The 106498-nt window shown below is 31.1% G+C and overlaps 7 protein-coding genes across 8 annotated transcripts; 6 read left to right on the top strand and 1 right to left on the bottom strand.

Moving 5' to 3' along the window:
* The first annotated feature begins 2016 nt into the window (after positions 1–2016).
* Swip-1 (EF-hand domain-containing protein D2 homolog Swip-1) lies at positions 2017–17856 on the top strand. Its single transcript, XM_068761594.1, has 3 exons — positions 2017–2319; positions 15043–15207; positions 16571–17856. The coding sequence occupies exons 1-3, from the start codon at positions 2150–2152 to the stop codon at positions 16821–16823; spliced, it is 588 nt and encodes a 195-aa protein (XP_068617695.1). The 5' UTR covers positions 2017–2149; the 3' UTR covers positions 16824–17856.
* Positions 17857–20924: 3068 nt separating this feature from the next.
* On the top strand, positions 20925–23677 carry LOC137918624 (ankyrin repeat family A protein 2-like). Its single transcript, XM_068761455.1, has 5 exons — positions 20925–21248; positions 21348–21540; positions 21845–21974; positions 23022–23169; positions 23444–23677. The coding sequence occupies exons 1-5, from the start codon at positions 21017–21019 to the stop codon at positions 23491–23493; spliced, it is 753 nt and encodes a 250-aa protein (XP_068617556.1). The 5' UTR covers positions 20925–21016; the 3' UTR covers positions 23494–23677.
* Hacl (2-hydroxyacyl-CoA lyase) lies at positions 23595–37332 on the bottom strand. Of its 2 annotated transcripts, XM_068761454.1 has the most exons (12): positions 37252–37332; positions 37015–37099; positions 36747–36888; positions 36202–36359; positions 32772–32918; positions 30329–30551; positions 29392–29552; positions 27741–27929; positions 26946–27131; positions 26029–26131; positions 24970–25102; positions 23595–24016 (listed from the first exon to the last, which is right to left on the bottom strand). In XM_068761454.1, the coding sequence occupies exons 2-12, from the start codon at positions 37060–37062 to the stop codon at positions 23797–23799; spliced, it is 1710 nt and encodes a 569-aa protein (XP_068617555.1). In that variant the 5' UTR covers positions 37063–37099; positions 37252–37332; the 3' UTR covers positions 23595–23796. The 2 variants fall into 2 exon arrangements, with proteins under 2 accessions (XP_068617555.1, XP_068617554.1); XM_068761453.1 differs by lacking the exon at positions 37252–37332 and having other exon boundaries at positions 37015–37189.
* Positions 37333–40698: 3366 nt separating this feature from the next.
* LOC137918726 (sialin-like) lies at positions 40699–59456 on the top strand. The gene is made up of 7 exons (XM_068761610.1): positions 40699–40864; positions 51264–51390; positions 52216–52309; positions 54643–54885; positions 57101–57406; positions 57679–58200; positions 58274–59456. Exons 1-7 carry the CDS (start codon positions 40837–40839, stop codon positions 58505–58507), a joined length of 1554 nt encoding a protein of 517 aa, XP_068617711.1. The 5' UTR covers positions 40699–40836; the 3' UTR covers positions 58508–59456.
* A 1720-nt stretch (positions 59457–61176) lies between these two features.
* Positions 61177–64973, top strand: LOC137918916 (probable small intestine urate exporter). The gene is made up of 7 exons (XM_068761850.1): positions 61177–61248; positions 62499–62654; positions 62723–62858; positions 63320–63447; positions 63707–63828; positions 64662–64742; positions 64886–64973. Exons 2-7 carry the CDS (start codon positions 62526–62528, stop codon positions 64938–64940), a joined length of 651 nt encoding a protein of 216 aa, XP_068617951.1. The 5' UTR covers positions 61177–61248; positions 62499–62525; the 3' UTR covers positions 64941–64973.
* A 1260-nt stretch (positions 64974–66233) lies between these two features.
* On the top strand, positions 66234–73036 carry Ate1 (arginyltransferase 1). Its single transcript, XM_068761582.1, has 8 exons — positions 66234–66411; positions 66725–66851; positions 66975–67243; positions 68976–69041; positions 69113–69300; positions 70957–71118; positions 71190–71371; positions 71446–73036. The coding sequence occupies exons 1-8, from the start codon at positions 66321–66323 to the stop codon at positions 71849–71851; spliced, it is 1491 nt and encodes a 496-aa protein (XP_068617683.1). The 5' UTR covers positions 66234–66320; the 3' UTR covers positions 71852–73036.
* Positions 73037–77256: 4220 nt separating this feature from the next.
* On the top strand, positions 77257–103258 carry LOC137918665 (uncharacterized transporter slc-17.2-like). Its single transcript, XM_068761527.1, has 9 exons — positions 77257–77425; positions 90860–90986; positions 96519–96609; positions 98322–98564; positions 100005–100176; positions 100519–100664; positions 101087–101307; positions 101382–101682; positions 102518–103258. Exons 1-9 carry the CDS (start codon positions 77401–77403, stop codon positions 102713–102715), a joined length of 1524 nt encoding a protein of 507 aa, XP_068617628.1. The 5' UTR covers positions 77257–77400; the 3' UTR covers positions 102716–103258.
* Positions 103259–106498: the final 3240 nt, after the last annotated feature.

Consider the following 106498-nt stretch of genomic DNA (forward strand, 5'->3'; position numbering starts at 1 on the left):
TCTCGTCACTCCTCCGCTTGAGGTACCTGGAGCCATCTGCTATGCACGCTATATGGCCTGTTTACTGCTATTCCAACGCGGCTAATTCGATTTTGTTTTTTTTTACAGAACTCAGTAATAAATAGTATTCTATCTCCATGACACCAACTGATAATTTATAGGTATTTAATTGTCGCAGATTTACCTCCACGGAATTATTAGTATAACTGATTTTCTAATCTCTTGACAACCCTTATATTCGTCACGGTAGCGATGCACTCTCTCAATCCCTGTACTAAATTAAACTATTTTATTCAGAATCAAACTCTATAGTAAGCTTTGAGTTAGTTTTAAGTAAAATTTTTGAAATAATATTTAGAAATACAAGGGTAGTCGGTTGGTTTGCTAGTAAAGCGTGCAACGTCCCAAAAAAGTCATTGCGGCGAATTTTGGAAAAGGCTCACGGCTTAAGGAGTGTTTATTCTTGGGCGTCTATCAACTGACATAAATGAATAGATGAACAGTATAATCTATAAACAGTGATGGGTTATAGGTGTATAAGGTTTAAAGAGGCATATGTTTGCTCATTGGCTGTTAATCCAATATATGGTACACCTTATCTAAAAATCAATCGTTTCAGAAATAACACATAGCGTTATCGATAATATATCAAGAAAAGAGGTTTTTAAATTTTGGATTGTTGCATATTAAAATTTATTATATTTACTACCTGCACCTGAACATTTTGTACTGAAGGCATTGGCCGGTCGTTCCAGAAGCTAAATAAAGTATTTTAAAGTGATTACTTAACACAGAATGATTGCTAAGTGTAAAATTTTTAGAGGTTTTTGCTAACAACAGATGAGCTATACATTCCCCCTTTATAGCCTCTATATCTATAGCTTCCCACCTGTATAACACATGGTTACTTAAAGATCTGGAGTGGAGAACAGAGACCGACAGGAGTAGATTAGGTTGTGACAAGGACAGATAACCTTGGTAAGGTCGTCAAAAGACGTTGGGTACAGGCCTCTTTCAACCGGTCTCATTGGAATTGTATGCGGTACGCCTATATCCCGCAGTGGATATTTAATAGCTGAACAGATGATAGATAAGACGGTAACATAAGGCTTACAAAGTGAATCTCTATTTTGATAAAGTTATGATTTATCGCCAAAAGTTTCTAGGTCGGTCTTAATCATACTAAGGACGATACCATTAACATGATTTTCAAGTGTGTGGTAGTATTATTATTTTACTATATACAATGATTGCGGCAAGATTAGACAAATCGTGAAGGCGCCGAGCCATACGCGCCGTACACTCGCGTCGTTTCGTCCTTCCCCCGCGACTCGATAGTGACTAGGGTGACCATGTATTGAAAAATAACTGGAAAGCACATACAAGAAAAATGTAAGATTACGAAGTTAAACAACATTAGTCCTCTGTGTTACTTTTGCGGTGTTGGTAGGTTGAACAAAGACATTAACTGTGTGTCGCCGGAAGTTGCTGTATACAGGCAGCGCAAGACCGGTCATCATGGCAATCTTTGGGAGAAATCTATGCGTTACAGTAGATGTCTATCGGCTTACATGATGGTGATGATGATTACTTTATATATATAAGTCAGGTGTGAACATACGGCACATTTTACTTTATTTCCTTATTATATATATCTATATATATATATATATATATATATATATATATATATATATAATATTATTATGTATTATTTCCTTCTTACATCCTTGATTCAATTTATTTACCGAAACATATCGCCCAATATTTTACAAGGATTTAAGCAAAATTTATATAAATACAAAATTTTAAATATTTTTTTGGAATATGAATTGTATGTTTTTACATTATGTGAGAATTTCCATTTCTTTATGTTTGCGAAAACAAATATAAAAGTATACATTAATGTATTAAAGGTAATTAAAAATTATGGAAGTTGTACATTGTAACTGTAAACAATTGTCACCCTATTAGCGAGAGAACGCACGCGGAGCGAGTGCGAGGCACTGACTGCCGACTGCGGACCGGCTACGGCTCCACAGCTAGTGTCAGTAAGGTCATACGATAGTGAACAGCTTCACGGCGTATTTGGTTGTCTTACGTCCGAAAAAAAAAATTGCTACACTTTTTTTGGCGGGTAATTTTCGCAATGTCAGCTACAGACGAACTCAGCGGCATTCTCTCAAGACGTCAGGAGATAAATGAAAAACTCGAAGAAGGTCTTGAGGTTAAACCTAAATATAAATTCGTAAATGTTTTTACGGAGTTTCACGAGTTTTCCAGGAAAGAAATAAAGCAATACGAGGATACTTTCAATAAGTAAGTACATTTTTATTATTTATCCGTTCTAATATCCTTAGTGCCTTATTTCTAATTATTTTTTTTCGAAGTTTTAACATTTACCCGCATCGTTCAATGTGTACGTTCAATTTCAACAAAAACGTTTTATTATATTTTATTTAGCATCTGTATCTCTGAATTTTCATATAAAAAAATTACCGTATTTAAAATCGTCTTTGTTAATTGTAATTCACGTTTGTCGGTATATCTTACATTATCACTTTATTCAACCCAAAGGTTATTGTATGATTTATTTTTAATATGAGTTTATTATACCGTTTAGTACAAACAAATTTTTTAGTTTTCCAAGAAAGAAAACGTGTAATTCTTATAATATAATAAATATAGTGAAAGCTCCGTTTACTTAATATTACCTAACACGAAATTAGTGTAACTTTAAGTAAAACAGCATTGTGTGGCGTCGTGGGAGACAAATATGAATAGGAATAGTGCTTTGCTCGCCCGGGAAAAATTTTATCTCGTTAAAACTTTCATTTAGCAAAATAATGAAATAACTAGTTTCACACGAAAGTATTGTCCATTTTTTGCAATTATATAATTAGTCCAATATTTATACATCTGCCTTGTTTTAAAAAAAGAAGTTTAATAAATCTGATTACTTAGAAAATAATTTAAGTTGTTTACATTTATATGCCCTACGAATATTCTTAACTAAACATTTCTGAACTTATACTTAAATAGGATTTATATCCCTAGTTATAAAGTATTGTAGCAATGATCCTCAAATAATATAGAACTACCCGAAGAACACAATCTTATAATAATAGGTTAAATTTTAAGTTTATAGTGATTAATAAATAACAGGTTGAATAACTGGCTAATGAAACTAAACAAAAAAAAAATAAGTTGTTTGTTGATTGCAAACTTAAATAATATAATAAACCTAACAATAACAATAACATCGACTCAATATCTAAGTATGTGCATCTGCTACAGAGTCATGAGAATTATTTGCTGTTTGGGAATAGCTTTTATACATTTTACTGTACATTACTCATGCAAACGCCATTATTAACGGGAAACTAGTCTTATATGTTACAGGTAATTTGTTAATTTTTAATTTATATTTAGACAAGCCCATATCGTTTTTACGTATTAATAGACAATGACTCAACGAACGGTTACCCCTGGGACTAATTTGATAATGTTATTAATTAATTAATTCCATTTCATTTCATATTACAATAAAGGACAGAAATTTGTCACCTTTAATGTAAATTTGCAATTCGTTATACCTATTTTAAATTTGTACATTAGTTAAAATTTCATATTTTTGTGCACATATTTTTTAATTATATTTTTTGGTAAACTTGGTTACAAAAACACCGTATAATATTTAAAATTTTTAGATCGTTTTAATTTTATATGTCACGTTTTAATTTTTTTTATTAAAGTAGTAAAACAATTAATTGTAATTAATTAATTGTTTAACGTGTGTTTAACTACTTATGAAATCCATTTGTGTTGTTTTTTTTTCGGTTATATTGTATATTTGATTACGTCTAGTAAGTTTCAAGAGGAAGCCAATGATATGCTGGAAAATTGATTGTAGTTCGTTTGGGAGGAAGTGCAATGTGCAGGCGAGATATCACGCGACAAAATCAATGCAACGACGAGTTCGGGATGAGTCATTGAACTATACGTAATAAGTTTAAATTTTTTTTCACAGTATATTTATTGAATTTCCACTTATTTGAAATTCTAATTCCGTGTGAACTGTTAGTCATGTTTGTTAGTAAGAACATAAAATATTTTTATATGACTTTACAAACATGGTCTGCTGAATCATTTGGTTTTCGCAATGAATCACGAACAAATTATTATATAAGTACATTTGTTCGTGGCTACCTATTGATACTTTAGTATTTAAATATGCGTATAGTCACCCATCTAGCCGTGGAGTTTAAGTTTTTATATTTCTTTAAAAGATCGAATCAGGAATAAGATACATAGAAGTAGGCAATATAGCCCAGCGGATTGACATGTTAATGTGGCAATGCTAATGTTATAAGATAAGCGCTGCGCAAGACAACAATGTGGACAGATGACATTGTTAAGGCCGTCGAAGGATGCAAGTCGCTTTCAACTGGTCCTATTGTAAATCAATTGGAAAGCCTATGTCCTTCAGTAGACGTCTCACGACTGAAATGATGATGACACTGAATTTAGTAATAAACTATAAAGGCTGTTTATATATTTTCTTATATTATTCTATGCATTTTAGACCGTGAGAAATGATAACAAGGTAAACTAGGTTAGACAATTTCTGAGAAGAAAAATTAACAATCTATTAAAAAAATTACGTTGCATGCTATAACTCGACTTTTAAGAATTCCATTGTATTATTTACATATTAACGAGAGGAATTATCAATTGATATTTTTAAACTGAAATAATTATTTCAAAATAAATTTAGAGATTTCCGTTGCAACTAATTGCTCATGATTTCAATAAACTACGATAAGAGTTCACTTACGAGTATACGATAATAGTTTCGTCGAATTTTTGTCAGTAATGTAATAAAAGTTTTATTTACCTTATGTCAGCGATAAGATTGCGTGTGAACGATATCACTTACGGTTAAGTACGCACCGAAGAATTTACACCTAAACATATACTACTGTTACAGCTTTGTTATAAGTCCCTTTCGTAATTTATTAATACATTATATATGCATATTGTAAAAATTAAATAATTGGACAATCCTATCAGGAATCGAAATAGCCTAGTGGACTGGTAGATTGAAGTAGAAGGGGGGGGGGGGGGGGCAAACACGCGTAGAACAGATGGGCACACGAGGTTTAAGGTTTTGGAGTGGAAACCACCAACTGGCAAGCCCAGGATAGGACGTCTACCCACAGCTTGGATAAACTAGCTCGCTAGTCATCAGAAGACTGGTTGCAAGTCTCCTTCTACTTGATATTCTACAACATAAATGATGATGTTGATTAAGGTCATTATAACTAAAGATGATTTTCCTATTTTTGATTTTTCATTTATTTAATATTTAATTTTTTATCCAAGTACTGACAGAATCGACCTTATACTGATAAAAAATTGTGAAAGTTAATGAATAAAAGACCTTATTTTAAAAATAATCAAGTTTCTTATTTAACATTAATGTGGTTTTATTACTATATTTTTCTTTTACATTTATTAAATTAACCGTACGTAATAAATGTCTTTTTAAAATACTTAAGTCGTCATTTATCTTTATTATGAACGCGTTTTCTACTCTATAATTTTTCTTTTGTTAAAAATACAGTACAATAAATAGAACGTCTGAAAAGCAAAATAAAATTTCAGTGTTCCACAAAAGATTTGACACGAACTTCGTCTTCGCTGCTCTACATAGGCTAGGAAATACGGGTCGACAACATAAATTCGCTGACATACATCATTTAACACATTGCTTAAATATTATTTATGAATTTAAAGCTGTTAAATTGAAAGCGACGTTACTAACCTACAAAGATCTCATTATCAAATGTACATAATTATTGGTTTATAGGTTTAAAATTTAAAGCGATGAGTACATTGTTAATTTATTGTTAATTGATGTCTGAAATAATAAAAAACGTATTGTTTATAAAGATAGAAAAAGCCTTTTTTAAAATTCTGATCCTTCTTCTTTTATGCTGATAGACGCCTACTGCAAGGATATGGATCCCCTAAAAATCTCCAAGATGACCGGTCCTGCAATGTTCACATCCAGCGACTTCCCACGATCTTATTATTTACTATGTCATCGATCGACCTAGTAGGAGATCTACCCACGCAAGGTCTACCGGCTCGTGTTCGCCACTTGAGGACATTTCAATACAACAATATTAAAATTTATAATTGTTTTTTATCTGTTCCTACAAATTTTGTACTTACTACCAGAAGTTATTGGCCAGTCACAATCCTATAGAAAAAAATTAATAATGTATCATATGGCAGTATCTTTAAAGTTTTTACACTTTGAAATATGTTACATTAAATTATTTTATCTGTCTTTTTTAGGCTATGTATTATCTGTATGAAATTTTGCTTATGAGACTAATAATGTTTGTTAATTGATTTAATGTTTAAACATTAGGGCAACGAATGTTGAAGACTTTGCGTTTAATTTGAACCGGCGAGTGTCCAATACAAGGTTTCCAGTTTAAACAAATTGATTTAATCAATGGACGGATGATCGATAATTGAGAGAATTCAGTCACACGCGACTCGGTCGCAAATTGCATGTGACGTAAATTATTCTAAGTATGGGTTGCCGCCTTCAATTTGCCTTCCGTTCGTTGAGCGGGCGACGCGTTGACCATGCTCTTATTTTAAGCGACCCCCTCGATCACAACGGAACTTCTACATTCATACGTACAGTCAAATGCAAACACGTTGAATCACATTTGTTATTTTGTTATATAAATCAGCGAACACTTATTTGTTTATTCATGACCTTTATTTTCCGAAATTGTATTAGCATTGTTAATTAAGAGGTGCTAATTTATCAGCAAATAAAAATACTTTGATCATCAATTTCATCCAAAGGACATCTATTGCTGGACATAGGTATGTCCCCCCTATATGTCCCTCCATACATTTCTAAATAGACCGATTGAAAGCGGCCATTCAGCGTCTTCCAACGATCTTAATAATTTGTCCACCTCGTGGGTGAAGATCCTACACTGCGTATGCCGATCCGTGGTCTCCGATTGAAGGCTGTATCGGCCTTCTGTTCTGCGCACTATGAGGTCTGTCAACTGCCATATCAACTTGCCAATCCGCATGGCTATGTTGGTGACTTTATTTCTTGTACGGATATTCTTATAAATTAAGCGAATATTAATTTTTGAAAGATTCTAAATTTTTTCTTTTAACTAGAAAGAGCCGAGATAAATATGATTTGATTATTTCATTCCGCCTATAAAGGTGAGGTAATCACTTTTATGAAGTCAGTATCAAAATATAAAATGATATCCTCCTTCTGTTTTCTTATTTTTTTTATAATATAACAATTTAACTTGATACGACTAAGAAAGTAATGACTGTGCGTACTTAGCGGCAGGAATAACCAATCCAACGGTGTTAATGTTACAACGAACTTTAAAGAAGAATATCTGTTTAATAGCTAGTGACTATTGAATATTCTTTTCTATCCATCAATGACGTTAATATTTCATCATCACGACATAAAAATATTTATTTCTTTATCATTATTATTTACATCAAAATATTACTACGTCCATTATCATAAATTAGTTGTGAGCCGTTGAACCAAAAGAGTCTCCAGTTGCGACCAGGGCCTGGAGGACGCGACTTTGATAGGCACCTCACTAGATCGTTCGGTGACATAGTCAAGATCGCAGAACGTCGCTGGATACTGGCAACATAAGACCGGTAATCGGGGCGTTCTTTGGGGAAGACCTATCTATGCCTTGTAGTGGGCGTCTATCAACTGTCATGATGATGATGAGTTGTCCTTTTAAAAAATTCTGAAAATTTTAGATTTAAAAATGTTTCATTATTATTTTAAGTACATGTCTGCATTAGACTCGCAGGTCTCTATTACTTGTAAATACTATGTCTTAGTTGCTTAAAACAATTTAGCGCGTCAATGTTTAATAGAATAGCAATGACATTTAAATACTTATTGAGGTCTATTTTGCAATCGCTATCTAGATGGGTTCCTACGCCTGTGTGTGTATATCTTATTCTAATTTGAAAGGCCTCGTGGGTTGTGCTTATTTAGCGAAATTTACCATCTTGCATAATAACACGTCGAACGTTAAGGCATGCTGCTAATTTGTCATTCAAACTCTTGTATTATAACAGACACTTAGATTTACGAACTCTAGAATTGTTATGTAAGAGAAACCTTTTTTCACCATTGTCTTTTAAATTGTTTTTTTTAGAAATAAATGGTTCAACTTAAGAAATGTTTTCTGTTCATATTACTTTTTTAATTAATTTGTTCCGCCACATGTATTTACAATTTTATTTACAACAAAAATAGCTGCTGGAACTTATTCTTTTCATAAACTATTCTAGATTATAGAAAGAAAAATAAAATAATCGATTGCTAAAAATAACGATTTAAATCTTTATCTATTAATTCTTATGATTAATATATATTCTTTAAAAACATTTTAATAATAGTTGTATTGAACAATACATAATTTACAATAAAATAAAAATCTTCGCATGAATGTTCACGTTATGGTAATTCGAAACGAATAATTAATTATTTAGTTTATATCAGGTGAAAGTAATGTCGAAAGTATCGAAAAATCATGTGGAATTTGAATAATATTATATCATATAGGATTACGAAACTGCTAATGCTTTCATGTATAATTTCTATGGGATTTCCCTTTTATAGATTATCAAATATTTCTTCAGAAAAACTATGTCAAATTGAGCTGTATATTTTCTACCAAATGAAACCAACAAGTAACAAAGCTATTTATAATTTTAATATGGTAGACTCATTATTAAAAAGCCAACTTAAAGTAAGCAATGAAATAGCATTGTAAATATTATATTACATTGTACTTTTAAATTAAATTTACTATTATTTTCATATGATCAGAACAGACTCATGTATTTGTACATAAATTCGTCAATAAGATCACAAATTACCCTTTATTTTACAAAATAAATTTTTATTTATTTCTTTTATGTTGTACGTGCGTATTTCTACATTAACTGGCCATGCAACCATATAAAATATGTGTCTATAGCCGCTCGTGTCTGTTAAACCGGCCTGAATATAATCTCCGTATAAAACTACTTTGCCGGAAGATATAATATGTTTGCCGGAAGTAGCTGATGCAAATTGAATTTGCATTTTATATGAACCAATCATATTTGATGTTGTGTTAAAATTAATATTTATAACTAAATATCGGTATGTTTGTATTATATAATCGAAAACAGTATCGTCAAATTTGTCACGGAATTGATTTTAAAATACATTTCTTTAACAACATAACATCATTATTGAACCTTTTTACTATATGATTATAGCGTAATATAAATTAATTGTGAGTGAAAATCACATGTATAAAGTTTTGTAGACACTTTATACATCACATGTATAAAGTGTCTACAAAACAATAAAAACATTTCCAATTTTTTAATGGTCATAATGACATTTGTATAACATTTGCTTAACATTATTAGTAATGAATATTAGATAAGCCTCAGATATTTAAAACGTGCTGAATAAAAGATGTATTGTATAATGGCAGCTTATTGTTATATTTAAAGCAACTTGACACAAATATGCAAATAAAATTGCCGCCCAAGTGAGTCACCACCTACGAGAGCCTCTTCTTTTGTCTTTGTTAGAAGCACCTTTTCCTATTTTAGAATTTTACGCTTCTTTTTTTCTTTTTGCTTATTATCCATCACGATACAGTATACTAATATGTATACATTGCTACTTTAATTTTAGATTACCTAAACGTTGTTTTCAATGCTTTTTCTCTGCCATTTAGAATAAAGATTTTTTATTATTATAATTAATATATTCATCCTTCTCATTACTCTTTCAGCAACTGATAGATCTTTTCAAAGCGGCCTGTATTTTCCAACGAGCTTAACAAGGTCTTTTTTTAAACGAACGTCCTAGGCTACGCTTGCCAGTCCCTGGTCTCCATTCCACAACCTTAAGGCCCCAGCGGCCATCTGTTCTACGCACTATGTGGCTTACCCACTGTCACGTTAACTTGCCATTTCGCTGTGCTCTATGACTTTCGTTCGTCGATACGAATCTCTACATGCCTGATTGGATCTTGTAGAGAAATTCCGTGCATTGTTGAGCAATTGTGGACTTATCAACGAGGCCCAAAGTGAGATCACGTCTCTTTGCCGTAAGACATCACTGGTAACACACAATGGTTGTAGATCTTCGTCTTTAGGCACAGAGCTATATTGCGTATCATATGTAAACATCCCAAAACTTCTCTTGTGTACGTTATTGGGTGTTTTATATTGTACATAGTATAATTGTGTAGGTTATTACATTACTATTTCTCACCTAGATACCGTTTTGTTATCTTTGTTTGTGCATTATATACCTATAATTTTTTCCATAATTATATTTATAATTTTAGGTCATCTATGTATTTTATACAATAATGGTGATGGTCATATTTATATATATATATATACACTTAACGTCAGGTTTTTCATTTCAAACGAATAAATACGCGGTAGTACCGCAGAAAACGGGACTATACGAATAACGAAAAAGTAATCCATAAAACCTATTTCAATTAATTGCTCAGCGACGGGTCAAAGGAGCAGAGATGCCATAGTTCATTCCACGATGTCAGTAGGGCGAGGCGGTTGCCATTTCATTATCACTGGCCTCAATTTATTGCTATTTTATAGACGTCAAGACATAAAATTGGATTTAGGTTAGACATTTGTAAAACAGAGCAATGTGTGACTTTTATTATCTATCAGCAGTAGAAAGTGAAAGTGAAACATGAGTGTAAACCAAAAATGGAATCTTGTAAGGAATGGATAGTAAAGTTAGTTTTTAATCTGTTGAAACAACTCTCACTGCAAAAGAAATCTGTTTTGCTATTCCGCATTTTTATTAGGATATACTTGATCAAACTTGTAGTTAAGCTAGAATACTAGCGATTCATGACCGTATGAAAATTATTCCACTCTTATTTTATTTTAGAATAATTTGTCCTTCTTTATAACTTCTCACAGTAATTATCTTATTATAACTTGTTTTATAAACACAGTTTTTCTTGGAGCTCTTCCTGTAGTCTTTTAATCCACTCCTCGAGATTGTCTTTGCACGTTCTATGAATACTTTTTTAATTGTAATCCAACGTATCATGTAAGTCAACTATTAGCTTTTCTTTGCAAGTCACCTAAAATCGGGGTAATTTAAGCATTAACGATCTAAAGTTAAAATCATTAACAATTAAGTATTTGAAAACACAACAAACTAAATTTTCAAATTCACAAAAAACAAATTTTTGAAACACTTTATATGTAGTATCATCTGTACCCATAACAGGTGAAAATAAATGATCGTGTAGATATAAACGCCGGTTAAAAAGAAATTGTCATATGAAAAAAAATAAGCTGAATTCTGTTGTTAAGTTGAACAACATTTATAAATGTAGTGTTTATAATATTTTCAAAGAACTGTTAGGAGTATCGGGATGATATGTAGAGCGATACGTGGAGATATATTTCAGCTATTTTCACCTTTTTGATTAATTTTAGTGTTATTAAATTTTGTAAATACATCTGATGACCACCGTTCAAGTGACCGACTTTAAACTTGACATCCACGTTTCGGCCTATAGACGCCCACTGCAAATCATAGGCCTCCTCTAAAGATATCTATAAGGGGGGTATACCATAACGGCCACACTTGGCGCTTGCGTAAGCCGCCTGGGTTGGCGATAGCAGTGTGTCATTATGGTATGCAGAAGGCTGCTGCCCATCATCTGGAACCTTGTTCGTGAGCTATGGCAATTCTGTATAATTGAGGCACAAAGTGTGAATTATATGGGTTGTATCCCGAGAATCGAATCCGCTGCTTACGATCTCAAGTATTAGTCCATCTCCACTGGGCTAACATGTTTTAGTGCATACTACCTTCCTTATAAACCAGTATTGAACAACAGACAACGGAACGCAAATTATCAAGTATAATCAAGTGCGACTAATATCATTTTGTTTATAAAATAAAAAGTACATAATTCTTTTTAAGGCATTATTGCGTAGGAGGTGTTAACTGCATGCATAACATTTTTACGATAGACTTAAGAATCCATTTGTAACGTGAGTTCTAAATCACATTCGGTTAACGTAACTATTTAATTGCAACTGTGTCTAGCGTGTAATTGTTTTTTAAAATTAAAACGCAGACCATAAAGCGGGTTTCTAGGTGATTGACAAAATGTTACAGAATCTTCTATTTTGTTTTAAATTGTTAATTTTCAAGTTAGAAGTCGGACTTTACCTTGACGTGCGCAGCGAAACAATGCGATTTGCTCACCATGCTTGCCATGCTGACTGGTGTTACATGTTTTTGCCAGCGAATGCACTTCAATAGCGGCTAGTTTGTCGTGACGTATCTTTTTGAAAAGGATGTTGACACCGCACTAAGTATAGTTTTACTTTGGATTACAATAGCGCCATTTTGTTGTGTAAAGTTACTCCAAAAAGGATGCGATAATATTGTTTGCAGCATTTCTGTCGATCAAAGATATCAAAGCAGCAGAAAAGTTATGTTAAAAAGCTTATGCCTAAAGCAAAATCGTGTAAATACTAGGATTATTTTATATTAACAAAAATTCTTAGGACCAGAGACCAGAGGAATATTTACTTAATTTATTTTTAGTTAAAGAAGTTTAAGAGGCGGCTTCGATGAATTTACTATAATGTTACCGAAGTGGCTGTACCGCGCATTAGGTATGCGCATGCGCGCGTCGATACAGAGAAGCTGTAAACGCTAACGGTGGTATACAGGTGATTGATTAGAGGCATAAAAACTTGAAAGGTTAAAATGTATAGCTTATTTGACAGCGAAAATTCTGCCGGTCAATTTTATATGTAATAATCCGAATTTTAAAAAGGTAATAATCCTAATTTCTAACTTTTTCGTTACGCTCTTTATTATTTCTGAAACCATTGATTAACAGGGTGTACCATAAACTAATTTACAACAAAACTATACATTCACTCCTTTAAAGCTTTAATGCCTATAATTAAATATTCTGTTTATATGAAGATGCAAAACAGCGGCTCCGATAGCATTGTAATAAACAAATTATTAAATGAAATTATTTTTGGTATTACTGCCTGCATACTAACAGGTTTAGTTTGTCGCCTAACTCGCCTTAGTGCTTTTAGAAAAGTGTTTTCAACATTATGCCAACACTTCAAATTTGCATTCAAATATCCGGTCTCTAAATATGATTAACGATTAAAGGTGCATTTAAATAATAAAATAGCGGTTTTGTATTTCGGATAAAATTTACGAATTATTAACGTGTTATGCATATTTAAAATTATTCTTAAAAGTAAACATAAAATTTCATGTAAATGAGCCAACCGCACGGTCAAGGATGTTTCCTTGTTCGATGAAAATCCGCGTAATTATGTGCATATTTAACAGACTTAGTGATTATGTTAATAATCAGTTTTTGTTTAATAGTGAGATTCTAGACTGAATATGATCGTAATAAAATATCCATTAGCAATGATGCCACTGTGAGAGCTTGGCGAAAGTACGTTGCATTTAAATACATGTAAGATTTGCATTCGCAGTACAGAGACACTTTCTTTATGAAACTAAATAGCTTCTTACGTAACGGTCCAACTCACCTCTAATCGAAGAGTTTATGGGCCCCATGTTGACCTTATACTGTATCATTTAGGTGGGTACATTAAAAGTCCAAGCACATACAGCCGCAGTTACTTGTACCACTTCCCATATAAGGTGCACTGTGTATGTCAAAAATATATTCAAGCAAATTTTTTCATTATTCTCCTATTAGACAATGTCGTATGTTATAATAGGCATCGAGCTATGCACTATTACAATCTTATTTTTAATTTGAATTTTCTTTTACTTAAGTAACAAACAGTCAAATTAATTTATGAAAACATTATAGGAGTTGCAGGAAGTTGTTTGAAGTTATCGCTTACTGTTGTTTAGTTTTAAATCAAGGTTAGTTCTTCCGCTTATATTCACGCATATAACAATGTTAGATCTTCATAAATGTTATCAACATTTAACCATTATCAATTTTTATTAAACTATTATAAGCGAGTGTATTATTATATTAACACTTGATATGTATTCTGAAACGTTGCCTCTCACTTCTTCAACAAGCCGTGGAGAGGGCTATGCTCGGAATTTCTCTACCAAATCGAAGCAATAGTAAAAAGATCTGTAAACAACCAGAAATAACCGACATAGCCCAGCGAATTGGCAAGTTGAAGTGGCATGATACGCAGAACTGAAAATCTTCGAAAAAACTTGGAAATCGAATTGAAAAAACCTTTGTCCATAGGTGAACGGTCTACAGCTGAAATAATAATGATAACGATTGTGTGTTGTTAGCTCTTCTCATATCAGAGACGCTCCGAAACCATGTAGTAGCATTAGGAAGCTCAATCTAATTCTAAATTCTATGAAATTGGAGTCCTCTAGCATTCTTCTCTCGATGTACTTAGGTAATAAATAAGTGTCCCTCGATGAATAACAATGTAAGCAAATTAATGTTATTCATATTTCCGAAAGACAAAAAAAAGTTTTAGGCGAAAAAAGATTTTTATATATCATACCTACATCAGTGGATATCGTAGTCAAAACACTGGACGTTAATTAAAAAAAGAAGTGTTTTATTCTTTTATATTAATAAAAACTAGTATTTAAATATACTGATAAAACACATGGATTTTATTGTTTACAAGCTCATGCCATAACGTAGTTAATATGTAGTGAGTGGTCATAATTAACTTAAATACGTCACGTATTAACGGTCACGTAATTTTAATGTTTCCGGACGCTCATAGTACAAGCGTTTATTATGACTAAGAAAATATCTCGTCAACTATACGTGATATATTTCTTAAATCTTAAAGGTAGTAAGCTTTTTATCTATATAAACTAACTATAATAAAAACACTTAATTTCATTAACAGATTCGATGTAGGCCGCGATGGTTTCCTAGATTTGACGGAAGTGAAGCGAATGATGGAGCGTCTCGGCGCGCCTCAAACTCACTTGGGACTGAAGGCAATGATTACGGAAGTCGACGAAGACGGAGATAACAAAATCAGCTTCAGAGAATTTTTATTAATATACCGGTAAGTAAATATTAAATAATTTATTTTGTGCTCGACATGTAAACATGACTAATGACGATGAATATAAATCATGGTAAGGCGGTTGAAAGACGTTGGATGTAAGCCGCTTTCAATCAGTCGTTGGTCGCAGTTGACGTCCCATAGCTGACATATTCAATAATGATGATGAAACGCTTACTATATTGTGCTAGACGTATCATGTTCTAAAAACGAAATAATATTTTTTATTTAATATTTAATGATAAGTGGCAGGATGAGATTCTACATATCGGAATGATATATTTTCGTTTCGATCAGAGTGACTTGAGAGTTGACTTTTTTATAAAAAATATGACTGGTCAATTACGGTTTTCCATTATACGATATTTAGAATTACAAAAAACTTGTAATAGAATCATTTGTTTACATAAAAACTTAACAAAAAACTTTTACTTGTATATTTATTGTTGTAGCATTATATAAACAAAAGCTAATATAGGTAATAGGTATATTTTTATCGTAAATAGAAATAAGACGATGAACATCCGACCGCAATTTTTTTCTAATTAAAGCAGTAGAAACCGTTTCCTCCTACATCTTTAGAACATAAACATCTAATTGCCCTTCCCTTTAATGTGTATTGCGTGACGCTAGGCAATTTATTGATCTTAACACGTGATTTCTTTAGGTATAAATATGATTTTGTTTATAGTGTATTTTTATACTGTCATTGAATCTATTTAAATACATTAGATCATAAATGAGGAGAAACAGAACAAAACATGATAATTCAACTATGTTTAACTTTTCACAAAAGGTCAAAAACCGGTAACTACTTTGTCTTTGTGAAATTAAAATGTATCTTACTGAATGAATAACTGTAAAATTTCATTAAATATGTGTTTAATTATTTCAAATTGTAAAAAAAATAAAAAGATATTTAAGCGTATATCTACAAAACTGTTTGGAAATATCATGTCAACTTTCAACCTCCGTACCAGAAATGTATGAAATTTGGCATCTTTTACGATTTTCTTTATTAATATTTTAAAACATGGAAATATCATCATTTGCACCAAACTTTTAACTTCCGAGGCTATTTACTAAAAGAATAAGCACGATTTGAAAGACACACGTGTAAAGGGCAGCGTAATTTTAGGGTAGTATATCGAATATTTTCACACCTCAAATATAAAATAGTAACCTGAAATTTTAAGGTCATTCATTGCCATGTTACCTGGTATTTACAACATGGTAGTATAATAAAGATCGAACACTCTATCAAGTATAGGCTAAGACATTATGGAGATCTGTCCTACGGCTGATGATGACGAATGGTGTTTATGCGAATTTTTAAACTAATGTAAAAATCTGTCGATTACAGGAAAGCGAGGTTAGGAGAACTGGAGATGGATTCCGGTTTAGAGGCGTTAGCGCGACTTACAGAAATCAATGTCGACCAAGTGGGAGTAAATGGGGCCAAAAATTTCTTCGAAGCCAAAATAGAAGAGTTAGCGAAGAAAAATAAATTTCATGATGAAATCATACAGGAACAAGAAGAAAAGCGTCGTGAGGCTGAAGAAAAAGCACTACGAAGACAGAGGTTTAAAGAAAAGACTGCTATTTTTCAACACTAATCATATAAGTGGTTTTTGATTTATCTAGTCTGTAAGCTGTTACCATATGGCTTTACATAAATCTATCTAAGAAACATTATGCTGTAAAAGGGTATATGATTAAAATACAAAATTTTGTTAATAATATACACAACATTATGTAACTAGTTTATAATTATTTTAGGAAAACTTTTCTATGTGGCATCATCATTCTATGCATGTATTTATGTTCTGTTCTTAGTTGTTTTTTTATATAGACAATGAACAATGAGGAATTTCAATATAAATTTATTAACGATATATAATAATAAATCAATCACACAACTTAATTCGAATACAGTGTTTATGGCGTACCATTAACACTAGATTTTGTTTATTTTGATTAAAATTTTTTAAAACCTAACAGTATAATTTTAATGCCTGTATTGTAGTTGGTTATTATTTTAGACACTCTAGTTGTTATACTTGATATCTTGCAGTAAAATAACTATATATTCATATATGAGAAAATAATTTTAATATAACTTGTAGCATGTTTAACACAAAGTAAAAGCTGAATATTATATATTAATAATCAATTTTGTCATACAGTTTTTGTATTTATCTAACAGTTTAGGATTAGGTAATACTAAAATTCTAGATCCTTTTTAAAGCCGTTAATAAAAATAAAAACAAAAACAAGGAACACATACAATTAACATATTTACATTATTTGAACCAGTTTAAGCATTGTTATGCATGGCAAAAACTTTTTCTATTTGTTGTTAAAAAATAATTTTAAGGATTATTTGTAGTCAAATACCATTATGAATTAACAAGAATTGTAACAACTGATTTACATTACAATAAGATTTGGTACCTACTGAGTCTGCATGCTTCATTTTCAACCACATCTTCACTTTCCATTAGGAGAGTTGGTGGTCAAATGTGGACAAATAAGCGTTGAAATATGTAGCATGTTAAACATGTTACAGATATTTTATTTTAGTTAAATGTGATGTGAACTTTGTTAAGTAGTTAAAAGATATATAAATAAAGTTTGCATGGAAACATTTTTTATTGTTTATTTGATCTACAGTATATACAGTATATTTACAAAGTTATATCTAATAGATTCAGGCGTTACTTTGCGGAAGTCCATCCTAAGAAAGAAAAGGACTAATATACAGCTACTTCCGCTTTTTATATAGCAGTAGTCTCTTACTTATATATATATTACAAACTTATTTTAAATTAAATCTTCATAATCTTTTATCACACTGTTTTGCTGTTCTATAATATCACTTACGAATTTGGTGTTTTTAAATCAATTTTTTGTAAATTTGCCAATTTCTCTATGAGTGATACATTCTGAAACAATATATTTTGTAATATAATTATTTACATACACACCAATGCAGTGACAAGTTTGACAAAAAAATGTAGGAAACTATGTTATTCAAAACATATACCTTTAAGAAAAGTTTACTTGTCTCTATTATTCAGATCAAACCCACAAAGATGGTTTTCAGATACTGGAAATAATCCTTTTCTAAATATTATGTAAAAATATCACTAGCAATTGTACATTACAAACATCATTGTAAATGGTCAACAATTTAAATTTGTTTAAAATACTTACCATTTACAACCCTAAATTACTATGGCATAGTTGAACTATTCCTAACCATCAAACAAATAAAGGTAGAAAAATATTCTTATAACTAGGCCTATTACCTTAATAATGTTTTCTTCGATTTCCCCACCGGCAGAGGTGAGTTGTTTAATTTTTTGTAGTTCAATGGATCTGAAAGAGTATTAAAAGATGAACTTTGAGATTATTTATTATTAAACTAAAATCACAGTTCATAAAAATCTTGACACATGAATATGAAATATGCATTTTTTTACCAGTAACAGTCACAGAGCTTATTAAAATATTGTTTGCCGATATTTAGGGGTGAAGTTAAGTCAACATTTTAGTTTTTTATTATTGAAAGCAGATAAGATTCACCCAAAGCGAAATTAACGCTGTGCTGCGTGCTTGCAGAAACCAGTCTGCTGAGACAAGACAAGAAGTAGATAAATTTTCATGGACACCTGATCCACTTTGGGAAATTGGGATATAAAGTATAAGACCTTGTATTTCTGTAAATTTTGAGCATAATTTCCAATTGTATGCAAAAAAGCATTGATGATTAAACCTGGATATTATTGTAGCAAATATTCAGCTTTTCAGTAATTACCTTTCCAGTGGATGCATTCTAGAATTAAAAACGACTGTGCTTCCTTACTACAAATTTTTACAATACATTTATTAATGAATACGGCCTCAGTTGATATTTTACTGACCAATGCAAACAGGGATACTTATTATTATTTATTACTTATACGTATTACTGCCACCGTAGCTATAGGCTTGGCGTTTAAAGTTTTGCTACAAATCATTAAAACAAAACGATTTTTTTAAAGGAAAATACTTGATTTCAACGCAAATTCTGCTTCGGGGGCGTTAATACGTAAGTATCATATGTAATATTAGAAATGATCGAGATAATTAATTATAAATACAAGTATTTCAGACACATATTCACAATGACAAATTAGTTGACATTTTTTGCATTGCCGAACGGCGTTTGAACATAAGATTTTTATATTTAAAACGCTAAATTATATTTGGAGCATTTCTTTGATGCAAATGTACTCTTTTTTTTGCTACTTTTTCGGATGATGTCCGTGCTGTTAACTTTATAGTTCTTACAATAACATTTGATCTGAGCTTGCGAACCGGGGTCCGCAAGCAAGTTCTTTTTCAAACCAATGAGAAGTTTTGTTACTAAAATGATCAAATACACTCTAAAAACACAATTCAAATTCTACCTAACTACGAGAGCAATTGTTGAGTTTGTTGTTTTTCATACATATAATAAATCTTTCTTTGCAAGTTTGTCTAACTTTAAGACGTGGTCCTAGTCCTAGAATAAACAATTGAAGAGAATAGTAAGTATAGTTTAAACATATATTAGTCTAAAATTATTAAAACTGTTTTATAACAATACCACTTGTGATAGCAACATTTCGACACAAAATAAATTGTACTATTAGTGTACTTCCATAATCACTAGTTGAAAGTATAATCTAATACATACATTAACCTGAGAAGTTGATTGGAAGTAGTTAACTCATTTTGTAATTCATGTTGCAAACGTTGAAGCGCTCCTTGACCACTTGTAGACATTTTAAAAGATTTATGTACGCCTTTTTAAAAGTAAAGTTAAAAATTTTGTTAACGTAGGTATAAAAAATTACGAAGTACAAATTTTGTTGACTTTAAATTTTGCCAACGGATAATTGAAGGAAATGCCAACATTCAAAATGGTGACTTTTGCCTTAAGTTTTTTTTTAATAATCCAAATAATTTATACATTAATGTAGTAGTAATTAATAAACATTTATTTTGGACTCCCATAAAATTGATATCTTGCCCTTTAATAAAATCTAAAAAAAAACATTTTATATAAAACGTTCTCATGCTTCTTTACTCGTATGTTTATAATCCTCTAAACGAATTGAACAAATAAAATATTTTAATCTAATTAATTGCATTAATCATGATGTAGTTTCATTTCAAAAATATTATGATTTTAGAGATTATTTTTTTCTGACGTTAGAAAGGCTAAAACGTTATTTTTGTTACGAGGCACCGCATAACATATGTAAAATGTGTGGAAAGCAAAGACACTGCTTATTATTTATATTTAAATAACGGGTCACTCAGTGGTAATTAGCTACAAGTTTCAAAGTTCTATTGTTTATATCTTGCTGTATTGGAAAACCACAAGACACATCACCATTAATTAATAAAATAGATGTTGTGTTTTTAAAGTATGTACTACAGTTCAAATTTCATCTAATTTTTTCAACGAAATACTTGTATTAAAGTTATGTTATTAACTTTAAGTCAATGTTATTAACTTAAACAATCATTTCAAATGGTAACACAAGGCTTAAAAGTTTTATCGTTTTTAAAATACAAACAAAACTTTATGTTATCATCACTAAACTTGTGCGCACTATTAAATTATATTATTACATTTGTAAACAGACTGCTCTTTTATTACGTTGTTGTCTATATTATGAAACCGAAAACAAAACAAAACCATCTCACAATATGACCAACATTCAGGGGCATATTAATTATTAAGTGCAATATTTATCTGTGGGTTCTCGTAAAAATGGAAGAAGGTGTTGCTGTCAAACACGAAAGTAAAAATATTGATATTAAACAAGAAAAGCAGGACAATGTCGAGGGTTTGAAGTATGAGTTTGACTCCGGAAGCCAGGACAGCAGTAAAAGTGGGAGCGGTGGATACCAACGATGGGCGCCTAATTTGAACGGCGTACGGAAGAGTGCATTTACGCCATACAAATCAGTCCAATGTACTGCACTAACAAATTTACAAAGAGGTAATTATTATCTAGTCTCTAGTCTTAACATACTGCTTATCGATTATTTGCCAGTCTTTTGTTGAATAGATTTTAAAGTGTTCAAGGTCATGATTGTAGGTAACACGCAGGCGCGGGTCCCTGAATTGCCTCAACCCGATTGCAGCTTTCACGCCAAGGCAGGGCGCGGAGAAATAACCCGTGAAGACGTGAAACTGGAGCAATATGTCGATATTACCGATGAACACGGACTCACTGCGTTACATTGGGCCGCTAGCTATGGCCAATTAAACAGCTGTCAGGACCTTGTCTGGTACTAGTCATATTCAACTTTTCTTTGTTCTTACCATTGTGCGATTTTCTTTACTTGTTACAATTTTAATATATACATACAATTTTTTCTGTTCTATCACTTTTCTCAAAGTATTATTACATTAATTACCTAATTGGGTCATAAAATTTTATTAAAAAAAAAAACAATTAAATGGATTTTCAATATTTTCTCGTAAATTTGTAGATATTTGTAGTAGATTGTCTTACCTGTATTCACAATTTCCACACATGTCAAAAATAAATAAACAGCCTGTTTTATTTTCAAAATATAATTGTTGTTTTAGGAGTGGTGCCAATGTGAACATGCGAGGTCCAGAAGGAGAGACAGCATTACATCTTGCTGCAGCTGGAGGGCACCATGAGGTTGTGAAGTTTCTTTTGAATGAAGGTGCTGATGCTGACATACAAGATGATGTAAGATTAGTTATATCTTATTGTACAATTTTTTTGTTTCTTTTTTCTTTATTTGTCAAAACTTGATATTTATTTTACACTGTTATAAGAACTAAGCATATGTGATCTTTTCGCTCAAATTTTTAAAAGCAATAATTAATCTGAACTCAAGTATGCCTGTTTTGATCAGTTTTTTTGAAAACCTAATCTCATTATCAATTATTGATACTTATTGTATTAGTTCATAGTTTAGGTAGTATTTTTTTAACCCTTTAACTATTAAAATCATGGTTTTCACTATTTATCTAACCTATGTTTGAATAGAATCTGAAGTACATGTTATTGATTGATAGTTGCAGTAAATTCCTTTTGGCAGATTAATGCATCCATTTTAGGTGCGGTTCCATAAGGTTTTTACTTGATCCATCAGTCTTTCTTGTATTTAAAATTAAATAATGCAGTATAGTAAATGTACAGTATATGACCTGAACAGCTATCATAAGAACAATTAGTTGTACCTCCCTGCTAGTGTTTAAATAGTATTGTGACATATTAATCAAACTTGAAGTGATATATCTTGATTTTTTATATAGTATTATAATCAGATATTATTTATAGTTTTGGTTTTGACATTGATATTATAAATTAAGTGGACCGGAAAGTAATGTCACTTTCTTAAGTTAAATTCACACGAATACATTATTTATAAGTTTTTATTTCTAATCAATAATATATTCACCTTTGTTATCAATAAACATTGGTAATCTAGTGTACAAATTTTCAATGCCAGTGATAAAAAACAATATGTTTTTCTGTAAAATATGTCAATAGAAACATATAATAACTAAGCTTTTAGTTAGATTTTTTTTTATGCATTTTTAAATTATGTTTAGTGTGATCATGTTAACATGGAGTTGTGTAATTAAAATATATATGCATATTGGTAAAAAATTTTAGTATGACACAATTATTTTAAAACCAGTTTGTTTTATTACAGTATTGAATGTTTTCTCTTTGATACATATTTAATTAGGCAATCAAATAAGCTATATGTTTGGATATTTTCAGTCTGGTAGCACAGCTCTCATGTATGCGGCAGCAGCAGACTTCCCCTATACCTGCAATGAACTCCTTATTCGAGGGGCTGACCTTACTCTTACCAATGATTATGATCAAGATGCTTACACTTTAACCACTACCAACAATTGCAAACTGGGTAAGATAGTTGAGATAGTCTATTATTGGTAACATTTGTTTTTAATCTAATAATGTGATATGGCCTCATTTTGGTAACTCTAGTTTTTTAATTCTACATTTTATTTTGAACTATGATTGAAAATTAACTTTTGGTAATATGAATACTATCAGTACAATAAAATACTTGTGTATTATTGTTTAAAAGTTTTACCGAGCTATATATAGAGGCATTTGATGTTTGGTCATATTTTAAAAATGTTTCATAGAAAGTTAAATAATTGTTTCTTTTCCAGCACAAACTGTGATAGAGAATTTTTTGATTGGATGCCTCAGCAAAATGTGAAACCACCCATGTTAATTTGCTTAGGACAATCAACACAGCAAGATTTATTTGCTAACAGAGTTATATAATAATACAGGGATTTAGTTTATAAATTGTATTTAATAAATATTTTTAAGTTCACCATATACAAACATGTGATGTGACAAAAGTAATTCAATTACAGACAATGTTAAAAAAAATGTTCTTGTTTATTTCATACATCCCATAACAAATTATATAAATCTTTAAAAATATATATAAAAAATAATAACAATCATTTTATTTATTACATTCACCTTAAGACCTATTTGATACATATTATAATCACAGTTTAGATTCAGTCAGCCAATTAAAAGTTTGCGGTTTCCTGTTGGACTGAGGATTAATAAGAATGTTGATAATAGTAGGCTTGTCAACAATTTTTACTGCTTTTTGGATAGCTGATTCAATTTCTTCAACAGTGCGGCAAAGGTAACCAGTTTCACCAAACATTTCCATCATTTTTTCATAACGAACTTCACTGCTCAATGCAGTGGGAGGAGTACTGAAATATCAAATTACAAACATACAATGTAAAAACGAAAATTTGCAGTGGCAAGATGAGACAAAAGAATGATATACATTTGTCTGATAAAGCAATGTCAAATTGAAATCTGTTGAAAAGTCTAATCACCGAAAAGTAATTTACATCCAATTTTGGGCTGCACAAATTTCAAGTATTAAAAATAATTTAGAATACTTGTATCAACACTTCATATTTTTTGACAAAAAGTGTGATGTTCTTCAAAAATCAAGCCATTACAGTATAAATCTTTGTATTATGTATGAAATGTTGACTTTGATTTGTGGGACTATATGTATAAATGAAATAGGGATCTTTATGAACACTTAACATTTGGTACATTAATAAATTTGGACATAAATACATTTGAAATAAATGTAACTACTTATGCTACAATTTATCTTTTTAACACAAGTGTATGTTTGATCTAGTGGGATTCAAAAAATAATTTTTGCTGTTGTCCAATAATCGCTAAATGTCCAATAAGTGTCAATACTAAGGTTTGTAATACTTTATTCGCATATGCCATAAATTTTTAGAGTTAGGAGAAAAAGTCAAATATTACAATTTTCATTTATTTCCATTTTAAGTAGGACACTGTTATGCAATATTTAATTTTACTAAACAGATGTTCAGCTTGTCAACATAGGAAAGAACATAATTGTTTATTTGAATTGAAATGTGTTCCGATGATACGTATATTTTTGTCCCGTTTTTACAATATATTATATGAGCGTAAGAACAGCACATTCGGAATAGTTTTTTGAAAACTGCTTTTTATAAAATTAGATTTATTCATATTTTTATTTCAATTTAGATTATTTAATAAAATTGTGGTTGTTATTTTAGATACAATTACGCTTCGCGATGGCTCCTATGTTTGTGTAATTGCAAACAGGACTGTTAACTAATTATTATCATTATTGTATGCTTACCTTTGCGCAATGTCACCATAAGATTGAATTTCTTTCAAAGTGTCCTTATCAAATCCGCTATATATACCATTATTGTTGACAATTATAATTATAACAGGTAATTTGTAACGGACCATAGTTTCAATTTCCATTCCTGTAACAATAAAACATAACTCGAATCTTAGTGAATGTGAAATCTAACAAACAATTTTAAAAATTATAGGTCTTATGGCGGAAACTAGTAGAAGAGTTATAGTTTGAAAAGATGAACCACATAATACACAGGTATGGAATATTTTGAGATACAAGTGTTATTGCAAAACTATTGCGGAGATCCATGTTCATCAGTAAATGGCTTACAATTTAAACGTTCGACTTTTGACTCATGCAAGAAAAAATAACAATTTTCAGGAATTATCTTATCATATTTTTAAATAGATATTTAATTTTTGGATAGTGATCATATTTTACTATTGTTTATATTGCAGAAAATCAATTAATAAGAAATAGTGCTTTCTCTAAAGTTACATAAGCAGTAAGATATTAATATGATGTTAGATTTCGACAAGCAAAAAATATGATTAACAAATAGTAATGTACTAACTAAAATATTAATGAAAATTAAATAAAAGAGCAGTTGAGTTTTTATTATGAAGCTCGAGTGCTTAATGGCCTAATCCAAGAGCATGAACGGTTTAAATTTAATCATCGCTTATAATTTTTGTTTAAATACAAGATGCAGTTTGTATATTTATAACGTGAACATCCAACATTAACCAATAAACAAAATAAAATATTTACGAAAATAAATATCGTTTTCAATAGTTTGCATGGCGCTTGGTTTATATTTATACATATTCTTACTCTTTTTACACACTGTATAAAGTAATGGCTGACACTATAGGCATTCCCCAAATATATATTTATCACAACTATAATAATGTCTCAATATGACTATAGCTTATGATTACCCAGTCATTCTAGAAATTAGTAGACGCCTACAAATCATCGCATGCCATACTAGATCATAGATCGGTATTTTTATCTTTTAAAACGAATATAAAATCAACTTTCCCGCACCTGAAAATCCAAATGCAGAATCTCCTTCAACACAGACGACTCTTTTGTTGGGAGCGTGGTCGCGGCACCACATGGCTGCGGCTATTGCGAACCCAGGACCCACCTGCGAGGTAATTTATTACATATTATTACAACGTTAGTAGTTTAATAAATTAATTACACATATACGATCAAATCATAACAACACATACTCGTTTCACTATTATTACAAATAATCGGTAAATAAAATGATATTTAGCTAATGTTACCGAAACCGCTGTACCGCGCCTTAGGTATGCGCGAGGCGTGATGGGGGAAATGCATTTGTATATACGATTTTTTCCTTTTTATTTCTCACCATATAATAGTATATACCCATGGATGTTTCATATAAATCTATTACCGAACTGTGAAAAGACCACTCATACAGAGTCCATGTAAAGCGCACAGCCATGTTAGATCCAGTAAAGTTAAACGCCAAAGATCCAATATTAGTGACTAATAATAATAAACTCTACATTATTAATATGTTCACATATACCCTGCAACTGTTTTCGATGCATGGTTTTGAATTCATTGTAAATAATTCGTTTTTATTTTTGGTTAGCATAGAGTATTTAAACTTATTTCAATTTAGCAATTTTAACATTATATTATCAGGTCAATAAATGGACCTGGGTCCAAATGTTGAGTTGAAAACTTAGTTTGTTTTCTTTTAACACTCTGAAACGTCTGAAAATACAACAAAATAGTTTAAGAAATCCCTTCTATCCAAATCCAAAATCTAACAAATCATTCTTAACTCTTTTATTAATCTTATTTTGCCAGGACACCATGGCAACTGACAGGATTGTGTTTGTGGCTCTTATGAAGAAAAGGTTGAGATAACCCGTCACGTATTTATCTTTGATAAAAATAAATGGTTAAAATTCACTTACACCCATAGTTCCGAACGTTCCCGCGTCGAGGCGGTGTCGCGGCTCGTTGTTGAGCAGCAGTCCGCGACCAATGTCCATGGTGTTAGCTCCCTCGCTGACTATAATAGAGTCCTTTGGAATGTTTGCTTGTACAGTTTTAAAAACTGAATAATAATTCAAAGGTACGGATTTGTCATTTGCCTGCGCCTGAAATGTTACGAAGAAAAATAGTGTATGTTTATATTTTATTATTATCAAAATTTGTTTTAACGCGTCATATTTAATTCAAAAAATGTTATGGGTAATGTTAAATTTAATTTGTACAGTTAGCTGTATCCTCCTGAGAAATATAAAGTACATTAATAAATAATATATTTTTAATAATAAAATTTTTAAAGGTAAATATACCAATAAACTGGTTTATAATTATGGTGTTGATCATTAGTAATAATAATTGCTTGGACTGCGCGCCGCACTAACTCGTTTATCCTCAAAGAGCTCAGAATAAGAACTCGACTATCCATATTTTGTTTGCGTTAAATCCTCAATTACTTCGGCCAAATGCACAGAAAGTCTGAAGAAACTAATAGCTGTCGGCAACGAACTCCACATGTCGGCAGACAACTATTAGTTAAGTATAAGAGTCCGAGGACTGTAAACTACTCGCTGGACTGACGCAGTTTCGTGGTACACACCGTGCATGGCTTCTTAAAACTCACAAAATAGATCAGCCTAGAGAAAAATAGTAGCGGAGACTGACATATTTGGCCACGACTCACAGTGGAACACAGTAGTAAGAAATTTCTTAACAATTACCTCCACAAATTCAGCATTTTTCATTTGTTTCTCTTGTAACGTTTTCCACCAATTGTTGCTGGTGGGCTGAAGACTAAATTTCTTCTCAACCAACTTCTGAGCGAGAGCTTCTGCAAACGGTTTGATATCGGAATGTACAGCGACCTCCGATTTGATGGAATTGTTAAGTTCTTCAGGACAAATGTCTACCTGTTTAATTAATTTATATTATTAATGGCAGTCCCACATAGATCACAGAGCTGATGGCTGTTGGTGACCTAAGGTTCTGGAATGGAGAACACGAACCGGCAAGCGCAGCGTGGGACATTCTCCTAAAAGGTGGACAGATGACGGTAAAGGTCGTCGGAAGGACGTTTATTGCAGGCCGCTCCCAACAGGTCTTATTGGAAATCTATGGAGGAGGCCTGTGTTCAGCAGTGGATGTCCTGGGGCTGAAATGACTATGATATTATTATTGAAGACACGTTGATAGTAGCCATTACATGGTGCTCTATTTAATTCTAGTTTCTAACGAATTAGGAAATAATATCAACTTGAAGCACCTTATGACATCCCGTAAGTAAAAATAAACCTACGAAGGAAGGTTTCACAGAAGAACTTTAGTACTGCTATATCAGTGCATTCGACACTTTGAAAACCCACTGGCCAACAAAGGGGTCACGCTATTGTTATCTTTAGTATTCTTGAATATTAACTACATTATTATCGCATGCAAAAGATAATTAGCCACGTTTTATATTAATGAAACAAGGTTTAATCGGAACAAAACATTACAAAGGATATTAAAACAGTGATAAGGTAACGTAAGTATCAATAGGAGATTATTGCGTATTATTATGAGGCACTCTAGATATAGCTAATATGATGCTGTTTGAGAAATAAACGTTTTAAGAAACCACAACACTTACATAGTCATTAGAAACCTCAACTTAAAGACGACCTTGGTAGACTTAAGTTACTGTCAAACTTTAGATGTCCATGTCAATCTAAAATATACTTTACTCGTGAGACATTTCTTCAATAAAGAAAATAAAGAAGAAATTGAAAATACTGTATGCACGTAAGTGGTTACTCGAAACAACTCGTTGTCGCCGCGTGCGAATAATATTAACAAGATTGCTAGATAGTTTAACGCCAAATTATATTACATGCAAACTCAAATATTACTTCTTAAATAATCTAAAGTACGACGAAACTAATTCTTTGAACTCATATTCTTACGACTCATTTTCTCTTTGCAATAATTTTAATTTCATTTGTAATAATATTGTTTTTTCTTTTTATAGACTTAGTAAAAGTATAAAACCGGGCGTACCTTCTGCTATCTTTTATTTAAAAATATAACTCTTGTTTTATTGTTAATTAAATAAAAAAATGTTGGATTTTATAGCGTTATGAGTGCTTTGATGCACTTATGGAGAATAGGAAAAAAAGGAACATAAAATAAAGAATAAATCTTTAATAAATTACTTTTTAAAAGTACTTTTCCAGTACGAAAACCCAGTTAAAACACCGTGGAATGCTACACAGAATCTCTTATATCATAGTGAGTTCTTTGATCGTATATTAATTTAGGTAAAATGCTATTATGATAAGATAAGCAATGTGGATTTTCTTAATCTTATGATAAGATACATATGAAGTGGCTTACTTGAATGACTTTAACATCGGGAGCATATCTCGGGGGTTGACCAAAGTGCAACATCCAATTGAGGCGAGCGCCCAAAAGAAGAATCACGTCGGCCTTGAGCAGTGCTTGCGTTCTTGCCGAGGACACGCATAGCGGCGACTCGTCGGGTACCACACCCTTTCCTGTTACAATTTAAAGAAGTAACATTTACTATCTAATGTACAGTTACTCCCTTTTAACACTAGAAAATTTCAGCGTTATAGGAATATTTCTGCAGAAAGCTTGAATGAGATCCTATATTATCTGTCATAAATCACGTTTTAATTTTAAAATTAAATCTAACTTGATCTCAAATGTTACTCGACCTTTCGAAAGGTTTTATGTAAAATCTCAACAATACAATTGACACAAAGAATGTTAAACTTCTTTTTTTGTCAACTATCGATTGTTGAAAAAGATCACTTCACAGGATGACCGTTTTTGCAATGATTTTCTAATTAAAAGTTTCAATCTAACAACAATTTGTGCTTAATGTCAATTAATACTTCTTAGATTAAAAAGGGCTGTAAATAACAATTTATTACTAATGTTATCTAGAAAACAACTGATATCACTCTTTGAAGTGGAGTTGTTTTTAGATTCAATAACAAATATAGCAGTCAATATGATATTGATACTGGTCACGTTTCATAGCCTCTTGAAGTGGCAGCGGGTAGGACAGCGTGTGGAACTGATGGCCACTGAGGCCTAAAGGTTCTTTGGTTGAGACAAAACGGGTAAGCGCAGTATAAGTCGTCAAACTATGAGATGGATAAAGACCTTGTTACAGTCATGGAAAGACGTTCGATGCAAGCTGCTTCCAACTGCTCCTATTGGAAATGTATGTACATTTTACGTCTGAAATGATTATGATGTTACTAAATTCACAATTTTTATTGTAATTTATAACGTAACTTACCCATAGGAGTAGGCAGGAAAGGTATTTTAGTGTAGTCCACTAATTTTCTTATAGCTTCTTCCGCTCTAGCATACGCTGCACCCTTTCCTACTATTACTAATGGACGTTCGGCTTTGGATAGCAACTCTGCGGCGCGGTCAACGAGAGATGGATCAGGGTGCGCCGGTTTTGTAGGGCCAGCATTATAATAATCTAAAGGAACCTTTTCACTGTCAGCCTCCGCCTAAAACAAAAAATAATGACGTTCTTTGAAACTTTATTATAAAACTATAAAAATAAAATATTAATTACACATAAAACTTTAAAATAATAGAGTAATGAGTTATAACATAAAATGCTACATGTATTCAGATTTGTTTATACTCAGGTTCTGATGCAACCTGAATACATTTGCATGTTAAAAAGTCTATATTGTTTTTTTGTTTTATTCAGTTATTAACGTTTAGATAGATATAGGCTAGCGTAATTATAGACGGGGCTGTGTACGCTTACAATAGGCAAACATGTGTGTGTACTTTGTTAAATGAAACTAATGTATGTATATATTACGTATTTCTATTTTTCATATTTATTTATCTAATAAACATGAAAATATGAAAAAAAATGACATTGATTTTTATTTTTAAGTGTAAAATTTATATTTAGGAATTTTTATTGGTAATTATGATTTTAGTAGTGAAGATAAATTTGCATATAGCTACTTCTCAGTTTGCACAAAAGGTAAAGTTTCTCTCCTTTTGTTCTAGGTTCTAGGGTAGTAAATTCAGTAACCAAATAACAAGTAAAATAAATTACATTACATCAAAGCAATGTAAGTTATCAGTATAGTGCTCGTCAGTTAGATTTTATACTTTAAGGATGTGTATAACTTAAATACTTGGTTTCAATGCCGTACGCAGCCTTGTATATATACGCTCTGTGATAGTGACTAGAATAAGCGTATATATACGTTTATGATACAAATGGGAGAGCAAAAGATGAAATGTTGGCTTGTTACGGAAACCACTTTTGTCTTGAAGCTTTCCGGGATCCAAATGAATGAGACTGACCTCTTAGTAAGACATAACTAAAATAATATTTCGGTGATGGCCTCAATAATTATTTCTTAATGAATGTATATATTTATATTTTTCTTATGATTTTATATTCATATATTATTATTTATATTTATATATATATATTCAACATTAACATTTGAAACTTTATTATATAATTTTGATGCATTTAAAGAATAATTTTTGTTTGGTCAATAAAGGACAATGTATTTATCTTGTATATCTTACCATAAAATTATTATTTTCTTTTTTTATTTAACTATTTAAATTCATTACCTTTCTTAACATGTTATTAATAATTGCATATTTTCATATAAAAATATCAAATAACATATATCTATTTATTTGAGACAAATAATATTTCTACTAATGCAAGGCCTTCATCAAAGGTCGTGATGATGACCGGTCTTGCGCTACACTTGTACCTACTTCCCGCATCCTAAACTGTCGTCCGTTTACTTAGTAATCGGCAATTCTTCGAGTAACATCGATAACCTTGTGTCTTCTTATTTAATATGCTTATTCAAAATAAATCCGTGATAAAATTGATGTACACGAAAAAATAATTAAACCAATTAAAACTGTGATACTGCTATAGAAATGGATAACTGAAGTGTTTGAGGATGTACGAAAGGAATGGAATGATTGAGAAAGGAAGATGGAATTGTAGCTATGGAAGACGAGAACGAAAATAAAAATTATTAAGAAATACAAAACCATGTTCACAATTAAATAGGGGGTGGAAGAAGAGGTCCCCAATAGCGGGAGCCAAAAAAAAATGCTTATTCATAACATTTTTCGTTATATAATTAAAGATATCCAAGTTATTCATTTTTTAGTAGTTTTGGCGTATTTTTATTTAATATCAACTTTGAACTATGTAAAGTAATAAATAAAATGATTAATACCTTAATTTTAAAAGTGTCATGGTCAGTCAACAATTAATTTTTGGCAATATAATAAATCTTATTTAGTTATAACTCTTTAAAGTCATCATAGATATAAAAGCTATGACGTAGCTCATTTGCTCTCAAGTAATGTATGGTGAACCCTGTGCAAAAATGAATGGTTTCAAAATAACAAATAATACCGGCGGATTCCAATAAAAAAATTATATTATTTCAGAGTGATCACTTAATAAAAGGTGGTTGAATTTAATGACGAGGAAACATTACTGGTGGACGAGGAACAACTGATAAAATTGTTTAGAATATGTAAGTTTTTCCACGTTTCATCATTTATTTAAGCAACATTTTTTTTTCTTTTTCAAAATTTTTGTCCAGGTGTATCCTAATTCTTATCTTATTACAATTAATCAATAAGACAATTTTTTTTAATTAACACCAGCCGGCGAACGTTGTCAGTGGTTTGATTTTAAAAATATTTACCATAAGCAAGGTCCCAGGCATGTCAATGTAGGCGACGCCTGGACGTCCAGTTGAAGCTAGTCGTACGGCTTTCTCTACGTGTTGAGGAATAAGCCGCGGCGACGGCGGTCTAACGGCATACTTGCTGTACAATCGACTAGACTCCACCTAAGAAAAATAATTAATCATGTAATGAGGATATATATATAGGTGTAGATACGTGGTCGGGTACAATATCGAAACATACTAGGCCAATTGACACATCTCCGGTGTGACATTATGACGATAGATAGAGAGAGACAAACTGATCGAACGTTTCGGAATATGTACACAAATTAGAGTTACTTTGTTTTTGCTATTGTTAAACCCTTATTTAATTATATGCTTTAAATATAGTGGGATGACAGACATTCGAGTAAATACGCGTATTTGCCGCTTAACTACCTTTTTCGCAACCGTTTGGCATTACAGCAAGTTGCGAGCCACCACGATGTTTAAGTATCCGAAACGTCTGCTGAATCCGTATTATTTTGTTGGATGTTATTACATATTTGTGTCAATTCTTTCATTCCATACTTTTTATTTGAGTATATCAATTCCTTAATCTTTCGTATTGATTTGTATCACTGATTGTATTAACTATGTACGATATAAAATTTGATAAATTTTTAACAGTAATGAATATTTCCTAAACAAGAATTTCTTGGTGTTCGACATCACGGGACTATATAAGCTAGTCTGCAGAATATAACCAACGTCGTGTTAATTTTGCAAACATCGTTATCTTTAACTCTTGGTGTGCCGCAACATGGCGCCTGTCAGTGTCAGGAACGAATTTTTTAAATGATAAATGAAATATTATTGTTCATGATCCTGTGGTCATATATCCAGAGCAAGCGATTTTAAACCTTATATTTAAAGTGATTCGATATAATGTAGTCTAATTTATTTCAGGCAGATCTCACCCGTACGCACCCGGGGACAGATATGTCCATAGGCAGTCGACAGGTTAAGCTTTAACGTTTATCTAGCATGTTAGAAAAAGTAAATTATTATTTATTACAAAAAGTTGTGATGAGCGATCTTGTGTCCGTCGGGTTGATGTAACCGTGGCACAAATATGGAGTAACATCTTGTCATTTCATATTATATGATATAATCGAGAACTACAGTGTTCTAAATAGGAAAAGAGAAAATTTGTCACATTCTTCATCTAACACCAATAATATGAAAAATCTTTTCCACAATTGAGGTTTTTTTATCAATAAGATATTTTACTGATAATTATTAACATTATTAATTTTTTATCATCGGGACTTTTTAAATTACAGAATTGTAACATTTTGGACAAAACTTGCTGAGCTTAACAGCGATAGTTTTGTTTCTATCTTTGCTAATTACATAGTTAATATATATATATATATATATATATATATATATATATATATATATATATATATATATATATATATATATATATATATATAAGAACTTACTATTATTTTGACTTACAAAATCGTAGGCCCAAAAGCATCATAGATTTTCTTTTCCCTGACGACGGTAATTTATTTCTTACGCTTGTTTCACCTCAACTTGCTTATCTATACAAACTAAAGCGTATTTAAGTATTTTCTACACTAAAAAGGCACGATAATTCATACTCATTATTCTCGGCCATTTTTAAAAATATATTAGTTTAAAAGATTATAGATGAAAAAAAAAATTCCGATTTATCTGCCAAAGAAAACGAATATAGTTGGTCTTGATTAAATAAAATCGGTGTAGTGATTTGAAATATCTAATCTTTTTGTATGAAGATAAAATAACAGATGGATACGGTCATACATGACTTGAAATTTTAATGAAAAATTTATACCTATTGCCATGGATATAATAACAAGGTTATCTTCTATATTTGCTATACATACACAAGTTGAATTAATATCCTTATCAATAACAACTGTTGTGATAATTGAAATGCGAAAAAAGTAGCTGCAGTTTTATAACTAATATTTCTAGTTGTCAATAATTTTTTAAGTTGATATAATGTTCAAATTATCGTAATATATAATTTGAATACTAGTTAACATGGTTTATTTTACCACAATAGGTATCTTTCACCATAACATATTTCTTTAAGCATTGAAAATATTAATTTTTGTTGAAAAGAATAATTTTCTAATAAATTTTGTGATGTGAAAACTAAAATAAACACACTTTTTGACATTTGCAGATTCCGAGAGTTCGAGGAAGCAGTGCGCAGCCAAGATCCAGGATCCCCGAGAAGTTCCGGCTGATACATATTACAGGAACAGGTAGATTGAGAGACAGCAGAGCTCTTAAATCGCATAGGAGGACGTTTCATGGAGTGACAAGGCCTAAGGGTTCTCCCAAGGTTACCTTTGTTTGGGCTACATGGATAGCGTTGAGAGAAGAAGTGGCGGAGAAACTTCAACAATGCTTCTATTTAGAGTGATCGAGGGTTGGCGACCACTTTAATACATGAGTCAACATCAATTTCGACGAGGCCAGATGTAAAATGTATCATAACGGTGCAGTCTGAATGTGCCGGATGAGATTGCATTGTAGGTGGTGGCATCTACAGTCAACGAGTCTGAGTGTTAAGCGACAGAGACAAAGTAATGGATCAATGTCCTTTTTAGGAATTGGATGTTCGCTGGTAGTTCCAGGTCTACATTACGTACGTAACATGGCGCGCCCGTGGTTATGCGTATGAACCTGTTTTGTAAGACTTGGAGACTGTGATTGACTTGTGGAAGCTAAATAAAGAGAACGTTTTGACCCGCCATAATAAATATATAAAATAGAAGATTAAGAGTTAACACGGGCAAATCATGAACTGATGGTGGGCCGGCCGGCAGAAGTATAGGTAATTAATTTTTTTTGGTTTTATTCTGGAATAGAATTCAATATTTTTCGAATGTACAAGAGTATTATTTTTGCTGTCGGCGGGCCACCAGTTATCGATCGGCGAGTCGCATGCGGCCCGCGGTCTGTGCATCCATGAATTAGAGGTTCGTGTCGCAAACTTGTATAAGCATTAATGTCTATGTAAAAGTAGGGAATACTAAAATGGAGAATTTGCTAAAAACTTATACTCTAAAAAAGGTTTTTCGAAAGATGTTCAGAAGCAGACTATGACTAATAATAAAATAGCAATCAAATCCAGTGTCAAAGATTTTTGCCATATTCTTATCAAATTTTCTTAGCATTTTATTATAATTCAGTAGTGCTATATTAGAAGAATTAAAGTTTATAGAATAATGATCAGATGAACCCCAGGGACACCATCATAATATTTTTTTTGTTGCTGTACTAATATAAAAACTATTTGGAATGTTACAGTAGATAGAATTACTCTATCTTGAGTAATAAACCAGACATTATTTTCTTTACCATACTACCATAACTTTAGTCCAATAAAAAATACCTGTAACCACTCCTGGAAGCCACCAATACCCTCATGGTCTTCTGGACAAGAACCAGCTATAACAAGCAATGGCCAACAATTCACTTGGGCATTGGCCATACCTCCAATGCAGTGAAGTAGACCAGGTCCAGATACTGCTAGACATACTCCAGGCTTACCTAAAAACAATAGCGTTTAAAATCTTCATTAAATTCATAAACAAATTGTAGATCTTAAACATAATTGAATGAAGTGTAATGGCAAGTAAATTAGGTCAATGCCTTATATTTATTAAGAAATGGTCCCTCAGAATTGTTGGTGGTGAAAAACTAAGGAAATATTTATGTTAAATATTCTTCTTTTAAACATATGATTTCAGAACTTGTCTTCTTTAATATGTCAGATTAAATAGTTCATTTCTATGATGTAAAGTTGTACATTTATTCAAAGAATACTATAATTTTACTAACATAATGCTGTGTGTGTGTGTGTTTTACTTACATAAACTGTAAGTTTTTTTAAATAAATAAAAATGAAGTATTCTCTTTTTTACATTTTTAACTCACCGGTAAGATAGCCTATTGCTTGTGCAGCATAGCATGCAGCTTGTTCATTACGCATTCCTACATATTTCAATCCAGCTGCTTGAAAGGCTAAAGACGTTTCAATGACTGGTATACCAACAATACCAAACACATATTCAACACCCTGTAAAAGTAGATACTTTTATGAAAATATATAAATGTTTTAAACCAGTTTGATCAAGCAAATTAATAATCTGTTATTAGAATCATATAGCATATTTAAATTTATAATTTTCCTTTTAACCTTTACCTGTTTTTTTAAGCTTTCAGCTAAGATATTATTTCCGTCAATCCCCATTGCTTGATTTAATTTCGTAGATACGTGAAAAGATCTTCTAAAAGACAATTGAGCAAGATATCGAAAAAACATTTTATACTTAAATCAAAAAATTTTGTATACCTATTCTTTTAAATATGGCAGAAGATAACTTATCTAAATACAAATTCGTTTTTACATTGAACGCGTTAATAAATTAAAATAACTTACTTAGATAACCTATTTTAAATTGTTTAATATAATGTTTACGATGCGTTTATTATAAAAACTTATTATATGTTACGTATCTATTAATCGTAGTAATTAGTAATGAATATAAAACTACACTAAACGAGCTTCGTTTGCCAAGTTTTAAATCTAAATATTATGACAGGTGGACTTCGGAACCAGCAGCTGATGACAAGTGGATTTGTAGTGTTGCAGCTTAACAAATATAAATATAAATAGCTTTAATTTTTTTACTTTGAAGTAAATAAGTACTAGCTATTTAAAATAAATTAAATTTAGAACCGGAATATTTATTGAAAGCAAACTTTACTGTTTCTAAAATTATTTTCTGGGTATATGAAGGTGTTAAGTGGTAAATCTTTCTATTATTTTTACTAGTTAGTATCGTGAGTGTAGGTTGTGGCAAAACACGGTAAATTAAAATAGCTTAGTATTTTATTCCTAAGCATAGGCCAAATCATGCTTTTGATATTTGATTATTCTAAAGAATTTAATTTAAGAATACCGAATAAGAAATACTAAAATAATTATAATTGTAAAGCGTAAACAAAATATGGAGAAAAACGACTAGTCAAGTACTTTTGAGTATTAATAAAATAGTACTGTACAGTACTACTTAAAGTATCGCATTATCATTAACTTCGATTACAATATAAATTTTTTACAATAATAAAAAGAAATAACCTCAAAGCGACACAATATGACTCCTGTAACTTCATGCTGAATAACTTATGACAGCTATGGCAAACATTTGAAATTTCGTTTTTTAGTAATATATCGTGTTTATTATTATTTTAATTTTGAAATTTTTAAAATTGGGATATTACGTTACTCATGGTAATTTTTAAATGCCAGAGGCAACGACGGATATTCACACACATAGTGTGTGAGTATCGAGTTAGTTGACAACATCAGGTCCAATAATTTGATCACGGATGATGGGCAGCTTCCGAACACATTAGAAGCAAAAAAAACTACCAACCAACCTGCATGCCAGGCGTAGTGAGAATTGACATACAGGGTATAGGGGTAAGGAAAGATAAAAGAACGAGACTCCCGGTCGCCGAAAGCTCCGCTATTCTTGACGGAAGATATAGCGATAGTAACTCGGTAACACACAATACGTACGATAAGGACACACGAGAAGATTATTAAGCTGGAAGAGAAACTTTAATAAGAAACGGTTACATTGAGGCATTTTAAGACTATCCGAAATTGGTCAAGAGTATAAGAATACAGTAACACTAAAACTTAGGAATCTACTCTACCACCGGTAAGGTGACCAACTGTGCCAAGGTGTTATCAGATTTTCCATCCACAAGTCGCAGCAGTATTTTGTATCTAATACTCGTTCATCTCATCTCACTCTGATGATGAAATAGGGGTTACGTATGAAGATGTAATTTTGGCCAAATAAACTTCAACACTCACTTCGTTGATGTTATGGGGTAATTCAAAGCAAGGTTGAGCAAGTAATTGGCGATTTGGGATAGACATCGAAAGTTCAGAAACCAGCGACTTTTGCGCCCATTGCTACCCCACAGAAAATGAATCTAGTTAGGACCTGATGGTTTCACTAAGAACGAGACGGAAGTCTGTCTCTGTCCGTGATCAAACACGACATGTATTTAGCAATGTCCCTACATTAGTATTTTTTATCTTTTTATGTGCCATGCCCCATTTTAACATTTTTAAAATTCTCACGCCCCCTATGTAACATTTACCGGTATATTTTATTTTAAAGCGAAAGGGTTAAAATCATGTCGAGGCATTTTCGAATTGCCCCCTTAGCAATCAAATTGCCCTCCGTGGGGTATGGGTTCTCGTGGGGTAATACTGCTTTACATGATAAAATCGGTCACGTTAAATATTCATGTTTGACTTTAAAGAGCTTTGGTGATGAAATGTACGCTCTGATCTACTCATGTCCCATTCACAATCCCTAAAACTTTTAGCTCGAACTGTTCTAAGTCTAGTCGTCCAAGTCCTCTGATTACCTGGATAAACCGGAGTCAGTGAACGAGGTTAAAAACAGGTTAGTGAAAGCTGTTTATACGATGGGACATAATGTCCTTCAATGACGCTGAATGATCTAGGCAGCTTAGTTGACAGATAAGAAAGTTCTTGAATGCGACAGACATGTGTTACTTTTAAATATCGCAGAGATGAACGATGAAGCAAAAGAAAAGCTCCAAAGTGTTTGCAAAGGGCAAGTATATTACGCAAAGCCAGTTAACGAAGCTGAAAATGGAAGATTGTTGTATAGCGACAGTCGCGGAGCTTGTTGACAGTACTGCCAAAAATTCTAGACCCATACTATCCCTCCATTACACTGAGAAGATCCTAGACATTAGCCTGTACATGATTAGGAGAGTTCTGGAATGGCTTAAAACAATAAGGGCTGCGAGAAGAAAATAAAATCAGAGCTTCTGAAAGTGGGTGGGTGGGAGTCTTGTTCTTGAGCGAAACGTCAGAAGCCTAGCACTTAGGTTAGGTGGTACTGTTTTGCAGGAAAGGTGATAACATCTAAGTAAAGAATTACAAAGTAATCACGTTTCTCTGAACCATGTTTATAAGCTGATTTGTCACGGTCAGTGCGGTTCGTCAGCAAATCACTTCGAGGTATATAAATGTGCACCCATTTTTTCACAAGAGTCGATTACATTTTGTGTGTGAAAATTTCATTCTTTTCATCAATTTTTGAAGTGCGTCATGCACATAATGATGCTTCTGGTTAAGGAAATATTGATGTTTAAAAGACAATTTTCAATTCGTATTACCGGAAACAAAATGACAACGTTTAAAAAAGTGCAATAAACATCGGCTTTTCTTTATGCTACGTACACACATTGGCGTATGACGAACACGCAAATAATATTAATGCAAATGTCACACATTGAATGAATTATTTATAGTTTTTGAACAAAATTCTGTAACTTTCGTTTATGACATAATATCCAATAAATATAACATTATATATACATGGTAGTTCATTTTGCAAGTCCCATTCTGCAACGTGAATGTAATGACACGGCATATATAACTCATATATATACTTTAATATATTCCCATTTTATCAGAGTTCAATCTGATTCTTGTTTCTATCAAATTGGGCTCTTGCATTCTTCCCATGATGTATACAAGTGGACAATATAAATTATCGTATGTGGATAATAATATGAATAAATGAATATCTTATCAAATAATTACGTTATTTTTTCCATTCGAAAAAAAAATCTAGTGTAGGTAGTGAAATGTTCACGCAGTGGACAATTAACCGTAAGCGAATTAATGAATATTTGCTACCCCGCCTTATTCCGTCGGTCGATGTTCTGACATGTAGCACCAAGGCCTGGTGTTAGCTTAACAATTGTTTACGTTACGACGTCCGCTGGTTGCAGTGGCTGCGGAATCGTCGCGGGGGTTTTACACTCTACATTCAGTTACCAACTGTCTACGCGTGTTCACCATTCGTCCGATTGATTTCAACATGAGCGCGATATGATCTGCATCTAATTAATATTATCAGAAGTTTAAAATACATTTAAAAAAATTAATTGTTAAAATATGGCAGTGATTGATTTAAAGTTTTTTGGTACGTAATTTTTTTTCTTTTATTAAAAATGTTATTTTTTGTTTTTCACTAAATTTTCTACTCTTAGTTTTTGCGTGTAATAATTATTTAAAATTTATAAACATACAGTAACCCGGTACTTCAGGTTTTAAAAAAAACGACATTATGTAACGAATTTATAACCATGATTATTATTATGATATTTTTTCTATGATTAAAAGATAATAATCATCGGAAATTAAAGTTAAATTATAATCTTTGTAGAAAAATACAAAAGTTAAAAAGGATTTGTGCGGTAATTTAAAAGAGTATTATACCTTTTGGTTCAAAGATGGCAATCGTTTATTTTTTTGGTTTCACTTTAAAAATTTATATTAAAAAAGATAGATTTGAACTAAATTTAATCACAGTTTAAAACAGGAAAATTGGTACAGGTAAATAGTTACGTAGGTACAATATTCGCAACTAGATCGCTGACGGTGGTGTATCACATAATGATATTTTAAAAAAAAGTATCGCACGAAACGAAAACACGAAAAAATCCATGGATAATCCTAAATATTTATTCTTTATTTATGCAGATATTAGGAACGAATAATTACGTGTTTATATTAATGGTAATCAAATTATTAAAATATAAATATAGGGAACCCATGTGTATATCCCTGTCAATACACAACTCTATATAAAAGAAATCAATTTATTTAGATTCCATCGTTTGGTTAATTTTTCCAAGTTTAGTTCGTAATCAAACCCACTTACTGTAGCATGCCACTATAGCTTACTTTTGATAAAGAAAGAACACAATAAATATTAAGTTTAGCTTAATTTTCATATGATTAAATATTATATATTTGTGTATTGTATCTGTGGTAGCTATAAAAACTATAGTATGATGCGACGTGTAAATAAATTAAAAACGATAAAAAGGAAGTCAGAAAAGAAACAAATATCGTAGAACTGTCGTTAACTATTCTCAAGGATACGAATTTTTTTTAAGTTTCGATGAGACACATTGTATTTCCATATCATAATTAAATTGTGCGCAATTAAAACTATTCAAAACTTGATATAGTACCGTTACACTATCTGATAAGTTAAATTTGTAAAATGTAAGTTGTAAAAGATACCCAATTTTATATAACCTTTTTGTAAGAGAAGATAAAATAGGAATTACAAAAATCTGTATGGTTTATATAAATTAAATAAACTTTAATGCCCTAATGATACTACTCAATTTCCTTTCTAATATGTAGTAAGGTAGGTTAAGTATATAACAGCTGTGAAACTTGTATTAAATGTTTTATTGATATTGTCATACGTTTATTATAATTAAATTTCATAGTAAATTAGTGTGGCCTACATACTTTTGTAACACTTGCTCATGCAACACGAAAATAAGACTATATAATAGAAACAAGCGACATTAATTCTGAATTACGGTAATGTTTAAATACGGCTACAAATAGGAAATAATTGTGTTGTCTTACGGATTTTAAATTTTTTTAACATCGTTTTAGTTAACATGTTTGCTTATTTTTTTGTAACAATTTTAAGATTTAAACTAGTTTTAAACAGCCAACAATAATTCTAAAGATTAATTTATTAATTATGTTAATAAACGTACATTTAAAAATACAATCTAGTCGAAGTCTAATTTATTACATAGTTCTGTCAATTAAAATAAATTTTGGAAAGGTTACATGGTTCGGTTTGTATAAAGAATTAACGATTGAATTTAGGCTTAATTATTAAACAAATATTTGATTTTATGTAAATAAAATGTCTTGTTAATTTGCATATACATAAATACATACGAAAAACCATTTTATAAACTAGCAAAAGTGAAAAAATTATTTATTCTATCACTATTTTATCTTTTTCTGGTAACAAATATAGTTTGTTTCTCGTAGTAATTGGTGTTTTTTTAATAGCATATTTATTATTATACTAGGACACGCCGCTAAATTTAATGTAGTTATTTGTGCCAGAACATAATTATTTATTAATATAAAAGTGACTGAAACTTAAGCATTCCTTATCCTTTTAAATAAATCGCATATCACAAATATTCGTCTGGAATATGTTATATGAATGTAACAGATTTCTTTAAAGGTTTCTTCAATTTACATGTACTTTTTAAACGCACTGTGATGGCTTAAATTTTATTCCTTTTGATCTATTTTTAACTTACCGTTTTAAACTTGTCTAGCGGGTTTTTATAAGGGTTTTGTTACCTCTGTTTACTTAATGTTTTTTTAACACTTCGACATTCTTCGCGATGTTTGCAAATTATTATTTGTGGCATTAATAACTTGGATGCAAAATGTTTACGTGGTGAGCTACTTTACTTATAATAAGCCTATATAAAACTAATTAATACCAGCGAGTTGTCTACTCAAAATGCAAAGAACCGACTTTAAGTCGTATATAGTTATTCAAATGTCATTCGGAAAAATACTGTATACGTCTACTCTTTTAAAGCTTATGCGAAATTTTTTTCTTGGTTCTGAAATTAACGAAATAATTTTTTCAAGGGCATTGCAGGCTTTTAATACTTTTTCACGTTGGTAATTTTTGAGTGGGAATAATTAATGTCGGCTCAACATAAAATCAAAATTTTATTTCGTAAGTTAATACCAAATTTAAGAACTTCAAACTCTAAATGATTTTGGATCGACATTGGTCATACGAACAAAATTAACGTATAACATTACGTAAAACTAGTGTTTAAAACACTAGTTTACGCTTAAAAGTATTTAAATGTTATTAACATTAATGGTATATTTACAAAATTGACATAATTCGTGTATTATTCTACCCTACCAGTAGTACCTTATGTAGCATTTAAATATATTGCATTATATAAACACATGATCATACAATACTGGTTTCTACGGGAAAAACAAAAAGGTAATTACAATAATATTTATTGAACAATAGCATACAAGTAGATCTCATTGTAATAATTTTAACGATTGATGTTGTAAGTTTAGAAAGGTTTTCAAAATTTCCATTAACCTTTCTTTCCATTTTGATACCAGGACAGAAATTTCGAAAATTGAATGCATTTGCATTTTGCTAATAATGTATTAATCGAGGTATATAATAAAATAAAAAAGGTTTTCATGTTCTGTATTTGACTATTTATGCTTATACTATATACGTTGTATAATTGCTACTAATTCATATAGGCCCAATAATAAAAAAATCTGTTATATGTAGTATTTTGGGCATAAGTACACATTTAAAACAATGATAATCTAAATCAACAATAGACATAACCTAAGAATATCAAAGACAGATTAAAAAATAAGTAATTAGTGAAAAAAAACTTCTAATTAATAAAATCATCACGTATAAATTATAAGTATTTTTTTTGATTCAAAACGGTTATCTAATTAAGACATTGGGAAACCGTTCCTGAAGCCATGACCTAATAATGAGCCATGATAAACTAAAGGAATCAAATATTGTCAGTACCGGAAAACTATGTTTATATATGTACATTAGAGATAGTGATGTCTTTCATCTTAATATGCATTTTACATTCCAACAACATATTAAAGATACGAGATAAAATTATTCTAACAAACATTCTCTCGCGAGTCATTTACCTGTATACATGTTAGCTTAGTTACTAGTCATCGAGTTCTTGAAGCCAGTTTTTTTAATCTAGAATGTCCATCCGTTTTGTGGTTTTAAATTTAGGTAGTTCTATCGCTTACTGGGAATACGGTTTTTGTTGACCAAAGTTTTTTGTTATTAGCTTATTTTTACTTTTAATAACAACTACAATTGCTATACTCGATAAAAAGACGAAGCGAAAAATGTTGTTATGTAATGAATGTATGAAATCCATAATTGATGTTGCAGTTTAAAAGAGAATTATGTTATGTGTTTGGGAAACTCGACCGTTTCATTTCCACCGACATGCTAACGTCAACAGCTGACCGTAGAATGAAGCCTCGCGGTGTTATTAAATACAGGCCCATGTTGACGCTCGACAACTTGAACGTTCACGATAAAAGAATGTTCAACTGCGTCGCGTACGTGATTTTATTGGATTTTTATCTCGGCTCGCTAAGCTACTATTGATTTGTTTTCTCGTACCTTAGTATTATTACTTTCTTTCACATATTTCCGATATGCGTGATAAATTAATTAAACATCATTGCATATTCATCAGTACTTTTAAATAAATATTGGTTTTTGTTTCACTTAATTTGGCACACCAACGTTTTGCTTTATAGAAGAATTTTCTGTCTCCCGCCCGTTTTGCGAGGCCCACACTTGTGCATTTGTAATTGCATAAAATTAATTTTTGGTATTCTTAATATACCCAAAAAATTGTTTGGTCAACTTAAACTGACCTCTACGTGGCCAAAGGAACATTTATAGCAAATTTTCAAACCTTATGATTCCAGAGATATCGTGAGGAGTTCGGTACATAGGTGGTATCTTGAGTATATAAAAATATATTTATGAGTTACCTTAATCAGTAGATGCCATTGTATAGTTTTATATTTTTTTGAAGATTCTATATATAGCAAATAGCTTAAATGTAACAATGCATTCAATTACCATCTAATATTGAATGATTACGATTATTAATAAAAGATAAACTAATTATCCATATAAGTGAAACACTAATGCAACGTAATAAAACTTCCTGGATTTGACTGTAAAGGAAATATTCTTAAAATATGCATAGGAAAACTTTATCGGGTAAAAATCAAGGTACAATATTTTTATACGATAACAATGTAGTCTTTCCTTAACATTTATTGTGTTCGTGAGGAATTTAATAAATATAAAACCATTCTAAAGGAGAAGTTTATTGTGATGAGTAATACAGAAATCAGGAAAGTACAAACTTTCTGTATAAGACATAAATGAACATACGTGGTCTTTACTTATCAAAATTAATTTTCAACTACATTTACAGATATTATAGTTTAATGTCAATTAAATTTAAACAGGCACGTCTAAATAGAAATGTCGGGTGGACACTAAGAACTTCTCGTTATCATAAGATAAAATGACACGTCGGCAAGCCATTAATTTCATCACGGCATCCATCAAACCGGAACGTGCCAATTGCAACTATAGTTCTGCGTTAAGAGCTAAAAGTTATAGTTCCCTCTAAATAGATACACGAAAATAAATCGATGGAATTGGTTACGATTATGTGATTGCACAAATAGCTAAAGTATAATGATTTGAATGAAGAGTTGTTACTGTGGAGTGTTTGGAGGTCGTTTGATAAATCTTCCTGACAATGAACTATTGTGTTTTGTGTATACTCATTTCCTCGATAAATCTAACATAAATTTCGCATACGCTGATAATAAAGTTTTGTTTGTGACGTAAAGAAAGTTAAAATAAAATAATCTAAATTTTAACAAATTATATTATTTATTTTCTAACTTTAGTATAAAAGTTAAATTGTTAACCGATTATATTTAAGTTCTATTGTTCATTTTGATATACACGTGTCTTCTGGGTGCAGTGTGATTATTTATGTCGTCTTTGAAGTGCTTGGAAAACATTTATTTTGTTCATTATTATGATCTTTTAAGCCGAAGCTTCGTCCACGACTTGACATACGTGTCCTCCAAAGATTTTCAATAAGACCGCTTGGAACCGGCCTGCATCCAGCGTTTTCCGATGACCTTAATAGGGTCATCTGTCCACCATTCTACATTTTCTGTTGTTGGAACAAAATACTTAATTATTTCATTCTAAATGACTGATTCGTCGTTGACCAATGAGTGTTGACAATGATGAAATATGTTGCACACTTTCTTGCGATTTTGTTGCAGGGTGGTGGGTGATTACGTAATCAGGCAAAACGAAACCGTGAAATAGGAAGTGTGGCGAGGGGAGGGAGTCGATGCGTTAATGTAATATGGGTTAATCCTTTGCGTTGAATGTATGCAGAATGATAGAAATTGAGAAGGATGAGAGAGAGAAGGTGAAAGTAGGAGGGTGTGTATCCCTGTCTCGAAGATAGGATGAATCTCAGACTTGGTAGCTTACGACAGGGCTTGTAAGAAGGCTCAAGGCCGCCCAGAGAGCAAAGGAGAAGACTTTGCTCGGAGTTTCACTGTAATATCTAATCTGCAATTAAGAGATCCTGAGAAGAACCAAGGTTATCGACGTAGCTCGAAGTAGAGCTCGTCTAAAGTGGCAGTGGGCGGTCGATATCGCCCGTGCAACCGATGGCCGTTGGGGGCCAAAAGGTTCTCGCGTGGAGACTACGAGCCGGTAGGTGCAGAAAAAAAATAAATAGGCCCCCCACTAGCGTACATGCAGTGGGCGTTTATCGACTAAAAAAATAAGAAGAATCTATTTAATTCAAGAAAGCATTTTTTCTCCAATTCATTTTCATTACACAAAAATGAAATATATTGGAGTTAACAAATACATTGTAGAAATATGTGCAAATATTTTTTTTAAATTATCCTATGTTATCGCTACACTGTAGTCGAGGTGACGTTTTTGTATATAGATGAAATAATAATTGTAAGCAATACTAGCACGTTTCTACATGTAAACGTAACTTTCACACAATTTATAAAACGTAATTTAATTATTTGTACGTAAGAAATTACAAAATGATGTTATTTCTATATGTAATTATCATTTCCTAATTTTATTTAAAATATATTATGGATGACTATGTAGTAAATGTTGGAGAAAATATTACAATATTTTGTTGGCCATACTAATCGTCATTTCAGAAAAAAATGAAGGTCATTACCGCAACGTAAATACGCAATGATCATGTAAATTATTTAATATTAGGTAACTTTTTGCGAGCGTACATTTAAAAAAATGTGATTGTCAAAGGTATTATTATCAAAGGTATTTTGTCAGAGGTAGGTTGATATTTGGTTATTGGATAACACGCCAATTGTACCACTATATATGTGTTTGGCTACATTTTGTTTCATGTAAATTAAGGCACGAGGCAGATTCTTAAGGAGAAAACAAATAGAAATTTTGTGAGGAAAATAGTAAAAACGTCACGTATATTGTCCCATAAAAACGTAGAAAATTAAAATACTTGCTTTGCCAAAATCAAACAAGGGGTATTTATTTTATATATCTAAAAATATCGTGTACCATAAACATTTACAATAAAAAAAAATATTTTTTTCATTATCAAAATCTTGAGATTGTACTCTGCAAGTAACGGTTGTTTTTATTTAAGACATTTGGTAAACAAATAAATTCATTACTCTGAAATACATCTTGTTTGGGTCAATGATATTTGACAAAACGATGTCTCAAAGGAGCTAGTGTCATGCAAAAAGCGACGTGGTTGTAAATTGCCTGATTATGTTAGCCGAAAGACTCATATTGCAAGGCCTAGTCTCTCGCAAAGACCGCCAAGATGACCGCTGCAGTCTTGCGCAGCAATCGGTCATCCAGCGATATAAATTGTAGACGTATTAAGTAGATATATTGCGATGAAGGCGAAATAACATAAATTAATGATACAAATGAACGTTAATTTTGAGGTGAGATTGTAATCATCGCAGATTAATTTTAATGGAACATAGATAGATACGATTTTGTTTGTTATAAAAGTAGAATATTGTTTTTTTTTTTAATATTTTCACTCGTTAAATATTTTGTTGAATCTTACCCTTTACCTTTTTTAACCTAACCCTTTTTGGAAAGTTTCTTCGGCGGTGTATTCTTCTGCTAGTTCAGCTACTGTGAGTGGCATTGAGCGTAATTCGGACCTTATCGAACCAGGGCATGGATCTCTGGCCTTATGGTCGCCGGCCATCCGTTTTCCCGGTGGTCAAAATATTTTATAAATTGTCACACTGTGGTCGCTGCGTAAGGAAATATTATTTTGCAAAAATATTCGTGAAATAAATAAAATCACACTTTTCAAGATCAGTTTTTATAAAATGAAAACCGCATCAAAGTTTTATCATTATTATCCTTGTGATGTGTACATTACACCTATCCGAGACAAATATAGTTAATGTAATTTTAAAATGACGTAACTAAGGCGTCGAAAACATTGCCATATTTGCCTGTTACTGATTACTTGATGACTAGTTTATAGACGCGTCTTTTCCCGCATAGAACAGATGGATCTTTCATGTCTCAATTGATTTGATTTAATTTAACTCGCGTATACGTTTGTAAAATTGGGAAAACCGACCAAGAAGGTATATTTAGATTTAGAAGGTTTATTTAGATATTTTTTATCTTTGTTCTGAATCCGATGCAATTTATTCTGAAGTCCTTTACAGCTGAATGTACATACATAAAAGAATACAATCGTTAACATATAGATTATGACAATTTCGTGGTACATATTATTATTAATACAAGAAACAGGAAAAATGGTATAATGAAAGTGTACACGAAATATGTATGTTGAGCTTGTATGGACTACGCGTTTGATTTAAAATGAGTCTTATAGTTATATATAATAAAAAGTATACAGAATACAGTACTCAGTATTTAGTATATAACGTTTATAATTTATGGGTGTTATATAAACAAATTATTGTTACTTGTGGTTTAGTTTTTTTCTTTATTTTCTCATCTCTTTAGCCAAAAAAAAAAAACCATTTCTATACAACTTTTTGACATCGGCCCCGAAGATGGATAGGCAAATTGTTTATGACCTTGTTAAGATTAAAAAACACTGGACGCTGGCAGCTGCCATTCGGCAATATGGGAAGTTTATGAGGAAGGCTTTGTCCTCCTGTGGCTGAAATAATGATGATCGAATGAGTCTCGAGTAGTACCGAAAGGTTCTAATGAAGAGAACTCCTTGTTAAAAATATCTGCTAAATGTTATTAAACGTTTGATAATATAACTAGAAACTAATTTTCGCTAGTAAGCTTTACATCATTTTTAATCATCATCATGATTATTCTTTCAGCCGAAGACATTTTTATTATAAATATATAACTTATGTTAATTAGGACATTGAACTGTCTTTAAACTGAAACAAATATTTTTACATATTTCAGATACTTTTAAATGAATAATAAGCTTTATTAGAAATAGAAGTACTGGGAATTTCAATAGGAAGGTTTAAATATAATTTAACTAAGATGCTGATGTATTACAGTCGAATAATAAAAAGATTACGGTTATATGAATGTTGATTTTTAGTACTCAATCTTTTTTATACTAATAGATTCTAAACATTTTTAAAATTTGGATACAAGTGTTTAACTTATGTATTTGCTACTTACTTTTTGTAACTGACACAAGAAAACTTTTTTTCATTCTTTATCCAGTAATGCCATTGAAATAAAAGTTTGACGTGAACATCGATTTTCTAGCGGGTTACTAGTACATAAACAATTTAAGGGTTAAGGATGAATATTGAAGGCCTTTTTTTTATTGAATGATAGTTAATGATATGAGTAATATCTATTGCTAGTTTTCCTCCTCTGCCTAAATTAGAAGTTAGACACGAAAGAAACTGGTTTTCCGTCGACAGATAGCGTTCGCACAGCTACTGCAAGGATAAATAAATAACTGAAAGAATTGAGTATTCTTTTCAATTACTTAATTACAACGACTAATCAAAGTATAAAAAATTAAAAATTAACATGAACAAGTTAACATAACATGAAAAATGTGTTTAATTTTTACGTGTACAGTACACGTTCTTATTGTCATGAATTATTAGGTGCGGTTGGACGGTTAACATAATGTCCACTTGTATTGTTGTATTTCATAAGACAGTCGTTAACAAACATTAAATACAAGTGACATGGTAAGTCCGCCATGTAACCGTAATAACCCTAGTAATATTTTATATCAATTAAAGTATGAAGGATATACAAACATATATATCAATTTTGTAAAATTTATTGTTATTATAGTTTTTTATTTGATATAAGAATTGATTCGTTATTTTTCGAGATTCCTTTTTCATATTAATTCTTCTTAACAATTAATGCTAAAAGAAACTTCAGTAAACTACTATTCAAATTTCACTCTCTCGCTAAGAAGCGGTACGTGCTCCTGCAAGGAACCGTTAGTATTATTGTTCGCGAAGGAATATTCCACTAGCAAACTACGCTAATAGTATACTTTCACATTTTTTGTGTTTCTTAACCTATTAATAACTATTTAATTAATTGGGAACCTTTATTTAAATTAGTTTTCAAAATTTAGATTTCTTTTGATTTGTTGTACGTCATAATATTAAAAATGTATATTTTTAAAATATACATTTTTAGATGGAACATATATTTATATTTAAAATGAAATATTTCTATGTTTGTCAATAAAAGACTTTGTAGATACGTCAACACTATCTTTTTATATACATTTATAATTTATTTGCTATTGTTTTTTGCCTTAACGTTTCATTCATTGTTCTTAATTGGAATTAAATCGAATTGTTTTTTCTTTCAGACGTGATCCCCGCGAGATTGAACTTGGGGTTCATGATTTTTACAAGTTGTTGGGTTGTTTACATGCTTCGAGTGAACATGAGTTTAAATCTAATTGCTATGGTGCCACCGACACCTAGAAATGTTTCGTAAGTAAAACATAAAAACTACATTGTGTTTTTGTTTCCCAATTGTAGTAGGCAATACCATCGCATTAAATTCAGAGTAACAATGTGAGGTTACATATTAACCATTTAAGTTGTATACTAATGATAAACGTCGTGTTGATTTAAATCAAGTAAACGAGGATTCCATATTTAATTGATACGCGTTCAGAGAAGGACAGGTTATGTTAAAAAATAAAGTTAATATCGTCCATATAAAAGGTTATTGACTTTCTAGTAGGCTTTGCAACTTTTGCATTCTTTACACTACATCCTTGTTCGAGATGTATCATGTTTCGATAATTTAATGTGGCGATACAATTAACGTTGCGCTCTGTTTTGCTCTTTTATGTTTTTATAACAATGTTTATTGACAAAACTTTACATATATAAAAATCAATAGGTGACTAATTATCAAACGTTTTATATAGCATAGATTTTTATACTTAAATACTATGTGAAATTTAATTTATTTCATATGTGGTCTATGATAAATTTTTAATATAATTCTCGTTATGATGTTATTTTATTTACGAATATATTGACGAAAAGATATTATTCTTATAAGTTATACTGGAAATATAACGAATAGAAAACCGTTGTTTTAACAAGTCACACAATTATTTTGATCATGATTTAATAATTTTACGGAATTTTCGATTACTGCATATTTGTTTTTTGTATAATAAAATAAACAGACAATTATTCTAACAAAATCGTTGTCATTAAAATATATACGCATTAAAAAAAATGTATCGTTATAATTATCTGAGTTAAGTTTTGTACTTATATTTTTTCTCTCATACACAGGGTTCAGTCTCAATGTGGACCAACAACTGATGTCGTGGTAAATAAAAGTATACATAACAATGACATTGCAGAAATAAGGGAGGCTCCGAGACAGGTAAATAAAACATTTTAATATTTACAATAACTATCAGTAATAAATACACGCCAACCCATTTATAAATATCAATGTTTTCAAGCCAGGATACAAAAACATTATAAAGCCACTTAAATTTTCGTTACAGCAAATATTTATATTCTGTACGTGCGTATTAGCTCTTTAAGTTTGCTTTATTTTTTCCATAGTAATATATTTTAGCAATAACGAGGTTTAGAATATATGGTAGTGCAAAATTTGTATTGTTAAGTAAACGTATTAAAAATTTTGTTCAATATAATTTTCGGGTTTTACCTCATAAACGTCGATGATTTAAATAAGGCGTATGATATCATCGACAGTATTTGTTGCCAGCATATTTCACATAATCTTACATTTTGCACAGTAAGGTGGTGGCTTGGACTGTGGTGAAAAACAGTACCTAATCAATTGATATTGTTAAACCTTAAAAAATTGTCTATAGCTTTAATAACTGTCTGCCCAAGGACGAAATATCATTTATCATTTACATATCATTTCATCTTTGTAAAATAGCAAGTTAACTGTATAAGTGACGAAGTCTTAGATATTTACAAATGAATAATTCTATAATTCATCATAATTTCAACTGTAGGATGTCCACAACTTACATCTCTTCCATAGATTTTAAATAGGTCTAGTTGGAAGCGGCTTGTATTTAGTGTCTTACGACTACTGTGACAAGGTCCACTTTGTAAGGTCCTTGTCCTTCCTTTACATTCTTAAAATTAATAACGTTGAATGAAAAGTACGATAAAACAATAATTATAATTTTTATGCCGTTAAAAACTACTAATGTTTCACGGTCAATTTGATATTACACTGTAAGATTGAAATGCATTAACCGTGAATATGATAAGACAACAATAGCATGATAATGTAGGCGGCGAGAAAGATTTATTGAAAATTTCAATTAATAAATATATGAATGTATAATGATATTCATTGATTTATCACAGACGTGTTGTTTTATAATTTTGTTGTGGTTTCTATTCTTTAAAAAAAATAAGTTATTGAGACTTTGCCTAAAGCCTTTTTTTGTTCAACCTTCATAGATATATAAATCTTTTCGCTAAGTCATTCGCGGTTATTGTTGAAATAGAAAGACAATTTTTTAATCCCGATTCGAAATTTTCTTACGTAACAATTTAAAATATTTTAATATATTAACTTTCAAAGGTGTTAGTGTCATATTAATTGTATTCCTCCTTGAAAGAGTGAAATCCTCTGATAATTGGTGATCGCTGAATGATCAGTTTGCTTATACGCCCATTTTCCATACAAAAAATTTAATAAATCTAATAGAATACGATATTGCAACAAAATATTTAGCTACGAGTTCGTTTTTGAATAAGAATTAAATTGAAAGTAAGATTTAAAAGAAAATAAAAAGTGATAGGTATTTATATGTAATATGTGTAATTAATTCAATTCTTCTATACAGTTTCGTTTGATGACTGGCCCAGAAATTGTAATTTCTGCTTGATAGGAACTTATCTTCGAGATCACGTTGCTAGAAATATATCGTAAAATATTTTTAATTTCTTTTTCATTATGCCATTTGCATAATTACTCTCCCATTTGCATTTAAGTTTCTCTTTGTACAATCTCTTCTTTTCTCTCCCTTTCATATCAACTATTTTGATGCTTAATAAACACTTAGAAATTTCCAATTTTTTCGCGTTCGTGTCATATTTATCTTTTTTTTTTCCAACCAAAATCTCTGAATTTCTGGTTAAATATAAGACAATTTTGTCAGTATTATACTTAGTCCTCTTTACATTCTTATCTTAAAAAGCCTTACTTACCACTTCCTGAGTCACACTTACGCTCGGTGTTTACGACCGTCGAAGAGTCTAGAATTAGAAATTCCCAAGCAACTAATTTCGTTGACGGCCCAGGCTTACGCCTGCGAAACGAGTTGCCTGTGTAGGTAAGACACGACAGTTTAAAAAGGCTATTAAAGTTTCACTACTTATCACAGTATTTTATATACAGTGACGGAGGGATTTTTATTATGCCTATAACTAGATAGGTATTTTTATGTTAATGTATGATTTTTTTCGCCTTCTATTACTCAATGATCAACCGCTCTATATTTTTTGATATACAAGTATATCCAAGAGTTGTCTGAAAGATATCGTAGTTCGCGACAAGACTGTCATTCGTACTTCTACTTTTGGCTCTTATATGTGATACCTTTTTTCCTGTTTCTTGGTATTGACAAGAAGTTTCTTTGATAAATAAATAGTAATCTGCGGCTTTTAGACGTCGATTTAAAACTGAATGTACTTAATTTTCCGAAATATTTACAGGTATCTGGTGGAGCTTTGTTCGAATGGACACCAAACCAACAGGCTATGATACTGGGTGCTTATTTTTGGTGCTACCCCATCACATCTCTAGTAGGGGGCATGGCTGCAGAGCGTTGGGGGCCTAGATACGTGGTGCTCATTACGTCCGTCGCAAGTGCTGTGTTGACAGCGTTAGGACCAGCGGCTGCTAGGTTGGATTATGTAGCGCTTATTGTTACACGATTCTTTCTAGGATTTGCCGGGGTAAGCAACAAAATTATATTCAATACCTGATTGACATGAATTCGATATTTTTGACGAATTTTTATGTGGTCAAGGTCATGCGTGTAATTTACAAAAATCATGGTCTATTTTTGGAGAAATAGTAATAATATATAATTAGACGGGTAATTTTAAGAAAAACAACATACGCTGTCAAAAGTATTATTACAGAGATTTAGAACCAGTAAGTCATACTTATCTTTTAAATACTTTATTGAAAAATTACTCTCATTTTTTTACGTACATTACATCTTTCCGTCATTTATTTTCACAAATTCGTGGCAACTTGACATTAAGTAAAAATAAGGAAACTAAATATGTTTACTACCTTTACCTGCAGACTTTTTACTGTTAGAATTTATTGTCGCGTTTCTATAGAAAAACAAATAAATGTAACATATTTCAGACTGAGACATCACTATTATACTCGTAATTGGAAATAGGTGAATGTAGGTAGACATATGTCAACATTCACCCATTTAAATCTTACTATACACTGACCAGTCATTCTGTATATAGAAAAATATACAAGAATACGTGTACCGGAGTAATCACTTTAAATATTTGATTTCTTGATAATGAACAACGATTACTTATAAAACCTTCTTACATTTTATATTTGGTACACTGCAAGATTTTACTACTCACACTGAGTTTAACTTCATTGTGACACTGACAAAATATGTCGCGTGAATTTTCTATTTGTTTACATTCAAACAAGCTTTTGGTTTTTACTAACATTGAATATCTGACTGAGTGAATGTTTTTTCCAAATTGTGTCTATGGTTTTATTGTAAAAGCAAAGGCTTTTTTTTATTTTTACCTTTACTTGTAAACCATGCCCATGTTTTAACGAAAATATGATAAATAATTTGCCGATCTCGTGTTTTGTGCTTAATGACTGGTTTAAGAAAGCTAAATAACTCTATTCTTCAATAATATTAACCGTTTACGTCTACTTTATATAAAATCAGAATGATAAGTATCCATAATGACTTATAGGCTGACGTAACAACCGTTTGCGGTGTTATTTAGCACTGTCAAATGGATACAGGTATTGTTTATTGTTTGGTACAATATTGTACGTTCTTTAATGTGACAATATTGGTTTGTACCTATCCTCGTTCTCTCATCAATGCCACTGCTAAATGTTTACCATAATTTCTTCTCATATTAATTAGTAACTGACGTTAAATAAACATGTGCTGGGTATTGCCCGGAATAAAATAGTAAACAATGACAAAAAAATCTATACATACTAGTTTCAAATACTTAAATATTTTGTTTCCTTGCAGTACAATTATTGTTGTTATTACTATTAATTAGTAAATTGCAATCGAAAGTAACTAGACTACACTACATTTTTTTTCGTAAATAAGGACAATTTTTATACTTAGTGTATTAAATGGAATCATATCGTTTAAAGTATAGAAGTTTTTGTTTGAAATCTATCTTAAAATGTCGACCATAAATGAGTATTTTGTTTCTGAAAAATATGGTACTTGTAAACCAACTCACAAGGTCGTCAGAAAACGTTTGATGAAGGCCGCGTGTAGCCATTCAATTACAAATACTTAGTCTGACAATAAATACTCTCATAATTAAAAATAAACAAAATTTTACCTAATTTGAAATCTGTCAGTTTTGTATGATTGTTGATTGTGTTTTCTTATTTTCGCGCCGAAACGTTGTGAAATATTATGTAATAATAAAATAGAATGGGCTGATAAGACATGCGAACTTTTTGACTGACGTGTATCTTGGGATGACGATAGCACCTGTCTCCCATTGGGAACTCTGACGATGCGCGACAAATACAGTTTATATGAGCTTACTCTTTTGGCCATGAAAGCTGATGAACAAGTTGTAACTTGTTCAAATTTTCTATAGACTATCATTATGAATCAGACTATCGAATGTATTTATTAAAATGGACGTAGATATAGTAAATCCTGGTATAAAAATTCATGACCGTATTTTTTAATAATAACTCGTGTATACTTTTATTGGTTTTATATTAATGTATTAATCTTACACACTATAATAGTAATAAATGTTGTGTATAATAAAAATGTTGTTATGCTTTGCAACAATGTTTATGACATGGCTAAGCAAGTAGCACCATATGGTTGAATGATGATGATATGTGAAATAATGTAATTAATAAAAAAATATTATAAATTTCTCGTTATTTCAGGGCTTTATATATCCAGCTCTTCACGTACTGGTGGCCCGATGGGCGCCGCCTGCTGAAAAAGGAAAGTTTGTGAGCGCTATGATGGGAGGTACATTAGGCACTGTGGTCACTTGGTCGTTGACTGGACCGTTACTTGAGAAATTCGGATGGGCATCAGCCTTTTACGTCCCAGCAGCACTTACGTTGGTCTGGTGTGTATTCTGGTGGTATTTAGTCGCAGATACACCGAATGAACATCCGAGAATTTCTGATGAAGAAAGAAAATATATTGCAGACGCGCTTGGTGACAGGGTATCTAATTCAAAGGTAACACGTCAATAATATTTTAATTATTATTTATCTAAATGAAACAATTTACTTTAAATATTTTATTATGATCAATGTAATTTTCTATTTGGAAGGTTTTAAGATTAATATGGGTCTGATTAAGTTGAATATACTGATTCAAATATAAATACGTACTTTATTGCTGCTTAGTAAATTTATAACAATTGTGAATGGAGCTCTAAATGCCCTTAGAATCTTCACTTGCACTTATGTCTATTAAGATCAGCCATATATTCGAAATTTTTTTTTAGGGTTTGCCGCCATTCAAGAGCATCATTACCTCATTTCCGTTTTTGGCAATGACTGTTCTTCACTACGGAAATTTATGGGGCCTCTATTTTATAATGACAGTGGGACCTAAATTCGTATCAAGCGTATTGGGTTTTGAATTATCTGCCGCTGGAATTATATCGGCATTACCTTATTTAGCAAGATTGTTCTCGGCTACTATCTTTGGTGCAGTGGGAGACTGTATTCTGTCGAAAAAATTAATGACTACAACGTCTATAAGAAAATTTTTCTGTTTGTTTTCACACATCCTGCCCGGGGTTTTACTTATTCTCTTAGTTTATACCGGATGCTCAACTGCACTTTCTGTTACAATGATAACGATGTCGATGGGCTTCAATGGTGCTGCTACTCTAACAAACCTGCAAAATCATCAAGATTTAGCACCTAACTATGCTGGAACTCTATACGGTATTGCCAATTTCGTTGGCAGCACAGCTGGATTTTTCACGCCTATGATTACGGCATACTTTACACGAAGCGGGGTAAATATCTATTTATTTATTTTTTGTTAATTATTGATTTATTCAGTTTTCACGTTTTTTTTATGATTTTCAGAATAGTTTTGATCAATGGAGACCAGTATTTTTTGTCGGAGCATCGGTTTATATCGTATCAGCCATATTCTTCATTTTGTTTGGAACCGGAAATATACAACCGTGGAACTTCGGAGATGAGGATAAAGAATGTGATAAATCTAAGCAGAATGAACGTAAGGAGATGAGTGAGATGACAATTAAAACTGATAGTTATAGAGAACGCAAAGATACGTCATTAAATGTGACATCATAAAATGTTCATTTAATTATATCTATTGGTTTAATATGTTGACGTAAAGAATTTATGTATTTACGGAGGCTGTTATTATGAGTTTGTTAATGTATAAAACTGAATGGGAGTAAAAATACACAAGGGCTCTAGGCAAAATATAAATAACATTATTAAAAAGAAACTTAAAAAAAAACCAAAGTACCGATAACTTATTGCGCTATGATATGTAATTAAAATTAATACTATATTACACAACTGACAGGTGACAATCTGTTGCAATGGAACGGTTAAATGATATATTTCTTAAAAAATAGCTGCATTTTTTTGTCCATATCACTGTGATTGATATTACCAAATACGTTAAAATTAAACTGTAAATGATTTAATCTTATCTAGATTATTACAATTTAATAGTAATTAAGTAAAGACAAATCTCAATAATTGTATATATGATGAACTCTTTCTTATTTCTTCCGTCCAATATTATTGATTTACGACTCGATGCTCGATATTAATATATTATAAACATTGGATAAACATTTTTTTAAATGGAATATAAACTGACAATATTATTTTGATAGGTTATTTTTGTAATGTTTGTTAATGATACATTTATCTAAACAAAAAATGTAATTACTCTACTAGTTTACTGTATTTATATATTTGTTTTTTTTATTAATTTGCACAAATTATTTGCATTTAATACCCATATTAAATTAAAATGTGTATTATAAAATTCAGCATTATCGTGTTTAGATCCAGCAATAAACTGAAGAGCGGAGAATTATTTCAATGCTTGTATGACGATTTTGCCGTCCATTATTTAGATGCTCAAACATGATTATTTAATTGTAGTAACTAAGATAAATCAATTAAAAAATAGTATTTTATTTTTAGGAATATAAGTTATATTGTAAAATTCTATAAAATTAATTCTATAAATTTGAGAATAAATGTGTGTAAAACAGTATGCTAGTTGTTTTACTCAAGCCGGAGGTTAATATAAATAGAGATTTAGGAGTGTATTCTACATTTTTACACACTAGATGAAAGAAATAATCCCCGTGGTCATGAGTTTCACTTTTGACAAATTGCAAATGATTCGTTAACTATGATCAAAATCAAAATCCGTGCCATAGTAAGTGTTTATCGTAATTAAATATTCTTTTACAGTGAGATTAACGCTTTATAGCTTTTGGAATTTGAAGATTGGAATTATGATATTTTTAGGTTACTTCTTGATATACATCGTACGCTATAACTTAAGTGTCCACATTGTTGACATGGTTCAAATTTCCAAGAGAGAGGGAGAGAGAATGAACTTGAAAGGTTGGCAAAATGATACGAATAGAAAAGTTTTTGGTCCAAGGAAAGGGGTTAGTTTCATTATGCATGTAAAATAACCGACAAAAATATCGTTGATTTTTTTACATGTTACAAAAATTTAATTTCTCGGCAGACTATTATAGACGTAATGTTTTGGGACGAAATTAAAATGGCTCAACTTTTCTCGGCTTACCATGTGGGATATTGCATTTGTTTCCCTATATTTCATAATATCGGCGACAGGTCAGCTGCTATTGTTTTTTTAATGGTATAACATTGTTTTTTTTTTACAAAAAATCTAAAATACTTTTATTTAACTGTAGATTGGGTCCCATGTGGGTAGTGGGAATTGCAGGTATGGTATCTGGAATCTTAAATTGTCTCACACCTGCTTCAGCCTATCACAACTTCTGGTCTTTATTCTTAGTACGTGTTATAAAAGGATTTTGCGCGGTATGTGGGTCTTTTATGCCAATTGTAGTTAAATTTTTAATGAATCATAATGAAATCGCTTACCTTAAATATCATCAATAAATACAAAAGTAGTTTTGAAGTTTTAAACATTTTAGGGTGCAATGTTACCTAGTATGGTTCAAGTGCTGAGACATTGGGTGCCGCCAATTGAAAGAAATCATTTTATGTGGGCCTACTGTGGTTAAGTTACTTTATATACTTTAGAGATTATAAATTACCAGTATAATAAATATTAAGATTGAGAATTATATAAAACAAAACTTGATTAAGATTCCAATAACTTGATTAACCATCTAATTATTTTTGTAGTTAAGTCTGGGTTAATATTTATCAAGTATTTAAGTCAAAATTAAGTTATTATATTCATTTGTTTACTTTATTATATGTAGTTTATATAAAATATCCCACATTAAATAGCTCTGCTATGATAGTGACATATCCGTTTTTAGATAGTCCTAAACATTCACGGCGACTTGTTCACTAATAAGCTAACGAAACGAGGATTTTGCTGCAGAGATTTTATTACAGAACCCTCGAAACGAAGTGTACTTATGTTTCTTTTTGTGTATTTATTTTTTATAAATACGTCACTTTTAAAAAAACGAGTATCACAATCTGGAAATTTGGTCAAATAATAAATAGTTAAGAATGGTCTTTATTTTTGATATAATCAATATAAATTACAAATTTATCATTGTAAGTATTGTCTGTTCCTAATATATTTTATAATAATTTTTCTACAAGGTATTACTACGGGCACTTGTTCTACATTTTTGATTTGTGCCGCTGTTCAATTTTATTCTCGATGGCCAGTGGGATTTTATGTGTGTGGTGCATTGCAAATTTTATGGTCGACCGTTTGGGTACTTGTTGTTAACGATTCACCAAGAAAACATCCATGCATAAGTGACGAAGAATTAGAATATTTAACAAATACTATTGACAATGTTTTTACAATTAAAGTAAGTCTTATTTTTTCTACGTTATTACTAAGTTTTTCTTATATTTCAAAATATTGCGACGGTTTTGAACAGTGACAAACGAATTTCCACGAAAATTATGAAAATGTTTTTGTCATATTATTCAATAGACGCCATTCAATAGATTGCAAGGCAAAGGCTTCCGTCAAAGATCGCCAGAACTACCGGTCTTGCGTGCATCTAGTCTTTAATCAGTAAGTCGCCGACCTAGCTAGTGGAGAGCCTATCCCCCGCAGTGTCTACCCGCTCGTGGTGGCCACTTCAGAGCCTTCCGGCCCTTTCGGCCGTCGGTTACACGATCATGTGCCTCAACCACTGCCATTTCAGAAGAGAAATACTTCGAGCTACGTTGGTGACCTTGGTTCTTCTTTAATATTCTTTAACATAATAGTGACCTCCCAAAAATAAGTTGTATACAGCGAAAAATTGATGAAAGTGATCAAAATGTTACTGTCTATTTTCTTTGATAGAATATTTAATTTTTAAGTATATTTCTAACAGAGACTGCTGAAAATTGGAAAATAAATAGAGGTTTAAAGAGATAGATAAATAAAACTATCTTCATTCTATGTATTGTAGCATTTTAATAGAAATATCCCATTGACTGGTCTATATGTGCCATATGATTCTTAAGTATGTCGAGCGATTCTTATAGAATTGTATTATTCCAATAACCCCTTCGTTCCCAATTTGGTTCAGGATGCTGGAAGTCCACTGGAGCCTCGATAGGGATCTACATTAGCCTTACAAAAAAAATGGTCGTCACAATTAATAAGACGAAGTAGTGAAGAATTAAAATGTTGTCTTGACTTCACCTATCGTTATAGACAGATAATATATTAAGTAGCTCATCGACTGTGGTAAGAAATTGCATATTTCATATTCAGTACGAAGTGCTCAGTCTTGCAAAGCGTTACTGTTGATCGCAACATTTGTTCGAGAATTTGCAAAGGGACGAAATACGACTTATGGTGTTGCACTTGTACACTATTAATTCGTAGTTGGAACTAAGCCGCCATGTTATTTTCACATTTTTGACGAGTTTTGGAAATATGGTAGACATGTAGCTGGAAAAAGTCTACAGGAACAAGAAAAAATTTTAAAATGGTCTATGAGAAAACGTCTGCGCACCTCTCTGATAACCTCTTTGCTTGTTTAAAAGGAATTGAAACACGGATCGAAATACTTTTGTGTCTAATATTCGAAATGTTATTGCCAGCTTGTGGTTTCAGTTGACGAATACTCAAGCTCCTTGGAGAATGATTTTAAAATCGAAACCCTTTTGGGCCTTGTGTATTTTAAATTTCGGCTATGCTTGGATAATTATTTCCTTGTGTATACACGGTCCGCTATATTACACTTTGGTGCTTAAATACACTTTATATGAAGTAAGTGATCAGTGGTATAATTTAAATTGTTTACTTTTATTTAATATCTAACGGAATATTGCTTACAGGCTTCGGCTCTTACAGCATTACCTTTTCTATTAAGATTGGTAATAGGTACAATAGTGATACAAATATTTTTCTGGTATAAACAAAACGACAAAATAAAAAGGGTTAAGCATATAAGAAAATATTTTATATTTGTATGTAAGTATAATAAACGAATTTAAGTTTAATATTATCGTCATTTCAGTCGTAAGACGCCTGAGGTTGTTCATAGGCCTCATAAATTTTCATTAAGACCGGCTGAAACCGGTTTGCTAACTGGAGTCCAGAGTCTTGCGATGACATTAACAAGGTCGTCTGGTCCACGCTTGCTGGTTAGTAGCCTCCACTCCAGCACCTTAAAGCTCCAGCCGCCATCTATACTGCGTGCAATGTGGCCTTCAATTTTTGTACATCTTTTAATGTCCATTACATAAACGATCTCAAAGTAAAATCCCAAGCAAAAGCCCCTCTATGGCTTGTTAAGCAACTGAGAGTTTACTAAAATAAACGTAGTGTTAGTGACATACCATTTTTTTTGAAAAATCGTGTCTAATCCAATCAATCTAATCTAATGAAATTTTCTGAAATTAAAATTTTCATTTTAATATATATATTATTAGCACATGTGATTCCGGGGGTTTTGGTATCTTCGTTGTGGTTGTTTCCTGCGATTCCAGGGCCAACGATTTTGACGTTAGCAGTAGCGCTAACTGCTGCCGGAATGGATCTTACTTTTGACATCTGTTACGTAAGTAATATATGTAAAAGAAAATAAACTTTTATTAATTATATTGTTTTTCAATAATAACTTTATGCAGGAATTAACGCCAATGTACGTCAATTCTGTGAATACGATTATCAAGATTATTGGAAATACTTCTGGTATTATCGTCTCCTTATGTGTTGGAGAAGTTACGTATAAATTTAAAGTAATAATAATTTTATATTACGTACGTTAATTTAAAAAAAAATTACTTGGTAAATTATAAAAGAATTCTTAATTTCAGAATTCAATTCATGTTTGGAAGAATATTTGGTGCTTCCATGCTACTATTTTATTATTATCAGGGATAGCGTTTTTAATATGGGGTCAAACCGTCGTTCAGCCTTGGAACTCTATTAAAAACAGGTTTTTAATAGCAAATTATCGTTTTTTAATATTTATTAAATGTTGCTTACTGTTTTGTTAAGAATAATAAGTAATTCTAGAGGAATATCCGAAGATTATCAAAGTAACAGACATAGCCAAATGAATTGGTTAGTTGACGTAGCAGTGGGCAGGCCACACAGTGCGCATAACAGTTGGCCGCTATGGCCATAAAGTTTTAGAGTGGAGACCACAGACTTGCAGTGGCTTGTAGGACGTTCACGAGGTGGAACCTTGTTAATGTCGTCGAAAGGTTTTGGGTGCAGTACGTTTTGAAAGATTCTAATGGAAAATCTATGTCGGAGGCCTCTGTATAGTAGTGTACGTCTTGTGGTGGAAAGGAAGATTAATAAGTATTTTTTGAGTCATCGACATATATTAAATCTATGAGGTGGCCTATGTCTAGCAGTGGACCTCCTATGGTTGAAATGATAACGATAATAACGATGACGACAAGTATTATTGAAACTTAAACCTTGTCTCGTCCGTGTTTAGATCACCAGATTGACAAACTGGTAATCTATTAAATCGCTTTGGGGACGCTATATGAAATGACTGATCACGTTTGAGCATTCGAGAATGCCCGAGAGGGGCAAACTGCACGGAATTTGATTATAAGTAAAACAAACAGAAATTCATTAAGAAGAATTCTATATGAATATACGAAATATTTGATATACTATCGATTATCACGAATTGAACTGTATTGGATTATTTTATGATGATTAATTTCATTTTCATAATATAATTATTAGTAATTCACATCAACAGAAAAAAAATATGTGTTTGTTAAGACAATTTTTTTTTATTTTCAGACCACGTCGCAAAATTAATCTTACTAACATTAGGCCCTCGGTTATGTCTAATATTACTGAAGTGGAAGAAAATGATTCCGTGTTAGTACATATGAATTTACTATAAACATTTCTGGTTTGTTGTAATTTACTAGAATAACTGTAATAATGTTTTTTTATATAAATGGTTTTTGCGTTATTTAACATTTTAATGTAAAAAAAATCTGTAATATTTCCATTTTCAGATGTCAAACAATTCTACCACAAAGCAAAAAAAGTTTTTTAACACAAATTTGCTAATTTTTTAAGTAAACTTCTTAACATATAGTATAACAACATGCAGCTTGTTTTATTGATTAACGTTATGTTTAATAGATAAAATATTTGATGGAGAATATTAAGACTTTGTATTTAATAAAGATTTTTTCCCATTAAAATGTATAAAAATCTTAAAATATTGCAATATTACTGAATTTTTATACATACACCTATTATCATGCTACAAGAAAATAAATAATAGCAACAGTTTTGATTTATTTTTCATGACAGTAATAGACTACGGTAAGACGAAGATCTTGAGTCAGCGCGTCTTGCCGGCGGTGATGACCTACGGATCCGAAACGTGGTCTCTTACGATGGACTTTATAAAATGACTCAAGGTCACCTAGGGAATAACGAATAGAGCTATGCTTCATTGCAAGATTGAATCAGAAATGAGAAAATCTGCAGAAAATCAAAGTCACGTAGCTTGTAAAATTCTTCGTCTGAAGTGGCAGTGGGGGTTCTTTTATAGCAACCACGAGCTTTAGCAACCATACGCTTTCCAGTGAGTGGTCCGACGACATGGTCAAGGTCATTATAGCGATCTTTGAGGAAGGTGTATGTCTTTCAATTGCCATCTATCGGCTAATATGACGAATGAACTATGTCCTATGGCTGATGAATCGACATTATAATTTTTATGTGCTTATACACGTAAATATATTGTTTTATCCGTTGCCCGAAGGCTAATGGAGACGCACGGTGATATTGCGTGCTCATCACAATTACAATCAAGCTCCTTACGCTGATCCGCAACTTTGAAATGAAAGCTAAAATGTAACTACTTGCAGTTGTGCAACAGACAAATTCAATTAGGTTTATCACTAAAAAAATTTGACAGTAAATTTTTGATTATTTTATATTAAAAAGTCGATAATTGTGTAAAGTAGTGTTTTTAAACTCACGCTACTTTACATAGAATAAATATTTTAGTATTCGTGTTTTAATACTATAAAATATTTAAAATTGTTTTTGAAGAATTAAATTGTCAATAGTAAATGTTTAAATATATCAATAGTTATTTAATTGTAATAATACAATTATAAAATTTTACTTACAGTACATGTCTTTAAAGACCCTGGTACAAAATCGTTAATTTTTATAGTTCAGTAAATCTGTATGATAATCCTCTTTTTAACATTAAAAATATATTAAGAAACAAGCTTTATTTTTATGGATCATGTGGACTCGTGTCAAGTGATATATATAGTCATAGTGATTGAGACAGTTTTCAAATATGACAATGAATTCTGTCACATGCATGACTGACGTTTTAAATCAAATTGGAACTGTCTTTGAATTTTAATTTGCGAAAATATTACGATCTTGCTTTGTTGTAATATTTAAGTGTATAATAAAATGATGTCCCTTAGCATAGTGGAGTATTACGCCGAACAAGAGAGATATAAATGTGGTTATTGTAAAAAACCGGATACCTGTTATAGTCATGGTAAATTTTTGATATTTGTAAATATTTTAATTCGAGTAACTTTCATGTAATTTATTTATCATTCATAAATTAATAACATTTACTTCACATTGACGGTTGAAAGTCTTAGAAACTTTAAATTACAAAATTTGGTAGTCTGGGAAGTATATTTAACTTGTGCATGTTTTTGTTTCTACAATCTATTTTATATGAATAATTATATAAAAGTAATAATAAAATCAGTTTTATTTTTTAATTTCACTAGTTGTGCTATAATACTTGAAATGCCTTAGATGCTTGTTGTCACAGTTTATGCAGGACATATAACTTTTAGGCTTATGGGCACACACAATGACTGTTAGTGATTATCAAGACTTAATAGACAGGGGTTGGAGACGTTCAGGCAAGTATTGCTACAAACCTACCTTGGATGCTACTTGCTGTCCCTCTTACACTATACGGTAAGTTTTCTTTCATACTGATTTTTCCATTTATCACTGAAATATAAATATATTTTTTAAATGTTTATTCTTAATATTTATTTGTTAAAAAACATCATTATTTTAACCTATTATCAATTAAAGATGTAAGGCGTTAGAATTCAAAGCAAGTAAATCTCAGAAAAAGATATTGAAAAGGGTCAACAAGTTCTTGATGGATGAAAAACATGATTTGGGAAATGAAGGTGAAAGAAAAATGTCTACTAGCCAAAGCTCAGAGAGAATAGAATGTTTAGAAGGCCATGACCAATTTATGGAAGCCAAAAGAGATCCCAAAGTAATTAACATTAACAATATTAAGATGGTTTCTGAAGAATTAATCAAAATGAATCAGAGTGAAGATGCAGCTAAAGGTAGAACATTTTTATTTAATAAAATTCAAATTTTCCAATTTGTCTCATAACATTATAGACCAAAACATCAACTTATATAGACACTGCAGACTATATCTGCTATATAGGACTATATAAATTAACCAAGGTTTTTTGTGATCCATTAGATGATCATATGACATCTACAATTAGTATGCAAGTTCCATAACATATCTCAGATCTTTATCTTCTCAGTTTTAAGTCAAAATTAAAAGTATATTAGTATATAAATCTTATCATGGCATTCAAGTGTACTTGATCAAAGTGTGTAGATTGTTTGTTAACTCATTCACATGGTTGTTATTATAATAAATACATCAAACATTGTTAAATTCATTTAAAAATAGCAATGGTTGGTTTTTGGCCGGTTCTTCTGAACAAATTATTCTTAGCTGGTGATAGCTTACTTCTTCTAATGTTAAATTAACTGATGATTCCAAAACCTACTTAAATAAGGATATTTTGAATTTAAATTAAATTAGCATTTTGAGTGAATTTTGAGCACGGCAAAAAGAATCATCCTATTTCACAAATCTAATATATGGTGCCATGAAGGATTTTGTGTTACAATACATTTTATATAAACACACAGTTATTGTTGTGCCATATCAAATACAAAACTGCAAATAAAATCATTTTGTTAATTTCATATGTACATAAGTATTAAACTTTATTCTTTGAATTGTAAATTGATTACCAATACAAAATAAATTAAATACTAACAAAGGAGTGTTCTGTACCATACTTAACTGTAAATTTTTTGCAACATCATGCATTGTTTGTAGTTTTCAACAACATCACAAAAATTTTGGAAAGTGGTTTAAAACAAATCTTTGGCTATTTAAAGAGTGATAGCTATAAACGTTTATATGTTATAAACTGTAACATAAGTCTATCTTATTGATCTTTTAGTTACAAAATTTGCAAATAATAATTTTGACATTCTCTACAAATTTGTCATGAAATCCATAAATTTATTTAAATCATCTGTGGTTTTAGAATAAAGCATAAATTTTTATAATAGGTTCCAAATCAAAATCTTTATTAATGTTGAGGTAAGTCAACCTATATTCTAAATCAATATTATTTAACATTACCATGTATCTATGTTACTTTTGTACTTTCAAGATTTGAATTGAAATTATCTTCAATTTTTTATCACTACCTTTACAATGAGATAGTGTTACTTATTTTGTTTCCATTATCAATTGAAAAAATACTTTATTATTACATACTTTATTATTTATTTTTGGTTTAGGTTTACCTAAAAAATGAATAATAATAAGAAATAAATATGTTTTCAAATCAATTTTAAAGAGTTTTATGTTTTCTTTTGTTTAAAAAAATTATTAAATCATGTATGCAATAACAAAGTATGTTTTACTGTGGTTTAGCTTACATTTGTTCCAATATAAGATGAAAGAATACAAGCTAAAATCAGTTTGTCTAATTGATTATAACTAGTAGAACTATACTATAAAAATTTCAAGAGCCAATTATTGTCTGTAAAATACAATGGATTTATTATTACATGGACAAATATTTTCTCAATTTAATAAGTTTTATGTTATTATTATGGCTGTGCCAATACACTACATGAAACTAATATTTTCATTCAAGTTTTGCAGTGTGAATAAGCGCCTTTAAGTTTTTGAAATTGTTATTGAAAATTATGAAACCAATGTAACTACCATTTTTTTTTGTTGTTTTACAGGTGATGCAACATTGAATATTTGTGATACTCTACCAGGAACATCTAATGTTTTACCAGTTAAAAAGGGTAAATAAGAATAACTTTCTAAAATTTACTTTATTTTGAGTATCATTTTATCATATTAAATAATGATGCAGATAGTGGTCCTGACCCGAATAAGGTGCCATGTAAAAAAGCAAAGCTATTAAGGCGAGAGAGAAGATTGGAAAAACTTAAAGAGAAAGGTGTGGATGTTAGCACAATAATAAATCCTGATAAAAATAAGGAAAAGCAGATAGAGGATCTAATAAATGAGTTACCAGAAAATGTGAAACATAAACTTGAGGTAATAAATCTCTTAGTTTCCTAGTACATGTTGAATTAACTATATATTTCCAGAGAATAAGATAAACGTTGTCAATAAACGTCATCATAATGTCAACCGATAGACGCTCACTGCGTGACATAGGCATCCCCCAAAGATCATCATGATGGCCGGTTTTATGCTACCAGCCTGCATTAAGTGATTTGTTGCAAACTTGTAACAAACATATATTATGTCTTAATATTCATATATTCTCGTCTTTGTTTTAAGTAGATGTAATTAAATGTAGCTCATTATCATTGTTACTATATTTAATTACGATAAGCAAATAGTGTAAATTGTATAATATTAATTTTCTATTAAATTAAAAAAAATCAACAAAACCTACAACAAATAAGCCTATAGAAAATAAAATTAAATATTCATTGATATTTCGTGCTGCATATTTTGAGCCTTACAAAAAATAACATTTTGTAATAATCATCATATGTTTTTTATCACTTGTATTAGTTATCACATATAATCTGCAACAGTATGAGATCGATTTTGACTATATTATTTATGTATTTTTGTCTATATTATTGACTTGGATATAGATTTTGTGTACGTTTATTTAATTTATATAAATTCATTCTTGACAATATTTTAGTGCTCCCTATAAATAAACCCCCGCTTACGACAAGTTATCCGCTTAATATATTTTTACAGACTTTTTGACTGTTATTTGATAGTAAAATCAACTATTTATCAATAAGAGATACGTAACTTCTCAACGTCTTTCATGAATTTACTTTGCGGGTGCCGGGTTCAACGCGTTGTTGGAAGTGGGGCTGGGTGCGGTGCTGATTTCTGTCACTATTTAACCGATTTTTGTAAGATCCAACTAACGATGCTTCAGAAGCTCGTTATAGAAATAAGCTAATATTCGCCCTTTACAGGTCAAATTCCTTGACCGGGTTAGATTTCTCTTTGTTATTTGTTTTTGGCGTCTACATCCACCGCAAATAGTCACTCTAAGTTTATTTAAATTTATTTCGTTGGCTTGGACAGTATTTGTTCATTTTAGACGTATGTTTTTATGTATATTAGCTTTCCAGGGAACAGAAATTATTATTAAAGGTTTTAGTAATTTTGAAAACACGTCAGAGGGGACATTTCCAAGACGTTGCGGTCATATCGTCGGTGGAACAACATTACTATTTCATTTTTATACGTGTCTATAATAAGCGTCCAATGAAAAGCTGCTTTAGGAATGGAAAAAGTCTTTTGTTGTATTTTTACTTTTTGAGCCTTCTTTCACAATAGTGAAGGTTTTTTGTTGTTTATTACATTTTTATTGTCTTGTTATTGACAGACTAACTTCAGTAGCAAAAGCACTAAAATGTACAGCACAGTCTTTCGTGGTGACGCGGGGCTACCTGTGTCTCGGAGTATCATACATTACTAGCAAGTGTTTAGCTATGCAATAATTTCATGTAATACGTAATGTTTTAAAACCCCGATGACTGGAAGATAATAATTCGTTTGCTGTTGAGACAAGATCGTAAAATTTAACTTAATCTCTATTAACTCGTAGTATTAGTAACTTGGAGTCGGCGTTTCTTAACTTATTTATGGTTTATACAATACAACGGATTATCTAAAACTTTTTGTTAACATCAAAAAAATCGTTTATAGATAAAATTGGTGAGAACTACACCTCCAAGTCCGGAGTGGCTAGCAACTGCCAAGGAAACACATGAAGTTTATGTCAAATATCAGATGCGAATACACGGAGATACAGCTGAGAAGTGTTCTGAACCAAAGTTCAAAGACTTTTTAGTGCAGAGCCCATTACTGGTGACTTATCAAATATTCAGTTTTGTTCGGTTTTTGGAGCGCTAATTACATTAATCTTTATGATTTTTTAGGAGGAACATACTGAAGTTGGACCTCCCTCGGGCTACGGTTCATTTCATCAACAGTATTGGCTCGATGGAAAAATAATAGCTGTTGGCGTTATTGACATTTTACCAAAATGTGTATCTTCTGTTTATTTCTTTTATGATCCTGAGTATATGAATTTATCTTTAGGAACGTATGGTGCACTCAGGTAGTAGTTTATCGCATAGTTGTATTTTCCACAACTATACATTTTTGTATTTATGAACCTTTATATTTTTGCAGAGAAATAGCCTTTACGAGACACTTGCATTCTCTATGCCCGGAACTGAAGTATTATTATTTAGGATTTTATATCCATTCTTGCCGGAAGATGCGGTACAAGGGAAATTTTCATCCGTCCGATTTGTTGTGTCCGGAGACGTATAAGTGGTTTCCGATACAAGATTGTCTTATAAAGTTAGATCAATCTCCATATTCGAGGTTGGATCCGGACATTGACAGTGTTGATGAGAATTACCCAAAACATGGAGACGTGAACCATGTGCCTATTCTCTTCAAAGGCTCAGTGTTACCATATAAATTATATAAGAAAAAGGAATCAAAGAGCCGGTTGAATACCGAGGAGCTTATGGACTATCTTCAGTTAGTTGGATCCAGTACAGCAAAGAAATTAGTTTTAGTTAGGTAATTTTGTACATTGTTAAAGTAGCTAAACTAAACTGTGTTTTTACATAATTCCCACCAAGAAACCAGGTATTAAATACGTTTAGCGATGTACTTATTGAACTAGTCATCAATAGTCAACCTTTTGGTAGCGCGAGACAATTTTCTAATGAATTATGCATAAGTGTCATCAACATTCATATTTAAGTCAATGCTACAAAAAAAAAACATTAACATCGATAAGATTATTATGAGATTACTATATCCATGACTTGAAGGAATAAAAAGACTAGAAAAGTGTGTTGAAGAGTGTTCATGACGTGGTACTTTCTACACTCATTTTAGTTTTTCGTTTTGTGTTTTATTAACACGTACCATGCCACGAGAATTAGTGAAGATTTTCCATTCAGGCCGCGTGGGGCGTATACGATCTACACTTAAACAAACAATAAAAAATTAAAAAATCACAAAATTAAAAAAGTCGTTTAAGACGGATGGTTTACACTTTTTCAATACAGCAAAGCTATAATTAGCGAAAAAAAGTTATCTATTTTAATATGTTTCGTACGTGCATATGTGATGTGAAGTTATCTATGTTCGATCCTACAATTCATTTTTGAGAACTGCTAATGGCCTGAACGGAGAGTGCAGCAAGGGCAATACGCAAATACGCCCCACATGGCATGAAAAGTGTAATGGACAATAATGTTGATTGGTAATCAAAAATATTTCGATCATGTCAATGCTATTTTATTAATCACAGTACATTTATTTTGACAGCTAACAACATTTTTACTCATAAAGAGATTGATTAAAGATTTTAATTATTTTTATCCCTGACTTGATTCTCTGAAATGTTTAGAACGTTTCAAAAATCCCTAAAAGTCATCGCAGAATTTTTTTAGTTAATTTACATATTTTTTTCTTTTCGTTTAAATATACCTTGATAATTAATTTTTATATTGCGGTTACTTTGGAATTAAAATTGACGTCTAGAAGACAAAAAATACAGATGCGTCTATAGTGTATATATACGTGAATGCCTTACTGCGGTATTTAACATTGATTATGACGAACTTAAACTCATTTTTTTGTAATTGCAACTTTACTATGTCATAGTTGATTCTTCATTTGCTAAGTATAATAGTATAAGAATCGATTGATCCTTTCTTAATTGTAACGATTAAATATATTAATAAAAAGAACTGTCTAACAGTCATTATAGGTGTTGTAATGTACGGATTTGTTTTATTTAACCTTTATTCCCATCATCAATTTTTAGAGATAGTTTTATGTGTAATAATAATAGTATTTATTTTACATGTAATACCGGAAAGTAAATACAGAGAATAACTTAAAAACGTATGGTAGCGGACCATTCATGGCAATTTTACTTACAAACAAGTATAGTGTGGAAACTGATGAAAAAGTAGTGGTAGTAAATAGTTCAAAATATATTGTAGTCCAAGAGACTAGTACATTAATTTACACACATGTAAACTTTTATTATTTTTATTTTTCGAGCTATCATAATCAGTAACAGTATTAACCCTTTCGCTGCGAACAGCGCTTTCTAGCGCTCGGCTATAGATGCTTTCTCTCAGCGAACAACATACATTTGTTTTACATTATCGTGTCAATAATTGCATAATTATAGTCATTAATTTGTTTGTTACCAACGCGATAGCTGCATACGCCAGCTGTGCGGAAATTTTGTCACATAACTAAATACAATTATTCATCAATTTTGCCCCTATCATGGCTGAAAGAGTAATTCATTTTTATACGCTCTGCAGCGAAAGGGTTAAACGCCATGCATAAAGGTAATCCCGATACAAAAGCAGTGACGAACGTAGCTAGTGCGTTATCATAACCAGTTAGTCAATTTTAAAGCTGAAATTACAATTTTTATCATTCTGCCACTTTATTTGAGAAAAAAATTATGTAATCTGCAAAGGTGCTCCGAGATGTGTATTGTAATTTAAGCATCATTTAATACATTACACAATTATAAGTGACCATTGAGTTTTAGATACCGAGTGAATAATTTTTATCTGAATCATAAATCAATAAGTTATATAACAAAAAATTGAATTCGTTATCTCAATTTCATGTCGATGATCTTTTCATCGAAGAAAATTAAATAATCAATTTCTGATAACGCAAATAATTCTTCGATTGGTATAGGACATTTAGATCGCAATAGATAAATGAAAAAACGAATTTAATAATCTTTTAATTAATAATATCTATTAAAGTCTAATTAAACGCTACCTCTAAGGCGCAGGCCTCCCCCCAAAGTTAACTATGGAGAGATACCATACTAGCCACGCTTGAACGCGCGTTGGTGAACGAAGTGTTGTGTCATAGAATGCAGAGCGTCTTCTGCTAAAAAGTTTTTAAACGAACGGCAGCGACGTTCTGTTGAAAACTTGTTTGTGAGTAGTGGCTATCTTATATTATTAATGCTCAGTGTGAATTAATTATGAAATATAAGATTGTATCTCAATAATCGAAACCTTGACCTAGGGTCTCAAGTCTTAGTCCGCAACCGCTGGGCTACCACTGCTCCCAACTGTTTTATCCCACTTTTATATAACAGTGATATATTAAAATCAGACATACCATGAGATGAATGTTGGTCACAGGATATAATTATTGGTTTCGCTCTCTGCCATGACTAAGAAAATGGATCCGAGCTAGATTAAGAACCATTTATTTTACTATGTTCATGCGTCTATCATTTTATTCCGATTATTGATTTATATACGTAATATAAATTATATGTATATATTATTTATATATATTATAATATTTTTGATCCTTTTTTGCATTTTTTTATATTTCGAAAGGAATATATAATTTATATTTTAAAGGGAAAATTTGACTGCAAGTTCACAGGGTTTTATAATTCAAAATTCGGTTAAACATTTGGGTATGTCACTGGGAAATCGTATGATATCTTAGTAGCCTAGAAATTTCTCTAATTAAGAGCCGTGTGAAACAAGGCTATTTGGCTAGAAACGCCAGTAATATTCACATGATTTTGAAAAATATAAATTTCTATGCATTGTCGTTATATGTTTTGGTCGTCCAGAGCAATAATTTTATTGTTTACAGCGCCTTCCAAATAGGAATACTAATCTTCGCCACTACAACTTGACCGCAGCTAGGCGCGACCGAGATAACCAAAACTGATTTAAATGTCTGTAATCGTATTCATTATTTTTTCCACGAAATCAATTATTAGTGTTAACAACCAATATACGTAAAAATTGTTCATTTAAAGAATAATTAGTATTTATTGCAGGAAATCATTTACGCAGGAGTAATTAACAGATGTGCTTATCGGATATAAATATATAAATTTTTAAAACTATTAGATGTTTCCGTGCTAGGTCATTAGATTTATTGTCGCGTTACTAATGACTTCACACTAGTAAAACATTTGAAGGCGTTGGAGCTAGTTATTAAAAGATTAAGAAAATTATACGATTTGTTTCTTTAATTGACGCAGGTTATGTCCATCTGTATTACGAGCCATAATAGAAATAGTATATAAGAACTAAAAGGATTTTTGAACGTCAGTACCGTTAATGTAAAACGGGCCTAATATCGAATTACTTTTGGTTGATAAACACATCACCGAACTAAGTATTTGGGTCAGACAATAGGTCGTATGGTCTTTTTACGCAAAAACATTTATACGGGGTGTGTTTTTACTTAAACGTATGTTATTATATATGAAATGTTCCTAGAGGCTTATGTCTGCCATCTAAATGTCCGTGGCTGAAATGTTAGGGTATAATTTTTTCAAGGTATTCTCTTGGAGTCTATTTCTTCGTGACTTATACTTTTTCTCTTGGTTTAGCTGGGTTTAGTTAATGATTGCAATTCGTGTTAGATTTCTTTTACACTAAATACACATAAATACACAACTAAGTTCTAACTAATTGGCACTACGTAGTTGAGTACAACTGAATAATATTCTCCTAATTTGTAATCTAGGTGACCTTAACATGCAGTTGCCTGACGAGATGTGTGGGACGCTGTTATCATTTACATACAGGGTTATTTGTTATAGGTGTAACATTTATAAGGGGTGAACGTAAAGCTCGTTTATTGGTCTACAAAATCCTTTAAGGCTTTTACACCTATTTTCAACCACCTGTTAAAAAGTCATCTATCTGAAAAATGTTACATTAATTTATTTTTTCGCGGGTGTACAGTCTTCAGAGACAGAGAGTAAAAGATAATTAATTTCATTTTGTAATCCGAATTTAGAAGAGACTTTTTTTTACTACAAATTATTGTATCTGAAACCTATGATTTTCGGAAAGTGTGTGCCGTATATTATCTTAAAGCAAGTAACTAATAAATTGACTCCTTTAAAGCTTTTACATCGATAACCATTCATCCTGTACAATGTATATATTAAAACAAAAATATCATACATCAATATTATTTTACATACGAGACGAGTTTAAAAGCACAGAAGAATAAAGATTTAAATATTATTGAGTCTTTATAAGTAATTTAATTTTTGCGTAGTGTATTAAACATAATACATGATTATAGGCACTTTATATCAGTATAACAAATGTTGATAAATTTATTATTGTAATTTATTTTGTTCCGTAAACTGTCCCGTAATAGAGGGTACAGACTTTGTAAGACAAAATACATCTATGATGGATTGCTCATTACAAAAACAAAAAAAGGATTGCAAATCAAGATTTAATGATAAGAAACACAAATCGTTTCTATTTGTTTCCTTCGCTGTTATGTGGAAGTACAATAATTCTATTTACATTGGTTATCTTCGTATGGAAACCTTGTGTCTTGGAAACGTAACATAAAAACTAGTAATCGGTTGGTTGGGTAAAGCGCAAAAACTGAGAATTTATTATTCTACTTGGTTATGTGCGATTTGTCTTGTTCATTATTGCCTTTGTATAAATCTTAATGATTCTGCAAGTATAATTTGGTTTTCATTGTAAAGTAGGTTGTTCAGATTGTTGTCCTCTAAAACGGAGAGGAAAAATCTTGTCCAACGTCTTTTAATTTTTATTAAATACAATATTGCTTAAAAATGAAAATCTGGTTATTTAATTTTTACACCGTAAAATTTTCTTTAATTGTACCACTTAATAATTCATTTAAACCGAGGAAATTAATTGTATTGTATAATATATTAAAATAAAATGCTTATTACGTCGTCATTGGTAATAATATAGAGATTTTACTCTGTGTTTATCCAATAATTAAGGTTTAATATTTATAATAGTATTGGGGTAAGCTTATCTTAAAGAGTTTAATTTAGTAAATGTTTTAATGTCAGAGATGTTTTATATTGGTAACTAGGCAATGTTCTTGGACGATAGGACGTAGAAGTGGCACGCGAGGTGAGGTGAGGCTTTCATAGGGTGCAGTGCACGGATGTCGATATTAACGTTGAAGCCCGCCAGTCGAAGGAAGACAAGCGCGTGCGCAACTCGCCACTGATAGTTGGCGAAAGAGCGCCGAATACCCTTCGTGCGTGTTTTAGTGATTTACGTGGATACAAAAAGAATCATGAAATTCCATCTAAAAATATTCGGTAAGTTTTCTTACAAATTATTTAGTTAAACACTAAATTGTAACGAAGAACAATTTAATTGTTACAATTACACTTTTATGGTAGATGACCTAATGTTAGTTTTTGCTGTAAATATATTATTATCATCTTGGTTAGGTTAGCCAAGGAAATTTAAAAGTTTTAACTAATTTAATGATTGTTTAAAATGACGACTGTTATCCGTATTATTTCCTAATAAGCATATGTAAATTCCATTTCTTAAATAACTAATTCTATTCCTTTTACAAAATTATAAATTTTTGACAACTGAATGATGACAAAATATTACTAACATTTATTAATATTCTGACTTTTCTTATATTTGTTTGATTTATTTATAGATATATAGTTGTTGTTATAGATACATAGTTGGTGTTTATTCAGTGAGACACAACACAAAGTTTTCAAAACGTTGAATTAAAATTCTTTTCCTACAATCGAAACGATTAACATTCAGGATTGCAGATGGTAATGTTTAATTTGCTGCTGAGGAAAATGGCGCAAGAAATGTTTTTGTCAATATTTGGCTATACTATAGACATTGAGAATTTGACCTGAATCTTTATTCCGTTTAGGAAAAAAAAAATTGATCTTTTTGTTCCGTTTCTGTTGTCACTTGTAAATAATTATTCAGTAAAAGAAATTGTTTTTATGAGATAAATCGAAATAATTAATTACCTATTTTCGTATTTCAATTTAATAATTATTGAGATTTTTCATAAAACGTTGAAGACTTGAAGACAACATATTCAAATAACAGTTATTAAGTTATTATTTAATATGCTGGTTGTGCAGATTAAGGCTCGGATGTTGTAAAAATCATATTAATATCGCGAAGCATACGACTACACATTTGAGATTCTTACGAATTTTAAACAGGTTTTACGTCTTTGTTCTTTCGTTTATGAGTAATACACATATTTTTTAATTTTGCTTTATATTCTAAAAATAGCAAACATTAATTTAATTTAAAGGTCTTGGGAATCGTGTTCAATAACATTTTTATGATGTTAATTATGCTGTATTATTGTTTGACAAAAAACTTCATGCTTAATAAAACATGGTATTCCCTCCATTTTTACAAGCTAGTATTACGAGAAGTTTAGTGTTGGAACTCAATTAATCAATAATAGTTATTGAAATTATCAGAATATTTTATGTCATGAGATTATTTTTCGTCTTTCCTAGACATTGATTCTAGTAAGCATATATTTTGAAACTTGTTTTAAAGATTTGTCGATTGGATACTAGATGAAATTGCCGTCGTGCTTTTAAGAAACTAGATGTAGGCCTCTGTGAGCGCACTGTTTTATAGAGGAGGATCGAAGTTTTTTGTTTAATTACTCTTAGTAAATATAGTAAGAGCAGTAATCAGATGCGCCGTTGTATGGTGTCAGAAAAGGCAGTCATAGAATACGTATTTATTACTATTTGGTTGTACTATGTAGGCGAATTTCCGACAAAATATTTAAATGACCTTACTATATTATGACAAATGTATGTCTTACTATAATCTTAATTGAATCCGAAAAAAATCAAGAATGTTGAATAGATAATTTTAAATTCGTGACCATAGAAAAAAAAATCACTTAACTGTTTATTCTAGCGTCTTTAATGTGTCAACCTCCCGCCACAGAAAAGAAATTTGCTTAACTTTCTATTTGTTGTTAAATGTAAAATTTTTGTGCCAACTGTTTTATTTTGTGTTATTCAATAAAGAATATATTTTTAGATTTCCTACATTTGTTTCCAGCGCACGTAGAATCCTTTTGAGAATCAGTTTTTCTTTTATAATGTTAGTCTACGTCATGCAATGCGCATATTTTATCTATCTTTATTACTCTTTAATTTATTTTAGATTACCAACATTTAAGCGCACTGTCAAAATTTATTTAGCTTAAATTTGACCAGTGCGCTTAAATGTTGTAGCTTGTTTTCTAAGAGAGCGAGTTCATACAACGAACTTTGATGACTATCTGTATGAATAAATTTTAATTTAACGCTATGAGGGTTAAATTATTAAACATGAATTTCTTTAGCACTAGCCATTTCAAGGGTGAAGGAGAGTCCTGTGATATGCCTAACGTTGCGTCTTCCTTAAACTCCATTTTACTTTTAGATATACAATTATAACAAAATACATAAAATTATAAATACAATAATTATAAATATATATTTTAAATATGGTGTTTCAAGTGTTTGTGGAACAGATTTATATATCAACATATCCAACTCGTTGACTATCACGGTATTGTCTTCAATGAACTTATTTTTACTCACAAATCAAGAGTAAGTTGCTACGGAAGTTATTTAACGCTGTAACGCCATCTATCCAAGAGAATCATAACAGTAAACAATGGCAATTTAATAGTGACTAATTTAGAAGACATCGTCGAGGTTAAATATAATTATTAAATTATAAACAACAACTGATGACGATTAAATTATTTAATGTCCACACATATTTGTTCCAGCATTTATAATCTGCGTTTTTATAATGTGTAAAATATAAATTTTTATTTTGTAGAGATGACACTAAATCAATCGAATTGTACTTAGTGTGGCCATTAATACTATTGTATGTAAACAAATTATTACCAATTTGGAATCTATCATTTTTATATGAATGTTCATCGTGTTTTCTTATTCTAAAATTCTAAATATATAATCTGTAAATTTACCAAGAATGGTCCTTTCAGTAAGACTCGGTGTCAGATCATAAAGCTCGATCCATTTAATCTTGGTTATAAACGAAAGTTCCCGACTTCAGCTCTGATAATGGCCGTCCTCTAGTTCTGATATTAATATACTGGATTATGATTTATGATCAGTTCTAGAGAGTAAGGCTTGCTTTGAACGCTTTGGAGTCCCTAAAACCATCTATAGGATTGGCAGTGAGAGTTATCAAATAGAAAGAGAGTGTGTTGCTATTGATAACTGGCCTCAACGTTTAAAGGTCTGTATTATTGCCAATGCCACTCCGGATAAGTTTTATATATTTTTAACGGTTGTATATGAAGGTATTAAATGTATGTATTAAACACATTTTAATTTTTATAAATGTTAAGTGCAATAAAAAAAATGTTTTTTTTGTAACAATATTTATGACAAGACTAAGTATATTTTAACATTTAGTTATTTTATTTTTTTGCTTCTTTGTTGTGTTGTATCTAATGTTTTTTTTGATATTAATATCGTTACTAATTACAACGAATTTTACTTACGTATGAAAAAGCAGTAATAGTATGTTTACTAAACTCAGTGTATATTTATTGGTTTAATTTTTTTGATAGAATTTAGTTTTATAAAATAATAAGTGACGTTGTAATAGATTATCACAAATATAATTTCGATATTGTAAAGAAAGTTAACGATCGCATGTCATAAATTCGATTATTAATTTATATACGCGATCTATATACTACAACATATAAAAGGTGACGGGTAATGATCTAAATTGTTAATGTACCCAGCGAGTTAAAAGTAAAAGATTAAAATATAAAGTTTTTCACATAAACCTATAATTTGTTAAATGTTTTGTAACTATCGACAAATATTTAAAGAAAAGTTATATGGTATAACTTTACATGAATACATTTTTATAAGCTTTTTTTTTATTTATTTCACGTAACAGCACCGAATATTTTAGATGGAAAAGATGGTCAGCTCTACATTTCTCGGCCGAGACATGTAGTTTTAACATATTTTTGTACAGCAGGTGTAGATGGTTATTCTTACGCAGTGGACCACAGCATCCTCCGCATGGTCACATTTTGTTTTGTTAATCAAGAAGTACGACAAAATAATGTTTAAAGTGACTTTGACACAATAGATGAACGAAGAAAGAAGGGTTTTAACTATATTACTAGTGTACTATCAAAATATATAAATTATAACAAAATATTACATGTACTTCGTTAAAAATAGAATAATGTTACTAAGTAAAAATATAGATAAAAGTACAAAAACTATTCGTAAAAAAACATTACGGTAAATGACTACTAAATACTTAAAAAATTACAAATCTTTCTTAATTACAACATTAACGACACTCGAATTTTAAATTACAAAATAAGGGTCATATATATATAAGATTGTACAAGATACCAGCTGTCCTTCATCCGCTTCGCGATGTTCTTACCTTACCTCTACCTGGCAAAAGGAATATTCCTATTAAATTTATTTTATTAATATTATATTTACCAGACATATTATGAATCATTACATATGAGGAAATCTCTTATTAATAACCACGAAGAATATGTAATAAGGTTAAATAAATATTCCATTGTTCGAGTAAAGCCAGAAAAATCTGACGCGATACTAAAAGCAATGAAAAACTACTAATCCGCATGCAATGGCCGTAGCTGCAATGACAATTTTTTCTCTTTCCTTTTACAATTATAATTAGCATATGTTCAGTATGATCACTTTTATCACATAGAATATTCCAGTCGTAGGGTTTAAATCATATTACCTACAAATCCTTCTTACCTGATTTGAAACAATATCCAGCACAGATTTTAGTACGTCGAGATATTTTAGCTGAAAAATTCCGGTCAGGATACTTAACATAAACTAAACTTAACTTAAAATAAGCTAACACTAGAGAGGATTCTAGAAGCTAAAATCTACGCAGCAAAGGGATTGCATAAATTATCTTTATCTGACTTAGCTGGCGAGTCTGAGTAATTAATCGAAATAATTTGCACTAAACAATAGTCTTTTTTAACGCTTTAGAGGATTATTAGCAATATAGATAAAGGAAAAACCCATTGATAACACCAATGGTATGGTGTTGCTGTGATCTCCATTTGTCTATTACATTTAAATTACATGTTCAGATAAATAAAGGTATGAACGAGCGATATACTTTATGGTTGTTCATTGTGTTGAAATTTACGTAACCACCATACCTGTTCACACTCGATGCGATTGCGAATGCCGTAACAGATTAATTCGCTGTGGTGACGAGAAGTACATTCTATTAACTAATGCTTACTGCGTACCTTCAGAATTCTATTAATTTAACATAAATAATATGTACACATATATGTACATAGAGGGCGGTTGGTTAAAGTTCATTTGTTAGAAAAGACAAAAATCATTTACATTTATTTCCAATCACTCTTATTTTTCCTGTTATAATGCGACTGGGCAATAATGCTTCTGACAGGGAGTTCTGTAGGGAAATATGATAAATAATAAATAATTTTAATATGTATTAATCCCAATGCGAAAGCTTTATATATATATGTATTTATTATTTCTGAAACTATAGATTTTTGGGTAGGATGTACCAAACATCATTTGAAACTAAATATATGCACCCCTTTAAAGCTTTTACATCTATAACCAATTACAGAATATTGAAAAAAGATAGAACGAAGAACGATCCGTTGCCTTCCGATTGTGACGATGGAGAAGAATGTTGTAGATATCATGTACTCAAGCTCACGCAAAACGACGCCAGGCATTTGTTCAATCAAATTTTGACATACTTTGGCCACTTTATATTAAAGGTAGACGACATAATGTAGGAACTCGTTGATCTGAGTAGAGTGAACCGATCAAATTTAAAAAAATATCAAATGAAAATCCTGGGTATCACTCCTAAATACTAACTTGTAAATGCCTCAGCTAGAGAGACATGGCGGGAGACAAAAAAGGCCGTACAATGACCCTCATGGTAACTGCTCTGCTATTAGTAATAGTTTTATTGTCCATGTGAACTATTTACATAAATAGTAATATATATTAACTTATATAATAGTAATAAATATATAAGTGTACTGTTAATAGGAACTCAGGCCTTCTTCTGATCTTTTATATGTAACAGGTTTATTATTTCGTGACATGTTCGTCTTACTAGTTCATCTATATATATATATTGGCATAAAAATAAGAGACATGCTGATAAAGCATATTACAATAATTAACATCATTTAAAAAAAATGATTCTTTTAAATATTTGTAATCATGTACTATTTTTTATTTGGTCGTAAAGATATAATAAAAAAATATAAATTATTAAAAGGTGTAGTAAGGTAAGAAAAATAACAGGACAGAATTATCTTGGCGTGTGCGATAGCGTTGAAGCTTGAAATTGGTTCTATTGACAATCGCTCAAGGTAAACGTCTTGTGAACATGAATCTGATCCATAATAACAATTAAAAAAAACTAGTACGTACGCGCATATGTAGCACATGTCAATGATTTAAAAAGAAAAGAGCGTAAACATTAGTTCAGCCAATGAATTTTAAGACACTAAATAAAATTTAGCGAACGATAGGTTTATTTTTATGGTTCACAATGAAACGAGGGAGTATTCCATCGATTAAGTAATTAAAGTAATTTTTGCATATAAAACATAACAATCGAACAAACTCAACGCATAAATGTGCAAATTTTCCACACTTGAATAATTACAGGTTTAAATAGTAAGTAGGCTTCACCGTTAGTTCTGTGCTTTTAATTAGTTCCTTTTAAGTTGATCGTGTTCGATATCTGCCGCTCGGTAATTGGTGATAGTTTGTTACCGACGGCGGACTGCTGGCGCGTGGTACAGACGGTACAGCGAAAAACGTTCGAAGTTGTCGCGGCGAGACGGCGCCGCAAGCCGCCGTCGCCGCCCAGCGGTCGACGGTCGACGGACGGCCGACTTGCATTCTTACACTTTCACCGCACCGCACTCCTCTTGTAATTACTAACATGGATACGCCGTTATGTCAACATTTGATGTTTCTCAGTGTCATTACATTTCTCGAGATCGATATAACTATATAAATAAAAACTTGCTACTTGTTAAGAACTTATTTTCTTAACAACAATAGGACAGCCAATTATTTCGGCAATATTTTCACAAGTCACGAGAAAGTAATAGATGAAAAAGAACGTTTTTCTGTTTACATACAAACCACAGAAGAAAACAGAACACTTAGGTATTAAGCATTTTACCTTAATAAAAAACTAAAGGTAAGTACACAAATATTTCCTCACAAAAGTATAAAGACTTGCATTGTACGAAACAGAAGACTTATTTTTAAAATATCACCTATATTATGAGAATACGTATTATTTATGGATGGAATGCGATATGTCAATTATTTTTGACAATACAAAATCTAGCAGGTAAATAATCTATAAAAGTATGCCATGAATAACGTTACGTAGTTAGATAATAATTAAATACCAATACGACAAACGAAACACTAGTAAAACTAAGTAAGTTTTTGCTTAGATCGATGATAAAAACAAAATTCCATTGCCGTTACGATACGCTTCAAACGTTATAGCTTTTCAGATGTTACGACTACTATACCATCTTGTTACTAAAACATAATAAAAACAAAGCGTATTCTTATCCTTATGCATGCTATGGCCAGGATGCATTAACATGCAATTCAAATGTCACGGCTTGTGCTATTAAAGAAAGGGCAAATAGACATCATTACATTGTTTATTTACTCGCGAGATGGGTGTAAACTAGTTTAAATTCCAAGGCTAGAAATAACCTTTGCAGGTATTAAAAATATTCTGCGGTTGCGGTGGAAGACTTTTATGGATAATGATAAGAGTATTTTATTTTACAATATTTTATAAAAGGCAGTATTTCAGGTTTATGAACTTGCAATTTGTATGTGGTCTGAGAATATTAAAGAGAAAGTATAATTGAACATATTTACCTACTTTAGTTCATTAGCTATTGCTGTCTTTATAAAAAATACAAAGTTACCGGTTATAATTTCACATTCGCCTTTTATTTTAGGTTTTCTTTTAATCAAAATAAAATCGGTAAAATGGCAAATAAATATTTACACTAATTAAAGAAAAACATTCTAATCTTTTTGTAACACCATAACAATTTACAATGAGAGTCAAGTAGAATCTACCATATGAGCAGGCAAACATCATTCTCGAGTAGTGCTATCTTATTATATATGAAATCATTTAAAGTATAGCCACCCTTAGCAAATTTAGATTTAGACATTTCTTTTAAATTTTGCATTCAATCTAGAGATTGAACATTAATTGGGTTCTTATCGTATAAATACAGCATATAAATTGCCAATAGAATGATTTATTACCTCGGTGAAGTGAAGTCTTTGGTATAAAATACTTTAGGAATAGTCTGTATTTATATAAAAAACAGCCTTGTTCTTTGTAATAGATGACGTAATGGTCTGTACCTAGTTTCGAACTAATAATCGTGCAAGCGACAGATGCAGACTGAAATATTCCCCTTCATGTACACGTATCGTTAGCTCTTTATTACGAACTAATGAATTAAGTTTCTATTATTATTTATTATCATCTCCTATTATTAACTCTGTCTGGAAAATACAGTAAAGTTCTAGCAGACAGGTTTAAAATAAAAGCCCTTTGCGTTCATCACCTCAAACCTCCTCTTTCGGATGACAACGTGCTAGATTAATAATTAAGAGAATGTGTTTGAGAGCAAGAAGTCGCTGACTATATAAAAGAAAATAATAATGACGGTACATATTCGATATCTAAGTCATAATCTAGAATATTTGTTTATGTGCATAAGAATATTGATGGCACTAGAAAGATAAGCTTATTATACTTTTTCTAAGCTACATAAAATTAGTGACTCTTTTGTGAGTAGCTGTGTACGGTAATATAATAATTAATGCATATAATAAAAATGGTACATAAGATTAGTACTAGAAATAAAGATAAACTTGGAATAACCTTTTATAATAGGTTTCATAAAGCTGGTAACTGTTTTGTGGTATTATAATGCACATTCACATAATGTCTTTGAATTATCATGTAAGTAAATAAATTTAAGAAGTTTATTAAATATAAACTTGTAAAAAAATATGTAATAGTGTGAAGGATTTTTAAGTAAAGTACTACATAATATTACTACATTAGGAATATTGTTGTGGCTCCAAAAAAAGAGTTTGTTTTGGTTTCTTCACAGATCAGAGCACGTTTGGAATTCTTGTTTATTCTAGTTTTCATTAAAGTAGGCCCTTACATTATTTTCACGAAATACACAAGTGAGTGATCACTAAATAAATGATCCAGTGGATAATAACATGAATAAATTTATACGTTCGGACAAATAGCTCTAATCCGTGACAAAAAAATAACTTGAAACATTACACTGAATACACACAAATCCGTGTTCCTGTTTACCCTAAGACTTAGTGAACTTTTGGACTGATTTCTACTAATCCTTTTATTAAAACATGTTATGGCAGTTATAGAACGTAAAACAAATTTCATGAACACGGTAACAATAAATAAAAAGTTGTTATTAATAATGAACGAAAATTAAAATATCTCTGTGAATCAGGAAATGGCCAATTTTTAAATAACATTAATAGTAAGTTGATTTATGTACTTTGGTGTTCTTTTTAAAAATGTAGCAATGTGTAAACGTATTTTTATTAGTTGAAAAGGTGCTATTTTAACTCTGTCCGGCGAATATAATATAGCAGGAGTGGTATATTCCATCATGGTGTATGTAATTTAAAGTCCATCATTATTTTGCTGTGTAGGTAGTGCTCTTAAATAGCGGGCAGGTAGCCGTGACGGAGCACAATGAGAAATACTTAACAATGGCTGTGTTTGGCGCAGATGAACTCCGAGTTATTAATTAAAATTAACGACTTTAGTCATGTAATAAGGTATAGCGGTTATCACAAAAAATAAGTATTTCCATTATTGTTTCTAATATGAATGTAATTATAGTTTAGCAACTAACATGTCACAATTCTAAACAGATAACATATAAAATAGTTTTTGATATGAAAAAGCGTAATGAGTTTGCAATGTTGCAGTTAGAAATAATGACATTTACTTAAGAGTTTAAAAATACTTTTATTGTTTGTAATATTTTTGTAATTGTAGAGTTCTTTGTGTCGAAAGACTCTGGATGTGGGCAGTTACCAACCGATCCTATTGGAAGTTTATAATGGACGTCTTTATCCAGCTGCGGACATCATACGACTGAAAAGATGGTGATGAATATGTGTTGTGGTAGTCCTGATGGAATTTGTGCAATTGAACTCATAGTTTTATTTTTTATTAAAAAACGATTACAATTGCACTACCAGAGCGTAATGTAATAAATCATAGGAATTTTAACGGCCCGTAATAAAATTCTTTTCAGGGTTATACAAGGTGTCGCTATTGACATTTTGGTTCTACAAACGAGAAAGTTATACTCGTATTAGGGCTTTTTGAAAGATTTTGGCAGATACCAACGATTACACTAAACATGAAAATTTGTCTTATATTTATTTTTTACAATTGTCCGTCAGACATTCTATCTTAAATAGAAATTAATTTTCAAATCGTGATCTATCTAAAGCAATTAGTAAAAATATAGAGAGGACTTGAAAAAAAAAACAATTTTTTTAAAAATATTTCTTATTTTTATTTAAATTTTCACATTTATCGATGAAATTTTAAATAAAATAATAAATAAACGTACTACAAATACTGTTTAAAGTAACAAGTACACTAACGAGGAAAGAACATATCACAACTAATTGAATCTCTCGCTGCAATTATTGTTAAGAATATAGGGGAAATTAGAAAAATTTACTTTTTTCCCCTTCAAATTCAGCGGCCGGTTCAAGTCTATTCGTTAAAGACAAGAGCAATATAATTAGATATTTTTTTAATTTTGAAATGTCGGTGAAAGTCTTATTAAGTACACAGCCTCCTAATCATCATATTTCATATCTATTCAACTCGTAGCTAATGAAGACATATTTCGGTTAATAAAACTAGTCCAAGCGTTTAATACGTTGATTTCAGCTTTCGCTTTCACCTCGCTCAAAATTTTTAATCATATTAATTAAATATGAATTGACAAGTTAAATCTAGTATAACAGTGCATTGGTCTGAAAATAAACTTGTCAATGTCTTGATCTTGACATTTCTCCGGAAGCGCCTTTTTTTCTTTGGGGAATTTCCATGCGTGTTCACCTCCCGAGTACAAGTAAGTCGGAGTTACACACGCTTATTGACCACCGGAAATTCTACTTTCGTTGTCAAATCGCAGAGCCGTGATAATCATTTTGAAGGTATCACTGAACACACACAGCTTCGATTTCAAAGAGGTGAATCTCCCTTGCGACGATTTTCACTTCATCATCACCCTAAAGCCAAAAATGTGAAGAGATCGATCACACAGAATTATAAAGCAAAGAACTGCACGAAATGTGTGGTCGACAGTATGACTTATGTTAAAATAATGAGAAGTGCCAATGTTCATTAGTGTAGTACTTAGTAAAATAAGTATAAACGTAAAGTATACTAGTGGTATGTGTAACAGGAATTATGTTAAAAAAGGTCACGTGCCGTCGCCATACGCATAAGTTTCACTAGTATAATAAAATTATCGTAAAATAAACACATGAGTGTTTTAGAATAATAGGATAGAACCTTGATTATCGCAGTGGGTCGATTATCATAGTTTTTGTTAAAAGCTATGATTCGTCGAAAATGTTCTTCGCTTCATGGCCACAACGCCGCCACTTCTGCAGTGCGACCTTGCGTGGTCATAGACGGTAGAGATTACGGTTCGATATTATGCTCGTTGTGATTCCTCACCCTCTGCGACTCAATGCTATAGAAGCTGTAGCAATGTTGTTTTGTCTATTGATCAAATTGAAAGCGGCAGCTTCATTCTAGTTCAAAGCAGATCTACAGGTTTGTCCTTCCTGCGTCTTGAATGTCCTTGCCACTGCAACAATCAGTTCTTGTAATGTACAATATATTTCAGCACGTTCCAAGAAAGTACCTATGCATTGTGTGGTCATTATGCATGGAACGTTAAAATGTTTGTTCTTAATTAACAATAAGCAATTTCTGTATAAAGATGAGCTTCATATTATAATATTTATCATTTTATGCAAGCAGGATAACATCGTGACCATGAATAAAAATTACGATACTTTCAAGCGTGAAGAGTTGACGAAATTTGACAGGTTGTCAGGTCTTTATCAAAACACTGATAGATAAAATCGTAATGTCATTTTTTTATTATTTTATCTTTTATTAAGAGTTGTAGTTATAGTCAGATTCATAGTTTTTATTAAAAATAACTAATGGAATCTTGTAAGATTTTTGTTGCTTGTGCTTTAATAAGTTTTAAGATACATTGTCAGTAAGTTCTCAGGTATTTTTAAATTCCATTTCGAATAAAGTATGCATAAAACATAAATTGTTAATTGTAAACATTTCTCTAATCTACAAATTTAATCTGAAAGAGTCTACTGTGAAAAATCAATGTTAAGATGAATGAAACTAAGTTGCCCGAGGAACTTATTTAAAACATATTTGTTATCTGCGGGATAATTACCTACAAATCCATTTTATTTTGTGCGTATTTTCCGCGCAGATTTATGCACAATTCCTTTAGACTGTTTCTTATTTGAACATATAAGATTAATATAAAATACGTACTTACATATAATATCATCAAATGGTTTACAGTTTATTAGCGAAAATTAATGTACTTATAAACTATAAGGTTATTAAACTATGTTACATTTATACTTAGCTAACTTGAGTTGTACATTTATATTATAAATAAAAGTTTTTACATGCTTATAGAAATTACACGTACCAATATTTTGCACATAAAAAGTGTTGCTCAAGTCTGTTCTTCGAATTTTTACAGTTCAGGTGTTTGGTCACTTTCCTTAATAATTTTATTTTGTTAAATATTATAATCAAATATTTTTTGTTGCTTTACCATTACACTTTGATACGAACAATGTCACTTCCTTTCCTTGTTTAACCAGTTTGATTAGATATTAAGGTCTTATGAGTTCTTTATATCTATTTATATAATATTGTATATATTAAATTAATATTTATATATTTTAATTAATATTTATATATTTATTATAGTATTGCTGTATAGCTATGCTGTATTTTACTTTAACTTGAACTGGAAGTATTAAAATGTATCAAACAATTGATCATGATTCTTATCAAAGTATTGTGTTGAGGAAAAAGTTCCTTCACATTTTATGTGAAAATGGAGACATATTTTTATACTTTATTACGTATACGTGTAGTAAATGTCGAAAATATTAATTTCCATTTTCAAAAATGGCGTTTACTTTATGCGTAACTGGTCGATTAAAACAAATTGCATCATTGAAATCAAAATTTCCGGATTGAAAACGCTTAAACCAACTTTTATTAAAGTCGCATTAGCTCCACGACGTCACAATTTTTTTTGGGGCTTTCGTCTAATATTTTCGTCTTTAGTAAATTTTTAAATAAGTCGAATTTACGCATTAGTTTTATTCATTTTGATAGAGACAGGCTAAAAACAAAAAAAAAATATCTCAAAATATTATTGAAATTAATTTTTTTTCAATCATACATAATTAATATTTTGGTTATGATTTCAGATGTGGTCCCGGCGCGGTTGAGTGTAGCGATTATGCTGTTCTTCGCCTGCTGGGTCAACTACATGATGCGAGTCAACATGAGCGTGAACATTATAGCCATGGTTCCTGATGATGTCAAAACAACATCGTTAGTAAATTTTAATATCACCTTTTTTCTCATTGTCCATTATTAAAATAACCTAAATTATAAAATATATATCTTTAACAGAAATATTCAATATTATGTATTTATATTACAAGGTTGCGGAGGAATGATTTTTTTTAAATTACGCGCTATCAATTTGTAACGATTTCAAAAACTTTTAATAGTGAATAATATTTCAGCGCCTTATCTTTATAATTTAAATTATTATATTTTTGGTAATGAATTTCTTTTCAATTAAGTTAGAAGTTAAAAATGCATTGAATAACGTAAGCATTTTAACTTTCGTGCCTTAAAATTACACAAAAAAAAAACTTTTTAAAATGTTAATAATTACAGGTAAAAAGTAAAATTTTGGTTTTATATATCTACGTTAAAATGTATCTCATTTAATTCTGTTTCACTATCAAAAAACCGTTAAAAATATAGAGGAAAATAAACAAGAAATTCTCAAGTAAGGAAATATTTAGCACATGGTACTGTTTCGAGAAATCAAGAATCCGCAAGGACGGCTAGATCGCTGTGACATGTTTATTATACTTCTATTGCGAAATGCTCAGGATTTATAGCTTTAAGAAAATTATTTTAAAATATAGATTTTTTTGTGTTATGAACGGAAATGAATCAATGATCTTAGCTATCTCTCTATAAATAATAAATAAATAAATTATAAAATTAACATTTTGTAGCCAAACATTGAAATTATAAGACAATAGTTTGTTGATTATTAACCTTTACTAATTTTAGCCTAATTAAATTCTTTATAAATGCGACGAAATCTATCTAACATTCGGATTTCCCCTTGAAACCGGCGTAGGCCATAGAAACCAGTTTTCGCGAAGACGGTACGACGATGGCCTTTCGAACGTTCGGCTACAGAATGCGTTTCGTTGTTTACGTCATTGATCAAATTTATTAAGGTTTTTTTGTCGGATTCATTAATAATTACATAAATATATAATTAATTTGTTTTAAGGAAACTGCGCAGCAGTTTGTACATTATTAAGAATTATGTAAATTAGTAGGTAAAGTTATTATTGAGGACGTTGAAATAGAAAGCAAATATTTGAAAATATTTCTTGTTAGTTAATATTATAAGTAAATTATTTATGAGAAAGTTCGCAAATAAATATTTCTATAATGTACTGTACATATGTATTGTCTAATAAAGCGACATATTACACATACACAATTACTTTATCAAAGTATAATTTTTGCTTTGAAAGAATTCTTCTGGCGAAGACTCCGTAAGGAAATACTTATCAATATTCGCTGCTTTATTTTCTGTCTTTCATTATTTATTTATCGAAATTGTCTAATCTATTGAAAAAATGTTTTTTATGTGGATCAATTGGAGTCCTTTAAAAATATCATTACTGCTATTTCAATTTTACTTTATGTTACTTGTCTAGGCTGTCTAAATTTCATCCATTAATGCATAATATAAATTAAATCAATATATCAAATTTAGTACAAATCGATAGAAAATTACACTTACTTTCATGTTTAACGCAACTTGTTAGTATTATTTAATTAAAAAAAGAACTTATTACAATATCCAACAAATTAAAATAACTCGCAAAGGATATTTCATGCTAAATTAAATTGTTAATTTTAGTTTACTTATATAAAAACGTTAAAAGACTTTCTCGTAAAAAATAATTTTGCAGTGATAATTCTTTTTGAATTAAATATGTAATGTACATTTCTTAGTATTACCGTCTGTACTGTGTTGACGTTTTGAGTGAAGGGCATAACGGTACAGGTCGCTTACAGTGCCGAGTTGGTTATCGACGTCTTGGCCACTTTGTCACTGCCGCGCGAAGGTCTGCCTTTCATGACGCAAGGCATTAGTTCTTGAAATTTTTAAACAATGTATGATTTATGGATACTTGAAAAATAAATGTTTCGTTTAAAGGCATATTATCATTTAGCTATATTTATACTTAAAAAATATATTCGTCAACTTACTTTCTTCGGCTACGGTCGCAGCTGGATATAGACTTCCTATAGATTTCCAATAGGACTGGTAGATAGCGGCAATTTCAATGATGTCGTCCATCTTGTAGGTGGATGTCCTACGCTGCGCAAGCCAGGCCCACTTCAGAGAACCATAAGTCCCCAGCGGTCACCTGTTCTGTGCGCTACATGGCCTGCCTACTATCACTTTAACTTGCTGGGTTTTTAGTTACTTCCGTTCACCTTCGAATTACCTCATCGATTCGATGTCGTCGAGAAATTTCGAGCATAGCCCTCTCAAAGTTAAATAAACTTAAAATCTGAATTCTTATAAATATTCCATCATTCAGCAAAAAATACTTACAATTTTCTTAGAACACTATGACATTTAGTTGTTCTTACAAATGAAAAAGTCTTATCTTAATAGCGACTAATATGTCGATGTATGTAAGTAAAAGAAAATTTTAAAAATGTGAACATATTCTCTTTATCTATATTTGTTTTCCGGTTAATAATGCTTCAATACATTACTTATTTTATTTCGTTATAAGTCTCCATATAGTGTAATATTGATACTATTCTTTCGCATCTCTTTTGAAAACAGAAATTAAATAAGTTTTATCTCTTTATTTTTAACTTTTTTAACGTGTTCAATAACTACAAATTATTTACGAATGTTTTTAAAAAATATTAAAGTTTTAAACAAATAAACTAAAAGTTTTAATGAACACAAACAGTAATGTTTCATTCTTTATCACCATCACCATGTCAAACCATCACCAAGACACAGGCCTACTCAAAGATTTCCACAATCCATCGACTTCCCGCGACCGTGACCATGTCAATGTTTCATTATCAAACGAAATTCTTTTCTAAACTACGATTTATCTGTTTAAGATTAATTATAATTATTTAAACAATAAAAATAAGTTAATGAAAATATTAAATATGTTTCCGAGTGGCAGGTATTTATTTGCACGGAGACATCTAAAAAGCTACCGAGGTGCATATCGTTCCCATCATATCTTTTCTTTCTTTCAATTCTTAAACAGAACGCCTCTCTTTCTTTGCCATGATCTTTTGTTTTACAATGTTTTACAATTATTCTTATTTGTCTTGCGATTACGGGGCAGCTTGTTATTGCGTTCCCCACGTTCAGGTCCACCGCTGTGTCACAGGTACACTAGTGACTCTCCCTGATTTTAAACCTGTGTAGGTGCTCAAATCCCCTGTGACACATGAACATTTGGACTAGAACCGTGTCCAGCTCCACTTTACGCAGTACACGGTAGGCCGACGCGGCGTCCGGGAAGAACTTCCTCGTTATCGAAGCCGTCTCGCCTTCCACATACCTCCTATTCCATACGCCAAGAGTATACAGCCTAAGCCGTCGCTTGACGAATGAAACGGGGAATGTATTTTAGTTAATAGGTGAAAATCACCATTTAATGCTAGGCATGCTCTGCAGTTATTAATATAACTATGTTGAATATCTGTACATATAAAAATTAATCCCTATTTCCATCGGTCACGCTGTAACTTGTTAATATCACTCAACTTTTGTTTTACAAGTATTCTAATAGTAGAAGGATCTTTCGGAGAAAAAAGAAAATTTCGATAAACCTAGTAAAATTTTTGAACATGAAATAAAAGTTCAAACTGCGCAACTACAGCAACAGTTTGTGTTAAATTGACTGTTTGAGATACAAACAGTCAATTTATTTATTTAATCAATAAATAAAGCGATCACTTTGAAAAAGGTACACAATATATTATTTTTAAATGGAATGCGATGAGTCATAGCTTCTGGCAATACAAAGCCATATTTGAAATAGGAACATTACTACGTTAACCATAGATAAAATAAATTATTGGTTATTAATAAGCCATTACTTGTTACATAGTTAATCGTTTAAACGCTGTGTACAGTAAACTGCATAGTACAACTGCTATCTTATTTTAATGGTATATTATTATATAAAAAATTTATTAGTGTGAAGATAAACTAAGTAATTGCTATATTTATTAATATGAGTACGTTCCACACATTTTTTTTTAATTTAACTGCTAGTTAAACTAACCTAAACCATGTAAAAATACGGGTCAGTTTTTAAATTATGTTTTGGTGTTAGCCATTACTTGCATGATTATCAGATTTCGGTTTAATGTTGATTTATAAAACAACTTTATATACAATTAAAATAAATTAGAAATTTGTATCAAAACCGTTGTTAAGCTTTAAATTAAGATAATTAAATAATCAAAATTTATTCAGTATTTTAATTTATGTCTAAATAAAGATTTGACAATTAAATAATTTTTAAACTGTTTCGTTTACGAGTTTCAGTGAAAACTCATGTAAGTTGCCGGAACTAATTGCGGACGTTGTAACATTCATCATGTGTGTATAAGACAATCATATTGTTTGGTTTCTCGAGCTAGGTATCGTTTTGCATGTACGGTTGGAACAAGGAAATTCGAAACGATTGTAAACAGACTTGAGTAAAGCAATATGCTTGTCCGGTCCAATGCATTCACTTCTCAAAGAGAGGATCCCGTTGTGCGCAGATTTATTTTTAAATCATTTATTGCGTCTCAAACGGAAGCGAACAATTCATCCTAAATTTTTAATTAATTTAAAAATTTAATAATGATCGAATATCAAAATAAAGAAAGCAATTTACTTTTTACAAAATCTCTTTGCATTAATCACTCACTGTCAATTAAAATAAAATATTTAACTACTATATTAACATTGTATTTGTTTGTTATGTCTCTGGTTACGTTGTTTAGTATTTGCTACAGTTTATACTTACACCTCTTGGCTATACCTTTTATTGCAACTTCCGCAAAGAACGTGACGATAACGTTCTATTTTTTAATTACTCTAACGTAACTTATGAATGTATTACATCGATTCTATTAACATAAACTTTAGTACGAGTTTTCCGAGAGTTGCCCGACTACTTCATTCTCGTTTCTGTCGTAGGACATATACTAGTAGACACAAGCCCATAGATTTCCATTAAGATCGATTGGAAGCGGTCTCTAGCCATGTCTTCTGATGACCTTAACAAGGTGGACTGTACAATTTGCGATTGAACGTCCTCTGCTGCGATTGCTGATGTTTGGTCTCCACTCACACCTTTATCCCGAGCGGCTATCTATTCCGCGCAAAGTAGCATACCCGCTGCCACCTCCATTTGCCATCGGGGCTGGGTAGTGTCAGTAACTTTTGTTCGTCTACGGATCTTTTCATTCCTGATTCGATCTTGTAGAAGCCAATACTTCTATCAGAATTTTCAGTGTAATTTTGGTAAAATGGAGAGTATGTTTAATTAATCACATCTGATATATTTTTTCGTTGCTAATGATTTTGTGACTCAGGGTTAAAGGTCGTCAGTCCACCTTGTGACCGGACGTATTCTCAGCACCAGAAACTTACCCTACCACTTATCTAAATGCTATTTAAATTGTCAACTTTAAAATTACATCAACTTTGAGTTATTAAGGCTACACTAATAACAGATTATTAATGCGTTATATTGTTGTTCGCAGGGTGAAAAGCGAATGCGAGGCCATTGCTAATAGCGACAGCGTATTGTATAACGTTAGCACAACAGCCGTCACTACGCGGCAATTACGACAGGTAATCATTATCATATACACTGGTAATATAAAACGTACACCCGTTCCCTGAAGAGGTAAGATGGTATACAGTGTTACACAATGCAAATACACTGTGTTTACTTATCTACATATTTAAAAGGCTTTTAAATGTAAAAGTTAGTAATGACTTATGTCTATACTTGGCATGAAATTTTGGACCTAGAGAAATTTTAGAAAAAAAATCGGATATAAAGTGAAAATAATAATAGTAATGGTTGATATATTTGACTTTGATTTAAATTATAATTTTAATCCTTATTATTTGTTCTTACATGTAACTTTATATTATCATTTTAAATTTCGAAATTCGTCTTTGTTTTTGTGATTCATTTTTGACTTTAATGTTGAGCATGTCTGTAATAAATATAAATGTTAATATAATTTTACTGATATGCCGTTTAAAATAATAAATAAATGCAGAACAAATATTATAAACTTAAAGCGGTTAATATGTGCTTGTGAATGGATTATTACATATTGTTACATATTTATTATGTATAATAACGTCATCTACTCGTATAAGTGATTCATCACTATTTAGAGGTAGACAAAATTCTCATTAAGATATACGTAGTATAATTAAAAAGGGATGAATTATAATGACATTCACTAATATATAGAATATATTTTTTCTGTTGACTAATCGGGGATGCGAATAAATAGTCGACTATCAATAAATGGAATGAATTCCCGAACTTATAAAAGTTTGGCTAAATAGATATTAACTGATTGTGCGTTTTGTATTTAATTTAATTTGGTGCACTAGTATTCAAAATACAAACTTTAGCCTTATGGAAACACATGTGTATCACACATTTATTTTAAATATTTACAGCCATTCACAATCTCGATATTTCAAAACGCATTGCGACCTGAATATTTATTACGCTTCAACAATGATGGCTCACATTATTTGCAATGGTACACGTATTGTGACATACTTTTCATTAAATTGTTTGTAGGTCTACTATTGTTTTTAAAATTTAAATTATAGTAATTTTCAACATTCAACGGCTTGTGAAAACGAAAATCGATTATTTTAATGTCGTGATGTGAAGTTAAAAAAAAACAACTTCGGTCGGCATAGACATGAAAAGTAAAAAAACTAAAACTAAAACTTGCTATACATTAAACAAATATGTTTTTCTACTTAAAAAAATTTAATAATTGGTATAGAAAAGAGGAGTTCGAAATGAGATAAATCTTATTTTGACTTCATTTTATTTTTTTCATTGGCTTACCATTAAATTTTAATGAAAATCATGAAAAGACAACTTGTTCTTGTTTTAGAATAATTTATATTGCAAGAAGCGTTTATAAACTCAATGATTGAATACAGTTGTTCAAAAATTAGAAGTAGTTTCTTAAAAAAAAATTCACTCTTCGTTAGTATTCCGGGGTATTTGCTTTTGAATTTAAACAACATGAAATGTTAATAATATTCATCTTTTGGTATTACCAGTAGCGAGATAAGATAAACATTGTAAATAAGATGACTGGTCGTACGCAGTTGACGGCAGATGAAAATGACAGCCGTATCATTTGATAACGATAGCACGTATCCAGCTTCTTAATGCTACATTGTTTTGAAGTGATAACATAAGTTATCAGCATGTATTAGTATGCATATGTTTACTTAAAATGCGCAATAAACAATATTTTTAAAAATTACCATACGATTTTTCTTTTCAGCCTGAAGGAGTAGTGACATTTAATTGGACGGCCCAGCAACAAGCATACGTGCTTTCGGGGTATTTCTGGGGCTACGCCGTCACGTGTCTAGTGGGGGGCACAGCGGCAGAACTATGGGGACCAAGAAACGTCGTGTTCATAACAATGTTGATCAGCGCTGTTCTTACGACGTTGTCGCCACAAGCAGCGAGGATTCATTACTTGGTTCTGTTTGGGACTCGATTAATTATTGGATTGGCAGCAGTAAGTATTTGAGTTTTTTATTATCATGTCAACCGATAGACGCCCTCTGCAAGTCACCTCCTCTAAGATCATCACGAAGATCTGTCTTTTCCATCTAACGGGGGGACTCTGCGTCTACCGGCTCATAGCCGCCTCTCGAGCATCTGTTGGTTCCAACGGCCGTCAGATGCACGAGCCATGTGTCTCGCCTTCTGCCACTTAAGAAGACTAATTTTGCAAACTACGGTGACCTAGGTTTTTCTGCGGATCTCTTCATTTCTATTTCGCAGCGAACTTCGCACATAATTTATGATCACATATTATCAATTTTAAAATAACTACCTTAGACCTATTAAAAAGGCAATCAGAAAACATTAATTGTGCGTTCATAATACGTAATAGTATTTTAATAAAGTTTGAATATAAATCTAATAATGGGACACTGTTGGGCAAAATCCAATATAGCATTGAATAGCGGCTAGGTCGTTACTTTTAGTATGAAAAGGCTCGCAACGAATTTTACATTGTTTGTGAAACAGTAGAGAACGCGTACGACGTCGCAATGTGCGGTTACCAATAACTAGACCATTTTCTACGGTTGATAACAAAACAATACGAGTTTTGCAACAACACCTTCAAAATAAATGCTCCTTTGAATATTAAAAGCAGATAAAATGAAATGACATCGTTATTTAAATTCTAACTATTGTTATATTGTTATACCATATAGTTAACAATATGAAATCACTAACTTTTACGTAAACCTTATTATAAATACATGATTGCGTTATGATATTCCGATTATGTAAGGCGTAAACGATAAAAACTCATATTTTTACATAACTTATGTTTTTCCTCGTATCAAATAAAAGATAATACTTCAGTAGATATCTATGTAAATGGGTTTTGAAGATTCATTATTTAACATTTGTAAATCGTAAATAAATAAATGGCAGTTAGTTTTTACTATCTTTAAATCTCGGCAGATTGAATTGCTATATTGAATACTATATTTTTAGCTCCGGTTCACCAGCACAAATAAATGACCATTTCCTGGAATAGCTGAAATTATTCTGTTTAACTTTTATAGTTGCGTTAATACAGAAATTATATAAATCTCCCTTTTAAGCAATAATACGTCCACTATTGAACATGAGCCTCCACCATAGATTTCCAATAGGACCGGTTTGAAACAGTTCGCATCCAGCTTCTTCCAACCAGATCATACGCTGCGCTTGCCGGTCTTTGGTGTTAACTCTAACATTAAGTCCCCAGCGGTCATCTGTTCTGCGCGCTATGTGCCCTGTCTACTGCCACTTCTGTTAGCAAATCTGTTGGGCTATATGATTACTTTCGTTCGTCTACAGATTTCCTCATACTTGATTCTGAACTGACTTTCCATAATTTTGTAAGTGCATATAATGTAGCTGTAATAATCATTGCTTTCTATTTTGTTTCTAGGGTTTTCTGTTTCCCGCACTGCACGCGCTTGTCGCCCATTGGGCACCTCCTGCTGAAAAGGGTAAATTCGTCAGCGCCTTGTTAGGTGGGGCCATCGGAACTGTCGTCACCTGGTCGCTTACCGGACCTTTGATCGAGAACTTCGGTTGGGACTATGCTTTCTACATACCTGGTAAGTTTTATAAAAGCAATTTATTAAAGCATCTTTTACATTACTTAGAGAGAGATTTCAACTGCAAATAATATTCTAATTGATTTTTAAATGTAGAATTTTAATATACTTTCTTAAATTTTTATTCACATTCTTGCATTGTATAAGTTGAAATATACAAAGGAAACTCAATTAGGTACACAGACTTTTGTTGCAAATTGACTTTCTTTCGAATTTATATTCCATACGTTCGTATGCACCGGATTTCTAAATTGCTTTATTTACACAGTTTGATTAGATCATTTGGTTTAGAATACTAAGTTATATTTAGGTGATATCTATTCGAACATGTTAATTTTTTAGGTGTCATTACAATGGTTTGGTGTGCGTTTTGGTGGTTCCTGGTCTATGATTCTCCGATGAAGCATCCTCGTATTTCTGACTCAGAAAAAAAATACATTTTGGATGCCATTGGTGATAAAGTTAACCAGAGTACTAAGGACACTAAGGTGAGTTCAGATCCATTCTACTCCTGTCTTTACTTGCGATCCATATTAAGCCGTAAATAATTGGCGGAAAAATATTGTGCTAGATATGTTAATAATAAATTCTAATAAATGCTTACAAATCAGAAAATAGTCTCTTTAGTTGTTATGTGAAGTAGTCGTTACACTACTAAGAATTTAATGTCGTATATAAGGTTATTTCTAGTCCATGTTTATTGTTTATTAATGCATTAAAGATTACTTTGATAGAATCATCGGATATTGTTTATTGTAATGTTATGTTGTTTTATTACTACGTATATGTAATTTTTTTAAAAAAAAATCTAATTCTTGTTATTTTAACTAGTGGTCAGGTTACAGCAATAAGAAATAATTAAAATTAAGTAATATTTTATTCAATTAATATATAATTTGAATTTCCGCAGATTGTGCCACCATTCAGAAGTATAGTTACTTCGTTCCCCTTTTTGGCCATGGTGGTCCTACATTACGGTAGCAACTGGGGTCTTTACTTCGTGATGACGGCCGCACCGAAGTTTGTATCGAGTGCATTAGGATTCAACCTAACGTCGACCGGCACTTTGTCTTCCTTACCTTATTTGGCTAGAATGATATTCTCACTGATCTTTGGTGCTATTGGTGACAGGTATAAACATTTACTTTCTAAATCAGATTTAAGTTTCCTTGCTAATTATTATATTAATATTCTGTAAATTACAGGATCATCAAACAAAACGTGGTTTCAACGACCTTTATGAGGAAGTTCTTCTGTCTTTTCTCACACGTGGTTCCCGGTTTGCTGTTAATCGGTCTGGGGTACACCGGTTGCGCTCCCATCCTATCCGTAGTGCTTATCACCTTCTCTATGGGATCTAACGGTGCCGCCACTCTCACCAACCTTGTGAATCACCAAGACTTAGCACCAAACTTCGCTGGGACATTGTATGGTATCGCGAACGGAATAGGCAACACCGCTGGATTCGTCACTCCCATAGTGACAGCTCACTTTACTAAAGATGGGGTACGTTTTCTTAATATCATTGTTATTATTTTGAAAGTAGTAAACATTATTACATTTATATTAATATAAATCTATAATATGATATTTGGATTGGGCATTTGATTTGGCAGCGGGCAGGTTATATAGCGCGCAGAACAGATAGCCGCTAGTGCTTTAAATGCGGTAGAAAAGATTATAGACCGGCAAGCGCAGAGTAAATCGTTCACTCATGAGGTGGACACACGACATTGTTAAGACCTTCGGAAGACGCTGAATACACGTTCCTATCGGTCCTATAGGAAAACTAGGGGAGAGGCCTATCTCTAGCAGTAGACGTCCTATGGCGGAAACGGTGATGATGATAAAATAATTAGATAATATAAATAAATTTTGGGCTTCAAAAGTTATTGGTCTCTAGTGTTCTGATAAGAAGATTAAATTATGAAACGTACTAGATAGTTATCTCTTTATATATTTATTCAATGTAAAAAAATATTTTATTTTTAGTTTCTGTCCAATATTCCTTTTTTCTTGCATTTAAATCTTGTACAAATTACTAAGGAACCTTGTAAGAAAAAGATGAATGAAATCGGCGAAATCTTTATCAAGTAACGGCGTGAACAAGAGAAACAGGAATTAATCTATCTCGTATTTATGTAAAAGATTTCCCCCTATATATAGACTCATTACGATGTCTCCAAAATCATAAGGTTTAGATATTTTGCCCGGTATTGGTCGGGTAATAATAAAATTATTTTAAATTTAAACTAGCTGTGGTTTCGTTCATTAAGTTCAGAAAAAGGCGGGGGACCTTTTAAACATTTTAAAGAATTCATTGATTTTTTTTAAATGACAGAACGGTTTTGCGGAATGGCGGCCAGTGTTTCTCACGGGTGCGTCCCTTTACATCGCTTCAGCAATTTATTTCATTCTCTTCGGCACTGGTGAAACACAATCTTGGAATTACGTGGCGCCCGCTGAAGAAGATGAACAGGACAAGAGACCGAGTGCGAACTCCACGGATACCACAGTCACAATTCCTGTAAAGACATAAAGAATTTACGATAAGTTATTTTTTAATTCATAATGTATTCGTCTCATGGGCGTGCATAAAGAGTTATTTTTGAATATAGTCGGATTTTTTATACAGCAATGTGAGAAAAATTTCTTCTACGACACCAGCTTGAAATCGGTGCAATTGTAACACGTGTTTCAATAGCTGGTCACAAATAAATTACTACGTTTTATTTCGGTTAATCTATAACAGAAATATTTAAGTGTAGCTTAGATTTATCGAACACATAATTTCTAATATATCACATTATTCACGTATTGTATAAGCTTAATTTAATTACTTACACTGACAATTATGCTAAATGATAGCCAAACTCTTGCTATGTATGTTAAATGTAAATCATTAAATTAATTCAAAGTTCAAATATTATAAAAGTTTTATTTTCTAGGTTTTGTAATTGATGTGAGTTGTATTGTAAAATTGTATGTGATAAAATCACCTAAATTATATTCATTTAATTTGTTCTATAATAAATGCTTAAAATATATGTTAATTAAGAATTTGTAATGTTAAGATATAATATCCAAGATTTATGACTGTGATGAAATCAGTAAATGAATAAAAATAAATTTGTCATTTAAATTATTAGCACACATTTATTCTTTACTATTTTCCTTTATTGTACTATATGAAGACCCTTATATGAATAAAATGACAAGCAAGCTTGAACACAGAGTTATGTTGTGTTTGACTTTAGTGCCAGGTGAAATATAAGATGATCTGACTTAAATTACTACAGGACAAATTTTAATTGTTTCATAAATTATTCCAAATGGACTTAGTTAGAATATCTTCTAAGTGGTCCACTTAACAATTTCTACTTTAACTGTATTCGCCGGAGAGAGTTAATACAATAATATGCAATACTAATCGTAAAGAGAATGCGTTTAATTGGGAGCAAAATGGCAGACTACATCTGACATGTCGCAGCGTGCACATGTCAGATGTAGCCTCTTACTCGTATGTTGACTTGTTTAACGCGCAACTATTTCTATTTAACTTGTATTTTGAATGGAAACGGATGCGTTCTGTCCTTGCGAGACATGTTCTTTAAAGGGATAATTTAAATAGTAACCTTAAAGTAAGAGAAAGGAAGTCTTAACTAAACTAGAAAGCTAATGCAGACTCATCGTATGTTTATAACAAATATCGGAGTAGTGGAACTTGTATTTCCCTTTTTTAAGATAGCAATAGAAAAAATGTATAATTTGACAGAAATACTGGACAAAAATATGTCAGGTGTTCAAAAATGCAGTTTATTAATCATGAAAAAAAAGGCACGATAAATTCTTGTATGAGCGCAAATCTAATAACCCGTTCAGCGTCTTCGTCTTAAAAACAATTTCGTTGTAACTTATTTAGATTTAATGTCAAAAGACAATGACTGTTCTTACATAGCTTATTATATACAACATGTACTAACTATAAAAGATTATTATTTACAATATGTTCTTTTAAAAATATAATTATATGATTAAGAAATTTGTTAAAGGAAAATTATGTCGCGGGGTGATAGCGTTTATGATTTTCCTTTGTAAATTATATGATTCGTATTAATAGTAGTGTGAACTTAGTGATCATGGCTCCAGTTGGCAACACCACTCAAGTAAGTATTTTTACTAATCAAAATATTTCTGTCACAATTAATCTTTAACGATTAATTATTTCATAATAGACTAGGTGAGCTAGCTTAGCATTCGTTTCCGATTCCTAAAGAAACTGTGACAAATTCTACAGATCCTTGAAAAAACAATCTTTATTTTATATCCTCGTGTTTGCATCTTTTTATTTAAAGAGAGATCATACGAGGGTTTAACACGGTATTTGTATGATTAAAGTTTATTAAAATAATTGACAGGAATCACAAATCAAAACTGTTTTTTTCACGATTTTTTGACCCTCTCAAACTAAGAACACAGCATAAATGAAGCTTGTCCCCAAAACCAGAGTAATAAAATACTGTGCTAAGTAATTACCAAAGGATTGAGTCTATTATCATGTTGTTTTCGATGAAGATCGTCGAGAAGAATCTAATAAACTATTTGTAAATAATATTTTTTTACTTTCAACTGGTTTTTTTTGGAAATCTATAGGGTGGCTCAGGTCCAGGAGGGAACGTCTTACATCCGAGATAATAAATATTTATGCGAACATTTTTAAAGGATTGTAAGATGCATGAAGGTTTCGCAAACAGCTTTGTGATAAGACACCATATCGAAGGGCTTATATACCGGTTACTACTGGAGCTATACAGTATTAGGGTTAGGTCGGAGTAAATTTGACTCGACAAATATTTTGGTTGGTATTTTGGAAATTCAGAAAACTTTACGCTTAAAAAAAATATTAGCAATAAAGAGGTTTTACAATTTAAAAATTCAAATCGGTTTCAATATACAAAGCTTTTTTCTTAAAATTACATCAATGCTGACTTAATAAAAAAAGGAAGAGTTTAATAAACGTAAGGTAAATAAAAGGTAAAATTAGTAGATAGTTTTTTAAACTCACAATACTATTAATTTACCAATGAAATAATTTTTGTTACATAATTTTCAAATAAGCGCCCGAAAATTTTTTTGGAATCTATGTTTTACTTGAGAAACACTGATATCAAACAAGTGTAAGTCGTATGAGTGAGATCTTGTTAAAAAATCTTCATGCTCGTATAAAGAAAGTATTTTACCGATATATTGTGTTCACATTAGGAACATAATGAATTCGTCGCCCCAACCGAGAAAACCCGTATTATGCTATTGCGGGCTTGTCCCTTTTCTGTCGGCATCTACAGACTGTACTTTACACCTAGTGATATTTTTGGGAATTTTTCTTATATAAAATAAATGAGATTTTTACCAGTTTATTCGACCATTAATGTTTTCTACAAAAAAAAGTAGTAATTGTGTTTTACGAATATAATTTAATGAAGCTGAAACGGTAAATCACAATTTATTGGGGAACGAAATTCTCCCAAGCAGAATCGCAACAGCTAACACGCATATTATTCGCATGAAAAATGTTTGATTAGTTTACAGTAATAAGTATTAATAACAGGTATGGGAGTTGGCAGAAATGTACACATTAATAATATCGTATGGTAACGTATCGTATTACTGATGTCGGTCAATATCAAATTTCGCACGGATGCCATCATAAAGGACTCCCTCAAAATTGTTTAAATTTAATTCCAGTAAAATCTATTTTCCGTAATAACTCAGATAATTTCCAGAACATATAAACAGAAATTCAATTAATGTATGGAGAAAAATAGCTTTTATTTGGTATATTAATAACCTTTGCAAGTTATTAAAAAATCGGTATTTTGTTTCTTCTGAAATTAGATTTTTGCGATTACGGGTTTATTCGGTGAGGGCGACAAATTGATAACTTCATTCTATTAAAAACATATAGAGTTCATAATTTCTCCATTTACATTGGCAGATACATCCATGTCGGTGCTATCAATATCTTTTTTGAATATCGGAACTGGAGGATTAACTTCATAGTAACTGCTGCATAAAAGTGCCATGGAAACGTTCTGAGTATCGGCATCTGTAATGTACTAATGTTATTAATATCTACTTCTTCTTCTTCCACATTTGTCCGTATCGGTGACATTATTCTCAAGAAAGAAGTTTGAGGTTTTAAAGAAAATTTGTCTGTTTTCTATAACTTGCTGTTCCTTATTCTTCTTTTGGCTTTGACGATTTCAGCATCATTATTGCATGCATGACTGTTAATGGTTTTCTTACATTGTCAAACACTGCG

This window comes from Battus philenor, unplaced genomic scaffold (genome assembly GCF_028537555.1).
Source record: "Battus philenor isolate CCGP_79_NKW_IND1 unplaced genomic scaffold, ilBatPhil1.0.hap1 SCAF_15, whole genome shotgun sequence".
NCBI lineage: Eukaryota > Metazoa > Arthropoda > Insecta > Lepidoptera > Papilionidae > Battus > Battus philenor.

What these genes read in the sequence shown, in the direction of transcription:
- Ate1 (XM_068761582.1), top strand. Translation starts at nt 66,321, where the DNA reads ATGATGTCCCTTAGCATAGTGGAGTATTACGCCGAACAAGAGAGATAT. An exon ending in TGTTTTACCAGTTAAAAAGG is followed by an intron (nt 69,042 to 69,112) that starts GTAAATAAGAAT and finishes ATAATGATGCAG; the next exon opens with ATAGTGGTCCTGACCCGAAT. An exon ending in GGAACGTATGGTGCACTCAG is followed by an intron (nt 71,372 to 71,445) that starts GTAGTAGTTTAT and finishes ATATTTTTGCAG; the next exon opens with AGAAATAGCCTTTACGAGAC.
- Hacl (XM_068761453.1), bottom strand. Translation starts at nt 37,134, where the DNA reads ATGTTTTTTCGATATCTTGCTCAATTGTCTTTTAGAAGATCTTTTCAC. An exon ending in AGCAATAGGCTATCTTACCG is followed by an intron (nt 36,360 to 36,746) that starts GTGAGTTAAAAA and finishes TATTGTTTTTAG; the next exon opens with GTAAGCCTGGAGTATGTCTA. An exon ending in TGCCTGGGACCTTGCTTATG is followed by an intron (nt 30,552 to 32,771) that starts GTAAATATTTTT and finishes TTTTTGTTTTAG; the next exon opens with GCGGAGGCTGACAGTGAAAA.
- LOC137918624 (XM_068761455.1), top strand. Translation starts at nt 21,017, where the DNA reads ATGGAAGAAGGTGTTGCTGTCAAACACGAAAGTAAAAATATTGATATT. An exon ending in ACTAACAAATTTACAAAGAG is followed by an intron (nt 21,249 to 21,347) that starts GTAATTATTATC and finishes TCATGATTGTAG; the next exon opens with GTAACACGCAGGCGCGGGTC. An exon ending in ATGCTGACATACAAGATGAT is followed by an intron (nt 21,975 to 23,021) that starts GTAAGATTAGTT and finishes GGATATTTTCAG; the next exon opens with TCTGGTAGCACAGCTCTCAT.
- Swip-1 (XM_068761594.1), top strand. Translation starts at nt 2,150, where the DNA reads ATGTCAGCTACAGACGAACTCAGCGGCATTCTCTCAAGACGTCAGGAG. An exon ending in TACGAGGATACTTTCAATAA is followed by an intron (nt 2,320 to 15,042) that starts GTAAGTACATTT and finishes TTTCATTAACAG; the next exon opens with ATTCGATGTAGGCCGCGATG. An exon ending in GAATTTTTATTAATATACCG is followed by an intron (nt 15,208 to 16,570) that starts GTAAGTAAATAT and finishes TGTCGATTACAG; the next exon opens with GAAAGCGAGGTTAGGAGAAC.
- LOC137918665 (XM_068761527.1), top strand. Translation starts at nt 77,401, where the DNA reads ATGAAATTCCATCTAAAAATATTCG. An exon ending in CTATGCTTTCTACATACCTG is followed by an intron (nt 100,177 to 100,518) that starts GTAAGTTTTATA and finishes TTAATTTTTTAG; the next exon opens with GTGTCATTACAATGGTTTGG. An exon ending in CTCACTTTACTAAAGATGGG is followed by an intron (nt 101,683 to 102,517) that starts GTACGTTTTCTT and finishes TTTAAATGACAG; the next exon opens with AACGGTTTTGCGGAATGGCG.
- LOC137918916 (XM_068761850.1), top strand. Translation starts at nt 62,526, where the DNA reads ATGATTTTAAAATCGAAACCCTTTTGGGCCTTGTGTATTTTAAATTTC. An exon ending in TTAAATACACTTTATATGAA is followed by an intron (nt 62,655 to 62,722) that starts GTAAGTGATCAG and finishes TATTGCTTACAG; the next exon opens with GCTTCGGCTCTTACAGCATT. An exon ending in AAAATATTTTATATTTGTAT is followed by an intron (nt 62,859 to 63,319) that starts GTAAGTATAATA and finishes ATATATTATTAG; the next exon opens with CACATGTGATTCCGGGGGTT.
- LOC137918726 (XM_068761610.1), top strand. Translation starts at nt 40,837, where the DNA reads ATGGCAGTGATTGATTTAAAGTTTTTTG. An exon ending in GATTGATTTAAAGTTTTTTG is followed by an intron (nt 40,865 to 51,263) that starts GTACGTAATTTT and finishes TTTTTCTTTCAG; the next exon opens with ACGTGATCCCCGCGAGATTG. An exon ending in CCGACACCTAGAAATGTTTC is followed by an intron (nt 51,391 to 52,215) that starts GTAAGTAAAACA and finishes TCTCATACACAG; the next exon opens with GGTTCAGTCTCAATGTGGAC.